A 142,907-nucleotide genomic window follows, 5' to 3' on the forward strand; every position below is an offset into this window, starting at 1 on the left:
GAGTGGGCCACCCCTTCCCTTTTACCCTTGCTGATGGTTAAGAAGTGAAGGGTCTGGCAAAAAATGAAGGTGCCCGCCGGAGCAGACGCTCAGCAAACGGGCCTGGAAGGGAGATGAGTTCGGGCCGCCGGCCGGAGCTCGGACACCGTTGTGGTGAATTAGGTGGGCAGGGCCAGCTCCGCCCGCGCACTCAGGTTCCGACACCCGGCTCCGCCCAGCCCTCCAGCCGCCCGGAGCCCTCCGCCGCTCTCCGCACCTCCGTCTTCAGCCAGTAGTAGGCGTGGGCGCGGGCTCTTCCGCCGGGGCGCGGGGTCAAGGGTCACGCAAGATGGCGGCACCCAGGAGCCGCTAAGGCGTGAGGCAGACGATGGCACTGGCGGCACTGGCGGCGGGGGCTCGGCTGGGGCGCCGGCTGAGCGGCCCGGGGCCGAGGCCGGGGCCGGGCCGGGGCCGAGGGCACTGGACGGCGGCCCGGCGCTCGCGGAGCCGGCGCGAGGCGGCGGAAGCCGAGGCGGACGCGCCCGTGTTCCAGTACGTGGGCGAGCGCGCGGCTCGGGCCGACCGCATTTTCGTGTGGGGCTTCAGCTTCTCCGGCGCGCTCGGCGTGCCCACCTTCGTGCTGCCCGGCTCCGGGCCCCAGCCCCGCGCCGGCTCGCGGCCGCGCCGCAGGATCCAGCCGGTGCCCTACCGCCTGGAGCTGGATCAAAAGGTGCGGGCCGCAGCGCCCTCCTTCCTCCTCCGAGAAGCTAGTGACATTGGGTGCTCACACTTCTGGGAGGACGACCCCGGGAGGGGAAAGCGTTAGGGGCGTAGCCAACATCCCCCCGAGCGGCTGAAATGTGCCGGGCGCTGCTGCCAGCTCCCGTCGTTCGCACGTCCTCCCGGGAGCCTGGGCTGTCCCCACAGTTACGCGGATGGAGAGGGAGGCTCGGAGAGGCTGAGGGACAGGCTCCAGGCCCCACGGCTGGCAGGCGCACGTCCTGTGGGACTCCACTTGGGCCGGGGAGACTCCAGGAGTTCCGGTGTTAGGAAAGGCGGCTTTAAAAGGTCAGAGAAAATGTGGGAGAAGGTGAAGAATTGGGAAAGGAAACGTTAGCTGGAGCAGGAATGAGAGAGGAAGGGTTTGCACAGGAGGCCTTTGACGTGACTCGGAATGGAAAAGATGACAGGGAAGGACAGCTGCAGCCGGGCGGTTATCTTGGAAGCCGACCCTCAGAGAGCAAAAATGGATGTTTAGGGATGATGGTTGTGGAAATTTTGGTGGATGATGAAAAAGAGGCACATTTGACCATTTTAGCTCCTGACCTCTGTCAAGGATAACAAGCGATCTTTTAACTTTCCGAAAAGGGGAGGTCGATAGAAACAGGGACTTTAAGCTCAAGGCGAAAAGTTGGGTTGTTTACTTCTTAATATAGAGTTGTAAGAGTTATTAATGTATTCTGGCTATAGGTCCTTAATCACACATAGGATGTGTGCAGATTTTTTTTTGGCCAGTTTGTGGTTTTTTAAAATAGTGACCTGTGAAGAGCAAGTTTTTCATTTTGATGAAATTAAGTTGATCAGTTTTTCTCCTGTGGATCATGCTTTTGGTATCTTATTTAAGAAATCTTTGCCTAATCCAAGCTCACAAAGATAATTTTCCAGTTTTCTTCTAGGAGCTTTTTAGTTTTAGTCCTTATATTTGTTTATGAGTCAGCCATTTCAGTTGATTTTTTTGTGTATGGTGTGGGGTAAGGTTTTTTTGCATGTGGGTACCCAGTTGTCCTAGCATTATTAGTTGGACAGATTACCCTTATTGAATTGTCTTGGCACCTTTGTTAAAAATCAGTTGACTGTACACGTAAGGGTTTATTTCTGAACTTCTCAATTCTGTTCCATTGATCTATATGTCTGCCTTTATGCCAAAATTACACCTCTCTTGATTACTGTAGCTTTTAAATAAGTTTTGAAATGGAAATGTAAGTCCTCCAACTTTGTTGTTGTTTTTATAAAATTGTTTTGGCTATTCTGGGTCTGTTGCTTTTTCATATGAATTTAAGGATGAGCTCACCAATCTCTGCAAAAATACTTGATTGGATATTGATAGGGATTATGTTGAATCTGTAGATCGATTTGGACCAAAATGCCATAAAACTATTTTGTGTCTCCCAATGTATAAACATGGAATGTCTTCCCATTTATTTAGATCTATAGTTTCTTTCAACTATGTTTTGTAGTTTTCAGTGTACTATTGTCCACACATGCGTAGTGTCCCCCATTATCAAAACTCCCCTCCTCCACTGGTACATTGTTACAATTGTGAATTTACAGAACACATCCCAATCACCCAAAGTCCATAGTTTACCTTGGGATTCATTTGGTGTATATTCTGTTTGTTTGGACAAATGTGTAATGACATGTATTCCACATTACAGTACTATACAGATTATATTCACTGCCCTAAAAATCCTCTGTGCTCCTATTCTTTTTTTTTTAATCTTCATCCCAGGATATGTTTATTGATTTTAGAGAGCAAGGAAGGAAGGGAGAGAGACACACACACACACATCAGTGTGAGAGAGAAACATCAATTGCTTGCTTCCCATACATGCCCTGACTGGGGATGGAACCTGCATCCTAGATATGTGCCCTGAATGAGAATCGAACCTGCAACCTTTTGGTACATGGGATGACGCTCCAACTACCCGGCCAGGGTGTTCCTATTCATTTTATCTGCCATACTTTATTATTTCTTCAAATGCTCTTTCTGCCCTTTTCTCCTTTCCTTCTGGGACTTCCATTATGTGTATGATGATATACTTGATGTGTCCCAAAGTTTCCAAAGATCTGTTTATTTTTCTTCATTCTTTTTCTGTTTCTCAGACTAGGTAATGTCAATTGACCTACCTTCAAGTTTGCCTGCTCAAATCTGACGCGAGCTCATCTAGTGAATTTTTAATTTCAGTTATTGTACTTTACAACCTCAGAATTTCTATTTAGTTTTTTTGTATAATTTCTAGCTCTCTATTGATATTCCCTGTTTGGTGGGACATTGTTCTTATACTTTCCTTTAGTTTTTCACATGTGATTTAGTTCTTTGAATGTATTTAAGATAGTCGACTTTAAAGTCTTTGTCTTAAGTCTAACATCTGGGCTTCCTCAGGAACAATTTTTGTTGACTGCTCTTTTTCCCCCCTCCTGTGTATGGGCTATAATTGTTGTTTCTTCCGATTGCTTGCTTTTTGTTTTTTTTTCTTCTGGTTTTTGAAAACTGGACATTTAAAATGATACAAGGTGGCAACTCTGGAAATAAAATATTCCCACCTCCTCACGGTTTGTTGTTGTTGTTTGTTGTTGTTTAGTGGCTTCTTTGAACTAATTTGGTAAAGTTTATATTCTTTGTCATGTATGGCCACTGATGTTTCTGTTCAGTTAGCTTAGTGGACAGCCAGTAGTTGGACAGAAATTTCCTTAACTGCCTATAAACAATGAATTTCTCCATCTTTGCTGAGGGGTCAGGCCAAATAAAGACAGCCTTGAAAGGGGGGCTTTCCAGGGAACCACCAGATAGTTCAAATGAGAATTCTCTGGAAATAGGGCTTTGATGTTCCTATCCTATTCTGTATTCTGCCACCTTCTGTGGCTGCCAGATTGCTGATTTTCACTGCAATTGTAAACTGTTGGTTTTCAAGGCTACTGCAGAATTGCGAAGAGGTGAATGAGAACAGGGCAAGTTAAAACAACGCAAATCTTGTTGTTCTTGCTGAGATTTGGCAGCTTTTCTTGGGTAAACACTCTTCAGATTGTTCTAAGCCTTTGTTAAATTTCCAGAGTTCTGAAAATATTTACCAGTGTTCTTGTTGCTTCACCATTTTCACTGATGTTACTCAATTCATGTCCTTTTTTTATTATTTATTTTATTTATTTATTTATTTTTATTTTTTAAAAAATATATCTTTATTGATTTCAGAGAGAGGAAAGGAGAGGGAGAGAGAGAGACAGAAACATCAATGATGAGAGAGTCATTGATCGAGCCCACAACCCGGGCATGTGCCCCGACCGGGAATCGAACCCCGATCGCTTGGATCCCAGGTCGACGCTGAACCGCTGAGCCACGCCCAGCCGGGCCATGTCCTTTTTTTAAAAAAAAAATATCTATTATTAAAAATATATATATCTTTATTGATTTCAGAGAGAGGAAGGGAGAGGGAGAGAGAGAGAGATAGAAACATCAATGATGAGAGAGTCATTGATCTCCTGCCTCCTGCATTCCCCCGAATGGGGATCGAGCCTGAAAGCCAGGCATGCACCCCTACTGGGAATCGAACCTTGATCTCCTGGATCATAGGTCGATGCTCAACTGCTGAGCCATGCCCAGCCAGGCCGAAGAACTTCTTTAGTACATGTTATGGCAGGTCCACTAGCAGTGAATTTTCTTAGTCTTTGGGAATGTCTATTTCATCTTCATTTTCTAAGGATAGTTTTGTTGGCAGTTTTTGTCTTTCAGTACATTGAATATATCATTCTGCTGATTTCTGTTCCTCATCGTTTCTGATGAGAAGTTTGCTGTTAATGTTGTTCCCTTGTACTTGATGAATCCATTTTCTTTTGATGCTTTTTTATTTTCTATGTCTTTCAAGAGTTTAACTGTGATTTGTTGAGCAAGTTTGATCTGTAGATTTATGTTTTGTACAAAATTTGGTAAATTTTCTGCCATTCTGTTTTTAAAATTAGCATGTTTATTCATTTCTTTTTAAAAATATGTTTTTATTGATTTTAGAGAGAGAGGAAGGGAGAGGGAAAGAGAAAAACATCTATGTGAGAGAGAAACCGATCAGCTGCCTCCTGTATGCACCCTGACTGCAGATCGAGCCCTTAACCTGGGCATGTGCCTGGAATGGGAATCGAACCAGTGACCTTTCGGTGCATGGGACAACACTCAACCAACTGAACCACACTGGCCAGAGCTGTTTACTCTTTCTTTTTAAAAAAGTTTGTTGAATAGTATTGGAGTAACATTGATGAATAGCATTATATAAATTCAGGTGTACGACTTTATAATATGACATGTGTACTCTATCGTGTGCTCTTGACTCAAAGTCTAGTCTCCTTTGGTCGTGGTATATTTGACCCCCTTTACCTTCTTAGTTCTCCAACTCCCCTTCTCCTCTGGTAACGACCATTCTGTTGCCTGTATCTGTGCATTTGTTTTGTTTTATTTGTTCATTTGTTGCTTTTTGTTTTATATCCCACATGAGTGAAATTGCACAGTTCTCTCTGACTCTCATTCTCTCTGACTTATTTCACTTAGCATAAGACTCTCAAGATCCAGCCATGTTGTCACAAATGGCAATATTTCATCTCTTCAGTGGCTGAGTAATATTCTATTGTATATATGTACCACATCTTTATCCAGTCTTCTTCAAAGGACAGTTAGGTTGTTTCCATGTCTTGGCTATTGTGAATAATGCAGTGAACAAAGGGGTGCATATATTTTTATAAATAGTAGATATTTCAAAGTTTCAGGTAGATAACCAGAACAGGGATTGCTAGGGCATATGGAAGCTCTGTTCTTAATTTTTTGAGGAACCTCCGTACTGTTTTCCAAAGTGGTTGCACCAATTTACATTCCCACCAGCTGCATGCAATTGTTCCCTTTTCTCCATACCCTCTCCAGCAATTGTTATTTCTTGTTCTATTGATAATTGCCATTCTAACAGGTGTGAAAGTGGTAGCTCATTGGGGTTTTGATTTCCCTTATAACTAATGATGTTGAGCATCTTTACATATGTCTTGGCCATATACATGTGTCCCTTGGAAAAGTGTCTATTTTTTAATTGTATTGTGTGTTTTTCTAGTTTTGAGTAGTATGAGTTCTTTATATATTTTGGATATTAGCCCCTTATTAGAGGTATCATTTGCAAATATCTTCTCCCATTCAGTTGGTTGCTTTTTAGTTTTGTTGATGGTTTCTTTTATTTCCTGTGCCTTTGGAGTCAAGTTTACAAAAAACTCCCTGAGACCAAGGTCCATAAGTATAGTAACAGTGTTTTCTTCTATGTATTTTATTGTTCCAGGTTTTATATTCATGACTTTAATCCATTTTGAGTTAGTTTTTGTGTATGGTGTCAGCACTCTAGTTTCATTTTTTCGCATGTGGCTTCCTAGTTTGCGCAGCACCATTTTATTATTATTATTACTATTTTTTAATCCTCACTTGAAATGTATTTTATTGATTTTTAGAGAGAGAGGGAGGGAGGAAAGAAGGGAGGGGGAGAGAGAGGGAGGGAGGAAAGAAGGGAGGGGGAGAGAGAGAGAGAGGAAGGAAGGAAGGGAGGGAGGGAGGGAGGAAGGAAGGAAGGAAGGAAGGAAGGAAGAATTGATGTGAGAGAGAAATATCTATTCGTTGCCTATTGTACCTGTCCCAACCAGGAATCAAACTTGTAACCTAGGTATGTGCCCTGACCAGGAATCAAACCTGAAACCTTGTGGTGTATGGGACGATGCTCCAACCAATTGAGCCACCTGGCCAGGGCCCAGCACCATTTATTAAAGAGACTTTCCTTTCTCCATTGTGTTTTTGCCTCTGCCATTAATTCTTTAAATATTTTTTTCTGCCTCTTTCTCTCTCGCTCTTCTGGGGCTCCCATTACATAAATGTTGATACGCTTGTTTTGTTATAGGTCTTTGACGCATGGTTCATTTAAAAAAATTTTTTTTTTCCTGTTCTTAAGAATGAATAATTTCCATTGATATTTCTTCAAGTTAACTGATTCTTCTGCCATTTCAAATCTGCTTTTGAGTCTATATCATGAATTTTTCTTTTGGTTATTCTAGAACTTTACAACTCTAGAATTTCCAGTTAGGTTTTTAATGTTTTTATTTCTCTGTTCAGCTTCCACATTTGTTGAGTCATTGTCATTATATTTTCCATTAATTTAAACACAGTTAAAAAGCTATTTGAACCCAGCTGGGCATGGCTCAGCAGTTGAGCATCGACCTGGGATCCAGGTGATCAGGGTTCGATTCCCGGTCAGGGCACATGCCCGGGTTGCGGGCTCAGTCCCCAGTCGGCATGCGGGAGGCAGCCGATCAGTGAATCTTTCATCATTGATGTTTCTATTTCTCTCTCTCTATCTCCTTTCCTCTCTCTGAAGTCAATAAAGATATATTAAAAAAAAAAAGTTATTTGAGTGATAGTTCATTAACGTCTTTGACAAATTCAACATGTGGGTACACTTAGTTTGAGTTTCTACTTTCCCCTCAGTATATGTCACCTTTTCTTGTTTCTTTGCATGTCTCATACTTTTTCATTGAAACTGAACTTTTTGATGATATATGCACTCTGGAATCAGATATCTTCTGCTCATTAGCTTTGTGATTATATTTTGGCAAGTTTCTTAATCTTTTTTTTTTAAAATGTTTTTATTGATTTCAGAGAGGGAGAGATAGAAACATCAATGATGAGAGAGAACCATTGATCAGCTGCCTCCTGCACTCCGCCGGTGGGGATTGAGCCCTAAACCTGGGCATGTGTCCTGACTGGGAATCGAACTGTGACCTCCTGGTTCATAGGTTGATGCTTAACCACTGAGCCACACCAGCTGGGCAAGTTACTTAATCTTTAACTTGTGTTGAAAGGATCCTTGTGTCACCTGATTGTTGTTGGTGCCAATTCAACACCAACAAGAACCCCCAGTTTGGGGTGCAGTGAAAAAGGAAACTTTATTCAGTGCAAACAGTGATACTGCATGGATGTGAAAACAGCACTGTGAAACAGCTCAGTGGTGCTACAGTATAGTGTGGCTGTGAAAACAGCAGGACTGTGAGGCTGCCCCAGGGCCGGGTCCCTCTTCAGCTAGGTAGCTCTGCTCTGCTTTGCTCTGCAATGGCCTACTCTGCTCTGTTCCAGCTAGACATCTTCAGGATTTCAACTCTAGCCAGAAATTTAGTCTTCAGTGGAAAGTATGCTCTCTGATCCAGAGGGGAGCTGGCTTATATGGACAGGAGGCCCTGCACCTGGTCCCTGACTGGTCCATCCTCATGCAGATGAGGATTCCGAATCCTTAAAGTTTGGCCCAAAAGGCACTGTCCTGGTTGGTCAGAATAGAGCTGCTTTGATTGGTCAGAGCAGCTCTGATTGGATGGGGAAATAGGTTTCCAGGATATTTTTATAAGGGCTGGCTCAGATGGTAGAAACACAGTACAGGCAGGCAGTTCAGTTCAGGCTTTTCCCTGAAGTGCAGTTTGTGTGACATGCCCCTGTGCAGAAATGGCTGCTAGGCTCTGGCTCTTTTTTTAAAATTTGAGCCCAGTTAGCCACTAGGAATGCTTCTTAGTAGGTGTCTTTTTTTCCTCCTCCTCAGGGTTCACACTTGATTTTCTCATCTTTCAAATACTGCTACTAGTAGTAACAACAAGTGCATTAAGTCAGGTACTACATACTGTAAGGGCTTTAGCTGTACTAATTTAGCCCTCACAACAACCCAAAGAGAGAGCTACAGTGGTGCCTCGGTTTTTGAATGTGCTCCGCTCCGGAAGACTGAGCTCTGAAATGTTGGAAACCTGAGGGATCAACAGCCGACAGCTGGGTCTTAGGATCCTGCCCTCAGCGGAAGCCATGGGGCATGTTTGACTTCCGAGGCGTGTTTGAAAACCGAAGCATTTCCTTCTGGGTTTACAGCGTCCCTAAACCGAAATGTTCGTCAGTGGAGACGTTGGAGAATCTTGGTACCACTGTACTTATCTCCATTTTACAGAGAGGGAAGCAGATACGGAGGGGCTAAGTAATCTATCTCAGGTCGCACAGCTGGTAAAGGGTAGAGCCAAGATTCAAACTAAGGCAGCCTTCAATTTAACTACTATGCTAGGCTATGTCTGGGTCAGTGGGGATGATGTAATACCTAATTCATAGGGTGAGTATAAAGGTTACATGAGATAATACATATTGAACACTTAACACATAGTAAATGTTGAGTAAATGTTAGTCGCTATATTAATGGTATGAGTTCTAGGATTGGATAAATAACTTGTCATAAATTGCTGAAAAAAACTTGATATCACAAATCAGTTAATGCCTTATGGGAACTCTTTCAGATTTCATCAGCTGCTTGTGGCTATGGGTTCACATTGCTGTCCTCTAAAACCAAGGATGTTACGAAAGTTTGGGGTATGGGACTCAACAAAGATTCTCAGCTTGGATTTCAGAGAAGCAGGAAAGATAAAAGTAAGCATTCTCGCCGTGGCTTCTTTCTGCTATGACTAATCTGAGAGCTCCCTTTGGATTTTCATGGGTATCATCACATAAACCAAAGCATAATGGCAAAATAGGTGCAGTCTTAAGGGGATGTTGTTGGAAACCATCTGGACTAGGTAGTCTTTCAGCCTCTTTGATAATAACATTGAACCTTTAGGCAAAAAGAAATTGGCTGATAAGTGAAGATGTTCCTTTTTGACCTCAGAGAGATCTTTCTTTCCTAGCTTGGAGATAGCCTGCAATACTCTACAGTACCTAGGATGTGGTCTGGGAAAAAATTCAATGAAATCCTTAAGGTGGAGGCTTTATTCCAGTTGTTTGAAAGTTTAATTGTAAAAATGTTAGAAATTATTTATAATAACATTTTAAAAAGTACACATTAGTCAAACAGTATTTTAAGAACAATAAGAAACATTTTTTAAACTAGGAGAAATTACATAGACATACCTACTTAGGACAGAGCTTTCCATTCTTTTCTGTTTTCTTATTCATATACCAATATATATTTTATTTTGATTATAGCATATGTTTTGTTTTCTGCCTTTTTTCCACTAATTTTATATCAGAATTCTTTTATAAGTTAATATTGAAGTCTTACTAGCTGTAGGATGCCACATCACATTTTTTATACCACTTATTAGGAACAATTTTAGATATATGCAGAAATGGACAGAATAGTGTAATACATCCCGTGTACTGTCACCAGCTTCAGCAGCCATCAAGTCATGCCAGTCTTGTTCATTCCCCCCACCTTCCCCTCAATAAATTTGAAACAAATTCTAACACTGATTTCATTTATAAATATTTTGGTACATATCTAAAAAAAGTAAGGACTCTTTAAAAAAAAGTAAACACAACCTTATCACACCTAAAAATAATTAACAATAGCTCTGGCCAATGTGGCTCAGTGGGTTGGAGCTTTGTCCCTTACACTGAAAGGTTGCAGGTTCTGTTCCCAGTTGGCACACACCTAAGTTGCAGGTTCGATCCCTGGTCAGGAGTCAGGTGATCAATATTTCTCACGATGATATTTCTCTCTCTCTCTTGCTCCCCCCTTTCTTTCTCTAAAACATCCTCAGGTGAAGATTAAAAAAAAAGTATATTAAAAAAATAATTAATATAATTCCTTAATATCATCAAATATCTAGTCAGTTCAATTTGCACTAGTCATTTTGAACTAGTCAACAATCCAGTTCAAATTGTTAATTGTCTCACAGATGTTAAATTTATATTTTACTTTAAAAAATTTATTTGAATCAAAATCCAGGTAAGGCCCAGACATTGTAGTTGATTGATATGACTTTTAAAAGTCTTTTAAGTCTGTTTTAATCTTTTTTCTTTGAAATTTACCTATTAAAGAAATCATATTGTTTATCCTATAGAATTTTCCAGTTTGGGGTTTGCTGAGTGCATCCACATTTAACATGATCCTTTATATTTCCTGTCAGTTGGTAGTTGGATCTAGAGCCAGATTCCCTTTAAATGTTATGTATTTACAGCATCCCAGGCCCTTAGGGGTCTATACAGATAGTAATGGGGGATGTGAGTCACTTTTCAGTATTCTAAAGTACTGTATCTTTTCAGCTAATAAGGCTGTATAAGCTAACAACACTGTCTAGTTTCTTTGATTTTGCCTAGAATCATATAATCTTATTGTGATATGCCAGTTATTTCATGCTGCTCAAAAACCCTGAAAATTGTATAAATCACTAATGAAACAAATGGGCAGGCATATTGTTGCAACAGTAATAATGCCATTTATTTGGTAAGCAAAATATTTTTTTTGTAATCCTCACCCAAGGATATTTTTTCCATTGATTTTTAGAGAGATTGGAAGCGAGGAAGGAAGGGGGAGGTGGCAGAGAGAGAGAAACAGCGATGTGAGAGAAACAACAATGTAAGAGAAACACATCAATCGGTTGCCTCCCAACTGTGCCCCGACCAGGGCCAGGGATTGAACCTGCTACCCAGGTAGGTGCCCTTGACTGGGAATTGAACTCGGGACCCTTGTGTGTGTGGTCCAACGCTCTAACCGCTGAGTACGCTGGCCAGGGCTACAAGAGGAATTCTTTACATAGACCAATCAGGCTTTTTCAGTAGGATTGTAAAGAACAATAAGGTTCTTCTTTAGAGTGACTTCTAAAAAACTTTCCCCTTACTTGCTTACTTAAATATGAAAACTTTCTTTTTTGTATAGTCAAGAATCCTAAAGGCATAGTAGAATATATGATGACAAGTCTGCTTTCTACCTCTGTCCTTCCAGCCACATGGTTTTTCTCCTTGAAGACAGTTTGTGTTAACAGTTTCCAGGTTATATTTCTACAGAGATTTAATGTATGTGCAAGTAAACGCATCTACGTATTCTTTTTGCTGCCTTTTATTATAACAATATTTGTTGTTCACTTTACTGAGAAGTTTTAGTGGGCATTGCAGGAAGAAAATGCTTTTACTTTCCTTAAAAGTTCAAACGGTATTAAATGACATATGAAGAGATTTAAAAAAAAAAATAAGACTAGTATGCTTTTCAATAATCCAGTGTGTAATGGAGGCAATGTGATTCAGTGGGTTGGGAGTTGAGGACCGGGGTTCTAGTCCTAGCTTATGTGCCTTGAGTAAGTCATCCCAATATCTGACTGAGTAAAAATGTGGCGGTTTGACAGTATGATTTCTGATGTTAGAAATGCTGTGGCTCTCAATCAGTGTAATGAACCCGATTGTTTTTGTTTCAGCAAGGGGATACGAGTATGTTTTGGAGCCCTCACCGATTCCACTGCCTCTGGACAGACCTCAGGAGACACGGGTGCTACAGGTCTCCTGCGGGAGAGCCCATTCTCTTGTCCTCACAGACGGTGAAGGAGGTAAAGAACTGATGGAGGAGTGGGGGAACTGCTTTCTTGCTGTTGGGCCTAAAGGGGCTTATTTGGTTGAGCCATGTCTATTTAGTGAAGCTGTTGGCATTTCCTGAGCAAATCAGTAGGATGCTCAAGAGAGCTGTATTGGGCAGACCTTGCTAAATCTTTTATGCTCTCTGCTCTCTGTGGTTCTTGGAAAATCTCAGCTTATCTATAAATGTGACAGCACACACCAGGCAGCCTTTCCCAGGCATTTGCATAAAGGCACCGAGCTGGGCTACACATGCAGATGGCTTTTCCTGTTGTTCTGAAAGAAGCCTATTTGCTAACACTTCTTCTAAGTGGTGGGGGCTTTCAGAGTCCAGGTTTCTTGGTAACCCCCACACTCTACAGAAGAGTGGTCTTTAGGGAAAGACCAACTTGACTAAATTTTGCAAATTTCATTTTCTGGCTACGTGTACTTTGTAGGAAAAGGTGAAGGTAGTGTTTAGGAACTTTTTCAGGAGGGATTTTTGCATCAAGGGCAACCTAGTGACAGGTCCAGGAAATGGGGGTGCTGAGGCCTTCACAGGAGGTGCTTACCTTATGTAAGGTGGGGTTTCTGAGAGGTGGAACTAGGGCCCAGAGGGGAGGGCAGAAGGACAGTAAAGGTGGCACACACTGATGTGGCAGGTCTAGACCCCAACATACCTGCGGCTCTGCCTGCACTGGTTGCGAATGTTGGAGAAGGAAACCAAATGGCAGTTAGGGTGAGTGGTTGGACTAGGACCACTTTTAAGACCCCTTCCAATCCTGATATTCTAGGACTCCATGAATCTGAAGAACTGATTTAACTAGGGGTGTTATTTTTTAGTCTTCAGCATGGGAAACAATTCTTACGGGCAGTGTGGAAGAAAAGTGGTCGAAAATGAAATTTATAGGTAAGTTCCTGAAAGAACTACCCCTTCCCCTAATTGTGTTAAGTATTAAACATTTCCTGAGTGATAGACCCACAGAGCAGTAGGCAGGGTTCCTCTTGTGTGAGAGGAGCAGTGAGACTCACAGGAAAGCTGTGGAGAGGATTGTTTCATTGCAGGTTGAACTCTATGCATTAGCTTGGTGGGAGGGGAGGGTTCATGAACATTGATTGTGATGTGTAGAAGTTCTTTGAATTAGTTTTGTATTTTTAACCAAATTGATTAACTTCACAAATTCCTGTTTCAGTCCTATTCATTTAGTCTTTAAAAAAAAGACTAGTTAATTGCATTTCCCTCTAGTTCATTGCATTGCACTGGTGGTTCTAAATACTACCAGTTTCAACTCTGGCAGCATATGAAAATCACCAAAGGATTTTGTTTGTTTTGTTTTACTTTCACACCTGGCCTAATTCTGCCTTATTGTATCTGACCTTGAGAGTTTCCCTAATAGTTACTCTGTATGTGGGGCCCACAGTTTAGGGTGACAGAGTAGGGGCCAGAACCCCACAGTGCTTACCATGAACATATCTCTTGCTTCTCCCCAAATTGCTCCTGGTGTAGTGAAAGTCACAAAGTCCATAGAATGCAGGACTTCGATGGACAGGTGGTCCAGGTAAGAGGCATGGGCTGAAAGCCACTCAACCTGCTCTCTGGGGCACTTTTGAAAGGGAGAAAGTTGGGTGGAATGATGAAAAATTTGGTAGTCGGATTTTTCTGAATTAATAAATTATTTTAGTGAAAATTATTGCCTGCCTACTATAGGACACAATTTGCAGTAGATTGCCAAAATTTAATAAGGTTTGGGGGATAATACTCTAGTGGGAGACACAGGTTAAAAAAACTAGCTGTATCAGGGCACTGTCTATGTTCCAGCCTGGCTTTATCTTGTTTATCATTTTATTCCTGTCCCTGGTGCAGTGCCTGGCATGTGGTAGGTACTTATAATAAATAACTAAATAGCCCTGGCCGTTGTTGCTCAGTAGTTAGAGCTTTGGCCCGTGCACCAAATGGTGGTGGGTTTGATTCCGGTCAAGGGCACATATGTGGGTTGCAGGTTCAATCCCCGGCCCTGGTCTAGGCATGTGCAGGAGGCAACTAATCAATGTGTTTCTCTCACATGGATGCCTCTTTCTTTCTCCCTCTCTTCCCTTTCTCCCTTCCACTCTCTAAAAAAATCAGTGGGAAAAACATCCTTGGGTAAGGATTAGCAACAACAATAACAAAACATAAATAAGTGAATATATATAGAAATTGCTATAAAAGTACCAGAAGGGGAATTGTTAAGGCTAAGCAGGGGTGGAATGGAAGGGAGAAAAGGCATCATGGGGGAGGTGGCAGAAGAATTGGCCAAATAGACTGGGGAAGGGTGGGAGGGAAAGTTTTCTGGTAGAGGGGAGGGAGCAGCTGGAGGCTCTGCTGAGAACGTGCTGTGTGGCTGGAGTTTGGTATGCTTATGAGAAAGTGGTGTGGGGTAGGCTAGAAGATAGGTTCAGAGTGGATAGTCTTGAATACCTCGCTAAGGAGTTTAGACTTCATCCTCTTGACCGTTGGGGCCTATCAAAGGTTCTAAGCAGGGAGAGTGACAGCCAAATCATGAACTATTTAGAAAGAGCTAAGGAGTTTAGACTTCATCCTCTTGACCGTTGGGGCCTATCAAAGGTTCTAAGCAGGGGGAGTGACAGCTAAATCATGAACTATTTAGAAAGATAACTTTGGCCATGGTATGGACTAGAGTTGGGGGAGAAGTGATGAAGGCCATTTGGGAAGCCATGGGGAGAAGGGACAGGTGGAGAGACATGTGAAGAGATTTGACTGGATTTGGGGCTTGATTAGCCAGGCAGGGAGTGAGCTAGAGGGAGTCAAGCAGGACTCCATAGGCAGATGACTCAGCTGCTGATGTTCTCAACCCAAATAGGGGGTGTATTGGAGGAGAAGCGGGCTTGGGTTGGCTGGGAGAAGGAAGTGAGGAAGAGTGAGAGAGCGAATTTTCAGTAGAATGTAGTGCTTCTTGCACAGGCTTCAAAGTCACATGAATGAGAGTTTGACTTCCTGCTTCACATATTAACTGGGTGAGTTTGGACAAGTTACCAAACTCCTCTGAGATTCAGTTTCTTACTGGGTGGCTTTGGTTATTGACTTAGCACAGTGCTTGACATAAGTGTTCAATAAAGAGTGCTTTTCATTAGGCAGTTAGGAAAATAGTCCGAACTCAGTAGAGTTGTTGGGACTGGAGATAATAATGTGGAGGTGACACTTAAAGCCTTGGGAATGAATGCAGTCTCCCAGGGAAGTGAAGACTGAGGAGAGACGAGGTCAGAGGAGACAGAATCTTGGAGGATTCCAACACTGAAGGGTAGGAAGTAGAGGCTGGGAGAGGCAGAAGAGGAATAATGAAAAGAAAGGCTTTTGGAGGAGGAAGTGGTTCCTCAGGTGTGGAGGCGATGGAGGAGCTCTTGGGGTTGTTTCTTAGGATACCTGGTACTTTACTTTAGCAGTTTTATTGGAGTTGTAGCCTGCTAGGCTGCAGTGCATTGAGAATGAATAGGAGGTGGAGCCAGTGTGGGGCAGCCTGGTGGGCTGGACGCAGCGTGCTTGGTGCTCAGGAGCAGTAGGGAATGCTACTGGGCTTTGGGTCCATTGACTAGGACCCTGGGCTTCAAACGATTTCTTCTCATCAACCTCACCTCTGTCTGTCTGATAGGTCGCCTGTGGTCAGGACCATAGTCTGTTCCTAACGGATAAAGGAGAAGTCTATTCTTGTGGATGGGGCGCGGACGGGCAAACAGGTATTGTACCTTTCACCCCTGGCGGTAGTGCATTATGGCATTGTGAGCTGTAGGGCTCTCAGAGGCTAGAACCCATCTTCCTTAACTTGACTCTTACCTTTCTTGTCGCTTCCTGGGAAACACTATTCTGTTTCTCCTGTCACTTTCCCATAGAAATGATCGTAAAGGATTAGGTAGAGGATTGGAGCCATCCCTCAACAAAGGCGTTCCGTGCCTTGTAAAGAAGAGACAAGTGCCACCTAAGAGGAGCTTGATTTTAACTGATTTCAGAAGAATATTGTTAAGGGAGGAAGGAATGAGGGATAAACTTTATCATCTTGTATATTTAATCTTTTTGTTTTTGATATTTGTCTGAAGGGAAGGCCTTTAATTTTAAGATTTAAGTCTTGTTTAAATCCTTAGTAATCATACTACCACCAAATCGTCTTTGTTCGTTCTTTCTTGTTTTCTTCCAGTCCTTGTTCATGTGAGTACATCTTTTATATTGTAATGATAGCATAGGTGATTTTATATGCTTGTTTTATCATTTAAATTTACATAAAACATTTTTTCATGTTGATACAACTTTCACAGTTACTGTTTATTTTAATCCTCACCCAATGATATGTTTTTATTGATTTTAGAGAGAGAGAAACATCATGTGAGGGAGACATTGATCGGTTGCCTCCTGTACATTCTCTAACGGGATCAAACCCATAACCTAGGCATGTGCCCTGGGAATTGAACTCGCAACCTTTTTGGTGTACAGGATGATGCTCCAACCAGGTGAGCCACCTTGGCCAGGGCCACAATTACAGTTTTTAATATTTGTATGATATAGCATCCAACTAATTTATCATAAGATAAATTAACCGTTTAATCATTTTATCAAATGATTACTTAATCATTACCCTGTTGTCAGGAGGCGTGCTTTTTTGGGGGTGGAGGATGTGCAGCAGCCATTGGAGGTATTGCAACATCATGTGTAGAGATGTAGCTTTTTCTTTCATTTGAATTATTGTCCTAAGATAAATTCTCAGGAGGAATGGCACAAAGGTTTAGATTATTTGTATTATTTTCAGAATGTTTTACTTAATTGCTTTCCAAAAGTTTTACCAGTTTATGCCATCATCAGCGGTGCACAGAGATACCACTTTAATCATAGCCTCTCTTGCAATGAGAATTGTCAATTTAAGTGTGCTAATTTAATTACTGTGCCAGTTTTCTAAACGTACATTTTATTGGTAACTGTAAAGTTGAAGCTTCTCTTTATTTTTAAAATCTTGTGTGGGTAATTTTGAAAAAGCAATTTTTTATAAAAGTAATAAAATTGTTGATACATTTTAACAGCATAGACAGGAATAAGGTGGAGAGTAAAGGCCCCACTTGCTGGAGATAACCATGCTTAACAGTTTCCTGGTGCCATCCCAGAAACTTGCTGTCACATGCTGCACCTCCTCTGGCCTCACTGTCTTGCTCTGCAGGCTCTGAGTCCAGCCACATGGGCCCCTGCAGTCAGTTCCTGGAGCATGCCCTCCTCTTTGCTGCCATAGGGTCTTTGCATATGTCATTCCCTTGGCCTGGAATGCTCTTTTTGCTCTCCTTTTTATCCTGTAGGCTCAGCATGGCTGTCATCTCTTCAGTGAAGGCTTCCTTGACCATTCTTTCTAATTGTTCTCCTTTTCCCTTGCACTTTCTATCTGAGCATCCCATTCCTTTCTTTCATAAACCTTAAACATTTTGAATTACTTTTTAAAAATATTTTTATTTATATGTATTATAGAATATACAAAAGATGATATGTAGGCAATACTCCCCAAATTTATCTACAGATTTAATGCAATTTCTATCAAAATTCCAGCTGTCTTATTTGCAGAAATGGACACAGTGATGATAAAATACATATGGAATTATAAGGTACCACAAATAGTAAAAAAAAAAATTGAAGAACAGCCCGGCCGGCACATGGTTCAGCGGTTGAGTATCAACCTATGATCCAGGAGATTGAGGTTCAGTACCTGGTCAGGGCACAAGCCCAGGTTGTGGGCTCGATCTCCAGTGGGAGGCATGCAGGAGGCAGCCAGTCAATGACTCTCTCATCATTGATGTTTCTCCCTCCCCTCCCCCTCTCCCTCCCCCTCCCCCTCTCCCTCTCCATCAATAAAGACATATCTTTTAAAAAAAAAATTAAAAAATTTGAAGAACAAAGTTGGAGGAATCACACTTTCTGATTTCAAAATTTACTACAAAGAGATGGTAGTAACCAAAACAGGGTGGTACCACATAAGAATAGGCATAGATCAATAGAATAGAGAGTCTAGCAGTAAACCCACACATCTGTGATCTACTATTTTTGACAGGTGTTCTAAGACAAGTTAATTGAGGAAAGAATAGTCTTTTCAACAAATGGTGCTGGGACAACTGGATATCTACATGCAAAAGAATGAATTTGAACCCCTATTTATGTCATCTATAAAAATTAACTCAAAATGGATCAAAGTCATAAATGTAAGAGCTAAAACTGTAAAACTCTTAGAAGAAATCATAGTGTAAATCTTTGTGACCTCAGATTAGGCAGCAGTTTCTTAAATATGCCAGCCTCCAAATCACAAGCAAAAGAAGAAAAAATAGATATATTGACCTTCAAGAAAATTTAAAAACTTTTGTGCATCAAAGACACTATACAGAATGAAAAAACAGCCCACAAATATTTGTAAATCATATATTAGATAAGGGTCTGGTATCCAGAATATATAAAGAACTCTTATAACTCAATAACAAGACAAACAACCCTATTAAAAAATGGGCAAAAGTGTTATGTGGGCATTTCTCCAAATAAGATATACAAATGGCCAGTAAGCACATGGAAGGATACACATACAATTAATCAGGGAAATGAAAATCAATACCACAATGAGATTCACTTCATATCCATTAGAATTGTTACTATAAAAAACACACACTCCAGAAAATAATAAGTATTGACAAGGATGTGGAGAAATTGGAACCCTCATACACTGCTAGTGGGAATGTAAATGATGCAACCTCTGTGGAAAAGAGTTTGGCCATTACTCAAAGTATTAAATGTAAAATTGCCATAAACCTCAGCAATTTTGAGTAATGGCCAAACTCTTTTCCACAGAGGTTGCATCATTTACATTCCCACTAGCAGTGTATGAGGGTTCCAGTTTCTCCACATCCTCTCCATGCTATGAAGATTTGTACACAAGTTTTTGTGTGGTCAAATCTTCATAGCATTCTCTATACTAGCAAAAAAGTAGAAACAACCTGCATATCCATCAACTGATAAATGGATAAACAAAGCACAGTGTATACCTACAGTGAAATATTATTCAGCCATAAGAAGGAATGAAGTTTTGATACATGCTATGACATGGATGGACCTTGAAAACCTTATGCTGAGTGAAAGAAGCCAAATGTCCAGAATAGGCAAATACATAGAGACAGAGTAGATTAGTGGTTGGCAGGGCTGGTTGAGGTGGGAAATGGGGAGTGGCTATAAGTAGGCATGAGGTTTCTTTCTGGAAGATGCAAATGTTCTTAGATTAGAAGTATTAGTTGCACACCATCATGAATATACTTAACTACTGAATCATGTACTTTAAAAATGGTTGAAATGGTGAATTTATGTTATGTGAATTTTATCTTAATTAAAAATATGTAACAAGTATAAATTATAAAACATGATAATAAAATCAGCACTTGTGAAACCACTACCCAATTTAAGATCTTGGACATTCCCTGTACTGCAGCTTCTACCTGTGTGCTACTCTCCTGCTTCGTAGGCTTCCTTCCCCCAGAGGGACCCACCATCCTGAATTTTATTGTTATTTCTTTCTCTGAGGGGACAAGAAATTTATGTGCATACACACACACATTTCTAAAGTATTGACTAGTTTTGCTTATTTTAGGGGTCATACTATATGTATCTTCTGTAACGTGGTTTAAATGCAACATTATGTCTCTTAAGACTCAGCCGTGTTACAGATATCTGCAGTTTGTTCGTTCCTTCCCCATCCCCTGCCTTGGCAGCTGGGGAGATCAGTGTTAGCCTTAACCTATTTTTCTTCAGTTTTTAAAAATTGTGGTTTAAATACACATAACATTCACCATCTGGACCATTTTTAAATGTCCAGTTCATTAGTATTAAGTATATCCGTATCGTTGTGCAGCCATCACCACCATCCGTTTCCAGAACTTTTTCATCTTATAAAACTGAAACTATACCCATTAGACAGTAACTCCCCATTCTTTCCACCTCTCAGCCCCTGGCAACTGCTATTCTGCTTTCTGCCTCTATGAATTTGACTACTCTAAGTGCCTTATATAAGTGAATCATACAGTATTTGTTTTTTGTGTGACTAGCTTAATTTTCTTAGCATAGTGTCCTCAAATCATGCATTGTGTAGCATCTGTCAGAATTTCCTTCCTTTTTAAGGCTGGATAATATTCCCTTGTATGTATATAACACATTGTGCTTATCCATTCCTCCATTGATGAACACTTGGGTTGCTTCTACCTTTTAGCTCTTGGAATAATGCTGCTGTGAACATTGGTGTACAAATATCTCTTTGAGACCCTGCTTTCAATTCTTTTGGGTATATACCCAGAGGTGGAATTGCTGGATCATATTTAAAAATTTTTGAGGAACTGCCATACTGTTTTTCATAGCAGTGGCACCATTTACATTCCCCACAAGCAATGTGTGAAGTTCTAATTTCTCCACATCCTTGCTAACACTTGTTATTTTGTTTTTGTTTTGTAATAGTGGCCATCCTAATGGATGTGAAGTGGTATCTCATTTGTGATTTGCATTTCCGTAATGATTAATGATGTTAAACATCTTTTCAGGTGCTCATTGGCCCTTTGTATATCTTCTTTGAAGATTGTTTTTTAATTGGGTCATTTGTTTTTTGTTGTGGTTTTGTTTGCTATATATTCTGAATATTAATCTTATCACATATTTGATTTGCAAATATTTTCTCCCATTCTCTGGGTTGCCTTTTTACTCTGTTGGTAGTGTCTTTTGATGCACAAAAGTTTTTAATTTTCATTAGTGAAATTTGTTCAGCTTTTCTTAAAAAATTTTTTATAGTTTTATTAAGACATAATTGATATACATTACCATATAAGATTAAGATGTACTGCATGATGGTTTGATTTCTATATATTGTGAAATGATTGCCACAGTAGGTTTAGTTAACATCCATTATGTCACACAGATACAGTAAAAAGAAAAAAATGTTCTGCTTGTGATGAAAGCTCTTAGGGTCTACTCTCTATTTATTTAATTTTTTTAATCCTCACCAGAAGATATTTTTTCCATTGCTTTTCAGACAGAGGGAGAGGGTGAGGGAGAAAGGGAGAGAGAGAAAGAAAAACATCGATGTGAGAGAGAGACATCAATTGGTTGCCTCCTTCATGCACCCCGACTGGGGCTGGGGGTCAGACTTGCAACTGAGGTGCATGGCCTTGGCCAGAATTGAACCAGAGACCCTTCAGTCCGAGGGCTGAAGCTCTAACCACTGAGAAAACCTGCTAGCACAGGATCTATGCTCTTAACAACTTTTTGCTTTTGTTGCCTGTGTTTTTGGGTCATATATCTAAGAAATCATTGCCAAATCCGATGTTGTGAAGCTTTTAGCCTAGGTTTTCTTCTTAGAGTTTTACAGTTTTAGGTCTTACATTTAGGTTTTTGATCTGTTTTGAGCTGATTTTTGTATATGGTGTTAGTTAAGGGTTCCACTTTATTTTTTGCATGTGGGATACCCAGTTCCCCACTACCATTTGTTGAAAAGATGTCCTTTTCCTACTGAATGGTCTTGGGATTCTTTTCAAAAATCATATGACCATATAAGCAAGGTTTTTTTCTGGACTCTATTCTATTTCTTTGGTTTATATGTTTGTTTTTATGCCAGTACCACCCTGTTTTGATTACTGTAGCTTCATAGTAAGGTGAAATCACAAAGTGTTAGTTTTCCAACTTTGTTATTTCTGCAAAAAACATTGTTGGGATTTTAATAGGATTATGTTGAATCTGTAGATCACTTTGGATAGTATTGACATCTTAACAATATTAAGTCTTCTAATCATGAATGTAAGGTGTCTTTCCATCTGTTTATATTTTCTTTAATTTCTTTCAGCAATGTTTTGTAGTTTTCATTGTACAAGTTTTTCACCTCTGATTGTTAATTCCCAAGGATTTTATTCTTCCTGATGCTACTGAAACAGAATTGTTTTCTTAATTTCCTTTGTTGGATTGCTCACTGTTAGTATATAGAAATGCAGGTGAGATTTGTGTGGATTTTGTATCCTGTTTCTTTGCTGAATGCAGTTCATTTTTATAGCTGTATGATATTCTACTATGGAACACACCTCAGTTTATTCACTTTTTGTTGACAGATAATTGGATGGTTTACAACTTTTTGTTATATAACAAACAGTGTTTCTATGATCATCGGTGTGTCTCCTTGTACATGTGCTCAGGAGTTCTAGGAGCTCTAGTGAAGATTCTGTGAGTGGAAGTGCTGGGTTATAGGGTATGCATATGCATTCCAATGATTGTTTCCAAAATGGTGGTAACAAGTAACCTCCACAACAGCAGGGCGTGTCCCACAGCCCGGCAAAGTTTGGTATTGTCCACCTGAAAGTTTCTGCCTATCTGCTTGCTGGCTGTGAAATAGTCTCGCATTGAGGGCTGAATTTGCATTTTCCTCACTCCTACTGCAAGTGAGCATCTTGCCATGTGTTTATGGACCAGTCTTGCTTTTTCTTCTCTGAAATGTATGTGGTGTCTTTACCCATTTTTGCTGACTTATTTGTCTTTCTTACTGATCTTTAGGAATTCTTTATTTGCTCTGTATCTGTAGTCTGTCAGTTTAGTGTTGCACATATCTTCTCCGAGATTGTGGTTTGTCTTTTTGTCCATCCATTTGCATTTTTAATTTTAACTATATTTTTTCATTTCTAATTGTTCCCTTTTTAAACTTATCTAGCCAATTTCTGTAGTCTCTTATTCCCGCTTTTATTTCTTTGAACACTGCGCACAGAGTTATTTTTTTTTTGGTATATCATAATTCCAGTGTCTGAAGTCTGGGGTATAAGTGGGTTGTTTGTTAGTTCTGTTTACTCTCACTCATAGTGGCGTCTTTCTGTATGAGTTTAGTAATTTTTTATTGTGATCTCATATTCTGTTGAATTTAATTTGTGGAAACTCTAAGGGCCTACACTGGAGATGGTTTCCTCCAGAGAGGATTTGGATTTGCTTTTGCCTGTTGCCAAGGGTGCTGCCAGTCTGACCCTGCCTTGAGCCCCTGTGAGGAAGCCCCTGGAAGCCAGAGTTGGTTTAGTGTTTTGCCTTCGTTTGCTGCCCAGAGGTTACCCTCTATCACAGCGCTGATAGTGACATTGTCTTTCAGTCAAGCCCTATTTACTGTTTACTGTTTACCATGTTGCTTTGCCTGTTTCCATTTACTTTTTTGGGGGTGAGATAGAGGGTTTGTGTGGGATGGGCTGTTAGAGATTTTCCAGCAAGCTCAGCAGTGCATAAGAAATTACTTGTTGTAATATATGCAAGGTCAAATGTTCACTGTATAGTGGAATTTCATCCTGAGAAATTTTCTAACTTGAATCACACCTAGAAAATTCCAAGGTTTTAAGATGTTCAGTTTCATTGATGTCTTTTTCCTCCTCTGAAAGAACATGGGGATGGAAGTTGCCTGGCATTCAGAGGAACAGATCAGAATTTCTGATATTTGTAATGTGCTTAAAATGTGTTTGGCATATAGTAAGTCTGTGTAAATCATAAAAGAATAAGTTATTAAAAGTAAGTATTTTCCATTGTGTTAGGTCTGGGTCACTACAATATCACCAGCGTACCTACCAAGCTGGGTGGAGACCTTGCAGGAGTGAATGTTGTCCAGGTTGCCACCTACGGTGATTGTTGCCTGGCTGTGTCTGCCGATGGAGGCCTCTTTGGTTGGGGCAACTCTGAGTACCTGCAGCTGGCTTCTGTCACTGACTCCACACAGGTATGAGGTCACTTACAGCATGGTGCTGGGAGGTTTGTAAATATAAAATGTTAAGGACATTTATAAGAGGTTCTTCACCAAAGTGTGATGTATAAAGTGCTAGAATGTTAAGGCCTAACCTGTTGTAAGACTGCCTCTTCGAGGTTCCAAGTTTTTGACAGTCTCATTGGAGCCTGGAAAGAAAGCTTAGATTCAAAAGCCATTATTATCAATACTTTGATGAGCTAGTCCTGGTTTAGAGCAGTATTTTAGGTATGTCTGAGTACCCTGTCTTGTTCTAAAGGGGATACAAGGCTGTTTACCTAAGTTCCTAGCGTGTCATAGTGTGTCTTTTGTTGCAGTGTAACACATATGCCCCCAAAGCACACAGATCATGAGTGTGTAGCTCGGTGTGCGACCCACACAGATCAAGCACTGGAATACTAGCAGCCTTCAGAAGCCCTGCCTGTGGCTCTCCTCACCTCTAGCTCGTCCTTCTCACCGAAGCAAGCCACCATTAATACAACACAGTAGAATTTTAAACGTTTTATTAAGGAAAACTTCAAATATAAACAAAAAGTAGAGCTCATGGCATAATTAATCTCTATATACTCATCACCCATGTTCAATTACCAACTAATGGCCCATTTAAAAAATAGAGATATAATTCACGATTTTAAAGTATATAATTTAGTGGTTTTTAGTATAGTTACAAGGATGTGTAGCCATCACCACTATCTAATTCCAGACATTTTCATTAACAGCCTCCCCTCTCCCCTCAAAAAACCCCATACTCCCTAATGGCCAGTTTTTCCATCTATTCTGTTCTAGATTGTTTTGAAGCAAATCCATATTTCATCTATAGAAGTTTCAGTGTGTATCTCTAAAACATAAGAACTATTTAAAAAAAATACTGCACTTCTTAATATTGTCAAACTTCTGACAGATAGAGAAGGGGTTTTAAATATATGTTAATGATAAAGAAACTTGCACAAGGGGAAACCAAAGATCATCTAATAAGATGAAAAAATGCATTCTCTCTGGTCTGGCTCAGTGGCTAGAAGTGGTTGCAGAATTGGCTTTGAGCTTCTGAGTAGCCAAAGCAAAGAAGAAAACATGGTTATTTAAATGATTCATTGTTTCTCTAAGATAAACAGCAGATGAAGTGTGCAGAAAGTACTGCTCTTCCTAATGCCAACGCCTGAGAAAAATGTCTCCGCATGGCCTTCCGTGGGGGACAGGGTTAGTGTCGTGTCATTGTTATATATTGCTGCATAACAAGTCACCCCAAAACTTAGTGGCTTAAAACAACACACATTTATTATCTCACAGTTTTGTGGGTCAGGAATCTTGGGGTGGCTTAGCTGGGCCTTCTGGCCCTGACTGTTTCAAAGGCTACAGTCATCTTATGGTTCAGCTGGGGAAGGCTTTGCTTTCAAGACTACACTGGTGGTGGTTGGTGGGATGCAGGTCCTTGTGGCCTGTTGGACTGGGGTTCCACTTCCTTGCTGGCAGTTAGCCAGCTACTAGTTGTTGGCCAAGCCTTCCATGGTTCCCTGCCACATAAGCTTCTGCGTGTGGTAGCTCACGTGGCTTGTGGCTTCATCAGAGTGAGCACAGGAGAAGGCAAGAGTACCAGTGAGACAGAAGCTAGTGTTTTATCTCTTAGTTTTGGCAGTAACTGTCCCTCACTTTGCTGGTATTCTGCTCATTAGAAGCAAGTCACTAGGTCCAGCCCCTCACCCCTGCCCCACAGGGCAGGGATTACACATGGGTGTGAATAGGAGAGGACTGGGATTATTGGGGGTCATCTTAGAAGTAACCCATCACAACCATGATTCTTTACTGCGGCCTAAGCCTCCTCCTGTGAGTGACAACAGTGGTATGTTTCCAGTGGCTCCGTGCTAGAGTATTTCTCAGTACTTGCTGAGGGCCTCGTGCCAGAGCTCAGTGAGGTAAAGCAGCTCTCTGGGAGCCAAGCAGCGGAGGCCCAGCCCCAGCCTGACAGCCCCACTTTATCTAGGCATACATTTTCTGGATTGGTGAGCCCCTTTATTCCTTTTGAGTCAACTTAGGGACTGTTATCTTTCAGCTGTCTCCATTTGAAAGTGAATCTGTGAAGATTCATGGCTGTCACTGAAGCACTAACAATCTATCTTTCCAAAGTTATTTCTCAGTAGAAGCGCCAAGACCAAATCCTGCTGGAAAGCTAAGCTGGCCACATTTCACTCTCCAAACCCCTGACCCTCCCATCTCTCACTCTCAGCAGATCTTGCCTCCTGTTTAATAGAGAAAACAGATGCTGTCTGATGCGAATGCCCTCAGTTTCCTACTATGTCTCCTATACCCGTACCTGTGTGTGTACCCACCCTGGGCCCGTTCCTTTTTCTAGCAGCGAAGGAGGGGGATCTTCCTGTTGAAGCTGATTCTTCTCTTTTGTCCTGGCTACCATCTCCTTTCACCTTTTCAGAAGCCATACTCTATTTGCTGGGCCTTCTTTCTCATAACTTCAGCCTGTGCTTCTCTACTCGCTTCTCCATCAGTCTTTACAACTGACTCATGTGTCTTCCATCTTAAAAAGCCCTGTGTGGACTCCTCTATCTCCTTCCGTTCTCCTCACCCCTGCCCCTCTGCTTTACCTCCTGCTTCCTTCCTAGGACAAGCCTCTCAGGAGCTGCTTTTACTTGCCACCTGTTCCCTCATCTACTCATTTTTCAGTCCATTCCACTTAGTTTCCACCCTTATGAGTTTGCTGGGTGGTCCTTGATAGGGTTACCAATGACATCCATGTTGCTCAAAATAATAATAAAGAATCTGGGGAACATTTTTCCCTCTTTATCTTTCTTGACCTCACAGCAGCATTTGACATTGACTGTGACATTTTTGTGAAAAGCACTCTTCCTTTTGCCTCTGTGACTAGACTCTTCCACTGCTGTCTTGTCTTTCTTGTTGTCCCTTCTTGGTCTCATTTACGGGGTCTCCTCTGTGCCAGACCTTTACATTTTGAGGCTCCTCATGGTGTGGACTTGGCTTTTTTTCCTCCATATTCCCCCTTTAGATCTTACCCATACCCATGGGCTGCACTTGCCATCTATATGCTTACATATCACAGTTCCAGACATCACTTTGTAGCACTTGACATTACCACTTGGCCGTCTCTAGGCACTGTGAGTTCCATACGTCGTCCAAAAGTAAACTCACGCGCATCCCCACGCTCTGGGCCTTCTCCATGGTTCGCCATGTTCATCATGTTCCCCTCTGGAAATTCCACAGCTTCCTGCATGACTGGCCGCCCTTTCCCCACCAGCATCTTGCACCGCATTCTACCCCTCCCCCTGCTGTAGCCACTCTGACCTTGTTTAACCTCCGGAATGTGCCGTGCTCACCTCATTCCCTTTGCACAGTCCATCTCCCATGCTTGGAATATCCTGCCCTTCTCCCCTTGCCACGTTACTTCTCATCCTTCAGGTCGCAGGAGAAAATGAAGCCTTCCCTGCCTGCTCCTCCCCCCAAACTACACCAGTCTCCCTGACATTCATTCTCAGAGACCCTATTCTTTCCTTCATTGCATTCAGCACAAATTAATTTCATGTTAATTGGGCTGGCAGCTGCCTCCTCCGCTAGACTAAGAGAGGGACCAGGTCTCTCGTTTCTGTTCGTATTCCCAACATCCAGTTAGATGGTTAGCATATGTTCAATGTTTGGGAAATATTTGTGGCATGAATGAATGAACTGGGACTTACATACTCTGTACATAAGACCAGAGTATTTCCAAGTTCTCACTGGTTTGTCTTCCTAACACTGTGGACCCTTCCTTTTGATTCAGGTGAACGTTCCCCGGTGCTTACCCTTCTCAGGAGTGGGCAAGGTGAAGCAGGCTGCCTGTGGTGGTACAGGCTGTGCTGTGTTAAATGGTGAGACCCTCTTGCAGACACACTGGGCAGCTCTAGGTGGGTTGGACAGGGAAGGGTCGGTGTTCCATTGGACTCACAGGCAGCAGACCTTGGCCTGAGGAAGGGAATATGGCTGGGGGAAGATCTAGGTAGATTGAATTCAGCTAATAGAGGGTGAGGTGACGTCTTGATAGGACGATAATAGCCGTGATTTATATGCAGACAGCACAGGGCTTAGTGATCTGTAGCAGCCTCTGAAACGGAGAGTGAACTTTCTCCCCCGTCCCTTAGTCTGGGCCAAAGGCTCCAGCTCTGCCTTCTCCAGGGAGACTGTGCCAAGAAACAAAAAGCAGATAGGAGAAGAACCTTAGGGTTTAGATACTGAGATCCATGCCTCTGGGATTAAACATCTGGTACCACTGATGAGTATTAAACTTTTATAACCAAAAAATCATTTTTAAGAGTTTTAGGAATCTGGCCAAAAGTTGTTTAGTGCTTGGCTTGGTATTCTGATCAGTGTGAAACATGGTGCTGTTAGGAAAAACTGTCCTTCGAGGGCTCTCCTGTGTTCAGATGGAGTTTCTGGGTGATTTATGGATTGGTCCTGCCCAGGTTACCCTTAAGATGTGAGAAGTTTGTATTCTGAGATTGGTGAGCTGGCTAGACATACTCCACAAGCAAGAATTTGAAAGAGGAGAAAAGAAACATTATTTTAAATATCTGTTAGCATATTCTTGCCAAGCGAGTAGGAAAAAAAAAGCATGTGTATATATGCATCTTGGTGGTGCAGTTTGAATTTCTAGTGCGTGAGGGCTGCTCTCGGTTTGACTTATTGACCGTTGTTTTTCCTGTAATGTAGGAGAAGGACATGTTTTTGTCTGGGGCTATGGAATTCTTGGGAAAGGACCAAACCTAGTGGAAACTGCTCTTCCAGAAATGATTCCACCCACTCTCTTTGGCTTGACGGAGTTCAACCCAGAAGTCCAGGTTTCCCGCATTCGATGTGGACTCAGCCACTTTGCTGCCCTTACCAGTAAGTGACCAAGTCGTGTGGCTCCAGAGACTGACAGAGCCTCACTCTCTCATATTCAGCCCAGACTGTGGGCAGCTCTCAGTTTCCATCCATCCAGCGGAGTGGTACCCTTGTGTGGATAATTAAAGAGAGTGGCTAATCCAGAAGTTTTTGGCTTGAGGTTGTATAATGTGTGTCTTTTTTTCATCCTGGAGTTCTGTTTTGGTTCATTTGGTTTGTGGTTAGGCTAATGTGAAAATGAATTTTCTCAAGAGGATACCAGTCAGTGGCAGGAGTGGGCACCCTTGAGTATGTTGGGGTGCTGGGGGAAACCAGCAGAGGTTTGGCAGATCCATGGTGGGTAATTAGGAAATGAATGTGTGAGGCTTAATCCCACTGCCTGGCCAAGCCCAAACCCCGATCTGACCCAGGAACGTGGGATGGCGAGGGGCAGACTTGTAAGACCATCCTGCGGTTTTGTGGAAGTAAATCTACCCGATTTCTCCAGGGGGCTGGGGGAGAGACTGATCAAAGGGAAGGCTGAAAGGGAGATTTTCTCCCAGGCTTGCCAGTGACACAGCCATAACATATCCAGTTACCCTGCAGCCCTTGAATGTGTGCTTTTCTTGATTACATCTCCCATTTCACCACAGTGACTGTGGGTTCAATTTGTTCCTCTTTAGTTGACTTGAATCGTCAGACTGTATTAATTTAATTTCATTTTGTGATTCTCAAGCAAATTCACTATTTCCTTGCAATTAAAAAATCTTTTTGTCTCATGGTAATTGTTTTCTTTTAAACATCTGGTTGGGACAGTCAGTTCAGGTCATCCTTGTTTGTGTGCTCTGGCCCCATGCTGTATGAGGACTGCTCCAGATGATCACCATTCAGTATTTTCTGAACTCCAGGCCTCGGGGCCTTAAGACACACAGGCTGCAGTGTAGACTGTTGTGCTGGTGGGTTGGAGTCTTGCCTGCCTGTATTAAAGCACCAGGTGGTAGCAGTGCTGATGGTGGAGAATCCCTCACCGCCACTCAAGCATAGTCAGCCACTGCCATTCACAAAAGAGCCTAGTTCTCGAGAGGTTTTTAAAGCTACTTTGACTTACTAAATAAGAATCATTGTGAACGAATTCTAGAGCTAGAACGAATCATTGTGCTAAGGCTTAAACTATGAGCAGAGTTACATACCTGGAAACCCATATGAAGTGTCCACTAGAGTAGACTGTTTTCTGTTTGCCGTCATGCTGTGTGCCATTTTGGGTCACACTTAATTGAATTCCCTATCTCGCTTTTCCCCAAGACGCAACAGCCACCCCCTAAGTGCCAGTCACCGTCCCTCAGGAGAGGGAGCATCAGAGCTTGGGTTCCTTCCCTGTGTGCCCAGTGTTTACATATGGCCAGCTGGGAGTTGGGGTTGGTTGGTTTACCCTAAAGTCTGCTAACATTTTGGGGCCAGACTGAATTGTGAATTGTCCTGTTAAACACATAAAATCTGAGGGTGGAGGACCAGGGGTGATGGTCAGACCAGAGGGGCTCAGATAGCTTGTAAAAAAGGATTCCTTATTTAATCAGCCCTGATCATTTTAGTCCTGGCTTTTCCATGTCTTTCTGCTTCTGCTTGCCAGATGTGGGGTAGCTGAATGGGGCCGCCACACCAAGGAGTGCCCAAAGCTGATGTGGTGCAAGTCAGAAATGAAGGCGGCGGGTTGGGAAACTGCCCTACCAGGTGTGGGTTCCTTCCTGGAGGCTGACATTCCCAGAGCCGAGGCCGCGGTGCAGTCTCCTGGGCTATTCTCATAGCAGCCTCTCGGTCCTTTTCCTTCCTGGCACTTTCTATAGTTTGTCAGCATGTATGCATTGGTTTGATCATTTGTTTATTTCTAGCTGTTTGACTAGTCCCATGAGGACAGAAACCAAGCATGTTTAGTCACAGTCCTGTCCCACCTGCTAGCACACAGACCTAGACCTGGCCCAGAGAGGTACACTAAAGTGAATTCCCTATATAGCTTCCCCCCAATCACCGTGTGTCACTTGACTAAATACTCCTGAGGTGCGGAAACCCAGACAAGGAATGACAGTCATCCTACTTCGAGGATGCTCAGATTTCAGGATTTGTGGAGGCAGAGTTTGGTCGGACATAGCTATGGACAAGGAGTGTATGCATAGGGGGCGAGCAGAGTGGGCTGTGTGCGGGAGCTGCCTTGGCCCTCCACTCCACGCACATGCTCATCTCCCATGTGATGGACACTGCAAATCTGGGCTTGGACATGTTTTTGGTATGGGGACAGTATACTTTTCCCTTCAAAATAAAGCATTACTGTCTGGTAGAAACTGAAGTTTACACTGGGCTCTGTTTGTACCAGGTTCTGGAAAGCTTGTTCTCATGGCCCTTCCTCTTCTTGGAGACTTGCCCTCGGTTTAGTCCTAACCAAGCCACCATTTTTCTTTCTTTGCAGACAAAGGAGAGTTGTTTGTTTGGGGCAAGAACATCCGAGGATGCCTGGGAATCGGCCGCCTAGAAGACCAGTATTTCCCTTGGAGGGTAAGATGACTGGGCAGGCCTGAGGGCAGGTCCACAGGGCAGACTCACTCTGTGTGGTAGCACAGCCCCGTGTGTGCAGCTGGGCCAGCACCAGGTTCCCGGGACTGCTCCTCCTGGGCCCCGCCTGCCCTCCTCCTGCTCTCTGGCATCAGGCAAGGCTGCTCAGGTGAAGAGCCAGAACCTAGCACCAGCTTCTCTGGCTGCGGGCTCACTGCCTTCGCTCCTCCCTGGGGCCTGTTGGGCGAGCGGTGGGAGGGAATGGGCCGTGTGGGGTTCCGTCCCAGGGGGCCCTGTGAGAAGCCTCGTTGGAGGCTGCCTGGGGATGTGGAGCGGGAAGCAGAAGTGTGCTTCAGAGAGGAGCCGGCTGCAGGCCGGTGCCACGAGGCTTGGGGGCTGGCAGGGAGCGACTTGAAATGGAGAAGTTGGCACGCCAGGAGCTGTTTGCAGAGGCCAGTGCAGAGGAATGTTTACAGTGAATTTAAAAGAAAGCAGGATGTTTAATATTTAGAATGTCTTACCACAGCCACCAAAGTGAAAAAATAAAGGCTTTTCTTAGGGGAGGATGCAATTAGACAAAAAAGCTCATTTCAAAATTAAAGGGGAAAAAGTTCTTTCTTCAATTGTTGTTTATCTAAGTGTTGTTTACTAAGTTTTTAAAGTTCTTAAAAAAAGGTGTTTATTTTTTTGAATACAGAACATATGTCCTTGTTCAAAGTGTATTATGGAAAATCAGTTTCCCATGTCTTGTCCCAGAGGCAACCCCAGGACTGGTGTCTGACGTCCCCTCCAGAGACAGTCTCCACCTATAGAAGTGTGTGTGTATGCATGAGCGTGCACATGCTCAAGTATTTTAGCAAGTTTCATTTTAATAATGTGCTTTGAAATGGTATAAAATATCTTTTAAAAACACATGAAAATTAAAAAGAAATGTATAATTTAAATAAAATAAGGATTTGTCTGTCCAGAACCCACTGCAGAATGTTCTGAGGCTCTTGGTATTTTAGGGGCTTGTTTCCATCGGCCCTTCCCTCGACTGCTGACTCTCCTGGGTCCCTGTGAACTTGGCAGGCCCTGGCTCCTTTAAAACAGTAGGTGCGGTTTCTAAGAAAACAGGTCAAAACGGAGACTTTAAACTTGTTAGAAAGAAATAGTTGTGCACCAGAGTTGTTCCCAAGCTGGCTGGCGCTCAGTTGCTCGTTCTCTGAGCCTGGAAATATCATTACGTGTGAGGAATGGAGAGGCGGTTGGTGGACAGTGGATGGTACCGCAGGTGATCTGAATGTTGATACTGTGGATTTAGACATCCTGCTTGGTTTTCGGTAGTTCCTTACAGTCCTCCCTTGAACCTCACCAAAAAGGCCTTTCTAAGGGGAAGCTTAGGAAACAGTAAAGCAACTGGATTTTGGACAAATGACTGCTATGACTAGGGGCTCCCCACCTGCCTTCATTTCCTCTAAATTAGAGTGGAAACATAAGGACAGCCATGAAATAAGATTGGAAATCTGATAGCATTTTCCTTATTGAAATGGCTGAGCCAAGCTTTGGGCTCCGCTGTGAGGCTGGAAGCAGTAGGCTGTTGGGGGTTGACACCACTTGCTGCTCAGACCAGACCCCTTTCACCTATTCCTCAATTACTAGACCTCCCTCCGGGAATGTCGTTTCCTGCATCTGCGCCATCAGGGAAAGGACGCTTGGCTGCTTTCTTGACAAACCATTGTCTTCCCTCTTGTACATTTGTTGAGCCCTCAGTTTGTAGAGCTACTTTGTTCCCTTGTCACCTTTTGATTGGGGTTTGGGGGATGAGTGAAGGGGAGAGTGTGAAAGGATGGAGCTAAGATCTGATGGCCTGCGCTTTCCGCTTTTTGCAAGCTCGAAGATGCGAGGCTGAGGCTCTGGGACAAAGGTGGTGGCAGGAACCAGGTTTTGGATCAGCCAGGCTGGATTCTTTGAAGATTCGATTGGTCTCCTGTTGAGTAGCTGGACCTTGCTCCTGTCCATTCTGTTGTACTCACTTAGAAAAAATTACAGAAGAGTTTTAATCTTTAAAAAACTGTATTTTGTTATTCAGTGGGGGTTGTGTTACATCAATTTAAGAGTATTTCAAGAAAGAAAAAAAAGAGTAGCCTTATTTGTAGCTCCTACAAGGGGTCCTCATTAGTTGGTCTTGGACTCACAGAACCTGGGCGTCCCTCTCAGTATGCAGGCTCAGGTAGTGACATTGGAGCCCCCTGATTTAAGCCTCTCCTTCCAAAGCTTTCCAGGATGTTTTCCTGCTACACATTGATGCTCAGAGCTCATAGAGGTTCAGTGGTTTCTTCAAGGTCATACATTTCGTAAGCAGAGCCAGGGTTAGACTCAGACGTGTCTGACTGTGAGATGCCAGTCTCCTCACTGTAGTCCCCATCCTCTGTGAGGGCCTGAGCTGGACATCCAGGGTCCCCAGTGGGAGAGAGAAGGAAGCAAGTAGAGGTGGAGACACTGCAGGTGTCATCTGGTCTTTATTGGACCCTCTGACCTGAATGGCAGCACCGCAGGCATGGGAACGGGCTGCTGGGGCGTTTTTGAATGGCCTTCACCTTTCAGCCCTGGGAAGAGCACTCACTTTCCACAGCCTTTCCTAGGGGCCGCAGAGCTGTCAGTGCGTCAGACACATTGCACTCGTTCTCTCTTAACCTCTGAACAACCTGGAAGGTTGGGGCTCTACTCACTGTGCACACCTGTGGACACTGGCTAGGAGTCAGAAGAGCTGGCCCCATCTCTTAGGATCTCTGGGTGAGGCCGTGGTGTGAATTTGGGACTCTGCCTGCAGGCTGTGCTGCCGCCTCACCATGAGCCCCTCTGTTCAGTAGCAGGTTGGGCTGGGAGCACAAGCTGGGAAACCATCTGGCTTCCAGGCCTCCTCCTTAGGTAGCCACCTCAGTAGCCACAGGCCCATGGCGGTTCCGAGGCCCCGGGGAAGAGGTGCACTGTGGGAGCTGGGCGTGCTGGGGCAGCGCCTTCTGGCAGGCCCAGCTCTCTTCTCAGCCTGCTCGCTTGGTGCCAGGAAGGAAATTTCAGAGGCAGCCAAGTCAGGGGAGCAGCTAGTCTGCTGGGCCAGCCCCAGCCCCGGGTCTTTGCTCCTCCTCAGCCCTCCCGTGCCTGTCACCTGGCGGGTGCTTGTTTTAGGAACATGTAATTGTGGAGAGAGATGTTCCTAAACTGAGTCTGCTCAGACTTTGAAGTCACTCAGGCTAAGTGTGCTTTTGGTTTTTAGAACCGTTTCCCTTTGCGATAATGTTGTGAGTGTAAATTGGTTTAGAATTGGCTCCCTTTAACCTTGACAAGGACAAAAATAAAACACGGCTGAGGGCATCTTCTGCTGGACTCCGTTCAGGGACTGAGTCTTGGAGTGCCACTGATTGCTCAACCAGGGAGCCTCCGCTGCCACAGAGAGGGGGGCCCCAGAGGCCAGGCCGTGCTTCCTGCCTCAGCCAAGGCCACTGTCCTGGCGAGTAAACCAGGGCCAAGTGGCTTACTCTGCTTTGGGTGCTAATGGCCAGAGCACTCGGGGGAACAAGCACATAGGTGCGTAAGTGTAGCAGCGGGGCTGCAGGTTAGTGTGGAGGGGGCCCTTTCCCTGGTGTGATCAGTGAAACGTGCTCTAATGGCCTGGGGGGTTGCTAAGAGTTCACCTGGGCCTGGTCACCACAGAGGCACATGTTTTCCCCTGTGTCCCTGGCCAGCCTGGAATGCTTTCTGCATCTAGGAGCCTTTGCGATGAACTGGGCACCAGTTCTTGTTTGTTTAGTGATTTCTCTAATAGGATTCGCTAAAGACGTTTGTTTAGGGTGGGGGGGTGGGAAGCACAACTTGGTTATTAGCATCCATTTGTTTGTGGCCAGGAGTCCTTAATGGACTTGTCTCCGCATGCCAAAGGCGCCAAGCTGCGGGGTCGGCGCTGCTGCCTCTGGGCTTTTAGGCCAGGCCATCTGGATTAGGCCTTTTCCCCTTTTAAGCTCAGTAAACTCCACAGGCTGTCACAGATCCCCTTTCCAGCTGTCACTCTGCCCGGCTGAGCGCCGCCACCAAGGCAGGATGGCGGGATTCAGATCTGGTCAGAACAGCAGCATCACGTCCTAGCCAAGGGCTGAGGAGTAAGTGGCACTGGCTTCCTGTCTTAAAAATTGCCACCTAAGAAAACAATACATGACATTTGCTTCTCTTTGCACCAAGAACCTCTGGAAGGACAATGAGAAACCAGTCAAAAGTGGTTCCCATATCAGAGGGAAGGTAGGGAATGTTATTTTATATTGTAGGCATGTGAATGTATTCCCTATTCAAAATAATAACAATAATAATAATAAAATAAGAGAAAGAAAAGCGCCCCTTTTCTGGAGCACTGGGGTGGCCATGTGGATGTGGGAATCCTTGAGTTGGGGGCACATCCATTTCCAAGGCCTGGCCGTAGAACAGTGAGTCATTTTAAAGGCAAACAACCTGAAGCCTCTACATCCCAGGAGACTGTTTGCCATTACCTTGAGAGTGGGGGCCTTCCTGTGATGAAGGTTGTCAGTGTAGATGGGCAGTGTCGCAGGCCTGCTGGCCAGGCCTTTGGCACCTTCTGAGACACAGTAAACATCCCCTCTCGAGTGTGCACAGGATTTGTGTGTCTGTCTGTGTCTGGAGCTAGAGCTGGTGGGCAGAGTTGGGTAAAGACCTTGGGGACCCTGAGAACAGGAGAAAGGGTTTCTCAAGCTGCTCTAGTGAGCCATGGTGGGGACCACTAGACAAGGCCACTGAACACCTGGCTTGAGGACAAGTGCTGCCCTCTGGTGGGGTCACGCTCAGAGGGGACTATATCTGTGGGATGTGTACTCAGGGTTTGTGCTTGTGCCCAGAGAGGGCTCTTGGAGGGGTGGACAGTAATGTCTACTGTTGACTGGATGGGGAGTTAGGATGGCTATTTCCATGGTGATTGCATTTACTTATCCCAGCAGACCTGCTAGGTAGGTTGTAAGTATCCCCATTTATCACCCAGGGAGGGAGCCAAGGCTGAGAGAGGCTGTCACCTACCAAGAGGTAGAGCCCAGATCAGGTCCGAGTGGGGCCACCTCCAAGCCTGTCTGCCTCCTAGCTGGCCACTCCCCCTCACCGTGTGCTGGGTCTTGTTTTTCAGGTGACGATGCCTGGGGAGCCCGTGAATATGGCGTGTGGTGTGGATCACATGGTGACCCTGGCCAAGTCATTCATCTGAATCTCCTGCATGACCCGTGTGAGCCTACCCTGGCCTCAGAACCACTTAGCAGAGGCAGCCTTTGGGGTTCTGATGGGGCTCAGAGAGGACCAGAGCCCTTCATGAAGTGTGACACTCTTTCCTGAAGCCCTTAGGAGGTACATACTGAAGTGGTCCCTGCTCCTGGTGAGACCTGCCGAATTCACGTAACGGCTGCCTTTATCGGGCTGGTCTGCAGGAAAACGAGTCTCAGGGCTGTGTGGCCCCAGCAGGGCGAGGATACTTAGAATGTCTCAGCTCTTTCCAGGGTACATGTGACGACTTCTGGTGTCACATGTGGCCCAAGAAATGAATCTCAGGAAATCTTTGCTCTCTCAGCCTGCGTTTTGTTTGATCTTAAAAGGAGGCCTGACAGAGTTTAGTGCTTGGAGGGCTTCTGCAGCCCCCTGGAGCACAGCAGTGCTTTTGGTGGGCTTGTGGGCAGGCATGCATGGGCACTGGACAAGCCCAGCCTGACTGAGGGAGCTGGGCTGGCTCCAGCCTGGGGTTTTCATTCAGGTCCCCTCCCACCCAGCCATTTCCGGTCAGCTGCCCACAGCTGGCTTGCTGCTGGGACACATGCTGAAATCTTTGCTTGGATTGGGGTTCTCCCTGAAAATACCAGTGGGCGCCAGCTCGGTGCCCCATGGGCTCACGGCTGTCACCAACTTTGTAACCATTCTCACTGCCTGGCTTGGAAAAGTGGAGAAGCCCCCACAGGAAGAAGGCAGCCAGATTCTTGTGGGCTGAGGGCTCCGAACACATCCCACAAAAGCTTGGCTGGAGTGCCAGCTTTGGAGAAGAAAGGTTCAGAGATTGTGAAAAACATTGGAGTTAGTAATATAACTTGTCTTATTCTTTAAAAAATATTTTAATATTTAAAAACCTCTTTTGGAATAATGTCTATTTTCTGCCTTTTTATTTTTAAGAACTGAAGAGGTCTTTTTATTTTTCCTGGTCATTTATAGAGATTAGCTTTCAAAAACAAGGCTTTTGATAGAGAGGCTACTAGAAATCAGTGAAAAATATGGTAGAAGACAGTCCTCCTTGAAAACTTTTCTGAACAGTCTACTCCCACAGTTCAATTGGGAGAAAATAACAAAGTATAAAAATAACTAGTAATCATGACACAAACTGGGCTCTCACTCACTGCCTGCCTCATTCATTCAGCAGTACTTCCTGTGTGCCCCTTGTGTGCCAAGGACTGTTTATCACACTGGACCACGTGGTAACAAACTTCTGTACGCAGGTCTCATGAAACACACTTTAGGAGACGAAGTGGACAATAAACAAGCAAAATGCAAAGTATGTTAGATGGTCGTATGGGTTGTGGAAAAAAATAAAGCAGGAGATGGGTGATTTCAGGAGGGTTGTAGCTTAAAGTGGAATCATCACTGAGCAGATTGCTGTGACCCAAGGCAGCAAGAACCAGCCATGTGGTGTCCAGGGGAGCAGCCCTAGGACCCCTTATCTGGGCTCATGTTCCAGTTCTCTGTGGGGGACCAATTCTTATGTTACTACAGCAAAGCTTTTCCATAAACTTGAAATACAGTTGAAAGCGATTTGTCATTTTCCATCCTGAAACTCCTGGCTGGGTCGAGTACCACACCGCCTTGGTGATGAAACACGGTCCTCAACCTCAGAGAAGATTCACCGTAGAGCATGTACTGATATGGAGGGTGAGTGCCCCTGAGGGGGGCAGTGGGTGATGGCAGAGATGGAGGGCCTCTTTCGACATAGGAGTGGTTATTAAGCTTCCCACCAAGTGACAACCAGATTCAGATCCACTACCTACCACAACCTTGGACACAGTAACCAGGGTATAATAAGGGACATCTTTGGATTTATCTTAGGACTCAGTGTCTTCCAGGTGGGCTTGGTCTGCCTGGCAGGGCGGCATGGATGTGTTCCTAGTTGGAGTGTATCTGCTACCACCAGGCTCTTTCCATAGTTCTCTGTGACACCCTGTGTGTCCTTTCTCAGCTTTGTCCCCTTGCCCCCAGGCCCTCCCAGCATTTAACACACAGGACAGAGAAACCTATGCCATCAGCTTGGTTGCTGATTTATCATTTTGTTCCTGTGTAAAGTCGGTGTTTGCAGTTCCAGGCTTCTCTCACATTGGGGAGCATGTGGATGACACCTGAATGATGTGACCACAGGCCAACTCTGACTTGTCCTCTGACCGTTCTCTCTCCTTACACCAGACTTTGTTCATTCACTTATTTGAGGTCAGTAGCCGAGGTAATGTGGAGCCCAAGTGAAAGGTGCTGCCTGGGAGGTGTGGGGACTCTTGTCACTTGGTGGCCACCACCATCTCCCCCAGTAGACAGTTCTCCAGGTGCCTGGGTCTCCGTCTTCTGTCCCAAGCCCCCACCAGACGTGCAGGCTGCCACTCCATAGGTGGGATCCGAAGGATGGCCCTGACTGGCATGCAAGACCTTAAACTAGCTACTAAAAGTCACTCAACCTGCCATTCATGTCAGGCCACCCCTGACACTCAGAATCCCATCATGGCCATTCTCATTTTTTGAATATGGTTGGCTCACATTTTCATGTATTTACTGTGTTCCGTGTGACAAGCCAGGTGGATGCTGAGAGCCATGCAGTCGAGATGGTGCTCTGACTTAGGACAGTAGGTTACATACGGTATGACTGAGAGCCCAGCACTATGCCTACACATGGTAAAAGCTCGGGCTGCATATTTGGGAACATCCACACTCTTCTCTTACATTACACCCTGGTCCCAGCACCTGGAGGGGCCCGGCCTCTCCTGACCAGCAAGGGAGCTGCTCAAACTGTTTTGAGGGGCCTTTTTGCAATTGCTGCTCAGAACTGCAGCCTGCAGGAGGGACAGACCCTTTCAGATGGCCTTGAGGGCAGCACCCAGCACTGGCCCCATGAGGCAGCCATCACCCCAGGACCTGCCCTTCCCTGTGATGGGGCCCCAGGAGCTTGCCCCTCCCCCAAAACCCCAGGTGCAATACCCAGCTGCCCTGAGACTCGGGCTGTCCAACAAGCAATCAACCAATGGATGCATAAATAAGTGGAACAACAAATCGATGTTTCAATAATAAAAATCCCAGCCTTTTTTTTTCATACTAATCTTTCTATTAAACATGAAGCAGCAGCAGCTGAGGTTAAACGAGCCAGAGACAAGGTTTGGAGTCCTAACTGCTTTTTTCAGATCTGGGGCCACACCGAGGTGCATGCTCAGCAGTCAAGTTTAAAAGGATAAATCCAGATACTGTCACCTTACACCAGGAGTCAACTGTGTTGCTAGGGAGACAAGCAGGTGGGCTGTGGCTGGTAGTGGGGAGGTTGCCTGTGGAGAGAGAAATGTCTTGCTATCACTCTGGTAGCATGATGGCAGCTGAAGTGCCAGGAGACCAGAGAACACAAAGCCATGCCCATGAGAACAATGCCCCACTGGAGTCCACCCTTGGAGTCGGAAACAAGCAGCTCAGGCTCATGGCCGTAAGCTGTTCCACAGCTCCAGCAGTTGACCTTATTGCAGTGGGAGAAGACAGGGTAAGGCAGGGGCTCGGTGAGGTATGTATCAATACTCTTGGGTGCGCACCGTGCTCCAGGCCCTGCCAGGCCCTGCCAGGTGCTGGGAGCAGTGGTGAGGAGGACGCATCTGTCCCAGCTTGTGCATCTGGGGGCTGGCTGCCGCTGGTCTGGCCTCAAAGTGAGGCCACCTGCCCACGAGCAGCCAAGGAGACGGAGTTCACGATGGGGCCTTGGGACAGATTCTGCCCATTAACCCTGGGCTTCTCAACCCTGGCTGCGCCCTAGGGTCATCTGGGGAGGCTCTTCCTTCCTTTTTGATATGCCACATCTTGGTTACTCATTCATAAGTGGATGGACAGTTCGGTTGGTTCCGCTTCGGGGCTATTGAGAATAGTGCCCAGTCATTCATGTACAAGTTTTACACTGGCCCAGCTTTGTATTTTTTGGAACATTCCCATACAAGCACTTGTGTGAATGTTTTCAGTTCTCTTGGGTATATACCTAGGAGTGGAATTGTTGAGGCATCCATTTAATTTTTAACTCTGACCCTTGTTTCATGTAATCCATAACACACACTGTAAACTTGAGTTCCAAGACACTGAATATTTATTTTCCTGAACACGGCGTGGGCGTTCCCCACAGGCCCGTTAGTGGCTCTGCCTGCTTCTCTACACTTCTCCCTCCGCATCAGGACCCTCTCCGTGCCCAGAGCTCTCCAGTGTGGAGATGGGCTGCAAGGCTGGCTGATGGCTGCCAGAGCTTCTGCTGCTTCAGCTCAGAGTTTTGGAAAAACATCTCAGAGGATGTGCTCCACTCCCAGCCTTTGTTCTCTCCATCTCACTCTTCCTTCTCTGTGCTACCCTTCACTGTGCTTATAGGAACTTTCTCTAGCTGTCAAGAGCTCTCAGAATAACACACATTTCTTTCTTGGCTGTCCTCCACACGGTGCATCCACACTTGTTGCATTTTCTACATTCCTTTTTTTTTTTTTTTTAATCTTTATTGATTTCAGAGAGAGGAAGGGAGAGGGAGAGATAGAAACATCAATGATGAGTCATTGATCCGCTGCCTCCTGCACGCCCCCCTGCTGAGGACTGAGCCCACAGCCCCGGCATGTGCCCTGACCGGGAATCGAACCACAATCTCCTGGATTGTAGGTCGATGCTCAACTGCTGAGCCATGCCGGCCAGGCTACCACATTCCTTTTTTCAAAAAATTGAGATGTAAGTTGCATAACAAACCATTTTAAAGTGTACAACTCAGTGTTTTTAAGCATATATTGTCTCTGTGGTGCAATCATCACCTCCATCTCATCCCACAGGCTCCCTTTGGAGAGCTTCCCCAGCTTGCCCCCTCCCCTCCCCAGCTGAATTTCACATGGTAAAACCAGGAGAGGCAAAGTGACCACAGGTGATGGTTTTCCTTTCTGTAGCCTTGTGCTCTTTTTGTTACTTTTTGAGAGCAAGTAGAGGAGCTTTTAAAACTATATTGATGCCAAGACCAGTTGAATCAGACCTTCAGGTGGAGTCCTGGCATGGGTAACCCCCCCAGGGGATTCCAACATGTTGGGGTGGGAACCCTGCCAAGAAGCAGCCAAAGCTGCTCCCAGCAGGAATTATGCCCTTGTTGGGGGAGGGGAACATTCATGGTTCTACATCCATGACTGCCCACCACCCTGACTCTGCACTGGGAAGGCCCTGAGCCAGCCAGGGTCGTCTCTCTGAAGATCTGAGGGCACCTGACCATCCCACTTTCCTTCTTCTATTGCCATAGTTGATGACCCTGACCCACTGTCTGCTGCATAGATGTCCTCAACAGCTCCCCGTGGCCTGTAGGAAAGCATGCGACCCCTGGCTGGTGTGAACACCCGCCTTGCATTTCTGCTCCATTCCCCACCAGCCTTGTCCGTTTCCTCCTTCCCCTTCTCCCCCAACCCCTACCTCTCCACTCCCACTACAGTTCCCTCTAGGCCCTCTGCACCTTTGCTGTTCCCTGTTTGGGTTCCCCCACCCCCAACCCCCTGCTTCATCTTACCAAGCTCAACTCTATGGTCCTGGCTTCCCGGTCTTCCCCCTGCTGCTGCAGAGGTCATTCCCCTGTCCCAGGGCGCAGCACCTCCGTGTGGTCTAGCCTGACATTGCACTCCCTGGAACAGCTTCTGTGTCTACGCCTCCTGGAGCAACTCGGGTCCCAACACTGCAGATTCATCTGGGTCCCCAGCTACTGCACAAGGTCTGGCACTGCCTGGGTGACTGAATGTGAGTGACTGGTGGGAAAAGGAGGCCTTTGTGACTGGCTTGAGAGTATTGGGGTAATCAAGTCCCCATGGATGTTGTGGCTCCAGTGGGGTATCTGAAGGACTGAGGAGGCGTTAGCCTGCAGACACGAGAAAGAAAAGCCTTCACAGCAGTCAGAACTTCTTTGGGCTCTGGGCAGCTTCAATCCAGACTTTCACTTCCATCTCCAGTGCTGCTGCTTCTGCGGGTGGGGTGGGGACAGTTTGGTGGGGTCAAGTGCCGGCACAGCCCTGCCCTGCTCATACCTGTCCTCCATGGTAAACATCAGAGAGCGGCAGGGTGAAGGGGATCCAAGTTCCAGGTCCTGCTCGTCTTAGGCCTGTCTCTCTCTTACCTGGGCAGTCACACTGCCCACCTGCCAAGAGGGCAAGAGCCAAACTTCAGAGCACCTGTGGGACACTGATCCTCCACATTAGCAACAAGGCCCTGTCCTGCCCTGACCACCCAGGTCCACCTCTGCCGGAAGCTTGGGGAGGAAGGGTGGGTGTTGCAGCCAGTCTCCAAGATGGCCCCAATGACCTTGGCCTCTTGGTTTTCAGACGCTTGTGTGATCTCCTGTGTCAAATCAGCTGGGGGAGTATGGTGGTGACAGTGTGTGGATTCTGAGGCTAGGGGAAAAACATTTTGGCTTTGACTTTGGCCCTTACTTCCTGTGCTCTGAGGGAAACCAGACACCGTACTGTGAGGACACTGGAGCAGCCCTGTGGGGAGACCCATGTGGAGAGGAACGGAGGCCTCCTGCCAACAGCAGCCCTGTGAATGAACCGCCTTGGAAGGGGATCCTCCAGTCCCAGCCAAGCCTTCAGAGGACTGCAGCCTCGTGAGGGGCTCTGAGCCTCAACTACCCAAAGTGCCTCCGAATTCCCCACCCACAGAAGCCGTGCCACGTAAACAATCATTTCAAGCCATTAAGTTTGGGGCAACTTATTCCGCAGCATCTGGTAACTGATACACCCCTCTTGCTCTGGGGGCTGTTTCCTGTCTGGTTCTGGGTGTTGGGCTGGAAGCTTTTCTGCCTTCCCAGCCCCTGGCCTGGGCTCCCCTGACCACAGGATGGAGGGAGGGGAGATGAGCCGTGGCCCTGGATCCGAACAAAGTGAGACAGCTGTCAGCCAACATCGTTTTCTCCATTTTAATTAACACTTTACAAAGTACAAAATATACTGTCTTTTTTGGGGAACATTAGGTACTTTTTTCTCTCCGTCATACAGTACATGAATCTCGAGGGTTTTGTTTCTTCAACAAAGTAAGTAAGCGTGAGGGGCCTGGGTGTAGGGCTGCCCAGTCCTCCCCTTCCCCCAGGGCAAGGGCCAGGGCCAGGTGCCACTGCTACTGCTGGTGACCTGGGCCATGCCAGGCGAGGGCCAGATTCCCCAAGATGAGGCCCTGGGCAGGCAGAGGCCCTGCAGAGCCTCACTGTGCATCCAACATCCACTCGCCCCCATCTTGGGATAACGGAAATGATTTTGGCATATAGTAAGAAGAGGGCTTGGGAGTTTGTGTTAGATGCCCCCCTCCCCAGTTTTGGAGCCAAAACTGCTCAGTTTTTCCTGGACCATTTCTGAAAAGGTAAACTGAGGCAGCGGACAGAAAACACATTGAGCTTGGTCTCTGTCTTGGGACCTGAATTTGGCCTGTTTTTCATCTTTCCCCTCCCAACCCCCTGGTCTCCAATGTTGCTGGACACCCTTCTCGGAGGAGCCCCAGGAGGTGAGGGGCCCAGCACCCACAGCCTCTCCCTGTGAATACTGACTTCGGGACTGGATGCTTCTGAGGAGTCGCCTGCCAGGTCCAGCCTTTCAGTCCCACTGTGTGGACAGAGTCCCTGTCCCAACCACAGAGCAGTGTTAACAAAATCAAGTGGCCTCGGGCAGTCTTCCAGGTCTGCCACCCCCCCTTCCCCCACCCCGCCCAACCTCAGCATGTGGCCCACAGGTTAAAATGGTACCAAGGCCTCAAAATACTGAATGAGCCAGTCTCTTAGCTCAGGTTTGGACTCCGCACACATATGCTCCAACACACACTAATGTGTATGACACAGCACATACTCACACATCATGTGTAAGTGCAAACACGTGTGGCCATGCACAGAACAATGTCCTGACTCCCAGGGCGGAAGGCACCCTGTACTCCTGACTCTCACAACCCCCCCCCCCGTCCCCCTGAACAGAGAGCCACAAACTCCCGCACCACCAGCTGCCCACGGGTGCCATGAGCTGGGCTGCAGGCTTCTGCCTCTAGGCCACTCAGCCAACAGCTCCTGTCTTTACTCTTTACCTTCCCAACACAGCAGGCTTCCCAGGAGTGCGCAAATATCAAAGCTGAAGGCCACAGCCCACCCTGTGGCTTTCCCCCACGGCCTATGCAAACAATATGAGACTGTTAAGGTTGTCCTTTGGATGCCTCTAATTTGAAAATGAAAACCCCCCACAAACTAGAATGGGCTCTGAGATCCAGCTATACCAGGGCTCAACCACCCTCGCAACAAGCCCCGGCCACTCTCCCCAGGCCTGCCCTCCTCCCAGGCGGCCTCTTTGAGTGGAGGGCTACCGCTTGCTCTAGGCCTAGCCCCTTCCTGAGCACAGCAGCTAGGAAGCCTGAGGAGTCTTCCCACTGCCAGGGACTCCATGCCCCTCCCCTAAGCTCCTCTCAAGCCAACCAGCTCCATTCCCAGAGGCTGGGGCAGCAGCCGCTGGTCGCTCCCCAGCCCTGACTGACAGTGGCAGATATTTTGGGGGTGTTTTCTTCCTACCCCCCACCCAGTGTTCACTCAGGAAGTGGGATCAACAATTTCTCAGGGCTGGAGTGTTCTGCTATTAACAGGGAGAGGCCCAAGGTCCCCTCTCTCAGCTGGGGCTGGGAAGGACCCTAGCTGCCCCCACATCCAGACTCAGAGTCTCAGAAAGGTGGCTCAGGGTGGCCGTGGGGATTCTAAACGTCTGCCCAGAAAATGCAGCCAGGAAGGGCCGGAGGTGGGAAGGCAGGTTCATCTTTGATTATTAGGCAAATGGTATCCGTGGCTGGAAACAGGGGCCTGGTCCCTTCCAGATCCTCAGACTTCCAAGGCATTCTGTCGTCTCAGTGGGAACAAGCCTCACCAGACCACACATCTTCTTTCGGAGACTATACAGGTCCCTGAGGCCATGCTGCCTGCTGGGGGAGGCCAGTGGGCAACTCTAGGTCGCCTGGCTCCCTCCCTGCCCACCAGGGCCCTGTAGCCTGGAGGTGGTGAATGCTGGTGCTGGGGGGGCTCTTGACCCCCTGAATCTTGGGGAGGGGAGGTCTGCACGCCTCTCCAGCTTGGGTGTGTACCCTGGGCTAAGGGCAGTGGCATGGGTGGTGCCTCTTGTGGGGCTCTGGAGACTCTTAGGGAGCAAGGAGGTGCAGAGCTGGCATTGTGCATCTTTGCTATGTCTGGACTGGGGGCTGAAGGGGCAGGAGTTTCCTGGGAACCAGAGAAGCCCAGGCTGAGGATGAAGGAGAGGCAGGTTTTTACAGTTGGGGATGAGGGAGAAGGGTGGTCATGACACCTCCTCCCTCACTCTCCCCTCCTTGAGCTCTCCCCATTGCAGTGTACAGGGATGGGGTGGGCAAGGGGTAAGGGTGGCATTTAGATAGTTCAAGCTTTTCTTCCCAGGGAGTGGCACCAAAGCAAAGACACAGGGCCTGCCTGCTCCCCCTGAGGCAGCCTTGCCTAAGAACTCAGCTTTCCTCCCCATGCTGCGTGCCCCACCAACCAGAGCCAAGAAATCCTCCGGGTATATTCCTCAGGCCACCTCTCTGGCAGGTCTGGGTACATGCTCCCTCCAAGGAGAGCCTGAGGTCTAGAGATCCCACACCCAGCAAATCTGGAGATGGTGGGGGCTGGGGGGTGAGGGGGGCGAACTGCTGGCCAGTCGGAAAAGCACTCATGCCTGCCCCCCACCAAATGCTGTGGAGACCAAATCAGGGACTCTGCTAATCACGGGCACACACAATCCGAGAGGATGCGCCTGCCCAGCCTCCGTGGGCCTTTTCACACAGCAGGACTGGAGCTGGGAAAATAAAGGGTGGGTTTCCCAGGTGGCAGTTGCCCCATTCCCTCCCTGGACACACATCAAGGGCATACGCAGGTCCGCTTCTCAGTTAGACAGGGCCAAACCCCAGGAGAAGACCTGGGAAAAGAACCTGGGGTTGCTAAGCTTGCAGGTGAAAACAATCAGGTAAAGCAATCAGCGTGAGCACAGCTCCTAGAGGGGAGCAGACCTGGATGGAGACTCGGGATGACCGTCCAGCTGGCCTGGGGCTTCGGGCGGGGAGAACTGGGAAGGGAGCTATTCTGTTCAAAAGCAAGAGGTTCCAACTCCTCCACTCTTTGCTCTACCATCTTCCAAACACAAGAGTGTCAGGGGTCTTGGCCGTGGAGATGGGGGTGCAGAAAGGGGCTGAACCCAGCATTCAAGGGAGACTGGGGAGAAACCCTCGACACCCCCACCTGGGCTGCTGGTTTGTTTTTCTGTCAAGTCAGGGCCGAGGTAGCGGCCAGCTGGCTTCTCTCAGTCGTATTGCCTATATACTTGAATTAAAAATACACGGTGGCTCAAACGTGCCTGTGTGCACGGCAGAAATGGTGGGTGAGGCCCTCACGCCCGCACACACGCATACACACAGTGGGGTCTGCATCCACGTACCACACACACGTGTGTGCGTGCCCACACAGTATATATTAACATATATATTGCTCAAGTATATATGCTATTTACAGTATATATCTATATCAACATAAAACACAGGTATTTATACGTGTGTACAATAGATACGCCCTAGGGGCCTGGGGAGCACGCATTTCTGGGGTCACGGGGCCTACACACTTGCTCAGGAGGGAAAAAAGGCCAAGTGACGTGATCAAGGGGACGGACATGAAGGGGCTGGGAGAGGTGTGCCACGGAAAACCAAGGCCTTCCAGGGACAGAAAGGGGACTTGGGGCTTCAAGTGCTGCCCTAACCAGTTGGCCACTCCCATTTTGGAACCAGCAAACAAGTTACACGTTTTGGTTGTTATGGAGTTTTGTGCAAAATGAATTAACTTAAAAAAAAAAAGATAGGCTCCTAATCAGTGCATGGGCCCTGAGATCTCCAAGGATCCAGCTCAGCTGCACAGCTACTGCATCTGGGGCTTTCAGGGCACAAAGGGTCCCACACAGCTCAGAGAAGGGGGAGTGGGGCTCACACAGGCCCTTCACCAGCCCAAGAAAACACCCCTTTTCCTCTGAGCTTCTCAAGGACAGCACAGATCAGCTGATGCCCGAGGAAGAGCACCAGGAAGGGCAGGGGCCACAGCAGGCCCTGTGAGCTCAGAAAGCACCCCCCGCTGGAGAGGAGGCACCAGGACTCACCCCATTCTGCCTGGGAAGCCTCCAGGGGGACCTGCCTGCCTCAGCTGGCCTGCCACCTGGCTGTCCACCTCCCTGGGCCCTCAGGTCCCCAGATACTTAGAAGCACAGCCGCCTGGGTACCTGTCATTAGGCCTGGCAGGGCAGCCCTGTATGGGGCACCCTGGGGGCCCGTGTAGTAACAGACCTCTGCTCCCAGTGTCCTGCTCCGGAGAGGGTCAAAGGCCCCAGTTCTTATGTTTGTCCCTGGAGTCACAGGGCACCAGCCAAGTGATGCTGAGCCTCTGGGCCCCCCAAAGAACTCAGTAGGCCCTGTCTCTTGAAACAGCTGCCAACCACAGCCTGGGCGCAAATACATTAAATAAGAAACTAAAACAAAGTATGGTTTTCTCTATTAAGGCTCAGATAAGCTGCCTCCCAGGTCAAGTACTCATGAATGCCACAGTCCCCGAATGAGGGGCGGGCAGGCAGGTGAGTTGGGGGCAGAGGCCTTTCATGTTCCCCAAAGTGGGGCAAGGGAGGGGACAGGACAAGGGAGCCCTGTGCTGGTCAACTGTTGGGGAAGTGGGGGTGACCTAAGAAACCCCAGGCCCAGAATGCTGGGAGTACCCCCACTTGGGGGAAACCGAGGCTCCACCTGCCTGGGCAGGGTCCAGGGAAAGCAGCGGCGACAGGAGCTCGTGCCCTAGGCTGGTGGGTCTCCTGGGAACCACCCTCCCAGGAGTGAGTGCTTGTGGTGGGGAGGGTCTGGACAGGGCCCCCTTGGCAGTCTTGCTGGGAGTTGGGGCACAGGGTCTGCGGCTGGCAGGCAAGGTTCCGGATGGCTGGGGTCTTCCCCAGCTTGGGGCCCCACTCGAGCTTGGCCGAAGTCTCACCAGCACATGTCCCGAAGGCCGCCCACTGGCCTCCACTCTGGGAACCAGCCCCGAGCTGATGGAACCAGAGACCAGGAACCACAGAATCCAGCTTCCCACCCTCATGGGGGCCTCCCCAGGCTCTATGAACTCAGTCCAGCGTGACCCGTCCCCCAAGATAACACACGAATTTGTACCCCAGTGTCTTGTAGGAGGTGCCAGCTTACGTCAGTGTTTGCCCCTGGCTGAGGGCAAGGCTGGGTGAGGAGGTGGGTCAGCTCATCTGCTCCCTGGACCTCAGACGGCATTCTCTGGAGTGGGGGTGGAGGGAGGAGATAGGGGTGTTCTCTGGAGGGTCTGGGGGCTCTGGGAAGGCAAGATGACACGAGGCGGCCCTGGCCTGGGCTCCAGGCCTTGCGGAGTCAGCAACTGGGGGTATCTCTGAGGTCCCTTCCTTGGGGGACCTAGGGCCGATTTTCCAGTCTGTTGAGAAATACTGCAAGAAGAATCTTCGGGAGGGGGGTGGATGGGGAGGAGTGAGACCCTTCTAATGCTTCTCTCCTTGGCTGACTTTCAGGGCGCTGATGACGCCGTTAATGTTTTCTTCCGGTACCTGCAGAGGGCAGGAGGCAGCAAACGGGTGAGCTCCTGGGGCCAGCTTCCCTGCCCCGGGGCCAGGGCTGGACACTCACCAGTGCGTGGTCGAACTTGAAAGTACTGATGTAGTAGGCGGGGATGTCTGCAGCAGCCAAGGGCTCGGAGATCTGGGCTACAATGCCACACTCATCTGGGGACAGAGGTGGGGACTGTGCTCAGCCTTACGCAGCATTATCACCCGTGCACCCTCGGCCCTTCTTGATTCTCGGCCTTTCCCCTCTCTCTGCCAGCAGTGCCTGTCCTGCACCCACAATCTTCCCAGAGAATTCCCACCCTCCTTGTGAAGGCCTGGTGCAAAGGTCCCTCGATCCAGGAGCCTGCTCTGACTCCCTCGGCCAGCAATGAGCTCTCCATTCAGTTCCTACTTTGGCCACCCTCTGTTTCCATGCTCTATAGCCCCGATTAATCTTCCTGGCCATCTTTAGTTCTCTGATGGAGCTGGAGGCAGTGTGGTCAATGGAACACATGGTTCAGGCCCCCTTTTCTGTCACTGACTCTTTCTAACCCTATGACTGTGCCCAAGTAAATTCTTCTCTCTGAGCGTCAGTTTCCTCAGTGGAGCCCTCGCTGGGTGATCCTCATGGCAGTGTCAGGCGTTCGGTTGGGGCTGAGATGTGACTTCTACTCCCTCTAGCATCTGAAGTAGGGTCTGTGGTGCTTTCTGGTCTCCCCAAAACCTCATCTGATAACCCTTGGGGCTAGTCTTATCCTCACCAGCAGCTTCCTCCCCGATTTAAAGGCACCATTCAAGGCTTCCTCCTACAGGAAGATCTCCAGGATCTAAGGACTACTCCTCTCCAATACAATCCCATGCGTTTTCCTAAAAGCTACTATTCGGATTTTGATGATGATGCATTTCCCCAACACTGTCCCTCCTGACTGGGGGTGGGGTAGGGGTAGAGTTGGGATCTGGTCGCCAGCTCCCATGGGATTCTGAGGCCTAAGCCCGGAAATTAACCTGGACCCCACCTCCATAGTCACCACACCCAGCATCCGATCTGACCCTCCACTCCCTGGCCCTGGCCTGCTCGTCAACCCACCCAGGGACCTGTGCAGTGACCCTGGAGGTCTCTCAAGTTACCGCTTTCTCCTTGGTCTACCAGGCTTCTGGCCAGACCCCTTTGGTGGCTGTGCAGGCCTCATGCCTACACTCCCGGGGACTGGTTGTGTCCTGAGACACCTTCAGCTACAGACACAACTATTTCTATAGGAGGAGGGGCGGAACTCAGGGTCTAGAATGGTGCATTTCAAATTACAGGTTGGGACCCATTTGTGACATTAATTTAGAAGGCTGGTGACCAGCGTTTTATAAAATGACACAATGGGAAAGGAAAGGCCAAACGGCACAGCACGTGGCTAGGGGAGTGCAGTTTTGTGACACTGCAGTTCGAGTTGTCTGGGGGTGTGTGGTGTGCACGCTGGGTTATGATGTAAAATATATTTACTCCAACCATGGTCAAACACACATGGGATTCACCGGTCTAGACTGTTCAGCTTCTAAATCACCTTTCTTGCAGGACTCTTCAGAGCTATCAGCATGGCTCTAAACTCTCCACATCCTGGGAGGGCAGAGCCAGAGCCAGCGGCTGCCTGCTCGGCTCACACGGCGTCTTACACCCTTTCCCCATCGCTCTCCACGAGGCCACGCTCTCCCCCAGCAATGGGCAGACGTTTGCCAACCGAGAGATGGTTGTTTCAGCTCCTATCCCACCTATGTTTTATTTCTCCTTCATCCCGGCTCTTTGGGTAATATTATTATACTGAGTGTAACTGGGTAACCTCAGAAGCAAAGCTGGGGATAAAGAGATAAGCAGGCATCTGTGTCTTCCTGCCTCTTTCTGTGTCTCCTGGTGACCCCTGGCTGCTCCCCTCACCTGCGAAGCCCCACTGGTCTCTACCGTCGGGGAGAAGTGGCGGCGGACCCCTTAGTCTGGCGTCAGGACCCTGCCTCTCCGCCTGGGAGGACCTGGCAAGTTTCCTCTCCTACCCTTTCCCCCCTTGGACTCTACTCAGGGTCCAGGGGCCTGGGTGACGTGGAGAGGAGTTATGTCACACCTCCCTCTGCTGGTATTGCCCTCTCCTCCCTGGTGGCCCAGTGAATATCCACCGGTCAGCTTTAGCGCTTCCTCTTGCCAGAAGCCTTCCCTTCCTGAACCTTCTCCAAGCCACCGGGATCCTTACAGGTGACAGTGACAGCAACTGCTGCTTGCTGAGCACTCAGTGTGACTGACACCTTATGCAGTGCTCAGAATCACCCTGAGGCAGCATCTTTACAGATCAGGAAACTGAAGCTCAGAGTTAAGCAACAAGCCTGAGGTCTCACTTCCAGCCTCCTTCACTGGTGAGTGCCTCTGGGCTACTGTATCTTCACAACCCCACAACCCTGCACCGGGCAGCAAATGTGGGCAGGAGGAATGCTGGCGTTTGTGGAGGTGGCGAGAGAAAACACGTTGGGCCCGGGGTCAGACCAGGAGGAGCCTTCAGTGTACATTTACGACCACTGTCCTGCCTCCAGGATGGCTCTGGCTTTGGCCTGATGTCAGCAGAGTTAGGGGACACTGTCTGTCTATCTGCAAACTCATGAGAAAGGTGGAAGCAGGTGGCAGAACCTGGCTCCATCAACCCCTTGCTCCCAGGTCAAAATGCCCTGCCGCTTCTGTGTCCTGTACCAGGAGCAGAGCCCTTGGGGCTGACCTGATGGCCCTTGGAGCAGTGTGAGCGTTACGGGAACATTCTGTACCTTGTCTATGAAATCAGGGTCACCGATCCCACTGGGGCTTGCCGAGGATGCTCCCTGGAAATGACCACTCTGATTTACCAAGAGCTGCTTCTGGGTTCAAGCTCTTGGGTCTAATGGTCTAGCCCAAGGAAATAACTTCTAATCAAGACAGAGCTCCACTCCCAGGCACCCTACAGTCACTCCCAGTGGGGCCCCAGCCTGCACCTCACCCCTTCTAGCTGAGAGGTCTGAGGCCTGGGGCCCCTCGGAAAATGCTTATGGAGGAAACTACCAAAGACACTGTGTGGAGACTTGTAGAAAGTGCCGTTAGGCTGAGTCAGAGGGAATTACTGTGACTTTCTCCATGGGATCAGGTCACTGTGGCTCTGGTGGAGGAAGTGCTCCTCCCAGGACAGAAGGCGTAAAGAGTGGGATGTCTGAGACTGACGTGCGATCAGTGAACACATTTACTTATGGGAAGGAAACATTAAAAACTACAATAGCATTACCTGTGAGCAGAGGGACTAAGGAGTGATTTTATTTCCCTCTTCAATTTTTATTATGTCCCAATGTTCTAATAATAAGCAGGTATTACTTTTCTAGTGGGGGGAGAAAGAAGAGTGCTTTGGTTGAAGCCATTCCTCCCATCCTCCAGAGGCCTGTACCTCCTGTCACCCACTTGTCAGGCAACTCAGGCTCCCTAAATCCCAGTCTCCCCATCTGTACCACAGGGCACAGACAGTCTGAGTGACCCTGGGGGACCTGAGTTCCCCAGCGCTTGAAGGCACTCGGCAATGCCAGTCCCCCAACCCCCACCACTGAACCCCACAGTTCTCACCAAATCCCAGGGGCTGTCCTCCAATCCGCACCATCTTCCAGAGCTCGCCAGATGCGCTTGTGAACAACAAATTACTAGGAAACCTTAAAAGGGAGTGAGAGAAAACCCCCCGAGGCTGATGTTAACAGTGCGCCCTGGCCAGCACTCCATGGAGATTTCCTTGCCAAGCCCCTGCTCCACCTGCCACAGGATGGCCCCTGAGGACTCCGGCCAAGCCCTCCACCCACTCTCTGTGCACCCTCCCTGCCTGGGCGTGGGGGGCAGGAAGGCAGCTGGGACTGGCTGTGCAACAACTGCCCCTCCCCAGCTCCAGAGAGGGGGCTGAGGGACAAATGGCACTTGAAGGACCAGGGGCCTTTGTCTCTAAGTTGCTGCTCACCTGCAAGGAAGGGTTGTGGGTGATTAGGGGCAAAGTGGGTGATGTGCCCACCACGGGGCCCAGCCCACCCTGGGTCAACCTCCGACCCGTGGCCCGGCTCACCTCTGCTGCGTCTGCACGTCCATCACCAAGGAGATGTAGCCCTCAATGAGGGAGAAGGAGAAGAAGCGGATGTGGCCACAGTCATCACTGGCAGCCATTGGGTCCTTCACGCTGGGGGCAGGGGTACTGGTGAGGCGTGGAGTAGGGGGCCCCACTGCACCTCGACCCCCACCTGGCTTTCCTGCCCTGCCGGCGAGCCTCAGCATGAGATGCTGGGAAGAGCACTGGCTGGGAGAGCAGGGTGAGTTCTGGCCCTGACCCTGCCTTGCTGGGTACCCCTGAGCCAGCGTCCCCCTGGGTCTCCGTGAGATGCGCAGGACTGCGCGGCACTCACGGTGGTGAGCACAGCACTCCGCAGCGCTGGAGACCAGCTGGCCCCCAGGGCAGCCTACACTTGCCCCTTCCTAGGCGGGGTTCTCCATCCCCGTGTGAGCCCACATCTTAGGGCACCCACCCGACCTGGCGCTGGCCTAAATTTACAATCGGCTCTGAGGAAAAATACAAAGCCTATCATCCCCGAATGAAAACCCCCGAGGTCACCGCTCCTCAAGGACTGAGCCTGCCCTTGGAGCTCAGGGGACAGCGGGGTGTTTGTTACATACACATGTACACCTGGGCTTCACCAGGTCTTGAGATTCCCAAGGAAGAACGTCTCCCCTCTCAGAATGCGGCTTTTGGGTAGAGCTACCCCTCCCCCACTCCTGCCCACCCCAGACTAGCTTCAGGGGTGCATCTGTGTCTCCCCTTCAGGCTAGCGCCCAGGGCAGGTCTGTCTCCCTGATGAGGCGGGCTCCTCAGCGCAGCCATGGTTCCTCTCGGCCCACCCTGGGCCCCGCACACCCAGGGGGTCCTACCCGTTGGAGTAGAACATCACGTCCATGAGGAGTGTGGCAACAGCAGGCAGCGTGTCGGGGTCCAGGCTGGTGACACAGAAGCTGTTGCTTGGGCTGGACAGTGGGTGGATGACGGGCCTCTGGACTGTGAGGGGGCAAAGACAAGGGTGCTGAGGCCGGTAAGAGAGGAGCAGCGAGTGGCGGGTGGAGGCCCAGAAGAGGGCCGGGGTAAGCCACAGACACTCTGGGAGGCCTGGCTACAGGCCCTGAGACCTGGCCCATCATTCTTAGCTTCCACCACCACCTACAGCTCTTCTGATATGCGAGGCTCACATGCAGGCCCTTTGCACATGCCGTACCATCTGTCTGGAATGCCCTTCCCGACCTTCACCGCCTGGCTTAGCTCCTACTTGTGTTCAAGCTTCAGCTAGAGAGTCACTGCCCCTGGGAGGTCCGCCCTGACACTGGGGGCCAGGTTGGGAGTGGCCTCTGGCCATCGCTGGTTGTGTCCACATCTACGACCCTTATTAGACCTTGGGAACAGGGTCTGAACAGACTCCCCCACTCACCCATCTTGGGCTTCACAAAGCCATTGGTGATGCCAAGGTTCTCAGCTGCCACCGTCTCACCATTAACGACCCGCAGAATGGTAAACTCTGATGACAATGTGTGGGTGACAAAGGGCAGGTCCCGCTCACGTACCTGGGGAAGGGGAGTCAAGGATGTGAATGTCCCGTGGTCCCTGGATCGAGTGGGCATGGGGGCAGTAACCCCCTCACTCTGAGATTCTGCCCCAGAACCAGCTTCCCCTGTTCTTGCCTCCTGCTGTCCAGGTGGGGGATGGGAGCCTTGGACCAGAAACACACCTCTCTAGGGGCAGCAGGAATGATGTGGGGGGGGGAGAAGACACCACACTGAGGGCTGAGAGGAATAAGTCTGTCCCCCACCCCACCCTCTTGCAGGCTGTGCCCAGACCTGTCCCTGCCTCTCCCCTGGCTATGCTCTCGAGGGTGGCCTTGCCCCCTGGGAGAGAAAGAATGACATGGTGACCAGGAGCTGTCTCTGGCCCCATGACCAAACAGACATGCTTGCCATCCTGGCGTGTGGGTGGGGGTGTGGGGAGACAGATGTCCAGCTGAGAGGGTAGCCCACCCACACTCCTGGCCTCTAGGTCAAACCAAGCATGGCCCACACAAAAGGCAGGCGGTGGGTGAGGTGGGGCAGAGACCTAGAGCCCAGCCTGGTCGTAACAACATTTGACTCATGAGCCCGACATCCCCCTGACCTCTCTCGGAGCTGGTCAGAGAATGGGGGCCATAGAACTTTGCAGACAATGTCTGCGGGGGGTGTCCCTGTCGCCCAGCAGCTGCGATTACCAGGATGAAGTCCGTCTGGTAGGTGGACAGCATGAACACGGAGATGTTCTGGTCAGCCAGCGGGGCGATGACCGACTTGGCGATCTTGGTCACCCCGATGGGCTGGGAGCTGGAAAAGCTGCCGCCACCTGACACGACATTGAGGGCCAGCCAAGTGGCGTCCGCCACGCTCAGGTGCTCCGAGGAGGGCAGCTCTGGAGGGGAACACAGAAGGCAGGCCTGTGACTGATGGGACCCCGGTCCCCAGGGCAGAGCAGGCCACAGAGGTAGGGACTGACACGTGGGACCAGCTGTGTGACCTTGGCCAGGTCCACCCTCTGGGCCTGAGCTCTCAACTGTCAGGACAACGGGATCGGCCTCAGAGGTTCTGTTGCGGGAGGATTGAGCCAGGGAGGCCTTCAGATGCGTCAGGCAGCTCACTAGGGCGGGAACTATGGGGACACGTGGTTTATCTGTGTTGGGCCTCAGTTTCTTCAACCGTGAAATGATAAGTACTCAGCTGTCAGTAACGATTCTGTCCTCACTCCCTCTGGGTGGCAGGTGTTGCCATCACCACCTCAGAGCAGTGGAATGGGTCCCACGGTTTTCAAATTGGGTTCCCAGGAACCTCTCAAGAGGCTGGGGGTAGAGGGGAGGTCAGGAGACGACAGGATGGGGGCCCTGGGTTTCCTCCCCGCTTCAATCAGGCCTGCCTGCTGGGCTTCTCTGGAAGAACACCCAGCTCCAGCAGGGCTCCTGATGATGCCACTGTCAGGTGGGCAGTGACTGTTGTCCAAGTCCCTCCCGAGAGCCCAGGAGTCCTGGGGGCTGGCACTGGCAGGGCACGGTGGGGAGGTTCAGAGTGACAGCCATCGCAGAGTCTCCCTGACTAGCTCATGAAGACCCGTGTTCCGTATGTTTGGACCACCCCTTTCACTCCATCCTGTTGAGAGCCCCCAGAGAAGCCTGTGCACGGGATGTGGGTACACATGTGTCTCCACAAATACGCGGCCAAGGAGCTGAGCAGAGGCTGCACACAGGACTCTCCACGCATCACAGGCACCTGCTCAAATCCACCCCACAAAGGGTCTGTCGCTCTCCCTGTTGATACCACAAACCAGAGCTCTGAGAGGGCAGTCATTTGCCCAAGGTCACTTAGGGAAAAACAGTGCCAGGATTGAAACCCAGGCCTGACACCCCCATGCTCTGTCCTGGGCACCAAATGGGAAGAAGAGCCAGGTCTGGGACCGGGGCTAAGGAGAAGAGGGGCCCAGGCACCCGGGATGAAGATGACAGTGCCTGCTCTGGCCTCAGGCCAAGGCTCCCAAGGAAGGGAAATTGAGTGAGGCCCCACCAGGCTCCTACCTGCCCAGCTCGGTCGTCATGGTGACCACAGCCTGGCCAGCCCATTGGCCCTGCTGGCTGGGAAGGGCCAGCCCTTGGCCAGGCTGGCGGAGAGGCGGGCGGCTTTCCCAGAAAAGGGAAAAGGTTTGGAAGGGAGAGCTGGAGAAAACGTTTTAAAAGGCGCTGGGTCCCGGGCAGCTGTGCCTAGTCTCTCCGCCCATTACCCGAGGTGTCAGAAAAGAGATTTCTCAGCCCCAGGGCCGCCAGAGCAAACACGCTCCCAGAACCGGAGGCCAGCTCAGTTCTGAAATTCTAATAATTCTGTTCCTGGCTCCCGGCCCTGGATAGAAGCCCCACAGGTTCTTCAAGTGGCAGGGCTGGAATGAGAGGGTGCTCAGCTCTGGACCCGCGGTCACCCCTCTGAGGCATCCAGAAGGGGGAGCTTTGTCAAAGTGGCAGAAACAGCTGGAGACCACGGCATTTGTGGCCTCTGACCCCATGGACCCCAAACACTGCCCTGGCATTCTGGGGGAAAGGGAAGGGCTATCTAGGCGCCATCCTCACCCCGGGCCAAGCCTTGGGGTGCCCGAGGTGCTGCTTTGGGGCTGCAGGGACGAGCTGCCAAGAGGCGGCGAGCTGGCTTTTCCCTGGAGGAAAAGTGGACCCATTCCAAGACTGAAATGGATTATCTCTGTCATTGCCCATCGTCCAAGGCCCTAAAAATAACTCTTGGAACTGAGGACGCTCCCTCGTAGAGGAGGTAACAGTGTCTCTCCACCCTCCTAGTCACGAACTTGGGCCACTCAGTTGCTGGGTGGGGCCTCCACCTCCCCAGGAGCCCCCTGTCCTGGCTGCAGGACTGCGGTTCCCTGTGCTATGTGGCCGTGCCCTCCACACAGAGCCTGTGTTTCTCAGGCTCCGCCTACCCTGCCTGCAGCACGGTCAAGAGTCCCAGGGTAGGGCCAGCGGGTTTAATCCTGGCTGTGTGACCTTGGGCCCCCAGGGTTTTAGTTTTCAAATGTGGGATGATGAAATCAGGATGTACTGGAGAAGATGCTGGGAGGATTAAATGAGATAATCTCCACCAAGCGCTTAGCTGAGTGCCTGGCACCCACCCAAGTGCTCATCAAAGGCCAGAGCCTTTCAGTTATGATGCCGATGGTGGCAGTTTTGCTGGTTCTGGATGGCAGTTGGGTAAAGTGTAACAAGAGTTTTAAACATGTTCAATTTCACTGTAAAGGAGCAGAGCTGACCCTTGAATGATACAGGCTTGAATGCGAGGGTCCACTCGTACGCCTTGTACCCCGAGCATGCCTTACAGAACTAAGAGGGAGGGAGGGTCCTGTGTGTGAGATGAAGCCACAGAGGCCCCAAGGCACTGAGTAACTCACCCAGAACAATCAGCAGTGAGTAGCTGGAACCTGGATCTTCCCACCTTAGCCCAGTGTGAAGCCAGGAGTTACCTCTCAACATCTTACTCTACCTTTCAGCCAGTCACAGCCCAGGGAGCATGTCCTGCCCCAACTGTTACAGATTCATCACTGATGCAGGCAAGGAGACTGAGATGGGTGGGGGCCAGCAAAGGGGTCCTGATTAGCACTGTGCACCGCTTTACTGCAAACCTAAGATGCTGCCCACTACTCAGAGGGACTGCTGCTCATATTATTTTGGGCCCCTGAGAGCATCTAGCATTGCACATAGTAAGTGCTCATTAAATATGTAAAAGATCAAATGACACACATGCACACAAACTCCTTCTGTTTGCCACATTGACACGTAGCATGCATTTGAGCCAAAAACCTCTAAAATTCCACATAAAATAGGGAGCTGTCTGGTTAATGTCACTGACAACTGTCCCACCCTCCCAGGAAAGGCTCAGCATTCTAAGTACATATGAACTGCACATAGCTGCTGCTTCTTAACTGAAAAAGGTGCCTGCTGATCATATTGCTAGCGAACAATAATTGAGGCACCTGGGCCAAGGAAGCCCCTTGGGTGAGAAGCAATTTTTGCAGAACTGGGGGACAGGGCACCATCCTACACACAGCATGGCACAACCAGCATCCCTCCCCGTCCCTAGGGGCAGCCAGGGCCCAAACTCCCTTCCTGAAGAAGAGTCTCTTATGAGAACACGCGCCCCCCCGCCCCCCCCCCCCCCCCCCCGGCCAGCTGAGGCCAGAGGGTGGAATTCGGGACTCCCACCCCAAATCCTGCCCTCTGAGGGCCTTCTCACACTGCCCCACCACACACTGGCCCACCTCCTTCTCAGTGGCCCCTGACCTTGGTCTGTTGGGAACCACCACAGCGTTTCTTGCTTCAAACGGTCCCCCGTCATTCAGGGACTCTGGGCATCTTAATGTCAATTTTTCCTCTTATAAACGGGTCTTTACTCTTTACCCTCAGGCCACAGGAATGATCCCAGGAGGTGATGCGTCTCTGCAGCAGGGAACAGGGGAGCCTTATTTTGTACTTTCCCCTGGAGCTCCGCAACAGGAGTGTCAGCGATACTACTTTAAACGTACATAACTTTTTCTCGGGCAGTAACAGCTATCCAGGCAGCCTGCTTTGCTAGCCCAGAAGGGAGACCCTTATACAGAAGTCACAGCTCCCTGAGGCTCTTGGAGTAGGAATGGTGTCTCTCAATTCCAGCGACATCTCCGGGGCCTAGCAAGATGCTGGCACATCCCAGGTGTTCAGTAAACATGCCTCCTGTAACCCTGGGGACTGGCTCAGAATAACCAGCCACTCCTCTGCAGGACATCTCCCTGGTTAGTGATAAATCCTGCACACATGGCCTTCCAGGGCCTGCAAAACCGGCTTGCCAGGTACTACGGCCTCTCTCTCTCCTTGCTCATGGTGTTCTCTCATTTGCTGCCTCAAGAGGTAGAGACTAAGTCTCATCTGGGAACGAGGGTTAGATAGAATATCTATTTCCAGAGAATAAATACTTTGGAGCGTTCAGATGCCCCGATTCTCAGCAGTTCTGCATCAAAGGCGTGATGAGTGCCCATATGAAGATGGAAACATGTTTGGGTTGCCCAAGCACACAGTGTTCATGTACCTGTGGCTCCTGCACTCAGAAAATGTCTGCTGAATAAATGAGTGCGTGGCTACATGGGTGCCTTTGACAATGAGGCAGGGCCTCCTGTGGGGCCTGCCCTATCCCTGCTCTGGCCACACAGATGCCCCCTTGCAGACAGGGAAGGACACTGTGTCCTTGAGAATGTGGGGGGCCAGGCCCACCCCCCACACTGGCTTGGTGCCCTGGAGCACCTGTGGGCAAGGATGACAGAGCATAGCTGGGAGGTCGCTTCCCCGGGGTTTCAGCGTCAATTGAGAACTGTAAAACAGTCAACTTCTGACCCATAAGCCATTTCTCAGACCCCATTTTAGGAATCAACCTGAAGAAGAACAAATGTTGCACATTTAAAGAGTTTATAAATGTATCACTGGGGAAAAATTAGAGCAACTTTAAGTTTAACCTTACGGGACTGGGCAAGGACTGTGGGGCTGCTGGCTGTGATATCACGGGAAACTTTAAGTTGTGATGTTATGTAAACATTGAGTGAAAGCATTTCTATATATAGTATGGTGGTAAGTAAATTAAAAAGAGACAACCAGTGCACAGAAAAAAGTTGGAAAGGAAACACTAAAAAGTTACTAGCTGTCTTTGGGGTGGGGCGGTTTCTTAAAAATGTCGGATCTGTTGTGTCCTTTGGACTGTTTTTTTAAAAAAATAAATATATCTTTATTGATTTCAGAGAGAGGAAAGGAGAGGGAGAGAGAGAGATAGAAACATCAATGATGAGAGAGTCACTGATTGGCTGCTTCCTGCACATCCCTGACTGGGGATCGAGCCCGAAACCTGGTACGTGCCCCGACCGGGAATCGAACCCCGATCACCTGGATCCTAGGTCGATGCTCAACCGCTGAGCCACGCCTGGCTGGGCTGTACTGTTTTGAAGCATGTGGTTCAGATACCAGCTCTGGGGGAGCCCAGCTCCGAGCTGCTTGTACGCCTGGGAGCATGGCTTCCCCTTTCTGTCCTTGGCTCCTCGTGGACACACCACCTCCCCGTAAACTAACGTATACTGGTCAGCATGAGTGAATGTTCACCGTTACCTTAGAGCAGCACAAACATAAAAAGCTGTAATAAGAGAACTGCAAGGACATGGGGAGAGGGGAGAACAACTGCTGACAGTAACAGAGCTTCCCTCTGGGGTGAAGAAAATGTCTGGAATCAGAGTGGTGATGGCTGCACAGCCGTGTACTTCTCAACGGTGAATCCCATGGTACGTGCATTGTGTCTCAATTTAACAAACAGAAAAAAGGTAAAGGGAAATCATGAAGGGTGGTAACTGGGGCTCACTCCAACGAGAACAAGGACTGAGGACAATTTAAAGCACCTCACTCAAGTAGATGCTCAGTGAAACGTGTCTCTTCCTTCTTGGCTGTTTAGCTCCCGGCTGTGCCTCACTGACCCTGTTAGCTCTGGCACCTTCCTGGGGCCATCTCAGGAGCAGAGAGAGGGAGGGGCCGTCAGCCAAGACACAGGGAGAGAAGACTCTCTGCTGACTTTCTAAGCCACCAATGGCCGGGGGCGGAGGGAGGGGGCGCAGAAGGAAGGAGGCAGGCAGCCAGCACTGACCACAGGGCACAGTCCAGTCAAACCCCCACGAGAGGAGCACTCACCCAGGAAGCCCTCCTCATCGACAATGATGGTGTAATCCTCTGGTGTCTCGGTCAGACTGAAGAACTTGCACCTGGGTGGATGGACAAACAAAGGATATCGTATTAGTTCTGCATTAGTCCTACACTGTGGTGACCCAGATGACTTGGTTTACCCAGAGCTCGGACTCCAGGCTGGTGGTGACCTCCAGTGAGCTGCTTATTTCTCTCTGCACTCTCCCCAGTTCTGACTCAGGAGGTCTCAGAGGGGCCTAGAGATGTTGATTGCACACCCCAATCTTTGGGGACCCCTGAATCGGTGAGCCTCTAAGATCCTGCATTAGGCCCATGGATTTCATATCCCACTTTTTCAGGGAGGAAGTGGCTGAAGGGCAGCTCTGGCCAGGGTCATGCAAATGAACTTTTTTCCATGGGCTCCCCATGTTCTGACCTCTAAGCCTCTGTCACTGTCCCTCTATCCCCACTGTCCTGGCCCCTTCCTCACCAACTAGAGAGTTCCCACTGTCATTTAAGTCCTAATTCACATCACCTAAATGACAGCCCAGCCTTCAGGGTACTTTTCTTCCCTGCACGAGAGGGGTGTGGTTATCTGTGCCGGTTTTGGGACAAAGAACCCTGAACTGCCACATGTTGCCTTTGGTAATACTGCTTAGCCTGGGGTGTATCCTGCTTGTCCCTGTCCCTCCTAAAAGACCATCAATTTCCCAAGGCCAGGAACTAGCAATCACTCTGTCTCTCTTTATCTCATTCCTGCTGGTCTCGGCCCTAAGCACGCTCTTGGTGCCTGGCAGACACGCTGGGCTCCATGTCCAGGCTTTCCATCATGGGGCGGGGGGGTGTGTGTGTGTGTGTGTGTCTCCACCCCTCAATGCCTGTCTCTGTCCCCATCAGGCAGAATGGCCCCCAGAACAGTCCGGGTGCAGCTGCAGGGAGAGATGGTGTGCGAGCAGCAGCATGCAGGAAACGTGGTCACTTATCTGGCATCGCTGCTCTCGAGCGTGAGGCCCGGCACGGGCTCCGTGCCCAGTGCGTAAAACCCATCCACCACGGGAGCCGTGCAGAAAGAGGCCCGGCGAGCAGCCCCGGCAAGGGCCCGAATATCACTTCTACAACGATTAAAATGGGAAAGGAATCTGAAGGGGATGCAGCACTGCAGGGGGCTGGGGGGCCAGCTGGAGTGTCCACGGATCTCTCTCCTCCCGGTCCTTTTCTCCTGTCCGTAGCCCCCGGACACTGAAGCTTTATCAACACAACCTCTGCAACACCCTTTTACTCTATTCTTCAATTTTTTCACAAGGAATGAAAGCAACTGGAACTGGTGGAATGCAAAATGATACCGCCATTTGGAAAACAGTTTGGCAGTTTCTTAGAACGTTAAACACACACCGATCACACAAACCAGCAATCCCACTCCTGGGTACTGGCTCAGAATGGAAACCTCTGCACACGTAAAGACCTGCATGCAAAGGTTTGCAGCCTCTTTCTGTGATCACCCCAAACTGGAAACAGCCCCAGTGTCCTCCCTTCAGCTAGAGAACGGGATGACCGGCGGCATATCCAATGGGGCCCTCGGCCGTAAAAAGAACGAATTACCGATTCGTGTTAAATGTGGATGAATCTCAAAGGCATTTTGCTAAGTTCAAGCCAGACTTAAAAGGCTGCAATACTATATGACTCCATTTACGTGACATCTGGAAGAAGCAAAACTGTAAGGTCAGAGAGCAGATTTGTGGTTGTCAGAGGTTGGACTGGGGTTGACTTTAGAGGGGTACCCGGGAACTCGGGGGTGGTGGTGTTACAGGATCACGTGTTTGTCAAAACTGAAAAAACTGTACCCTAAAGGGTGAATTTTACTGCACATAAATTATACCTCAGTGAACCTGACTTGAAAGGAAAGGCTTGTGCAAGCATCGTAAACAAGGTGCCATTTACTCTCTTCCCCTCTGACATTCTGCTCAACCAACAGCACACACTCTTCCACTTCCCTCCAGCTCTTTGGTTTTCAAATGACATCTCTGCCCCTGCCTGTCCCACATCCAATTTGCAAGTACTGCCTGGACAAATGAAATCTATAATTGCTTGGGACAACAGCAAATTATCACCTTAGTAAGTGGCAATCACTGGTCTGGCCTAGCTCCTTCTTGGGGACGCCTGTGCACTCAGGGGCCGTGGAAGCCCCCCCTCCTCACTGGCCTGCTATGAGCAGGTACTCGCTGGGGGGGGTGTGGCCACCCAGCGTCTGACAGAGCCCTGTGAAGGCAAAGAGATGTGGCATTTGCTCCCAATGCCTTCTTGGCTGTGAGGGTCACTCCAGAAATAGACCATATAAATCATCCTGGAGGCACAAACACCAGCAGAAGGCAACACCGGCCTTGTTGCTGATGTGACCGTCTCACCCTTCAAGATCCAGTTTAAGCATCTTCTTTTGTGATCGGCACCAGCCACCTCCTCTCCCTCACCTCCTGTCAAGGGCTGGGCCCTCCCTTGACAACCTCATAGTCTTACGCTGTGCTCACAGGAAGAGGTTAAGGTCACTGTGGGCTGCTGGGCTGGTGGTACATCACGACTCCAGGGGACAGTTCATTCATCTCACGGTGTATGTGAAGTTGCCCTTAGAGCTGGGCAGTGCACAAAGTGAGCAACTGCATTATGATGGGTTCCTGCCACAGCCCGTTGCGAATGTTTGCTTCCCCAGCCGACCATAAATTCCTACAGGCAAGGACTGTGGGTACTCGGCGCACACACCTGGGGTGAACACTGGCTGGGCGCGGAATCAACGCTTGTTGTCTGATGAACAAAAGAGTGGACTACAGCCACATACCTACCTCCAGGGTGAGAGAAGCCCTAATCGGAACAAGCCCTGCTTGCCCTGGTGTGGCACTGCCCTGCCTTACCCCTCCTCTGGGAGGCACTGAAGTCTCTAGTCCCAGCTCTGTGCTTGCTAATGAGTCATGGCTAAATCCACAACCCAGATGCCAGGCTCCTGCTGTTTGTGGCCTCTCTGTACTTGGTCTACCAGGAGCTGCAAAGAGGGCCAAAACCCAGCAATTAGCCAGCCTGTTAGGAAACCTGAGGAGATCTGCTTGCCCTCTAGATGCCCTCATGGTACTTAGGAACAGGATGAAACAACAGCAGAGAGAGGAGCCTGGGAGAGAGAGGAGAGGACCTCAGTCCTGGAGTCAAGAGGTCTGGATTACAGTCCCAACCTGGCACGAGGGGTGGTGAGCTCTGGGCTCCTTCATTCCTCTGTACAATAAGTGGCAGATTCAAGGTGGACTAGTTCCCATCCAGTTCCAGCTTGGGCAGTGCATGGGCGACCTGGAACCCTGCCAGCTCCATAGCAGGGTGAACCTCAAGGGGCCTGGCCAATAAGGCACGGAGACACGATTCCAGAACCACTGAGTGTCTGGAAAATGCCTTTCAAGGGGAGGGAAAACCCCCAACAAGCTCCAACCAGAACCCAAGACAGATCTGCTGCCTAGTGAGCTGGGCAGATGCTGTTACAGCTCTGGGGAGAGGGCTCATTCATTTCAGTCTCTGTGGAGAGTGCTCATAGAGTTGTGCAGTACACAACCTGAGCAGCGGTGGGTCATGGTTACTTGGCAGGTCCTGCAGGAGCAGTCGGGTAGATAGGATACAAAACTCTAGAGCTCTGACCAGTGAAGGAGGAAGACTGGGGAACAGCAGCTCTGGGGAGAACCCTGGCTCGTTGTGGTTCAGGACACACCCCAAGGTTCATACAAGTCCCCTGTGTAGGGGGTGCCAATGCATCTCTGGGCTTTGTGAACAGAGCATGGGTATTGTATGAGGGCAGGCCACACCAGGAAGCCTCATGGCCTACACGGAGCATGCCCAGAGGAGCTGAGGGGACTCTAGACTGTGCCACTTTGGCCTGGAGAAAAGATTCCAGCCCCCACCTTAAAATCTCTATGGCTATTGTGGACTATGGGATGGAAGCAATGTTGCTGCTTACGGCTGTGTGACCTTAGGCAAGTTACTTAACCTCTCTGTGCCCCATTGTCCTCCTGTGTACAATGGGAATAACAACAGTATCTACCTACTTCACAGGGTTGTTGTTGAAGAATAAATGAATACCCAGTATGACTATGGTAAGCACTCAACGTTGGCTATTTCTTCTTCTTGGTGGGCAGACAGAGCTAAGGGGAGGCACTGGGGAGGCCAGCTTGCGTCCCAAGTAAAGGAAAGCTCTAAAGCTAGCAGACGACAGAGAGCAATGGGCTGGCTTGGGAGGCAGTGTGTTGTCAGTTCTCTACGGGGCTGAGCCCCAGGCAGACAGGCTCAGGGGTGATGCTGCCTCGATGAGGGGGATGGATTAAGCCGAGTCTCCGAGTTCTTGAAACACCTGGTTTCTGCACACTGACCCCAAGCTTTGGCCAAAAAGTCTCCATTCACCTCCCCAGTAGCTCAGCTCCCACCAGGTAGCCAGTGAAGGAATGATGATTTATGACAGAAGAGACTGACCCAGCCTGACATTGCCAGGGAATCTGTGTTGGAACCAAACCTGCAGCCCTGGGCCTGACCCTGCTCCTGCTCCCTGACACACCACACTGAGGCCTCAGCAATCTTCAGATATTCGGCATGTCTGAGAGCAGGGACCATCCAGATCCGGGCACCAGGGGTGTGGCCTGAACAGATCACCACTGGGTGGAAGCTCCTATCAGCATCCATCCCGCCTTCTCCATTCACCCACTGGCTATGCTCACTTCTGCTTGGTTCTGAGACACCACAAAGACCCCTTACAAAGTCAGGGCTCAGCAAAGGCTGCCCGTATGCGAAATCTCGTGCAGGACCCAGGTGTCTGGGAAGTGGGAGCTAGCTTTGTGGGGCTGGGGCCTGCTTCCTGCAGGGTCGCAATGTCCTGTGCCAGCCAGGCCCTGTTGAGGTCACCTGCCAGCTCCTCACAGAACAAGGCCAGAGCTTTGCAGTCACAGCCTGACCAGCCGGGCTTTGAAATGAACCCACAGCCTTCACATGAGACCTGCAAACAGGACCGGGAACAGGCTCCCAGCACGTTCCAGGCACCTGTTTACAAACAGTTCGCGGTTTTTTGTTCAAATAGGGCCTCTGAATGCCCATGAGCCCGTTTTGAATTTCAGCACCAGCCTGGAAAGCCAGGAGTGTTTCTCGCGAAGTGCAGCCCATTCAGTCTGGAACCAGGGAGGTTTTGCCACTTCCTCCTCTGCAAGACGTCACAGCAAGGATAGGAGGGGCTGAGGTCTTCCCCACTTCCGAAGACCACCCGCCCTGTGCCGCTGGCCCCGCTGCCGCTTTTCTGCGGTGCGGCACAGGAGCCCTTTACTATACACGGCAAGTGACAGGAGTGCTTTGGGCCTCCTAAGAGTGCTGGCCTCACTCGTTCATGGCTTTTCCTCCCAAATGATGGTGTGCGTCAGCCTTTGTTCTCTTAACCAGTGGCAGCGTTTTCATCTGCTTCTCCTGGGTCCTCAATAGGTCTCTCGTGTTATTTACATTTCATTTCTACTGTCTTTAACAACTAAGGCGACCATTTCAGGTTGTAGTTAGAAAGAAAGCCCTGACTGGTTCTGTGATTTGAAGGGGAATCCTTAAGAGGAGGTTCTTTTTCATTAAAACAGAAAAGAAATCTGCTTATGTCACGGGTGGCCAGGGGAGTCACTGTGGGCAACATCTCCTGCAAATTCTAGGGGGACTTGCACCGGCAGGACTGCCTGGGTAGGGCAGAAGGGACTAGTAGGGCCTGGATAAAGCCCCTGAGACTCAGGCAACAGCCGAAAGCAGTGGCTAGATCATTCAGCCATTCAACAAACTAGTCAGACACTGCTTCAGGTGCTGGGGACACGCCTTAAATAAGACAATTGGAGTTTATATGTGGTGGTGGGGGGTCAATAAAATAGCGGGTCAGATGACGGTGTGTACTGCAGAGCAAGTAAAAAAGCGCAGGGTGGGGCAGGGGCTGGCAGAACAGGGGTTTACAATTTAAAAACGGAGCAGGAAGTGGTTGCCAGGGGCTGGGGGAGGGGGAGACCGGGAGCGATTGTTTAATGGATACAATTTCAGTTTGGGAAGATGAAAAAGTTCTGGAGACGGGTGGTGGTGATGGACGCACAACGTGAATGTGCTCAGTGCCACTGTGTACACTGAAAAATGGTTAAGATGGTAAATTTGTGGTAAGTATATCTGGCTACAAAAAAAAAAAAAAAAAAGTTGAGCATGGAAGGGAAGGTCCCCGTAAGACCTGGAAGAGGTGGAAGAGGGGGCACGTTGCTGTCCCAGGGAGGCCAGAGCGAGGAGACCGTGCAAAGCCCTGAGGTGGGCAAATGCCAGGAGCGACAGAGGCCAGAGTGGCTGAGTGGTGGGGGCAGGGAAATGACAGACAATGACATCAGAGGTAACGGGGGTGGGATGGTGCCTTGTGGCCACTGTGAGGACTGAGTGAGGGCCGGGAGACCAGCGAGGAGACTATTCTTCAAGGAGCTGGCAAGTGCTGATGGTGGTTTGGACCAGGCTGCCGGTGGTAGGCGTGGGTCCGTTTGTGGCCAGGAAATAATATTCAACAAATTGGGGGGGAAACGTGAGGCCAAGGCAGGGGATGACTGTCTTCCACGGCCAGCGCTGTGGTTGGAGGCACCAGGAAGGAGGTCAGCAGGCAGAGGCGGGGCTCTGCATAGGCAGAACTGACTGACCTTTAAATCTGGCCCCGCTGCTATAGTCCTCTCCTCTGTGGAGACCTGGGGCAGGTAAGAAACCTGGGGCTGTAGGGCTGCCCCTGCCCTGCCCTAAGGCCTAAAAAGCACAGGGCTCTGGAGAACTGTTCCAGGGGCCTCGGCCAGCCGGGCAGGGTCGGAAGGGTCATGCCAGGGTAGGAATAGTCTGGGAAAGGCCAGCCTCTTGCTTTGTGAGCACATACCTAGGTGAAGGGCACATATGAGGCAAGGGCTAGTGGTTTCCTTTCTTCCTTGTGGGGACTAAGAAGGAAAAGGCCCGAGTGTGGATCTTGGCTTTACAACCTACCTGAGATGAGGCTGGAACAACTTACTGGTCCTCAAGTTGCCCCAGGTTCCTTACCTGTGAAAGAGGTTTGGAAATACTTCCCCTGCAGTCTAGGATTTAAGGAGGTACTGAACATACATGGGCGTGCTCGAGAATGCGTAAGTGTGGTCATTCGATGCAGCTGAGTGGAGCAGCTGGCCTGGGAATGAGGGGGAACTGGACGTCCCTGGCAGCGCTTCTGCCCGGAGTGCTCAGGCCCTGCAGACAGGAGCACACCTTCTGCTTGTGGGCTCTTGGCTGTGTTCAGTGATCTCTGCCTGGTTTCACATCTCTCCATTCCTGTGGCCCCCACCCCATCCCCTACCAGAAGTACAGCCAGTCTCATGAGGGACAGAGGAGCCCGGTGCAGCTTTTGTCCCAGTGCATTCTTGTACCCATCAGTCTGTCCCCAGAAAGGGGAATATTCAGGGTGGTGCTGAGATGATTCACTTCTGGTTTGTCTTCACTGCTCCTGGAAGGTGGGGCTGAGTCTTTCTCATCTAGGCCCCCTGTGCCCAGCACCTGACTCGACACAGGCTCTGTGCACAATCGGCTCCGAGTGAATGTGTAGTATCGTTAATTAGTGTTTTCCGGGCAGGAACACTGGTGCTCAGTTAGGTTAAGGCAGTGACTGCCTCGGGTCCACTAGGCTGTGCAATCTCTAAGGACAGGGCACCTGAAGGCATGTTCCCTATGACTCAGCTCTTCTCAGTGAGGATTTCACCTTCTTACATGTGTGTAATGGGGGACACAGAGACGAGCATTTATAAGAGCCTGTTCCCAGTAACAAAAACCTGGCTACACCCCAGACGCCCATCACTGGAACAGGAGGGGAACAATGACAGAAGAATATTACCCAACGGTCAAAATGAACAATTTACAATGACTTGCAAAATATAAAAGAATCTCAGCAACGTAATAGTAGACAGAAAAGTCCCCAAATATTAAATACAGCATGGCACTTTTTTTAGAATTAAAAGCAGTTTAAAAAAAAACCAAAAAAAAAAACCCAAACCAACAAACCACCATTAAGACTCCATGTAGTTGCAATATAACTACATGAAAAGGAAACAGAGGAATGAAGAACACAGGTTCACTGGGTGTGGGTGGGGGACCCGGGAGACCTCTGGTTAAATGTAGAGTATTGTCTAGATCCTATTTCTGTTCTGGTTTAACACGAGCTGATTACATTATTAACACTGATTAGTTAAATGAATAAGGCGGGCCCTGCAAGGATGCTGGATGGGTAAGGGTCATGAACCTGAGCTGAGGTCCCCTGAGGCAAAGGAGAGACTGTTCTCTGGGTACCTGGATCAGGTAGAAGTTTAGGCAGCAGGCGAATGGGCCTGGGGTCCAGCAGAAGGGTGTGGAGGGCCCAGCCACAGAACTGGAGCTGGGGCAGGCTGCTGGTCAAAAACAGGTGTAGGAAACTCAGCAAAAGAGGTGCCAGAGGTGGCGGCCTGATGGGTCCAGGTGCCACAATCAGGCAAGGGTCCCAGGATGAATTGGCAGGACTGGTCCCAAGGCTACAATCCCCACCATTTGGGTCATTCAATTTGACTGTGGCCAGCTGCACAGACGTTATCTTCAACTTGGTCCTCACAGCCCAGCCCCTACCTGACCCTCTGAAGGTGCTGTGGTTATGGTTAATGTTTGGCAAAAGGCACTGCTCTGGAGTCAGGGGGCTTGGGTTGGAGCCCCGGTGATGGTATCAGCTCTGTGGCTTCAGACATTTACATGGCCCTGAGCCAGTTTCCCCGACCCTGAAGAGGGGCATAACCCCAGGGATCGCTGGGCCAGGGGAGAGGTCTTTTATCTTTGTAGATAAAAGCACCAGGCCTACACAGATGCTCCAACACCACCAGTTTTTTCCTTCCTTTCAGATAATGGCACTGAAGTTCCCCTGGTTTTCTCCTGACATAACTGGAAGCTTATTCCACGTCCCGTTCTGCATACTATGCTGAGGACACATGCACAACCTCTTATCCTTCCGAGGAGGCAAACAGCTTTTTGTCAGCACACTGAAAATAATCTAAAGCAGTCTGTAGTCCTTGTCACCCCTGCCACCCCCCCAAGTCCCTGACACTATTAATCGGGAACTGACAGTCTCTAGAGGGCTGCTATTACAGGACTTTGGAGCCAAGCTGGGGTACTGCGTGGAGCTGTTGTCCTGTTGCCTGGTAACTCCAAGTGCCCCTGGCTCCTGGGTCACCTGAGCTCCTCTCTCATCTCCTGCGGCCTCTCCAATTCTGTACTGGCTTTGGGGCAGGGTGTCCTGGGTGGCCCCTTTGGCTGACCCCAATCCTTAGATAACCCTCTCCAGCACTGTCCTCCTCAGCAATGACCTCTAGCTCAGAAATCCCCGCAGGGCCTGGCTCCTACTCCCCCCGCCTCCCCTCTCTATAGGATCTGCTCAATCCTGTGTCAGGCATGATCTGAATCCCAACCTGCACCTCCAGTTTCCTAACATTTAGGACAAGTGGTGAGATCTCTCCTCAAAACATCTCTGCTTTTTCATCCATCTTAGCCCTTCTCTGGCCTCAGAAAAACAGTACCAAGGCAACCTTCTTCCTCTCTCTCCATTCCCACAGGCGCCTTACTACTCATACTTGGCTTCCTCGTCTTAGTGACAAACAGGCTCAAGTTTCCTCCATCCTAAAAAAAGTCTCCTTCATCTCCATCTCCTCCTCACACCACTGCCTTCTTCCCTCCCCTTTACCACCAAACAGGCCTCCAGCTGGTCACCACCAACCCTCCAGCTATTGCCACTGGTCAGCCTCACCCTCCATCCAATCCTGCTCAGCTCACCAATGGCCTCTGCCAGACAAACCTGACAGCCTCTCCCCTCTTGCTCTTCTGTCCTTGACCTGTTGGCTGGGCACCACATGGCTGGCCAAGGCCTTCCCCTGGACACTAGAATCTACCACAAGGCCTTTCCCAACTTTTGACACTGACTCTTCTGTTTCCAGTAGTGATTTCTCTTCTCCCCATGTAGATGGTTCTCAAGGGGGCCTCACATGACACACTCCCTCCAATTCTCACTGGGTTCCAGACACTGTGACCCAGGCTTTCTCCCCAAGCTTCCCACGTGCACTTCTCTGCCTACGCTGGGCTGGAAGGGTCCTGCACTGATTTCTTACATCCACCCTCTGAGAAAGGAATGGTTGATCCCCATTTCACAGATAAGAAAACTGAGGAGAGCAACCTGTCCGAAAACAGAGACTGCAGCTTGTGCCCTCATCCTGATGGGATGGACCGTAATTGCACACCACTCACTCTAAAAACCCACTGCTGTTCCCTTTGGGTTTGGCCTGCAGCCGACCACCAGGGCAGAGCCAAGGCCTGGGGCTGCCCCTACCCTGGGGCCGAGAGGCTGAGTCATCTCAGAGAACATTCTCATTTTCAACTGCTGTGGCCAGCTAACACTGGAAACTCGATCTGTTTACTCTCAGATTCCTAACCCAGCAGAGCTAGGCCCTCACATGGGCCTCTCCTTGGGCATCCTGGGCGACAAGCCCCTGCCAGTCAGAGCCCTGTACCAACAACAGACCTTAAACCAGGAGGGGGAAGGGGAGTCGGGGAGGGCCATTTCCAAGTCAACTGGTCCAGCAAATCCACTATGAGATTTCAGATTTATGAACCAGATAAATGAGGGAAAAGAACTGCAAGTTTGTTTAATTTGTGGCACAGTTTACCACAGGTTCTGCATCAAAACCACAAAGGGGACCTTCCTGGAATTACCCAGATAGGAAGGCAGGGCACAGGGAGGCCCAGAATCAAGGCAGGAGACCACTGTGTGCTGCCACCTTCAGTAATGGAACCCTGGACAGATGGAGACCCAGCCTCTATTTGTATACTCTTAGGGAGGGGGAGCTCACTCCTTTGCAAAGCAATTCATTCCATCCTGGGGCCTGCCCGGGTCTTGCCTGGGTGCTGGTTCCCTGGGTCTGGTCAGTCAGTGGGACTCACTGGTTGCACACCTGCCACCTGTGCATGCCCCGTGCGGTGGCTGCTTCACTAATGGAGAAGTCCTGGCCTTTCTTTCTGTCCTCCTTGGTTCTTTTCCATGTCACAGTCGAGCAGACATTCTGGGTGGCCTGAGTGGAGGTGGCCACATGGCTCACACCCCACGATGGGCCTCAAGGGTCCTCAGAACAAGAGTTTGAGGGGACAGAGCTGGTGATGTGAAGACAGGATGAGAAGATAAGATACTTGACCACCTGCGTGGCGACAGCCTGCTCCCTGGGCCAGTGCCCGGCAGCAGCTCCTAAGTGGCACTCACCGTTTTCGGTGTGGCAAGCTTTTCACAAGATCAAGTCTGGGCTTGCATCATTATTTCTTCCAGATCATATTTTTCCCTCCCAAAAACTTTTTATTTAAAGCTCTGGCATAATTTACCATAATAAAATGTACAGTTTGACAAGTTTTGACAAATGTATACCCCCATTTAACTAACACCACAGATCAAGATAGTGAACATTCCCTTCACGGCACCCCTGAGAAGTCCCCACACCCAATGAGAAGTCACCCCTGCTCCAGTTTCTATTGTCATAGGTTCTGTGTGCTTCAGAACCATGGAGTGTGTACGATTTTGTGCCTCGCTTCCTTTGAGCCACGTATTGATTCTGAGATCAATCCATTTTATTTTATGCACTGTACTTGCTTTTATTGATGAATATGTGTATATTTTATATATCTATTCCAATGTATTATAACATTTTTATTTATCTTTTCTCTTGATGAATTTGGTTGTTTTGAGTTTTTGGCTATTATGAATAAAGCTGCCATGAACATCCTTCTTAACAATATCTCCTGGCCTTGGTGGGTTTGGCTCAGACTGAAGGGTCCTGGGTTCGATTCCGGCCAAGGGCATGTACCTTGGTTGCAGGCTTGCCCTGGCCAGGAGGGCAACCAATTGATGTGTCTCTCTCACGTCGATGTTTCTCTCTCTCTTTCTCTCTCTCATTCTCTCCTCCTTCCACTCTCTCTGAAAAGCAATGAAAAAAATATCCTCTGGTGAGGAGAAATAAATAAATAAAATAAATAAATAAATAAAATCTGGCCTTTAAAAAGAAAAAAATACCCTGGCTGGTTCCCTATGCCCTCAATTCCTGTAACTCCACAAAGGCAGCTCAAGCTCGCCCCACAGAGCTGCTCTGCACACCTCAGCCCATCCAAGCCAGCCTGAGCCCACCCTCTCCACGGGGTGGGTCCTGTAGCCAGGCTTTCCAACCCCCTGTGCTGAGGCCGAATCTCTGCTCAGAGGGCGACGGGAACCTGCTGGGATGGGGCCCTGGCAAAACCCAGCACACAAAGCATATTGCACACAGTCTGTTGTGGTAAAACAAGGAGAGGTCTGGACAGGGAGCAGCGCAGGCCTCCCTTGGACGGGATGTCCGGGAAGGGCTCAGGGAGAGATGTGTAAGCTGCGGCCGAGAGGAAGCGGTCCAGGCAGGGGAGACCCCTAACTTGAGGAGGAGATATATTCCACGGCTGAACCGTCTACAGCCATGGAAAACCACGTAGAGTATCTTCTATACTTTGTAATGTGACGTTGAGTGGAAAAAGCAAGCCCACAAGATGACACACAGGTAGGTATCCTTTCCAGATGTATACATGGGACAAAACCATTCATAAAGTCAAGAAAAAGAGAAGCGTGGGTGAATGGCAGTTACGGTCAATGTCATGGTCACGGGTGGGGTACCGCTAGTGAAAGAATAAACCAAGGGAAAGAGCGAGCAGGATAGGTAAGTATGTTGTAACCCAAGGATGAAGAGGAATCACATTCTGTGCACTTGAGATCCATTAAAAATAAAAAGGCTTTGAAGTGTTTGAGCAACGCATCAGATCTATGTTTTAAGCAGCTCACTTTGGCTGTGTAGGGGAGGGCTGGTCCTGTGTCTCCCGGAGGATCCTGCTGTTTGATCTCTCCCTGCCCCTCTCTGCTCCTGCTTGGGCCCCATCTTCTCTCAGGTGGTGGAAGCTGGGCTCAGGCTCCATCCATTGTGGTCCATAGGGGCACCCCAGAGGATGCTGGGATGCAGGACCCAGAAACTGAAGCTGGGTGTGTGGCCATGTCAGCACTGATGCAACCTCCAGCCCACATGCCCCTCCAGCTGGGAGCCCAGGAGGACGGTCAGGAGCGCCAAGAGCAGCTGAGCCCAGCCACCACTGTATTTACCAGTCAGCAGTATCTGCCTGAGCCCCCAAGACAGAGTTGTGTTTCTGCAGGGGCCCTAGGGACAGGAAACAAAAGGGAGTGGGAGGGAGGATGGGAGAAAGATTCAATCAAGGAAGAGCCTGGAAATGTCTAGAACAGGGGTTATAGCTCAAAGGCCTGCAAAATACTATGGTGAAAGAACCAGATGTAAGACATGCTTTCCATATTTAACACCCAGGGACATTCTTCATTTGCACCAAGAAACGTGTGGTCCTCTCAGTCTATTTTTCTTCCTTGTACTTTTGGGAAAGAACAGTAGGGACAACCAGGCTGGTAAAAGCATGATGACAAATGGGCCTGGTCCCTGGTCTCAGTGTGGGGGGGACACTGGGAGTGGGAGGGACTGAGGCTGCCAGGGGCGGGGGTTCCCTCCCTGTTGGAATGGGGGCAGCTGCCACTCAGCTCTGATCAGCTGTTACCATGTGGGTCCTAGACTGCAAAAGCTTCCAATTTTTCAAGGAAAAATGGAAATCCAGATTTTTGTGATCTATCTCTATGTTGAAATGTTGGTATAATTTTTAAAACACACACTGGATGGGCCAAAGAAAACACTTCTGGCCTACAAATACCCTGTTTTCCTTTCCCAGACCCCCAAAGTTCTCAAATGTCTTGGGTTTTAGGGGCAATTTCCTGAATGGCAAGAGGTATCTGTTAGAGTGACCATTCATGAGGTCAGTGCCTGGAACACCAAGGTGGGGGTGCAGGCTAAGGGCCTGTGGGCCTCCTCAGAGCTCCCTGGGCAGCCTCTGAGGTCAGGAGTAGGTTAAGCAAATGTAAACCGGATAAAACAGAAGTGACCTATGACACCTGCCAGCTCTGGAAACTAACCTGGGAGTCTTAGCAACTCGCTCCTCTAACTGGGCTGTGGCCCGACTCCTGGAATTGCCCAATGCCCAAGCCAGAGCCTGGGCAGCAGCCTGTTCAGCCTTGCCCAGCATGTCGGGTCTCCCTTGTCACTTTCCTGGAAGAACCTTTAGCTTTAAGGAAGGGGGGTGAGCCTCGACTCCCAGCAAGCTGGGTGACCCTGGGCATGTCTTGCGCCTTCTCAGGCTTTGGGCTGACACCTTGTCACTCCCATGTCAGGACATGTGGCCTGTGATGGCAGAATTGTGTCTCCAGCTCTGTAAAGCCAGTGCCCTGTCCACCACAGTTCCAGGGGCTCAGCACTGTGCTTGCTGGGAAGGCAGATGTGATGATGTGTTTGCATAAGGGGAGGGTGACACAGGGAATGAACAAAGAAGGGCAACTTGGGAGTGCTGGGGGCTGGGGTTTGGGGAAGGCATCCTGGAGGTGGTAGTGCCTGAATATAAAGTTGAAGAGCTAAGTCTGTGAATGGCTGGGAGTTCAGAATGCAGCCAATTCCTACCAGCTCTGCCAGCCCTGCCAGCGCAGGCCCAACCACATCTCACTACACAACACAGAGGCCTGTGGCACGTATCCCCAGCACCTGCCCTCAAACGGCAAACATGGCCAGGTGTCACCCTACTCTGGCCAACTCTAAGTCAAGACAGCCATTGCCAGTATGAACCCTGGCATTCTCTCTCACTGAGCCCCAATGACCTTCTAAAACAGTGCTGTTCAATAGAGCTTCCAGGAATGACGGGAATAGTCTACAGCTACATTGTCCAGGTGGACAGCCACTAGCCACATGTAGCCATTGAGCACATTGACATGTGGCTCATGAGGCTGAAGAACTGAATGTTATATTTCATTTACATTTAAAGAGCCACATGTGGTAAGAGGCTGCCAATTTGGACAGCGAGGTTCTAGAACTTTCTAACCCATCGCTCACTCAAGCAATCCCCACCCAAAACAGAGCCCATGTATCATCCCTGGCCTGCAGCTCCGGGACTCACCCCGCCTGGCCATTCAGCTGTGGTTCATCCTCATGCCACTGGCACTGAGACTGTTTCAGGCTCAAATTCCATCTTCAGGTCCATGATATTGGAAACTTCAAGAGGCCCTCAAGAGTGAATGAAAAGCTGCTGGCATGAGGCGGGGTCTCCAGTTTGATGTTCATATTATCCTGCTTTTCCCGGGAAAAGTTCCCTTGTTGTTTGCTCAGCTCACAGGAGAAAATGTTTAGCACTGACAATGAGCAATTTAATAAGCTCAACCCTGAGCCAGGAAGAAAGGGCAGGAAAATGTCTATCATGCCTATGGTTACTGACTTCACTTGCCTCTCTTTTCACCCTCCCATTACTGAGATGGGAACACTGAGGCTTCAGAGTCTCATCAGTGGGAAGAAGAGGTCTGAACAAGTCCAGTCCCTGGGCTTTTTCCATTGGTCCTCAGTGAACTGCTAGGGGCCCAGGAGGGCTGGGGTGGCAGGGAGACAGAGGGCAGCAACAGCCAGGGCTGCCAAAACAGAGTACCAGATGCTGGGCAGCTTAAAGAACAGAAATTTATTTTCTCACAGCTCTGGAGGCTGGAAGTAGATCAAGGTGCTAGCAGAACTTCTAGAGAGGGCTCTCTTCCTGGCTTGCAGATGGCCGCCTTCTCGCTGCGTCCTTGCCTTCCTTCTTTGTGCAGAGAGAGAGAGAGGACGTGCTCTCATAAGGAAGCTAATCCTATTGTATCAGGGCCCCATCCTTATGACCTCATTTAACCTTGATTACCTCCTAAAGGTCTGACCTCCAAATGCAGCCCCACTGGGGGTTAGGGCTTTTCAGCATTTGAGTTCGGGGGGGTGGGGGGAGACGGGGGACACAGACATTTATTTAGTTCATAGCACCCTTAAAGACGTCATAGGCTACTGAGAAGAGACCCTTGTGAAGCAACTGGAAAAAGGAGCAGAGATGATGGATAAAGGGCTGAAATGAATATAAGCTCATGACAAGCTGTATGGGATGGTTCCCAAACTGAAGAAAAGGAGAGGAAGTATCAATAGCCTAACAGATAAGGGAGGTGGAGGAATCGGGAAGGTTCCCAGAAGGGGACTCTTTCTATGGGGCCTCGATTTTGGGTCCTCAGGACAGAGAGAAGGCAGCACTTTCCAGGGATGGGCCCGACACAGTGTATGGTGAGAACTAATGGTGGGTGAGGAGAGAAGGAGCCGAGTGCATGCCCACCACCCCCACCCCCTTCCCCATCTCAGCCACCACAGGTCCATTTTCACACCCTTCCTGACACAACTGTTAGTGAACGCCACCTGCAGGGCCCTGGTGCTGGGCCTGGGAACGGTCTGAGCTGGTCAGCTGTGTGGCTCCCCAGGGCCTGTCTGCACCCAGGGGGATTGCTGTGACTACTGTGTGCCATGGCAAGTCCTCTCTTTCTTGGACTCAGTTCCAAATCCATGAATGGAAAGAGCTGAACTAAAGATGTCAGGCTTGGTCCAGCCCAGAGGGGCCAAGAATCAGGTGTTCAGTGTGATACCCTCCACCAGGAAGGGCAGTGCCTTCCCGGACTTCTGGGTTGGGCAGCGAAGGGCTGTATCAACCACTGTGTCCCAGGTTCCCCCGGGCCAGGGCCAGCTCAGTCAGCACAGAGCTTTGCTTACTACTGCACTGGGGTCAGGAGGCCCTGCTTCTTCCAAAGTGCTCAGGCATCTGGCCTGGGGGTCAAACAATGTCTTCAACATACCTGCAAACCCAAGCTTGAGCTGTCATGTGGCCCTACGGCCCCGGCTAATCATGGCATCAGTTACCTGCAGTCAGGACTGGGGCCTAAAATTGACACAGACACCCCCAGGCCGGTTCGGCCCCTCACAACCCAACCTTCTCATCATTGTTTTGTTTTGCTTGGTTTCCACCTGTCATCACCTCTCTGAACTGCCCAGAGCAGCTTGGTGATGGTCTAGTGGCTGAATGGCCTTGTCCCACACATGAGGAGAGCTATACTCCATTGGATTTGGGCCAAATAGTTCACTTTGATTAAAACTGTCACTTGGCTATGGTCAACATCCCTGAAGCCATGTCCAATTTGTTGAAACTGAGTTGGAGAAAGTAAGGGATACTGTGGCTTTAGAAAAAAAAGAGAGAAAGTAATCAGAACTTGATGTAAAATGCAATTCTGAGGAGCTGGCCAAGTCAGCATTATCACCCCACTCTGCAGATGAAGAAACCGAGGCTGAGGAGGTCAACACCCTACCCAAGGCTGTGAGGTGGTGAGTGGACAGAATGTGTACGTGTGACTGGTGAGGGGGTGAAAACCTCTGGGCCTCAGTAGTGCCACGTCCTCTCTGCCCACACGGGAGCTGGGTGACCTCTGGGGTAATCATCTTAGGCAGCAGTGAGGAGCCTCTTCAGAAGCCCTCTGAGGGTGGAAGGGGCGAGGAGCTGCCTACTCATCACGAGCCTTCTTCAGCTCTGGGATTAGGACTGTGATCTGATCCTACACAGGAGCCTGGACAGAGCCCTTCAGCTCCCATGGCCAGCCTCCCCTCCCCTTATAAGGGCCCCTCTCTCCAGCCCCCACTCTGCTCCTGCACACCACAGGCCACAGGGGCCAGGCCTCTGTGCTTTTGCACATGCTGTTCCTCCTTTTTGGAAGTCTCTTCCCTGCCTCAATGCTTCAAGCCTGGCTCAATGCCACCTTTTCTGGAAGCCCTCCCTGCCTCACCCCTGTACCTCAAGTTCCCCTGAGCCTTTGAGGACTTCCCTCTTCACCAGACTACAGCGTGCTCAAGACCATGGACAGCTGTGTCCTCCACTGCACTGTCTACAGTGAGTCCAGGGTCGGGTCCGAGTCCTCAAGGGATCAGCCCCCACTATGGGTTGGGTGTCAAGACACACTTGTGAACTAGTGGAGAAGAAATAAGCCTCCAGGGCCAAGGGCCCACACCAGGTTTAAGGAAAGAGCAGAGAGAAAGAACCTTCTCCACTGTGCAGCCTCTGCCTTCCCCAGCCACTACTGGTGGGCCTGACTCCCCTTGAGAGGGACAGACAAGCCCTTGGAGGGCTGGATGCAGAGAGACAGGCACCTGGTTCACACCCTCACCTGAACTGCTGCTCCCTTGGGCCCCTCCTTAGCCTGTCCCTGGGAGAAGGGATGTGGTGCAGAGGAAACCTGCCCTCACAGGACAGACACGTGTGTGCCGGTGGGGGTATGCAAGAACTTTCTTTCTATGCAAGAATTCAGGGGTCATGGCTTTTGAGAACCAGCACTCCTTGGGGCATTAACACACAGCAATTTTCCAATGGTTTGATTTTTCATGGGACATTTTTGCAGCACGAATGGATGCAAGATGAGGCCCACAGTACAGGTGGACACTGTGGAATTACAATTCTCCACCATCTCCCGGCCCCACAGCCCCTACGTGCTTGGACTCTAGACCAGGTACAGATCAAATCACTTTATCACTTTATCTATATGATCTCATTTAATCCTTTGGGCAGCCCTCTGATGCAGGTGCAGTTCCCACATGGCTAAGATGGGATTCGAGCTGCCCTCCTGCTGAGAAAGAGGGCCTAGGGTCAGGTGAGGGGCTTGAATGAAAGGGAACAGGGGGAATCAGTCACGGGGCCAAGAGGGAGGATTAGACAAAGGGCTTGGAGATAGGCTGGATGTGGGGGAGACAGATGGATGTGGGGACACAGAGGATGGTAGGAGCAGGTCTGGGAGGAGGCGCCATTGGGGACACACCAAGTCTAGGGTGTCCAAGAATCAGTGAAGCAGAGCTTCCAAGTGTAGGGTGCAGAGAACAGCCTCCAAGGCCTTGCTGGGAGCAGACAGCTCCCACCATTAAAAGGCCAACTGGAGGACACCAGGGCTCTAGGTTCTGACCAGCTGCTGTTATAGCGGGCAGCCTGCAGACCTCACCTCCCCCAGGACCTTGGACCAGCCTCTGCCAGTCCCCACAGCTCCCCCAAATCTGAAAAAACTCCCCTTGTCAAATAAAAACCTGAATTAGTCATTCTACCCAGCAACTATCAGATCGACCTTTCCAAGGATTCTGAAGCAGGACAGACTGTCAGCACTATGGGGCAGAGGCTACCACCACCCACTTGCTAACATTTGCCATCTAGCCCAGGGCATTTTGGCCATCAATAAATATCTACTGAATTCATACGAACAGCCAGTTTACTGTGTGCCAGACACTTATGTCCTTGACATAAAATTTCCCAGCTAAGCCTCACCACGACCCAAAGAGGTCAATATTATGATGTCCATTTTAAAGAGGAGCAAACTGAGCCTCCTTTGAGGCACCTAATAACTTTTCTATAGTCACACAGCTGGTAAGTGGTAGACTCTGGATAAGACACACATTTTCTTGACTGTTATGTGTACATCCCCTGGAAAACGGCCCTCAGCATAAGATCTTCCATCTAGAGTTAACAGGGGGAGTGAGCAGAGTGGGCCACAGGCGGAGAAGGGCTGGGAGTGGGAAGCTGGCCTCAACCCCAATCTGCTATGTGTCTGCTGCATGATTTGGGGCAAGTGACTGAGCAGCTGTCCCTCCTGTCTGTTGGGGTGGGCAATCCCTTCTTCCTACCAAGCGCTGGTGGAGGTAAAATGACAGAAAGCCCCAGTGTGACTGGGCACACAGTAGGCTCTCAATCAAGATCTCTGAGCTTAAGCTTTGTTTGTTCTAAATCCATCATATCAGTCAGTACACCAGTGACTTTTGAGCTCTGAAGGAAAGAGATTGAACTTTGAGAACAAATTTCCACTCACTGCCTTTCCTGCTCAAGAAAGGGAGTAAACTGTGGGGTGGGGAGGGGATCAAAGGAAAGGCAGCCTGGTGCAGAGGCCCTGAGGGTAGAGAAAAACATCCAGGTGAGCATCCAGGAGGCCCAGCCTGGTTTCTGTGGAGAGGCAGCCTTTGAGGGAAAAAATAACCCTACCCTGAAAATAAGCACTAGCTACTGCCCAGGGCGAGGGGCCAGTGCAGAGGGAGGAGGCCTGACCTGACCTCCCTCGTTCCGCCCCTCCCTCCCTGCCAAGGCTGTTCATCTCCTGGCAGCCTCAGCTCAGATTAAGTGGCCAGAGCTGAGGCGGGGTCAGTGAGGGACCCCACCCTCCCCCACTGACACCTCACCAGGGCCTCCAGGTGTGGCCACCCCAGTGTTGACTTACTCTCCCAGGGTCCACCACTCCAGCAGCCAGCTATTCAAGATGGGTGAGAAATAGAAGGCACGCAAGAGCAGCCTCTGAGGGCCCCAGGAGCCATTGGAACCCACTCATACATGACAATTCCTTGCCTCCTCTGTACTAGGACTACGGGAGAAGCCTGCTGTGGGCCAGGTGTTTTATTCAGGCTCTCCTCCCCCCACCCCCAACCCTGTTTGCCAGGAAGAAATCCAGTCTCCCAGAGGTTCAGTAGCCCAGACTGTGGTCACCCAGCCGGTAAGGGCCTCCAGGCTTCTATCCAAACAAAACTAGTGTTGCTTTAAGAACATGCGCTCTGCAGCTAGAGGCCCTGGGTTCAAATCCCTACTCTTCAGGAATTTTAAATGGTACAAATGCTGTGTAAAACAGCCTGGTGGTTCCTCAAAATGTTAGAAGCAGACTTATCACATGACCCAGCAATTCCACTCCTAGGTATGTGACCAAAAGAAATGAAACACACATTCACACAAACACCCGCACACAGACGTGCAAAGCAGCATTACTGACAACAGCCAAAATGTGGAAACGATCCAAATGTCCATCAACGGATGAATAAACAATAGGTAGCATATCCATACGATGGAATATCACTCAGTCATAAAAAGGAATGAAGTACTGATACATGCTACAACTTGGATGGACTTTGAAAACGTTCTAAGTGAAAAAAGTCAGTCACAAAGAACCACATGTTGTATGATTCCATTTATACAAGATATTCAGAATAGGCAAATCCACAGAGACAAAAAGCAGATTAGCGTTGCCAGGGGCTAGTGGTGAGCTGGAAAACGGGGAATGACTACTTAATGGGTAGACTTTCTTTTGGGGTGATGAAATGTTTTGGAATTAGACAATGGTGATAGTTGCACAACTCTCTGAATGTAACAGAAGCTACTGAACTGTAAACTTTTAAGAGGGTGAATTGTATGTAGGTGAATTACATCTCAAAAAAGCTGTTATTAAAAAACAAACACACTCTACTCTTCACAGTGTTTTTGTGAACTTAGGTAAGGTGCTGAACTATCTAGTGCCTCAGTTTCCTCACGTAAAATGGGGTCGGTAACTGTACCTGTGTGATAAGGGTAGTTGTGAGGATTAAATGAGTTAATATATAACATGCTCAGAACTGTTGTCTTGCTGGGTGTGAGTCTTTCCCTTGGCCTTAATCTGTCACCACACTGCCCTAGCTCACTGGCCTCCACTCATCACATGGTCCTGTGGTCTCCCAACTCACTAGGCTCCTACCTCTTTTTTTAAAAAATTTTCGTAAAACATACATCATGTAAAATTTGCCATCTTAACCATTTCTAAGTGTTCAGTAGTACATACAGTCATGCTATTGTGCAACCAATGTCCAGAACTCCTTTCATTCTGCAAAACAGAAACTCTATACCCATGAAACAACTCCCCATTCTTTCCTCTCACCAGCTCCTGGCACCCACCACTCAACAACTTTCTGTCTCTATGATTTTAACCACTCTAGGTAGGTACCTTGTTTAAGTGGAATCATACAGTATTTGTCCTTTTATGACCGGCTAATTTCACTTAGCATGATGTTCCCAAGGTTAATCCATATTGTAGCACATGTCAGAATTTCCTTCCTCTTTAAGGCTGAATAATATTCCAAGGCATGTATAGACCGCATTTTGCTTATCCATTCATCTGGCTGCTGTGAATGTTGCTTCTATGAACATGCATGGACAGATAAGACCCAAGCTTTTAAGCACACATCTCAGAGGTCAGAGTATGTCCAATATATTACATTTAAGACAAAGATAAGGCATTTAGAAGTATTTCCCTTTAGAAGTTTTAATTTAACACATGCACACCAAACTGAGTGGCTAAAGGTTCAGGTGAACTGCTTCTGGAGAGCTCGGTGGGCCTCCTGCCCATGCCAAGGTACAGCACAGGGCCGGGACAACCAGAACTGACTATTCCAGCTCTGGTGGGACTTGTCTGGTTTACTCAGGGCTGGTTCCTCATACCAGAGGTCTGTTATAAGGAAAAAAGTTGCCAGCCCTGTGCAGGCTCAGAAGAGACCAATTCAGTCTTTCACAAAGGCCTCTTCTGATCTATAGGAGGTCAGTGCCATGGAGCACTGGTCCTGAGGCCTGGACATGCACCTGGGAAAAGAGAGAGGGGGACCAACCCTCCCAACCTCTATCCCAAGGCATGGGTGATCCCAGGAAGCCACTCATCCAGCTCCAGGGTGGCTTCCTGGAGGAGCTGATGCTTGTACTGATTCCAAGAACAATCTGTGTTAGGTTAAAGGACTTGGGAGAGCTGTCTGGCTGAACCAAAGCCAGGGCGATCCCACATCCTGGTTTGCCCTGTTCTTCAGGGCAATTGTTTTTAGTGCTCCCTGTTATCTGAAAAGTGTCCCCACTAGGATGAAAAATAGTCGCTATATTAGCTATCTATTGCATAGCAAATTACCCGAAAACTTAGTGGCTTGAAACAACAAAGTTTTATCTCTCATAGTTCCCATGGATTAGGAATTTGGGCGTGGCTCAACTGGTTGAGGATCTCTTATGAGGTGGCAGTCGAGGTACTGACTGGGGCTGCAGCCATTAAAAGGCTTGCTGGCGGGGAGGATCTGTTGTCAGGGTGGGAGGCCTCAGTTCCTCTCCACTGTGGGCCTCTCCAGAGGGCTGCTTGAGTGTCCTCACAACATGGCAGCTAGCTTCCTTCAGAGCAAGGGATCCGCACGCGAGAGACACAGAGACAGAAAGAGAGATAGACAGACAGACACGCACACACCAGGCAGCAGCTATCCTTCAACGCCCTTGCCTCAGAATACTTGGAAGCCTCGATTCTGTCATCTTTTACCAGTTAGAAGAAAGTCAGTAATCCAGACCTCACTTAAAGGCAGGGGAGCTCTAGCTTTTGAAAGGAACAGTGTCAAAGAATTTGGGATATTTAAAAACTACCAGAGTTACTCTAAAAATAGGGCATGTGTGGTATAGAGATAGGACAAAGCCAGAGAGGACAGAAGTCAGAACAAGGAATTTTCATAATGCCAGGTAAGGCAAGTAAATCAGAAGCAGGGCACAGTCTAAGAAGGGCTTTGAGCAAGGCAAGCTGTGGTCAGGGATTCAGAGTGAACCCTGACACCCTGAGGTTGGGCTCCATGGCCTCTACTCAGCTCCCGAAGCTGTCCCCTCCATCTGGGCGACTGGACCTCTCACCCTCCAGCTTTGGCAGAGAACACACCTTTTCCCCCACGGCACAGAAGTTCCTTTTTGTTTCCCATTAGGCTCTGCACATAGCAGGTGCATGCTGCAGGGTTTCTGCATGAACAAAACATACCCCTTTGCACCAACCCCATGCTGTGGTCATGGCAGGCCACAAGTCAGTCACTCTGCATACACCTTTCTCTTTCTAGCCTCTAGGCCTTTCCTTACTATGCTGCCTAGAGGGCTCTGATGGTGCTAAGTACTTGCATTGCTCTGGAGGCAGGCAGACAGGAGACCTGCAGGATTGGTGTTTCTGTGGGCATGTGCTTAGTGCACACTCACCTTGGGGACTTTCAGTTTCCTGCAGCTGAATACATTTCAGGTTAATGATCTTGCCCTCCACCTTCCCCTTCCTTGCTGGGGGGAGCGATGCTATGGCTTCTTAGTGACATCCCTGTTGAATGGCTCCTGGGGATGGTTGCCGAAACTGGTGTGCTTTTAGACTTGGCCTAGCGGTCATCAAGACAGTTCTACAAACAGACTTGGTGGGTTAGAATCCCAGCTCTGCCACTTCTGTGTGTCCTGGGGGCACTCAAGTTCCTCAGTTTCCTCATCTGTAAAGGGGGGACAATTCAGCCAACTTGGGTTGTCATCGTTGCTTACTGTATGCTTATTAATTGTTCCCAGTTTTGCCTTACAGGGTTGCAGAGAACAAATCTGAGTCCCAGAAGGATGGCACTAGCCTCCACTTCTGGGTGGCCACAAGCCCCAGCTGCAGTGATGAATCCTGACTGGTCCATGATGGTCTCACTCCCTGTGCATGTGACTCATGCAGGCATGCTCACGTGACCCAGTGTGATCAGTGAGATGAGGAAGTCTGTGCAGGAGAAGGGCGTGTTCCTAGAAAGGTTTTCTCAGAGACACTTCGAGACAACAGCCCTTTCCCTCCACTAGGTTTTCTCCTGACTGCCCATAAGGCCTGGAGTTGCCCCTGCTCCTTGACAGGGAGCCACACTGTAAAGCCAAGGATGGCCAAATAGAAAGACAGGAAGACCTGGGTCCTTGATGACATCATCAAGCCTTTAAGTCACCAACCCTAGAACAGCCGGACGTATAAACCTATCATGCAAAATTCAAACTTCTTATTGTCTACGGCAGCTAAGTAATGGTTTTCTGTTATTTGTAGCCCAAGGCATCCTGCTGATATTCCATGGTGGGTCACATTTCATCTTCTTGAGATTAAGCCCCTCATACCAGAGCTTGAAGGGTCTGAGCTCAGCTGTGCACCCAGGGATGACTACCTGGAGGTGGTGGGGCTAAAAGGGAATCTAAAAGAATAAGCAGACGGACAAAGGGGGTAGGGGAAAGAGTAACATTCCAGGCAGAGAGAAAAAAAGGCATGAGGCTAGAGATACCATAGGGTGAGTCTGACTGGAAGCCATGAGCGATGAGGCTGGAGAGAATGGTGGGTTGGGCTGCAGTGGGTCTTTAGCCAGGTTACAGAGCCTCAGTTGATCACAAGAGTAGAGAGGGAGCTCTGTGAGCAGACTTTATTTTGCTCACCCAGGGTCTTGCCATCCAACTTTGTGCCAAGAATAAGTGCACTTAGCTGGCCTCTGCCTCTTATTCTGTTCATACCCAGATGCTGCCCTGAGTTGGGGCAAAAAGCCAGGGCAGGGGCACTGGGCCTTGCTTTTCCAGGTGTGATTCTGTCTGCCATGCTTCTCCCAACCCCCAGGGCATTCATAAGAGACTCTGGCTGAAATCTGGGTCACTCTGTGCATGAGTGGGACATCCATCAAACAGGCAGTTACTAAGTGCCTACAAAGCAGTGTGCTAAGCACAGTGGTGAGAGGACCTGGTTCAAATCCCAATTCTGTTTCTTTCCAGTGGTGTGACCTTGAGCAAGGCACTCTACCTTGTCAAACCCAGTGTCTTTACTTGTTTGTGATAGATGGTAAAATCAATGATGGCTCTATTATATCTGGTACTGGGGTGGGGGGGTAAAAAGATGCACAAAAAGCTTCCTGGGCATGAAGTTCATAATCTATGTGGGAGAATAAGACACGCAAACAATATGCTGTTATGAACAAAAGTTGAGAAGTGATGAAAGGTTTAAGAGGAAGGAGCATCTGAGCTGGGCCATCAGGAAGTAGAAAATCTAGATGGGAGGTGATGAGAAACAACATTCCTGTTGGAAGACAAGGCCCACAAAGGCGGGGCAGAAGGGATACAGAAAGCCTGCAGGTGCTACTCTAGGGCCAAACATAACTGCTGCATTTGGGCATCATTTGCAACCTGTAATAGCAAACCTCTGAGCTTAAGTTGGAAAGATGCAGATTCAAGTCCTGGCACTACCACTTACTGTGTGACCTTGAGCAAGTCACCTTTGAGCCTCACTTTGCAAAATAGGTGTAAAACCTAATTTGCAGAGTTGTACCAGGGTACATGAAAGGTCTGGGACCAGGATCCTCTTTCCCACCTAATTCCTATTTTAAAGTCCTAAGATCCAGTGCCACCTCCTGCAAGAAGCCTACTTGCCGCCCTCAAGCAGTCACCCAACACCCCCTCACCCCTTGACTCTACTTGCTGTATTGCGATCACCTCTGTCATTCTCTCTTACCAGGCTCTGGGCTTCAAAGAAGGAAGGGCAAGGTATCTCAGCATGTCCTGGACCCAGCTGCACCCCCACACAGAGTGGGTATCTACCAGTGCCATGTTTCTCCCCAAACCTCCACCCAGGTAGACACCAGAGGAAGGCAGTGACTAAGTCTGCTGGGGTGGAGGGAATGGGGTTTCAGGAAAGTTTCAGAGTGATATCACTAGATCTTGAGGGCTGAATAGGAATTTACTGGGGAAGGGGTTCCACGCAGAGATGGAAGTATTAAAGCACAGAGGTGTGAAGGAACGGATAAAGTAAATTGTGAGTCACCAGAGTGTTTGCCAGAAAGTGGCTAAAGAGGAGGATTCTGGATCCAGATCCGGAAAAGCCTCAAATGCCATGGCAAGGAGTCGACCCTATAAGGGAGTGACTGAAAACTTGTAAACAGGCAGCACAGAGACCCTGGGGGGGAAAGAGGGGGGAGAGGATGCTGTACTAGTTTGGGCTGAACGTAGGTTGGGGGTGGGGTGGGGAAAATGACAGGACTATGGGCCAGCACTTGGGGATAGGTACTGATGAAAAAAATCAGAGGACCAAAAATTCGACCTGGATGACCAATTATTGAGAATAGCTTGAACAATATATCCACACTCCACTATACCTTATACTTGCTAAAAAACGCCATTTCCACAATCACTCCATGCTACGCAGAGCAGCTCTCTGAAAACTAGTGGGTCAAGTGGTGCTATCTTCATTATAGACGAACAAAGTGAGAACCAGAGAAGGAATGGGACCTTGCCACAGTCATGCAGGCAATGAGAGTGCTAGTCACCACCTGAAGCCAGTGTCCCGTCCAGGAGCACCAGGAGGCAGCTTTCAGCCCTTTGACAAATGAACTCGGCACCTTTCTGAGCCAGGCCCTGGAGACAAGGAGATGACCTTTGACCTCTGAGTCATCTTGAGACTTGACCGGTCACCTGGGCTTTAGACCAGCTACCTCCTGCAGGAGAGGGAGAAGTGGGACCCACTGAGGGGTAGGTTTTCCATGGTTAGAAAGGTCAGCAGGGGCTCACCCCCAGGACGTTCCTACCTATGAGTCCTCCAAACTGGACCCTGGGGAGGGGCTGGAAGAGGGCCAGTCCCTCCACAAAGGGAAAGGCCCTGTTTGGCCTTTCTAAGAAGCCCTCCAATGCCCCCTCCTCCTGGCACCCAGGCCCCGCACAGCGGCAGCCTGAGTCATCATCCCAGTTTGAATGGTAGCCGAGAAATCAGCCAGGGGGCTGCCTGGGGCTGAGGGCCAAGGGTTGGAAAAACAAGGCCGCTTTCTCTTACTCCAGCCTTGGAACTCAAGACAGGGTAGGGGGTGGGGGACAGAGGGCAGGTAGATGCAGGCTGGTGAGTGTCAAGGGCCAAAGGGGGCTGGGAGGGGGGGGGTGGAGGGAAGGGGAGATTCAGAATCTGAGCTGTGGACTTTTGTTTTCAAATGACCTGTTTAATAATTACCTTTGCAATCAAAGGAGCCCGGGCCCAGCAAAGAAAAGGATTTCAACCCTCCATACCCCATCGAGCAGCCGGAGAATAAAGTAAACAAGATGCCACTGGCAGATCTCGTTCCATCTCGCAAACAATGGCGGGACTGAGCTCCCGGCTCAGACACACACATTAAAGTGAGATTTCCAGGCAAGAACTTTACTAGGGAGATAAGAGGCTTGGATTGAATTATTTCCCTGCATCCCCGGAGCTCCCTTGAGCTCAGTGCCCAAGGGGGGCAGCTTAGGGGTCTGTCATTTTAACGTTAACCTTGACCTGTAATTTATTCATTCATTTTGAAGCGAGGGAAAACTACCTCCGCCTCAGCCTCTGAAAAACCCAACCAGCAACAACTTCATCCCTTTGAACAGTCACAATGGTGGGCAAACAAGGGATTTAAGTTACAGAGGCTAGCTCCACTCACACTGGACTGGGCTCAGGCTCCTTAAAAAAAAAACACCACAAACCAAAAAACCCCACCGTAACCCAAGCACCCACCCGGCTCACAAAGTCAGACCTAACCTGGTATTGGGAAAATCCAACTTGTTTTTTTTCAACCTCCCAAGGCCTTCAACTATTTTTCCCCATGCAGCATCCAAGCCCAGCCTCAAGGCAGAGCCATAAACATGCCTGCTCCTCCCCCTTCCACGGTTCGGCAAAACACCCCCCTCCCATCTTCCCGGACCCCAAGGATTAAGAACCACCGCGACCTTCACCAGCAGCCCCTCTCCTGCCCTCCCCCAGGCCCCTGCACCGTCAGCAACCCTTGCAGCACCTTGAGATAAAACACCCACTAATGATTTTATGATTTTCTGCTCCGGGTAGCCGCGCTCAGCAGAATCCCTCCCCGCGGCCCTGGAGACGGGGGCCGGCCCTGCCGAGGGACTGGGGGATGGGGGGTGGTAGTTTGTTTTTTCCACTGCCGCGTCCCCACACCTGTTTTTCATTCATTCATTCGTTCGTTCATTCATTCCCGGATTCGTCACTGCAGCCTCCCCAGCCCTCGGGATCTCGGGGAGGGGTTGGAAGGGAGGGGGCTGAGATGGGGGGAGACAGCGGCGGGGGTGCATCTGGGGGGGTCGGGGTGGAAGGACCCCGTTTGAGGGCAGGTTGGGTGGCTTTGTCAAAAGCAAGGCGAGCGGCGGGGCGGGGGCGCTCCCCGGGGCTCGAAGTTGTTTTCGGAGCGGCGGCGGCGAGGACAGCCGCCCGGGTGCGCCTCTTTGTCTCTCTCCGGCCGGCGCCGTGTCCCCGCGCACTCACCTGGTCTTGGAGGACAGGAAAGCAAGTTTGATCAGGCCGTAGGTGAACAGCGGGATACTCTCCTTGGCGACGCTGGCAACTTGCAGCCGGTGCTCCAGGATGTGGAGTTCCATCGTCCGCCCGCGCTCCGCCGCGGCTCATCCGCGGGGGGCGAGCCGCGGCCCCCGCCCCCTGCAAACCCAGCCGGCACCGAGCGCCGCGGGCAGCCGGCCCGGGGACCTGGAGCTCGGCGGCGGGCGGGCCCGAGCGGACAAAGGCGAGGCCCGCCAAGCCGCAAGGGGCCGCGGGCGGCGGGCGGCGGGCGGCGGGCGAGGGCGGCAGCGCTGGCGGAGCGGCGGCGCACGGCGCCCGGCGCGGAGAGCAGCTGGTGTTCACTGTAACAAACAACTTGCCACTCAAACGCCGGCCCGCTGGGCATGCGCGGCCGCGGCGGGGCGTGCCGGGACTTGTAGTCGCGCTCTGCCCGGCGCTGCCTGCTGCTGATGTCAGGGGCTCGGCGGCCGCGGAGGGGTCGGCCCGGTGCACGGGAAATGCGCGAGTGCCGTCCCCCGCGGGACCACCGGGTAGGCGGCGGGCAGAAATGGCTTTCGAGCCAGCCTGAGCTTGGGTGCAAGCTCCGTCGCTCAGCGCTCGGAACTGGGCGCTTTGGGGTCAAAGCGAGGAGCCAACGCAGCTCCAGCGCTGGAGGAGGCCAGAGTCTGGGAGGGGAGAGATTTGGAGAAACCGGTAATCACAGCGCAGAGAAGCAAACCAGAGATGGGTGCTGGGGACATAGATGGGGCCGAGGGGCTTAAGGGGGTTTCTTGGAGCAGGGGACATCCAGGATGGGTTCTGAAGGATGAATGGAAGCTCGCCGAGGAGGGCGCGGGGGGCGCGCAGGGATGGAGGCCAGGGGCCTTCCAGGCAGAAGGAACAGCGTGTCCAAAGGCACAGAAGCGTGAAAGCCTCCACCGTGCTGTGTTTGGCTTTGTTCGAGCGGAAAATATGAGGGAGGAGAGGCAGAGATAAGGCAGGCGCAGTCACCAGGAGTCCGGTTGAGAGGGGTTATGTGTGCAGAGCTAATGAGGGGGCTATTTATCCCGCGGGGGAAGGGGTGGTGAGGGCTTCGAAGGCCGAATTGGAGAAAAGTCTGAAATACGTTGGAATGGCTTCCCACCCCTGGGCCAGTGTGCCAGTGACCATAACCCTCAGTGGTTCCCCTTAATGGCTGACCGGTTTTGAAATTTTCTAGGTTAAAGTTACTGGTGCTTTGCCATTTGGCAGAGTAATTTGGGGATGTGATTGGCGGGCTGGGAACTCTCTTTTTGAGGGAAGTTCTGGTTGTACTCCTTCACACTCAGCCCTTCTCTGTTAGGCAGAAGCATGTTAGGCTCCCTCATTTCCACAAAAGCTGCATGCTGATCTTCGAGCTTGCTGATTGTCACTGGAAAAATTATTACCCTCTAATAAAGAATATATATATATATTTTAAGTTTTCTCCCTCTTCTAGAATCTCAGCTCCATTAAGGCAGTGGTTTTTGCCTGTTCCCTTCGTATTCCCAGTGCCTGCAATATGACTGGCATGTACGAGACACACATTCAATATTCATGGAATGCGTAAGTGCATCCATCCATTCCTTTAGAATCTAGAGATGTAGAAGGCCCAAAAAGAAATGCACTCAGGGGCCAGACAAGTAACCTAAGTGTGTGAAGCAGTTGGGTATCAGACACTTGGAAATGGTACAGGAGAAGGGAGGCCTGACTGAAGGCATAAAATTCAATTTTTAAATAAACAACCAACAGGTGAAACCAAAGCAAGCTAAAGGCAGGAATCAGGCCAGTTTTCTGACTTCTGCTCTGATAGCCAAGTCAGTAGTTTTCAGTCAGTAGGCCATGACCCACGAGTGCATGGTGAAATTAATTTAGCAGGGCATGACTAGCATTAAAAAAAAATTGAACAGAGAATGACACAGATCTTTGCACATAGTAAGGGTAAGTTACTATTATATTCCCTATGTTTCAGGAAACTTTCATTTGGCCATGTGTGTACATGTGTTCATGTATGCATGTGTGTGTGTGTTTCTGTGCATGCATTCACTGGATCTTGATGTAAAGGTATTCCTTACTGTGGGTCTTGGTCAAAAACATTTGAAAACGCTATGGACTTTCCATTTAATCAAGCCAGACCATCATAAAGTTTACAAATTGAGAGTGTTTTGATTTGACTTGTACAATTGCTTTTGTGTTTGAAGTTGTATTTGGTGCTTAAGATTTTTGTAAAGCTGACTATTGGAATTAGTATTGGGATGTTAAAGAAACTGGCCTGTGGGTTGCCAGATCCAGAGGATGGTTTCAGGCTGGGACTAGGGTGAGATATTCACTCTCAAGGTCATGCAAGTGCTAGCTTGGCACTTTCCCAGTGGAATTCACTCCCCTCTTGATTCCTTAGCGCTGCACTCTTCTTGTCCTCTTCTGGTTCTTCTGGGTTTCCATCTTTGGTTTCTTCTCTGCCCAACCCTAAAATGAATGGAGGCCCACCTGGTGTTCCTTTCTGTAGTGTATTTTTGCAGTAATAGCTGCTAGTGAATCATGCCTCCTGGTCAGGCAACCCACACTGACTTTGAGTTTGGTCATGTGATTTTCTTTCGCCAATGAGATATTAGCAAATGTGCTTGCTAAGTCCTGTGAATTGGGACTGCCCACTTAGAATGATGCCCTGAGACCATGATGCTGTAAAGCAGCCCAGATGAAAGACCACATGGAGAGAGAGGTCCAAGTGTTCTAGTTGTTCCAGCTGAGCCCAGCTCCCTGCTGACAGCTGGCACCAACTGCCAGACACGTGAGTGAGACCATCTTGGACCCTCCAGCTCAGTGTTTAGCTGCATGTGGCCACATGAGCGAGCCAAGTAAAACCAGAAGAAGAACTACCCAGCCAATCTATAGAAATGTGAAAAATAATAAATCATCATTTTTAGCCACTAATATTAGGAGTGGTTTATTATATAGCAATAGATAGCTGATATATTCCCTCCACCCTCATCTTCTCTCATTCAATGGGTTTACCCAGTCTCTGGCTTCTAATATGTTGATGGCCCCAAATGGACAATTGCAGCTTAGAACATATTCCTGTGGTCCTGATTCACATATTTTCCTAGTGGTTGGCTACATCCACCTAAATGTTCATAGGCTTGGCCAACCCAACCCGTTTAAATACTGCATCATCTAGCTCACCTCAGACCATCAACTTTTCCTTTTGTAACCTCTGTCTTGGTTAGTGACACCATCCTGAGTCCCTCAAGTTACCAGCCTGGTATGGCACACTGTATTTTCCAAGGTGGGAGCAACAAGGTCTTGTATTCTACATGCTCTTCTCATCGCATGACATTGGTAATCATCTCATTAGGAAGTGGGTCTATGTTCCCTCCCCTTGAATCTGAGCAGGCCTCTGATTACAGAGCAAATGATCCTACCTAACTTCTGAAGCTAGGTCATAATAGGTAATATTGCTTCCACCTGGTCTTCTTGGGCACTCATCTTGGAACCCACTTGCCACGCTATGAGGTAGCATGAGCCACAAGAAACGACCACAGGTAGGCATTTGCATTGGTTTGCTAGAGCTGCATAACAAAGTACCACAGACTGGGGGACTTAAACAATAGCAATGTAACTTCTTACAATTCTGGAGGCTAGAAGTCCAAGATCAAGGTTTGGCAGGATTAGTTCCTTCTGAGGTCTCTTTCCTTGACTTGCAGGTTGCCACCTCCTCCCTGTGTCCTCACATGGTCTTTCTTCTATGCATATCTGTGCTCTAATCTCCTCTTCTTGTAAAGACACCAGTCCTATTGGATGAGGGCCCATCCTAATAACCTCATTTTACTTAGTTACCTCTGTAAAGACCCTATATCCAAAACAATCACATTCTTAGGTTCTGGGGCTTAAGACTTTAATATATGAATTTGGGAGGGGGTGGACACAGTTTGGCCTTTAGCAGTATTCCAGCCAACAGCCCCAGCTGAGGTTCCAGCTGACAGCCAGCATCACCACCAGGCATGTGGTGAGAAAGCCTTTGCTTGTCAGAAACCCGTGAGAGGACCAGAGCAAGAACTACTCTGCTGAGCTTAATCAGCCTCTAGCACCATGAAAGATAATAATAAAATACTTAATGTTTTAAGCCACTACATTTTGGGATAAATTGCTAAGTAGCAATAGATAACTGGAACACTCTGGCATCAACTTGGTGGTGGTGGCTGCGGACAGGGCAAGTTGACCGAGGCATTATCCTAGTTGCTACACTTGCTTCCTGCTTGCCCCCTGCCCCAATATCTAATCAGTCACCAGGTCTTAATGATTTTATATATTGCACACCTCTTGTCATCCAGTTTCTCTATCTGGACCACCATGATCCCAGGTTAGGACATAACTCTCCTGTCCTAGATGGTCACATTGGCCTCCTAATGCCCATTTCATTCTCATTTTGCCATGGTTGCTCTTCAATGATGTGGCCCTATTTCTATAACTACTCTGGTTAATGCCTGCTAGGGACCATGAAGAAACCAAAGCCCTCTAAAGAAAACCAAGCCCAGATCCTCCATGGCTGGTCATATGTAAAAGGGAATGGGCTTCCTGACTCCTAGGCCCATGCTCTCCAATAGGGTAGCCATTGGCCAAATGTGGCTATTGAACACTTGAAATGTAGCCGGTTTCATGAGAAGCAAGTTTTAATTTTACTACATTTTTATTAATTTTAATTTAAAAACCAATACTCAATTCAGGTATTGAAAAGTGTTCAAGTATGTTTGGAAGAGGGTAACCAGCTGTCCTGGTTTTCCTGGGACTGAGGTTTTAAAACCAGGACTTGGGTAAGCTGGGATGAATTGGCCACACTATTTTGAAACAACTTGGTTGTGGAAATCTATGAAACCTAAATACAGATCAAATATTGTGGATGAAAAGAAAGCATTTGAATGGCAGTGAGCTAGAAATGTCAAATACACCCTGGCTTTCAAAGACTTGGTGTGGAAAAAAGAATGTAAAACATCTCATTAATATCTCATTAATAATCTTTTTTATATTGATTACATGTTGAAATGATAATATTTTGGATATTGGGTTAAGTAGAATATATTATTAAAATTAAGTTCATCTGTTTCTTTCTACTTTGTAAAATTCAAAATGACATATGGCTTGCATTATATTTTTATTGGACAGCAAAGCCGTGGAGTGGTGGTTCTCAAGTTGTGGTTGGTGTCAGAATGACCGGGGGCACTTGGTAAAAATACCCAGGCCCGGGCCCTGTCCAGCTTCCTGGAATGTGGGCCTCTTTTTTTTATCGGCTCTCCAGGCCTCAGTCACCCTACTGGGATGGGGTGAGGTGGGAGGGTGTTGACTCCAGAAACCCCTTTCCACTTAAGTTTGGTCTTTGGACCCAGTAAAGCTATACCCAGAGACAGGCAGGACTTCTCTGCCTAGCTAAGGCCTAGTATGGGCTTTATCAGCATGGGCTGCTCAGACAGGGTGAGAGTAGAAACAAGAAGAGGAAAGAGAGGCTCAGAAGAACTCTATTTGGGGCTCAGGTTTTTTTGGATCCTAGGTGAGCTGACCTTAAATCTCCTCCCCTAAGTTTGACAAACAATAGTGAGGGCTATGGTGAGGCACTGAGGGTTCTTGAGCAAGGGAGAAGCCTGATAAAATGGATGCCCTGTTGGTCTATTCTGAGGGATCCTAGGCCTTAGCCACCTGCCTTTCTCACACTTTTCTACAGCGCTGTAGAAAGAGATTTCTCTGATTCCTTGCCATAGATGCCCCTCCCACATGCCCTCCCGCACCCTCACAGGGAAGGATTACTGGTCCCTCAAAGTGGACTGGATTAATGTAAGTAGCCATAACTTTATCCCCACCAACCATTATCCTGGTCTCAAGGACAGGGTCTTTCTGCCCTGCTCAGCCTTGCCAGGAGCCCCCAGGGACCAGATGCCAGCCTCTCTGCTGCAGATCCATACTTAGACACAAACACTAAGCATCACTCAGCTTCACCGAGGTAGATAGTGTGGGTTATGGGAAACCAACCAACCAACCTAACTAACCAGTCAACCAACCAACCAACCAACCAACCAACCAACCAACCAACCAACCAACCCTGCATCCTAGAGAGCCAGGCTTGGTCTGAATTTGGCCTCTATCTCCTTCTGTACTGTGCAAGTTAAGTTTTCTTTCTCTATTTGGGTTTCCTTATATGTAATGTGGTCATAATGGTGCCACTCTCATAGGATGTGCACATGTGCACATGTGTGTGAGTGTGTGCATCTGTGTGCATGTGTGGAAGTGTGCGTGCGTGCGCATGCACCTTTGCATGGGGATTAAATGAAAGAATGTCTTCGGGAAAGCATCCAACACTATTCCTGGTACACAGTAGATACTCAGTAAATATTTGTCAATGAATGAAAGAATGAATGCATGAATAAGCAGTTCTTTGAGAGTCTGGCCTTAAGGGCAGGCCTCCTCTGTGCCTCCTACTCTCTACTTCCTGGCTTGCATGGTTCTCCTCACTGAAGGAGGAAAGGAAGGAAATGGGTGTGTCCAAGCATTTTCCTTGGTGCCAGCATGTATGTTGTTGCATCTGACCCTCAGGAGAGGTAGGGAGTCATATGCCCATACTGCAGGCTGGGAGACTGAGGCTAGGGGAGGTTAGGAGAAGAGGAGCCTGGGGACATCTTTTCTTGGGTCTGCCAAGAGCCTATGCCAGGGCTGAGCATGCAGGGGTACTTAAGGAACGCCAATTGGTTGAATCAATGAGTGAATATTAGGTGCCCTGGTGACAGCAGGAGCCTCATCCCCTTTCTTGTGCTATCCTTGGGCAGGGCTAGGGCAGGACAGAGGGCACTGAATCTTTCTCTCTTCTCTCTCTCCCCATCTTGAATCATTTCCTTCCATACCCTCTTCCTGTCTCCTCCCCCTTCCTATATACATCTTGGCCTGTGTTCTTTAAACAGTTTTTCTTTTGTGTGTGTGTGTCGTAATTTGTGTCTGAGGACCAGCCTGTGTAGTCTCTAAGAACCAAAAGGTTAACATGATGGAAGATAGAGGCTGAGGGGCCTCCACACCCCTACCACTCACACTCCTGTACCTCAGTTTCCTCATCTGTAAATTGGGGTGGTTGTAAGGATTCAGGGTGGTGCATGTAGGTTTGAGTACAGGCCCAACCAATGAGAAGTGCCTGATAGATGTGCACTGTTGCTGTTGATATTCTGCCGGTTCTGGAGAGGGTCAGGTCCTGACATTCTGAAAGTGTGATTCTGAATAAATTGTGCCTCAGTTTCATGGTCACTAAAATGCATGTGTCTGGATGGCTGCCTCCCCGGAGGGTGGTGAGATGTCAGTCATTAAATCACTGGGACAGGAAGACCATACCTGTGTCCTATGGAACTAACACACAGTTTAGTTTGAATTGTAGGTCCAGGGAGGGCAGAACTGGGATGACTTGTTGCCTTCCCCACAGTGTCGTTCATTGAAGGCTGTGGAGTGACTCACGGTGCACCTGTAGTGACTGGCAACTGGGGTGTGTGTGTCTTGGGAGTCCTGAGTGACCCCAGACCCAAAGCAGCCTCAGAGTTCCTTCTCAGGAGAGGGAGCTGTGCTCAGGGTGTCTTTTTGGACATTGCAAAGGTGATCTTCTCTCTTGGGAAGCAGTTTGGTATCTTTAAAATCCTTTGTGAAAATTCAGAAACAGCTGCAGTGGACACTGCTGGAACCACTTATGAGACATTAGCCACATCTCGGTGAAAAGAGCAATTTATCAGGGGACATTCCTTCCAGCAACGAAGAACCTTTCAAAACTTGATTGCAGCTAATGCACCAGCCTTTCCAAAGTGTTTTTTTCCACTCTCAATGAGATAATGAAGCCCTTTAATTTACTGTTCAACCTCCAAACAGAGTGAGAGGGTCAGGCGTCATCCACGCCCTAGGCCCAAATAGATAGGAGGCTGGACCCAGGTTCAGGAGGCCAAGTGCGCTGAGTGTGCTGATGGCTCTCTCAGCTGGAACTGCCCATCTCCTGGTGGGAGTTGGCGTAGAGTACGGGTCAATCCCAACCTTGCGTCTTCTTTCCTGTGTGTCCCAAAGAAAGTCACTTACTCTCTTGAAGCCTCAGTTTCATCATCTGCTGAATGGGGATGATAACACCAACATGGGAGGGCCTGGCTAAGAGGGCAATGCCTGGATGGCAGTTGTCGTTGGGTAGTGAAACTGAGCCCTGAGACCCAAAGTTCTCAGAGAATATTGTACTTGCTGCTGGTCCTGGGAACATTCACATCCATGGCTCTGTACTGGAATCACGCCATCAGCACCAAATAAAACAGCCTTCAAGACCTTCACCTCCTGCTCATCTGCCCATCCTATCTTTATTATTTCAATGGATGCTGCCCACTCAGGCAAATAGATAATGGATGGGTATAAAAACCCAGCCGCAGACATCAGATCCCATCTCTGGACCTTGTCTAAGCCTCTGCCAGCCTTCCATTCTGACCTGGGAGCTCCTTGAGCTCACTTGCCCTGGTTCTCACCCCTTATTGGACACACATATTATGTAAAACATATGGTGGGGCAGGTTCTGGGTACATCTAAGGGGTGCCACTAGATTTGTGTTATTTATAATACTGTCCCAACAAAGCAATAAAGTTGCTCTCTCTTACAAAATGAGTATATTATGATAATTTTCTGAAGATAGAAGTAATATGTCCAAAGGTCAATATGGGTGAATGGCTTTCTCAACCTTCCCCCACTGCTCCAGTGGCCTTCTCTTGCACAACCTTGCACTCCCCTGTGGTAAGATTCTGGCATTTACCCTCTGCTTCCTGCTCTGTTCTGGGGGGACCAGCTATAGGGCCTCTTAGTCCACTACTTGTACTGCTGGCCCCATCTCAGGCTGGCTTCCTGACATACTCTTGTCTCTTTGGTTCCTGACCCCAGATTGGTTCCTGTTGACATCCCTCCTCCCCCACTCTTTACACAGAGCTCTCCACCTTGCTCCTTCTGCTCTGACCTTAGCCTACCTTGTGATCATCATTCAGACTTACCCCTGTGTCTGTGCTTGTGGTGGCTGATAATGGCCCCAAAGATATCCAGGTCCTAAACCCTGGAACCTGTACATGTTACCTTCTATGGAAAAGGGTCTTCGCAGATATTAAGTTAAGACTCTTGAGATGGGGAAATTAGCCTGGATTCTCCAGGAAGTCCCAGTGTAATCACAGTAACTTTACAAAAGAGAGACAGAGGAAGATTTGACACAGACATTAGAGGGGAAGGTGATATGACCACAGAGGAATGAGGTGATCATAAGCCAAGGAATGTCAGCAGCCATCAGAATCTAGCCACCAGAATTCTCCCCTGGAGCTTCTGAAGGGAGCACAGCCCCGGTGACACTTTGATTTCAGCCCAATTATACTGATTTTAGACTTCTTCCCCCCAGGCCCATGAGAGAATAACTTTCTATTGTTTTAAGCCACCAGATTTGTGGTCATTTGTAATAGCAGCCATAGGAAACTAATAGAGTGTTCTCTGGGAAAATCCCTTGTCTGGCTATCGGCTCTTGGGCTTCACCCTGTTCATGGCCCTGGCCCTGATGGTAGCTCACTAGCCCTTTGGATGGGGCCTGGACATTTGATGCTGCATTGCAAGATCTCAGTCCTGATGGGGGTTTGGGGACCTTTGTATTAGCTGCATATGCAATGTCTGCTGGCGATCAGCCACTGGGTGGTAGAACCCTAATAGAACCTCAAACCTAGCTCTCCTCTCCTGTAGTAGAATAATCAAGGCTCATTATGGGTGGGGAACATTTTAGACAGTTCAGAAGAACAATTGCTAAAGTCCTTCCATGTGCTAAGTAAGCTATGCCGTGGGCACTTGACATACATTCTCTCTTGTTACCTTTCTCCAGGCTGGGGATAAAACTCTGATTATATCAATGGCAAAAAAAATATATGTTTCTCTGGCTTATTTCCTTTCTGCTATAATGACACCTTTGTGCTTTTCAAAGTTTCTGTTTTTTTTCCAGGAGCCTCAGTGGGTGTCTCACTTGTGCTCACAAACATTTTCCCACTGTGTGGTAACGACCTTTTCCCTCCTGTGATCGACTTCCAAGCTGGGATGGCTGCTTTCAAGCTTTCTGCTGAGTCCAAGGCAGATGTGCTGTAGCTGGAGTCTCCTTCCCTGCAATCGGTCCAGACTTCTGGGAAGGCTGAGGACCTCTCCTGCATGAAGCTTGGCCACAGTCCAGGCCTCTGAGCTGCCCCCACCACCTTAAAAGGGAGTTTACTCTCCTCACTTGTCCCTCCAGGCTGGCTGTCCGTTGTCACACAATTACAAAATATGCCACATTAGCATTCAGAATTGTGCAGAGGTTTTGGGGAAAGAGCTTCCGGCAGATTTTTGTATTCTCCAAAAATATCTCCCATCCCACATGGTCTTCATGCAATGTGGCTTTAACACTTCTCCTTCTCCACGTCTAAGTCTTTAGTTCACTTGTAATTGATATTTTTGTGTGATGTAGAGATATAATTTTATTTTTCCATATGCATAACCCCACACCATTTATTGAAGAGGCACCCTTTCCCCATTGATTTATATATGCTTTTAGGCTCTTTATTCTATTTTATTGGTCCACTTGTCTATCCTTGCACCTATACAACACCATCTTAATTATATAATAAATCTTTCTATCTAATAAATCTGTCTAGGGCTATTCTTGATCCTTTGCTCTTGTATATCTATTTTAGAAGCATTTTGTCAAGTTCCCAAAAGAATCTTTTGGACTTTTTAAAAATTCTATTTAATTTATAGATAAATTTGGGTAGAATTGACACCTTTATGATATTGAATCTTTCCCTCCATGAATGTGGCCCATATATATATATGACCTAGAAATTCTTTTGAGTCTTTAAATAATGTTTTGTAATTTGCACCATAAAGGTCTTTGCACAACTTTTGCTAGATTTATTATTAATTTTTTTTATTTTTTGCTATGGCAAATGAAATTTTCAAAAATAATATATTCTAGTTATTAGTGACACATAGGGATGTCATTGATTTCCCCCTTTTTACTGAATTTATTGGGGTGACACTGGTTAACAACATTTTTTAAAAAGGGAATGTTATTGATTTTTATATGTCAATTTTGTATACAGCAGTCTTCCTGACTGTAAAGAGTATATAGATTCTTTTGGATTTTCTTTGTAGACAGTGAGACTTTCTCCAGATACACTTTCCCTTTTCACTTAGTGTCTTGTCTTGTGTGTTATCCACTTGCCTTCTTTCATTGGCTAAGTGCTTTAGTGTAATGCTAAAAGGAAGCAGTGTTAGAGGGCACTGTTGTTCTGAGTTTAATTGAATTGCTTGTATAGTTTAACCTTAAGTGTAATATTTGAGTAAGTTTTGAACAAATACCTTTTATCACATTAAAGACATTATAGTCTATTTCTGGATTACTGTTCTTTTTCTTACTTTTTAATAGTATGAATGAGTATAGAATTTTATTAAAGGCTTACCTACAGCTATTGAGATGATCATGTGCTCTTTTCCTCCTTTGATCCTATAACGCAGCATATTATATCAATAGATTTATTATTATTAATGAGATAAACCCCACCTCACCAGTAACTATTATTATATATATTTTTACTGATAAATTAAATTAGATGGTATTTCATTTAAGATTTTAAAATACATTTAAATAGATCTATAATCTATAATTTTCATTAAAAAAATTATTTTTGGTTTTACTATTAAGGTTATACTGGCCTCATAAAATGAAATAGGTAACTTTCACTCTTATCCTCTGAAACATTTTTGTAAAAAGTATTTATTTTCTGGTCCTTAGCATTTTGGGAAGATTTGCCTCTAAATTTATTTGAGCCTGTGATGGTGGAGGCCAGCTTATGAATTGATTAAATGTATTTACTAGTGTAGCTACTGTTTGAATGGACATCCCCCCTTTTAAAAAAAAAATTTTGAACAATTTATTTATTTAAAATATATTTTTATTGATTTCAGAGAGAGGAAGGGAGAGGGAGAGAGAGAGAGAGAGAGAAACATCAATGATGAGAGAGTCATTGATCGGCTGCCTCGTGCACTCCCCCAACTGGGGATCGAGCCCACAGCCCAGCCATCTGCCCTGACCAGGAATCGAAATGGGATCTCCTGGATCATAGGTCGATGCTCAACTGCTGAGCCATGCCAGCTGGGCTGACATACCCTTTTTATTTCTTATAAATCTTATTTGTGCCCCCTTTTTTTCTTGTATAGGCTAACTAGTAGTCTTTTTATTTTACTCCACTTCTCCCCTCCCCCAAAGAACCAGCTTTGGATAGTATGTAAATTTGACTGCTATAATAGAAACCTAAAGTTATTAAAGATTTAAACAAGTCATGCATTTATTATTATCTGTTATGGACTGAATTATGTTCCCCCTTACTCCCCAAATTCCCTTAGAATGTGACCGTATTTGGAGACAGCGTCTTTAAAGAGGTGATTAAGTTAAAGTGAGATACTATTATAATGGATGGGCCCTCATCCAACCTGAGTGGTGTTATTATAAGAAAAGGAAATTTGGAAACAGAGAGACACCATGTATGTGCACTCAGAGAAAAGACCACGTGAAAACACAGTGAGAAGGGGGGCAGCTGTAAGTCAAGGAGAGAGACCTCAGAAGAAACCAACACTGTGGTCGCCTTGATCTTGGACTTCTAGACTCCAGAACTGTGAGAAATAAATGTCCGTTGTTCAAGCCACCCAGTCTGTGGTATTTTGTTATGGCAGCCCAAGCTGACTAATACTCTGTGTCACAAAAAGCCCAAGCTTTTATAAAGGTCACTGGAGGCTCTTTCTATCTTGTTGCTCTGCCACCCTCAACATGACGGGCCAGCACGCCTGCATTTCAATCAGCTGGAAGAGAGAAAGAGAAAGGGAGAGTGTACAGCTTCATTTTAAAGACATGACCCAGAGGCTGCAAGCAGTACTTGTGACCACTTCCATGTTTCACATCTGGCTGCAAAGGTTACTGGATGCCATGCACCTCCTAAGGATTCTATTACACCGCAGGAGGCAGAGAATGGAAATGGGAGGGTAAGGGCAGTCTCTGCTATGTTTTTAAAAAATTCCTTTCTATTGCTCTTTTATTTTCCAGCTCGTTACTTCTGATCTGTATTGTTTCCATCTTTGCACTTTCTCTAGATTTTGCTCTGGTGCCCTTTTTCTAGCTTCTTTATCATGTAACTCATTTATTTTAATCTTTATTGATTTTCTAATCATGAGTATAAGGCTACACATTAAAAACTGTTTTAGTTACATTATACAAGTGCCACTCTAATTGCCACTTCGTTACAAAAACATTTGTAATTTTAAGTACAGTTTTCCTTTTCATCTAGGAGGTATTTAGGATGAATTTTTAGATTTCCAAAGTTTTATAAAATCTATCTATTCCGGAGTCCCATTTTAATTGAATTGTAATCAGAGAATATAATCTGTATACTGTACATTGTTTTCAAAATTTGTTAAAATTCTCTTGGTGACCTAATACATGATTTAATTTTATACATTTTTAATGTGTGTGAAAATTATGTGTATTCTCAATTTGTTGGGTGGAGAATTATATAATATACATATGGTTCAACTTACTACTTACGGTATTCAAATGACATATTGTGAGTAATAATATATTTGAATTTATTATACCATCTCATTACAAGTTCTTTACCTTCTTTTTCTTTTGTCATCTTCGTCTTCTAGTCCCTATATATATGTATACATGCATATTCTGAAGCATAGTAAGGCTTTGCTGGCATGGATTATATATATTTTTTGGCTGGTTGTGATTAACTTTAGATTATATTTCTTTTTTTGGTGGTTATGATTAATTTTCAATAATTTGAAAGATTTTCTCTTTTGCTTTGATTTTATGTGGTTTAATTATAACAGAACCAAATTTAATTTACATCATCTATTCTTAGAGTGTGTGTGTGTATACATATATCTTTTTTTATTGATTTCAGAAAGAGGAAGGGAGAGAGAAAGAGAGAGATAGAAACATCAATGATGAGTCACTGATCAGCTGCCTCCTGCATGTCCTGTACTGGCGATCCAACCCGCAACCCAGGCATGTGCCCTGACTGGGAATCAAACCTCAGTCTCCTGGATCATAGGCCGATGCTCAGCCACTGAGCCATCCCAGACGGGCCTTAGAGTATATTTTTGATTGGAGATCTCATATTGCTCTTTAGCTCTTGATAGTTCCCATCGGTTGTCTCATTACAATATTGCTTCTCTGTCATTTCCTCCTTTCTCTTTTTCTAGAAATTCTATTAGATGTATGTTGAAGCCCCTCCAGCTCTCCTCCAGTTCTCTTAACTGCCCCTTTGTATATTTTATCCCTTTGGCTTTTGGTGCCCGCATGGTGGTCAGGACACCTCCTGTAACAGAATGGTCATCTGAGTCGGGGTCCATAAAAGGTTGTGCTCAGAAAGTGGTGTTTGAGTTGCATTCTGAAGGGTCGCAGGGTATCATTTAGGAACAGAGAAAAGTGGGGTTGGGGTAAGTCCCCCAGGCAGAGGGAGCAGGGTTTGTAAAGATCCTAAGATGGGGAAGTTCAGGACACAAAGAGCAAGGGAGGGCTGGAAATTGCAAGCTATCAGAAGACTTTAAGCTAAGAAAAGACCTGATCCATTGGCAGATCCTTCTGGCTGCCTTGTGGAGCAGAGGACAGGAGAAGGGCAAGGGCAGGAGTGGGGAAACCAGCCTGGCGGCTATTGCATCCTGGGTGGGAGAACGGTGGTGGTCGGGACCCCTGAGGTGGCTGTGAGGATGGAGAGAGGATGGATGGAGGGATATTTAGGACACAAGCAGGATAGTGAAGGGTTGCATGGAGGAGGGCTGGGGGTGGTGAGGGAGTCCAGGGCCCGCTCATCACTAGGAGGGCACAGAGGTTTGGACACAGGCCTTTGTTCAGGTGAGACCTCCTACAGAAAATACACTGCTCTTTGCCTGAGCCATTTCAGACTGGCTCCCAGGGATGAGGTCTCAGGTGGATCATTTGTCCTGTGGGCCCTAAGAATCCTGTCCCTACCCAATACTAACCTCTCCTCTGACCCACTGGGTGTGTTGATTTGATGCTTTTGGGCTTGTGCCCCAGCTGGGATGAGCACTGTGGTTATACCTTGGTCCTGAGCCCTGGCCCAGCTGCTCCGGTCTGGCCAGACCCCTCTTCCAGGGCAGGACCCTGATTCCACATCTTCAGGCCCTGCTCTAGTCTGGGCAGGCTACACAGGACAGAATCCTGAGCCAACACCAACTTGAACAGCTTTTCTCTCTGGAGACTCTGCTGCTGGGCTCCTACCCCAATGTCCAGCCTGGATATCATCTCCAGCCTGCTTGAGCCAGGCTCCCCCACCCCGGACCACCTCCACCCAGGCTATATGATTAGGCAGCCACAAGTGGCCCCACCAGTTCTCAGCTTTGTCTTCTTTCTCTCTGCTTAGTTTGGATTCCCTCTGAAGCTGGCCCTGAGACAAGGATTCGAATGCAAGTCCTTCCTGAAACCCAGGTAGGGCCGTGGAGAAGCAAGGCAGGGAAGGAAGGCAGCCAGCTTTACTACACAAGTTGCCCCTGTGGCAGCTGAGCTGAATCTGGAGGGGGCCCCTGGGAGAGACAGCGTAGAAGAAGGGACTTGGAGTGGCGCCCCCTGCAGGTTGATGTTGCCCACGTGTTTATGCACCAAGTCCCATCAGTCACTGGTGAAGGGCAGCAGGAGGCCTTTCATTTCCCAGCATTTGCACCCGCCCGGCTCAGGCAGAGCAGACTCAGAGGCCAGGGAAAGCCTCAGCAAAGAGCATGCTGGATCCTGAGCCCCAGAATGGGAAACCCAGGGCACCCTCTCAGGCTGACCCAGAAGCTGGAGCCCCTGTTTTACCATCTGCAAAGCAGGGACAATACTACCTGCCTGTAGCCTTGTTGTGAGCCCACTGTGACTTCACACGTGCAAAGGGCCCCAACAGTGCTGGACATAGAGCAGCTGCATAAAGCTGAGGGGGGTGGGTAGCCCTCTGTGCTTTGCAAATGTGCCCTAGATATGCTACAGCAGACCTGAAGCTCCGAGACAGACCGTAATCTCCTTTGCTTTGCAACACCCCCCACCCCCCCGCTCCCCCCAATCTCTGGCCACTGGCTCCTGCTGATGTGATGTTCTTGTTCTAAAAACAGACATGTAACACCTCAGGCAGATTTGCAGTCTCTTGACAGTCTGGCACATGAAGGGCCTCTGCTTCTCTACTCTCTAAGGCTGCACTGTCTCTCAGTAGCCACCTGCTTCCCAGGGCCCTGGAGAAGGGTGAGGGCCAGTCCAAGGGGGCTGCTCTGAGGGCAGGCCGGTGCCCCACCCCGCCCTATCCAGGCAGTGCCTGGGCCAGAGCTCGGAGCTCTGGTAGAGACTGCTGATACCACAAGACTGCTGATGTATCCCCGGTGTTCATTTCATTCTTGTCCCTCTAGCCTCTTGGTTGCTTCAGATGACAACCTAGAGCATGTCCTTGAGGCTGGGGGCTTCCTGTCCAGAGCAGGGTGGCTCCACCGTCAGATGGAGGCTCTCTACTTCAGGGCATGGAGGCCCATGGCACCCAGGCACCCTTCCTGCCCTGCTCCCAGGGGGTGGCCTGCTCCAGGCACTTTACAAACCAGCTGGGAAGCCTGAAGCAGGTCAGGAATGGCCCAGGTGTTGGAGTCTCAAGGGTGCCTCGGCACACTGGCCATTCCGTTCTCTCTAGTGTTCCTCAGGCCTCTGCAACCAGGGTCACTGAGGCCTCCTGACTGAGGGAGGAGGCACGGGGCCCAGTCCCGGCCCAGGCAGAGCATGGCTCGGGGCCTCAGCTCCTCCAGCATCGGGGCTGGCATTGGTCTCAGGGCCTCAGGCCTGGAACCGAGTGGGTGGGAGAGCCCTGGGCACCTGTGGGTGCACTTATGTGAGGCCTCCGCGCACATAGGTGTGAAACTCCTAGTTTCCCAACTTTTATTTGAGATCCCTACTGGGGCTGTTCCTCCCTGAGATCTAACAGATTTGGCTGGGCCCCTGATGCCCTTCTCCAGCTCCTGCCAGCTTCTGAACCAGGGACTGTCCTTTCCCCCTGGGTCACTTGCCAGGACGCTATATAACGCTGAAGACTCAGTTTCCTTGTCGTTAATAGGGGTGGTATTGCTGCCCTGCAGAACTGTCAGAATTGACAGTGATAATGTTTCTAACACATCTAACTCAGGCCCCAGCATATAGCAGGTGCTTGGTGAACGGGGGAGATGATGGCTCCTGGTGTAAATAAGCATTTTCCCTCTCTGCTCCCACCCCACTCAGGGATTCTGCTATCTCGACCCCCACAGGAGCGCAGTGCTGCCCAGGAGAACTTTCTGTAGTGATGCAATGTTCTATGTGTGTGCTGTCCAATATGCTGGCTGCCTGAGCACTTGAATTGTGACCAGCTTAAAAAAATTTCAAATTTAATTTTAATTCATCTAAATGTAAATAGCAGCATGCAGCTACTGAGTGGGACAGTGCAGCCTTAGAGAGCAGGACTGGCTAGCTCATTCATTAAACAGATACTTAGTGAGAGCCAACTTGCGGCTTGCTTAGCTGCTGGGACAAGATCCTTGCCGTCATGGAGACAGAAAAGGTTGAATAGATATATAAATATGGTAATTCAGACAGTGATCTGCAGTGACGGAGTGCACGCTGGCCTGTGTGGTGAGGAGAGGTTTCTGGGGTAGGTGACCTAGAGCTCAGAGCCCAGTGACAAGGGGGAGCCAGATTTGAATGTGGGAAGAGCATCCAGTGCATAGGGAACAGCAACTGAAAAGGCTAATAAAGCAAGAGTGTGCTTTTATTTATTTATTTAAAAAAAAAAATCTTGACTTCATTTATGGGGTTTATTCCCTTTCCTTTATTTCCCAAATTCCTGACCCATGTAGAGAAATTCCATTCTATCTATTAGAGTAGGTTTTGTTATATGATTTTGCCTCTTGACGGACTAGTCCTGTTTTCTAAGCCTTTCTTTGGTTTCATGAATGAGCTTTATTTAAGCTTCAAATAACACATAATTTTAGTTACTTAAGTTTTCCAAGGCAAAGAAAATGATGGACAGCACTCCAATTTATTATATGGAGCCGTAGTAACTTAAATAGCAAAACTTGATATAGTATCAAAAAAGAAAAATATGCCCTAGCCGGTTTGGCTCAGTGGTTAGAGTGCTGGCCCGCAGACTGAAGGGTCCTGGGTTTGATTCCAGCCAAGGGCATGTACCTCGATTGCAGGCTTGATCCCTGGTCCTGATTGGGGTGCGTGCAGGAGGCGACCAACTGATGTGTCTCTCTCACATTGATGTTTCTCTCTCTCTCTCTCTCCCCCCCTTCCTGTCTCTCTCTGAAAAGCAATGGAAAAAATATCCTCAGGTGAGGATTAAAAAAAAAAAAGAAAAATATATACCAATTTCACATATATATATAGAGAGAGATGTGTAATTTTTAAATATCAACAAATAGAATTAATATATAAAAAATACTTCACTGTTAGCATGGAGGGTTTATTTCAGGATTGCAAACATGGTTCAAGAAGTTAATCAACATAATTTGTTATATCAACAGATTACTAGAGAAAATATTTTTGGTACTGTAAAAACACTTGATATAACTTATGTTTTTGTATGCTGGAAGTCCAAAATCAATTTGAGATAAAATCAAGGTGTGGGCATTGTTGGTTCCTTCTGAGACTGCTGTCCTTGACTTGTAGACGAATGTTTTCTCCCTGTGTCTTTACATGGTCTTCCCTCTATGTGTGTCTGCGTCCTAATCTCTTCTTCTTATAAGAATACCAGTCAGATTGGATTAGGGCTCACCCTAAGGGACTCATTTTAACTTAATTGCCTCTTTAAATGTCCTCTCTCCAAATACAGTGACATTCTGAGGCCCTGAGGGTTAAGACTTCAACATATGAATTTTGGGAGATACACCTAAGCCCATATCTGTCTCCAACCAACTCGTGTTAAAGCACACCTCTAAAAGTGGCAAGTGGCGCTGAACTTCAGCTACTCAATTTTACAGCTCGCAAAGCTTATGTTCTCGGTAGCATCTTTCTTAAAGCGTTTCATGTTTGCACAGTAGACCAAGCAAGTTTCATCTTCTCAACCAGGCCGCAGGCTAAGGTCACACAGTTCCATTTGGCTTTGCTTTGTGCTTGATAGCTGACACCTAAATAAAAAGTACTCTCTTCCCAAACCACAAACACTGACTCTTGAGAGCCTCTTTATCTCCTTGGACACGGTTTACAGAGGAAGACCTGCCAACAGACACCCTGATTGTCCCTGGGCATTAGAGCACCTGAGATCCATCTGGTGGTGGCAGATCTTAGCGCTTGAATGGATGTGGTGGCCCCTTTTTAAAAACAATTTGAGATAAAAATCAAGGGCTAAATGTTGAGCCATGTGGCATCCCCAGGTTGTGTGTATCGATGATGTAATCGCTGGTGAATGACACCGACCGAGAGGTTGTATTAGAGCAACCCATCTGGCCCTGCGATGTGCACAGAGCAGAACTGAGCTAGGTTTAGAGACACCGAGGTTGACGGTACATGTATTAAGTGAATCAAACCAGGAAGGTCTGAAGTATAACACGTTCTGAGAGGAAGAGGCATCAACATCTCTGTGTACACATTTGGTTTTATTGTAACAAGGCAACTTGCACATTTTAACATTTCAACTGTAATATCTTTTTTTCCTCTCCAGTGAAACAAAAAGAAAAACAAGGAACTTTTTATAATGGGAAATTAAGTGCTTGCAAAAGCAGAGCGAATGTGACAATGAACCCCGTGGACCCATCTCCCAGCTTAAGTAATGACCACCACGCTGCCGGTCTGGCTTCATCTGTTCTCCCCCCTGCCCCCCTTTACTTGGCTGCAATATTTAAAAGACATGTCATAAAAAGAAAATTTAAAAATAGAACAGAATAAAAATCACAATGCAGAATGTCGTTTCCAAACAAGATCCTTTACGTTCTGCTGATTCTCCAAGTGGCAGGGCTCCAGCCGTCACTGGGAGAGGGTTTTATTTTTAAAGTGACAGCTTACATGGCAAGAACATCCATGAAGCATCCCCCAAGGGGAAGCGATAGTGTCAAAATGCCCACTTGACCCTCGCAAATGCTTCAAACCACCCTCCTCTGACCTGGGGCCCTGCTTTTCGTGTTCCGCACAGAGGCGGCGGGGATCTCTGTGTGGGGTTCGCTTGGCCCTGTTCACACGGGTGCAGGCGCCGAAGGGGGGGAAGGCTGGGCTCTGCCTGCGTCCCCACAGGGAGGACCAGAGGGCCAGGGCAGCCGACGGCTATCTTTCCCCCAGTGAACACAGTGGGGTGTAGCTTCTATAAAGCTTTTGTTCAGAAAGGAAGGGGTAAAAAGGGGGTTGGAACAGAAAATAGCTCCCTCCTCCCAAGGAAATCGTGTATCGAGGTGCACAGAGGTCAGAGGGACGCTTCAGGAGCCCCAGGCGACAAGACCAGAGCAGGCCATCCCCTTGATGCCAGGACCCGTAGGAAATGAGAAAAGCTCATCCGAGAGGGAGCTCGCACTCCATCCATGTTGTATCTGCTTCGCCCTGTCTCCGTCTCCTCCCCGGCATCCTCACCTTCACCTTCGCCTCCTCCCTCAGCGTGCTCCAAGCTGCCTGCCCTGACCAGCGCTCCCTCCCTGCCTCCCCAGCCCCTGCCCCCTCCATTCTATGTTCCCCCCTCTCTTTCTGGTTCTGGTTATTACTGTTGCATAACAAGTTACCCCCAAATGGAGCAGCCTAAAATACCTACTTTCTTTTGCTCCTACTTTGTTGGTCAGGAATTGGGAAAAGGTTCAGCTGGGTGGCTCTCACTTGGGGCCTCCCCCTCGGCTGAGGTCGCTGCTGGCCAGGGGTGGGGAGGGTGGGTGGGGGGGCTGGGCAGCTGGGCGGGCCGTCCAAGAGGGCACACTCCCCTGGCTGGCTGGCTGGCTGGCTGTCAGAGGCTCCACATGGCCTTCCTAGTGTGAGTCTCTGAGTGGCTGATTTCTTGCATAGTAGCTAGCTTCCCCCAGGAGGAGCACCCCAATAAAGCCAGGGGGAAGCTACACTGCGTTTCCTGACTAGACCCTGGAGAGCCACAGTGACTTCCACGGTACTCTATTGGTAGAACAGTCACAAGGCTGCTGAGGTTCAGGGGGAGGGGACCTGGACCCCACCTCTTGATGGAAGAGTGGCAAGGCTACATTGAGGGAGGGCATATGGGACGGGAGAGATTGCTGTGGCCATATTTGGAACGCAATCTGCCACACCTTCTGTATCGGTTCTGTAGGGGGTTTGGCCAGATGCCTCGTTGATGGCCTGTCCTAGCTCACTGGCACCTGCCTCAGCAGGGTCAGGACACCAGGCAAAGAAGCTTCCTGCTGCCTCCTCCTGCTGGCTCCCTCAACCTTCGACTGGAGGCTTGGCCAAATTCCTCTCAGATTCCCACTAATTTCATTTCACTTTGAAGATAGCTTACCTTTCTTAGTCAGAAGAAACCCTGTGGAGAAGACTCTATTCCCAAGCTAGGGTTCTCATCAAGGTGCAAATGAACTTACTGACCCAATTGAATATTTGTTACTTCAACCATGTTCAAAAAATGCAGCACTCTCGCCCCGGCCACGGTGACTCAGTAGGCTGAGCATCATCCTGTGCACCAAAGGTCCCCCGTTTGATCCCTGGTCAAGGCACAGACCCAGGGTGCAGGTTGGATCCCTGGTGCAGGAGGCAGCCGATGGATGTCTCTCTCTCACACTGATGTTTCTCCCCCCCACCTCATTACCTCCTCTCCCTTCCTGTCTCTCTAAAATCAATAAAAACATATTTTAAAAAATGCAGAGCTCTTCATCGTCCTCTCCAGGCAGTGAGGAGCTCACAGAGGGTTGACAATGTTTCCTGGAAGTACGGGATTTGGGCAGTCAATTCTGACATGTTCTGAGGAATGGTCAGTGGAGCTTGGCATGGTGAGGTTCTACTTCCAAAATGTCCCCACTGGCGCATCCGTTCATTCTCTCGCCTTCATCTGGCCTCATCAACACGCTCCATTATTGCCTCTTTCTCTGTTCTCTGCGCAGCAGATCTCCCTTCAGCATCGGAGTTGGAACTGGCCTCTGTTACTGGTGACATGGTTGACTTAGCTTTAGGGGCCGTGTTGCAAAGAGAATTTATAGAGCCCGTGCCAGGGAGATGCCCACGCTTCAAGGACCCAGGGCTGGAGGGGAGTGCCCATGGCAGTGTCTTGAACAGGAGACATCCCCACAAGTTCCTGGCTCAGCTCCTGAGCCTGGCCCGGTCCCCTTCTTCAGCCTCATCTATTCCTGTTCCTTCCCGGCTTGAGTGTAGTGATTTTGGGAACAGAAGCAAAGCTGGTGTGGCTGGAGCATTGTAGGCGGCAGAAGAAACAGACAAAAAGGGGCTGGGTCCCTGATGACATCATTTAGACACTAAAATAACCCTTGAATCTCCCCACTGTTGGACTTTCTGGTGGGGGGAATAAAGGTTCCTGATCGGTTAGGCCCTTCTGAGTTGGATGTTCTGTTACATGAAGCAAAGAAGCATCATCACAGTAGCAGGTTTGGGAAGACCAAGCTTGGGGAGGGGAGACTAGTTCAGCTCCACCGTCTGCAGTGTGCCCCTGTTAACCCCAGGCAGTCATGTGACCCTCCTGACCGCAGTCCCAGGAGTGAGGTCAAAGGCCTGACCTGCCTCCTACCTCAGAACAGGATGTCCCCCCCTCTCAGAATGAGCCTGCTCAGGCAGACACAGGTTTTAGGATTATGGCCCACTTTGCAAACTCTGAAACTATATATATATGTGTGTGTACACACACACACACACACACACACATATACACACACATATGTACATACATATATATGTGTATGTATATATATATGCTATTATTGATTTTAGAGAGAGAGGAAGGAAGACAGAGAGAAACATTAAAACATGTGAAAGAGAAACATCGATTGGTTGCCTCACGTATGCACCCCGACTAGGGCTCAAACCAGCAACCTAGGTATGTGTCCTGACTGGAGATTGAACCTGCAACCTATTGGTGTATGGGACTATGCTCCAACCAACTGAGACTGCTGACAGGAATATAAATTGGTTTTAACTCTTTAGCAAGCTATTGTGGACCAATAACAAAAAAATATTCATTGCTCTTTTAACATGCAGCTCCCTAATAGCATATGATGGGGAGCATCTTGGCAATAGGGAGTCTTTCTATCCATTAACATGATATATCTTTCCATTTACTGAGTTTGCCTTTCATTTCTTTCATTAGTTTTATAGTTTTTATCACATAGATATTGTATGTATTTTGTTATATTTATACCTAACGTACCTTTTTTGATGGTGTTAATAGAAATGGCATTGTGTTTTTAGTTTCAATTAAAACCATTTAAATTCCATTATTCATTGCTGATATTAAAGAGAACTAATTGACTTTTGAATATTAACATTCTGCGACCTTGCTATAGTAGCTACTATTAGTTCCAGGACTTTTTTGTTGATTCTTTGGGATTTTCTTCTTTCTCTCTCTCTCTCTTTTTTTTTTTTTTTGATTCTTCAGGATTTTCTACATAGACAATTATGTCATCTGTGAACAAAGAAAGTTTTATTTCTTTTTTTCCAATCTACTTACCTTTCATTTCCTTTTTGTGTCTTATTGCATTGGCTAGAACTTCCAGTACAATATTGAATAGGAGTGGTGAGAGTGAACATTCTTGTCTGATCTTTTTGGGAGAGCATCTAGTTTCTTGTCATTGGCCTTACAGACTGGGAATAAATCCCACTTAATCATGGTGTATAGTTCTTTTTACATATTATTGTATTTGATTTGTTAAAATTTTGTTGAAGATTTTTTGCATCTATGTTCATAAGATATATTGGTCTATAGTTTTCTTTTCTTGTAATGCCTTTGCCTGGTTTTGATATTAAGGTTATTCTATCCTTATAGAATGATTTAGGAAGTATTTACTCTGATTCTATTTCCTGGAAGAGATTATAGAGAATTGCCATAATTTCTTCCTCAAATGTTTGGTAGAATTTACCAATAACCCACCTGGGCCTTGTGCTTTCTGTTTTGGAAGGCTATTAATTATTGATTCAACTTATTTAATAGATAGAGGCCTATTTATATTATCTATTTCTCCTTGTGTGAATTTTGGAAACTTGTGTCTTTCAAGAAATTGGTCCATTTCATCTAGGTTGTCAAATTTGTGGGCATAAAATTGCTCATAATATTTATTTTTTATCCTTTTAATGTCCATGGGATCAGTAATAATGACCCCTCTTTCACTGCTGATATTAGTAATTTGTGTCTTCTCTCTTTTTTTACTTAGTTAACTTGGCTAGAGTTTCATTGATTTTATTGGTCATTTCAAAGAACCAACGTTTGGTTTCATTGATTTTCTCTACCTTATTTTCAATTTCATAGAATTTTTCTTTAATTTTTCTTATTTTTATTCTGCTTCTTTGGGATTTAAATTGTCTTTCTTTTTCACTATTCCTATGGTAGAAACTTAGATTATTGATTTTAGGGCTTTTCTTTTCTAATCTATGCATTCAATACTATAAATTTCCCTCTAAGCAATGTTCTTGCTCATTCCACAAATTTTGATAGTTATATTCTAATTTGCTTCAAAATATTTTAAAATTTCTCTTGAGACTTCCTCTTTGACCCATCTGTTATTTAGAAGTGTAGCATTTAATTCCCAAGTATTTTGGGGGTTTCTAGCTACCTTTCTGTTACTATTTTCTAGTTTAATTCCATTGTGGCCTAAAATCATACTTTGTATGATTTCTATTCTTTTAAACTTGTTAAGATGTAAGTTATAGCTCAGAATATGATCTATCTTGATACATTTTTAAAGTGAACTTGAGAAGAATGTATAATCTTTTGTTGGGTGAAATATTCTATAGGTGTCAATTATATCCATAGATGTCAATTAGACTCAGTTGATTGATGGCTCTGTTCAGTTCAACTATGTCTTTTCTGATTTTCAGCTTGCTTGGTCTGTCAGTTACTGACAGAGGGTTGTTGAAGTTTCCAACTATAATAATGGATTCATCCATTTCTCCTGGAGGTTCTGTCATTTTTTGCTTCATGTATTTTGATGTTCTGTTGTTAGTTGCAAACACATTAAGAACTGTTACGTTTTCTTAGAGAATTGACCTCTTTATCATTATGTAATGCTCCTCTTTATCCCCGATAATTTTTCTTGCTCTGAAGTCTGTTTTGTCTGAAATTAATATAGCCCCTGCAGCTTTCTTTTGGTTATTGTTAGCATAGTATTTCTTTTCTCATCCCTTTAATTTAAAAAATATATTACTTAAAAATTTTAAAATTGTGGTAAAATACCCATAATATGAAATTTACCATCTTAATTATTTTTATGTATATAGTTCACTAATGTTATGTATATAATCGCATTGTTGTGCAATCTCCAGAACTCTTTTCAGCTTGCAAAATCGAAACTCTATACCCATTAAACAGCATTTCCACATTCTCCCCATCCCCTGGCAATTACCATTGTACTTTCTGTCTTTATGAATTTGACTATTCTAGGTACTTCATATAAATGGAAGCATACAGTATTTGTCTTTTTTTTTAAAAAAAAAAATCTTTATTGATTTCAGAGAGAGGGAGGGAGAGGGAGAGAGATAGAAACATCAGTGATGAGAGAGTCATTGATCAGCTGCCTCCTGCACGCCCCCAACTGGGGATCCTGTCCACAACCCGTGCCCTGATCAATAATTGAATCTCCATCTCCTGGATCATAGGTCGATGCTCAACCGCTGAGCCATGCCCAGCCAGGCTGAGGGCCTTATTTTTGTCTCTCCTATAGTCTTTGAGGTTCCTGAGAGATATCTTCTTAAATGAGGTTTGAGATGTGCAGTTCTTTCAGTTGTAGCTTAGTCCCCTGTTATGGCACAGGAGTCCCACTGATGTGATAAGATGTTGGGGAGGGGAAGCATTCTGTAGTCCTATGACTAGGTCTCAGTTTTTCAATGAGCCTGTGCCCCTGGGCTGTGACCTTCACAGGTACTTCTCCCCCCTGCAGTGAGATAGGAGATGAGAGGGGCAGGGAGTTGGGTATTTCCCTAACCACAGGCCATTCAAACTCTGGTAAAACCCTAGTCAGTCTCTGGTAAAATAGTTTCTCTTGAGGTCAGTCCTTGTTAAGAAGAACAGAATACTCTGGGTATATTTTAAAATGCCCACTTTCTCCCTCCCAATGTTGAAAGCGTGAAGCTTGAGCATTTCTCCACTCCTCATGGTGAGTATATGGCTGAGTTCCTGGTGGAAAAACTTACAAAAATGTGGGGGTGCTCCCAAGACTGGCCCCTCTGGAGTTTGTTTTTTTTAAATCCTCACTTGAGGATATTTTTTCCTTTGCCTTTCAGAGAGAGTGGAAGAGAGAGAGAGAGAAATATCGATTAGTTGCCCCCCGAACATGCCCTGACTGGGGCTGGGGATTGAACCTGCAACGAGGTATGTGCCCTTGGCCAGAATAGAAACTGGGACCCTTCAGTCCACGGGCTGACACTCTAACCACTGAGCCAAACTGGCAAGGGCTGGAGTTTTTAACATTCTTTCAGACTTGTGTACACTGAGCCTCCAGCAATTCAGTAACTACAATTCAGGTTTTCCTGCCGGGCACTGGTTCATAAGGAGACTTGCTCCGGGGCTTCTGTTCTGGTGGGCTGTGGTTCTCTGTACTCCCCTGTCTGTCTCTGCAGTTTTAGGGGCAGTGGTTTGCTCTGTGACCTCAGGTCTCTGGTGAGTCTACGAAGAGTTGTTAATTTTCAGTTTGTTCAGCTTTTTGCTTGTTGTGAGTGATGGGAGTGATGAATTCCAAGTCCCTTAAATGCCAGGCTGGAAACAGGAGGTCTTCTTATCCTTTTGTAGTCTTCCCCCCACTGAATCATGCCTGTGTGACAAGCAGAGTATTATGAAGGTGACAATGGTGTAATTTTTGACACCTTGTCAATAAAAGACATTGGCATTTTCATGTTGGCCTCTCTTGGACACTTGCTCTGGGTGAAGCCAGCTGCTGTGCTGTGGAGGTTCAGAAAGAGCCACATGGGGTGTGCCTCAGTGGTGTGTGGATTCTTTTGAGCTAAAGGCAATTTTAATTTCAAACTCAAGAGATATTTCTGCTCTTTCCTTGAGCAGTTGAAAAAACTTGAATTAGATGCCTTGACCTTAAAGGGAGATTATCAGAGATAATCTCTTTTGACCTACCTATACCTCAGGGCAAACTTCTTTTTAGTAACCATCTGCTCTTATCATTCTGAAATGACACTTTGAAGCCCCCAAAGCATCTTAGCTCATCGCCAGCTCAGGATGTCTTAGATACCTAGGTTCCTTTCTGTCTCTGAACCTCTTGTGCATGTGAGGTCTCTGGCTCTCATGTATGTGGGGTTCCCATATGTATGTGTGCATTAAATTTGGTTATTTCCTCTTGCTAATCTGTCTCATGTTTAATTGATTATTAGACCAGCCAGAAGAACCTTGAGGGTAGAGGAAAGTTTGTTCCTCCCCCATAGGGTCAGGAAGATACTCAAACTGTCCTATGGACAGGTCCATGGGGAGAGGAACCAAGGCCTTTGTCAACAGCCAGTGCCAACTTACCAGGTGGGTCCTCTGGCCCTAGTCAAATTTTCGAGTGAAGACAGGCCCAGCCAACAACCTGATTTGCAGCTTCATGCCAGGAACTCCCACCCAAGCCATTTTCAAATTCTTGTCCTATAGAAATTACTAGAGATAATCAATGTTTATTGTTGGTTAAGCCACTAAATTTCAGGGTGCTTTGCTACACAGTAGTAGGTAAGTAACACATACTGATGCGAACATCTTACTCAGGATAGGAACACCCTGCGCACCACTTCCTGACATGTTCTTCTCCTGCTCTGCCTAACTGCTCCCAGACATGCTGAGTTTGCAGCTCATGTAATTTTTGGACGGGAATTTGGAAGTGTTTATCGCCAGTGCCCTTGATGGAAGCGCTGGAAAACTTCTTAGTGCCTGCTTTTTTGTCCACTTGAATTGAACTGATGTTGGTGGAGCCCACTGCAAAGGCATGAAATCGTTAATCAAGCAGCGAGCCCCCAAAGGTCATTTCAAGCCAGTTAGTCAGGGCTCGCTTGATGCTGTGGAGATGTCTGTATGTCTGTAACAGAGGGAGGCATAACCTTGTGGGTAATGGGAGAGGGTCTTTTATGTCTTGAAGACACTTTTGGTTTATTATGTTGAAAAACACAGCCAACTGAGTATCACACTAGGGCCAGTCTGTAAGAGAGGCAAACAGTTCACTGAAAGGGAGGACTTGCCACTGCAGAAAGCATTCGGCCGCCAAATGTTCAAACACAGGCCTTAGCAATCACTTAGCAAGAGTTATAGAGGCTGAATCCCAGCTCTGATTGATACTGAAGGTGCCTGGAAATCCAATTCTCTGATGGCTCTTAACAGAGTCGACTGCAACATAAGTTTCTGTAAATGAAATCATATCTCCCTATTAAATTCTAACATAATTCTAAAGTCAGATTTAGGGTCCCATAAAAAGAGGCTGACCAGATGACCCAGTGGAAGTGCCTGTGAGCAGGCCCAGGGCATGCTACTGAAGGCGTATTTATAGTACTTTCTGGCCCTGGCCGGTGTGGGTCAGTGGTTAGAGCTTTGGCCTGTGCACAGAAGGGTCAGAGGTTCAATTCCCGGTCAAGGGCACATTCCTGGGTTGCAGGTTCTATCCCAGCCCTGGTCGGGGCACATGTGGGAGGCAAACAATCGATGTGTCTCTCTCACATATCAATGTCCCCCCCCTTTCTTCCCTTCCCTCCCTCCCTTCCACTCTCTCTAAAAGAAATCAATGGAAAAAAATATCCATTTGTGAGGATCAACAAAAAAATAAAGCACATTCTGACTCTGAATGTCCCTTCTCCCATTGGCTCCCTCTTTTCCCCTTGGATCTTCACATCCTTGGATTTTGGGAATCCTGTACTTGGGGATTACCTAATTCCTGACTAAATAGCTATATCAGGGCCTGGCAACTTGTGGCCTGAGGGCCAAGGCCAACCTGTTGCCTGCTTTTGTAAAGAAAGTGCAGCTGGGCACAGCCTCGGTTGTCTATGGTTGCTTTTGCACTTCGATAGCAGAATGAATAGTCTGACAGAGACCACATGGCCCATAAAAGCTAAGATATTTACTGTTCCGTCTTTGGCAGAAGATGACGGCCAATCCCTGGTGTGTATTCCAACCCCCTCTCCCTGCCCTTGGGCTGAGGCCCTGATGACATGACATCTGCCTGAAGCAGTGTGCAAAAATCCTAGCGGATTAGTTGCATGGTCGGTTGTCTCGAGGCAAGGTCAGCCTCACGAACCATGGCCAGGGAGTGACCGTGGTGGCGGCTAATTGAGGTGGGGTCAGGGAAGGCCTCGCTTGATGGGGAAAGGCTTGAGCAGCGACCTGGGTGATAGGAAGACCCCAGGGAGAGGCTGTGTAAAGGCTTTGAGACAGGAAAGAGCCTGGCGATCTCAGGGGCCTTAAAGGAGGCTGGAGGGGATGGAATCAAGAGATGGAGGGGCTGCAGGGGACAGAGGCAGCAGCAGGAAGGTGGACCCGCCCAGGCCGCAGGGCCTTGGAGTGAACCTCTGCCGAGGGGGCTTAGGTCTGATTGCGTCTCAGCGTTTGATTCGCAGGTTTACTGGGGCTCCCTGTGACTCAGGCAGCTCCTCAGTGGCCAGGCCTCTGGCAGGACACCAACCGGCTGGTTGAGATGGCAGGAAGGGCTCAGCCACCCAGGTGGGGAAAGAAAAGGCCTATGGGAAGTGGACGCAGAGGAGGTGTCTTTCAGGCTGGCTGTGGCCAGGGGTCAGCAGACAGCAGGGCAATGCCTGGTGGGCAGCGCTCAGGGACCCAACATTGCGGCCAGACCTCCTAGTCTGCAGCCTCCATGGCAGGTGCCAGGTGGGCCATGGGAGGCTCCTGGGGCTAGGCGGAGGACACGGGAGGCAGCGCATGGTCCCCAGAACCCACCTTTGAGCTAGAGGGGAGTAGAAGCAACAGAGAGGTGTTTTGTTTTTCCCCCCAGTTTTATTGAGGTGTAATTGGCAAATAAAATGATAAGATATTTAAGGTGCATGGTGATTTGACACACATTGTGAAAGGATTCCTGCCATCTCCTTAATTAACTTCTACTACGTAACATATGATATGTGTACTTTGTCATCTGGTTAAAATAAGGAATATTTTAAATTCAGAAACACATTTGGCCCTGAGGTTTTGTATAAGGGACGGCGGACCTGCACTGGCTTGTTTTCATGCTGGGAAACTGAGTTACAGAGCTGGCCCTGAGGAGTTCAGGTCCCCAGCATTGGTGTCCAGTAATACAGCAAGTGGTAAAACCAAAGGCAGTTGCTTCCTCCTGTCAACCACCACATCCCAACACTCTGAAGACGTGTCTACAAAGTCTCATTATGGTCTCCGCCCTGGCTCCACCTCTGCACAGACCTTCCTGCTTGTGGTCTCTTGACCCCAGACCATATCCCAAACCTCAACAAGTCTTCTGGTCCTAACCCAGCTCTGGAGCCACCATCTGACTCAGTAACACCAGGCATGGGCCCCTCCTAGAGCTACATTTTGCTTTATTCTCAGATGGAAGGAAGAAGGAAGGGGCAGAAGAGAGGAGAAGGGGCAGGGGAGGGAGTGAAGCTCAAGGAAACAGGGGCAGGAGAGAGAGAACAGGGATGTGGGAGGGAGGAGCCAGTGGGACAGCCTCTAACGGGCTTGTGTATAGTCATAACATCGAGCCCACTGTAAGCATTTGTCACGGTCTCCCCCAACCCAAATTTATATGTTGAAGTTTTAACCTTCAGTACCTTAAAATGTGATTAAATTTAGAGATAGGGTCTTTAAAGAGGTAATGAAGTTAAGATAAAGCATTTAGGGTATCCCTTAATGCAATATGACAGGTGTCTCTATAAGAAGAGGAGATTAGGGCACAGATATGTGTGCACACAGAAGAAAGGCCATGTGAGGACACAGGGAGAAGGGGACCATCTGCAAGCCAAGGAGAGAAGCCTCAGGAGAAACCAACCTTGCCTGCACCTTGACCTGGACTTGCAGCCGGAAATGTGAGACAATAAGCTTCAGTTGTTCGAGCCACCCAGTCTGTGGTACTTTACTATGGCAGCCCTAGCAGACTAACATAGCATCTCAGAAATGCCTCTAACTTAACTCCATTCCCACACTCAGAAGGGAATTACAGAGAACTCACAAGTTCGAAGTGTAGTTTTGGAATTTAAAGAAGAGTCAGCACAGCCAGGCTGTCCTCTTCGATAGACCAGGCCTGTGGAGGTAAACTGAACGCCCATCGGCCCCTTTGACGACACATCCCCTGGGCATGGCTTGCTCTGCTCTCTGATGCTGGCTGGGCTTTGTATTCAAACCTGCCATCACTTGCCTCGGGGTACTTGGCATAGGCCGCATATTTCAGTTGTATCTCTTCAGCTGGGCCTTGGGCAACCTTGGTGCCCCTTGTGGGCAGTGTTGGGCAGCAGCCACTTTGATGGCTCATGATGATGTGCGTCTCTTCTCAACACCGTGTCGCTCCGGTAGCCTGAAATTGGCTATGGTGGGAGTATCTACGCCTTGGCACACAGCACATATCAGGGCTCTCGCCGCTGAAAGCTGGTTTATCAGCACACCACTGCCAGCAGCCTATACCCACTGCCAGCCTTCTACGTGCCCAGTGCAGGATATAAAGCTCTCTTTTCTGCTCAGCTGGTTAACTCCCAGGGAAAGAGACCAGGCAGTTCACACTTTGCCCCATTGGTGCCTCAGGAGGAGAGTCCATCTTCCTGGCTGGGACAAAGCTGGCTCAGGCTGATGACCAAAGACAGGCGGGGTCCCCTCTCTGGAGAAATCTAAACACCAAGGAAACAAGACTCTGATGCCAAGATCAGCAGAATAATGGCCCCCTAAAGATAACCACTTCCTAATCCCTGGGATTTGTGAATGTCACCTTACATGCAGAAGGGATTTGCACACGGATTAAATTAAGGATGTGGGAAGATTATCCGGGATTATCCAAGTGGGTCCAATGTAATCACAAGAGTCCTTATAAGAGGGAGGCTTGAGGGTCAAAATCGAGGGTGGGTGACCTGAAGTGGAGAGATTGCCAGACTGCCAATTTGAAGAAGGGAGAAGGGGCCACCAGCCAAGGAATGCAGCTGGCACCTAGAAGCTGAGAAAGGCAAGGAGACAGATTCTCCCCTAGAGCTTCTGGAAGCAATCAGCCCTGCCAACCTCATGACTTGGGCCTAGTGAGACTGATTTTGGACTTCTGGCCTCTAGAACTCAAGATAAAGAATGTATTTATTTTGAGGTAAAATGTCTGGAACATAAATTTAGCCATGTTGAAATGTACTGTTGAGTGGCATTTAGTACATTCATCATGATGTATAACCACCAGGTCTATTTGGTTCCAAAACATTTTCCAGCCCCTCACAACCACCAATTTGCTTTCTGTTTCTGTGGATTTACCTATTCAGGACAGTTCATATAAAGTGAATCATACTGTATGGGACCTTTTATGGCTGGCTTCTTTCACTTAGTAGAATGTATTCAAGGTCTGTCCATACTGTAGCACATCTCAGTACTTCATTTCCTTTTTATGAATGAATTACAGTAATCTGCTGTGTGGATAGGCCACATTTTGTCAATCCATTCCTTAGTTGATGGCCATCTGGGTAGTTTCCATCTTTTTGACTATTGTGAATAGTGCTGTTTTGAACATTTGGGTACAAACGTTTGTTTATCTGTTTTCAATTCTGATATGTGTTGTTTAAAGTCATGGAGTTTGTGGTAATTTGTTACAACAGCAATGGGAAACTAATACAGACATTAAACCAAGAAGAGAGATGCCCTGCCCCCTTCCTCAGTATTGAGTCATAGACTCAAGAGTAGAGCTGGACTCCATGAACACTCACTTGTTCAGAGCTGATGAAGCCTTCTCAGGTTCGCAGAAAATATTATTCCAGCTGGCTAGCCCTTGCCCCCCACCAGAAAGGCTGAGTCTGAGACCCAAAGAAAAAGAGAGAAAGCCAAGGCCAGGGGTGAGCTGAGGGGCAAGCTGAGGCATCCTGGGGGCCCTCCTGGCTTCCCTCCTCCTTCCCTTGACTTCCACGGGGCTGGCTTAATGGGGATCTCATGAACTCCTTAGCCCTCAGCAGGTTTTAACCTCATGGGACTGTCCTTTGTGGTCAAGAGTGATCAATGTGCCTTCTGTTGTGGCACAGCCTGCAGGCCGGCCCTGCCCCCTCCTCCCAATTAGGCCTGCCAGCCACCTACCGCCGACCTGGCAGCATGCAACCCCTTTCCCAGCAGAAGGCATGGATTATTAATGCACAGGTCAGAGACCTTGATCTGCTGTGGTTTTCTCCAAAGATGATGGCGGTGTGGACACAGACCCAGAGTTTGGGGCCTGACAACCAGGTGTCTCTCCTGCCTCTGTCTCAGCCTCTCTCCTCTTTAAAGCAGCAATCCTTCATGGAGTAATGCACTCAGACCCACCTCCCATTTATCAGCTTTATTAACCTACTTTTTATTCCAAAGCCACACACATTGCCAGTATTTCATCCTGAGTGACTCATCCCCCACAGTGCACAGCACACCCTGTGTCCACGGTCCTTTGCTGCCCTGCTGATCCCCCCCTTTCCTACTCCCCTTCCCTGACACGTTTTTTTTCTTTCCGAGGCACATGACCCCACGATCCATAATGATTTAAAAATTCTTTCTGGCATTTTAAAGAGGAATTTCTCCTCCCCTGCTTGTGAATCCGAGAGGCATGTTCAAATCACAGCTTGGCCACTGTGTGACCTTGAGGAGTGTTCTGTTAGCTGTTGTGACTCAGAAAAACCTTAAATAGGCCCCCAAATGTAGGGGCATAAAATGGATCACCCCACACTTAGTACCTATCATGATATGTATGGTCAGGAATCCTGGAAGTGCTTGGCTGGGCAGCTCTGGGCATGAGGGGTCTCTCTCACAGTGTTTCAGCCAGGTGGAAGGGGGCAGGAACTGGGGGATTGGGTAGCTGGGGATTGGCTCGGGGTGTCTCCTCAGATAGGCAGATCCTCAGGGTTGGTTTGGGCTTCCTCGCAGCATGGTGGCCTCAGGGCAGTTAGACTGTTTACATGAGGCCAGGCTATAGCACAAATGTCCTCGAGAGTATCACTGCCCCCACTCCTACTCAATTGACTGTGCTGTTACTGAGGTCACTCCAGAATCAAGGGAAGGGACATGGACCCCGCCTCTGGATGACAGGAGTGTCAAAGAATTTGCAGCCATGATTTAAAGCCCCTGCGAGGAGTGTCATTTCCTGTCTCTGAGTCTCAGTTTCCACATCTATGAAATGGGGCTAATCATTCCTTACTAGAGAGTTGTTGTGAGGGCTCCATTTATATAAAACCCTGGAAAATGCAAACTGGTCTATCTTATCAGAAAGCAGATTAGTGGTTGTCTGGTCACAAGAACGGAGGGCAGTGAGGGATAGGAGGGAGGAATTGCAAAGGACTCAAGGGAACTTTTGGGGATAATGAATTAATTCACCGTCTTAATTGTGATGATGGTTTCATGGGTGCCTATGTGTGTCAAAACGAGTCTAAGAATATACCTTAAATACCTGCAGTGTATCATCTGTCCATTGTACTTTCATAAAGCCACTTAAACATAACAATACAGAGGGCTAAGAGAGGGGTTCCAGGTGCCCTGAGTTTTGGCTGGAGGGGGTGAAGGGAGGGCCTCCAAAGCAGAACGTCGTTCCCCAGCAGCCTGGCCTCCTGGCTGACACCCCCCTTGTGCTGACGCCCTCTGCAGGGATCGGAGTGAATCTGTGCATCACTCTAGACTCTGGGGTGGAACGGCTGCCCTGAAGGCAGTCAGACAGCCCTTGTGAGGCCCACAGGCCATATTCCTTGGCCTCTGGAGGCTTCTCTATGCCTTGACGAAGGCAGAATTTACAAATAATAAATGTCTGATAAATAATCAGATGGATTCTTGAATATCTCAACGTTTCTGGAAATGGGTTTTGGAAATATATATGTATTTTCCACAATCCCCCCACCCTGGGTGCCCAGTGATTGCAGAACTCACAAGGTTTAAAGTCATTCTCCCCCGTTACACCTCGGCTTTCAAAGCACGTTGCTGGAGCTCTTTGTTCTGCTTGGGGAGGCTGGCTGGGCCTGGCTCATCCAGCCTGGGGTTGGGGTTAGAGAGAGGGTGCGAGCCTTCGGGGTCTGGGCCAGCAGAGGCAAGGGGCCTGGCAGGAGACGGCTGGTGGTGGCGGCCAGCACAGGCCTCAGGCTCTAGCTGGTCAGCCCTGGAGTGTCCAACATGGGGGGGATTCTCCAGCGTGCAGAGCTGGGTGTGGGGGATGCTCTGAAAATCTGGTGTTTTTAGACAAAGACCAGCCAGCTTGCCCACATGCTGGGCTGGTAAGGACAGGGTTGCAGGCTCCCCAATGCCAGCATACTTGGCTACATTAGTACAAACGGTGGGCATTTTGGCAGCATCCATTCAAATTGACACAGGAGCAGCTTGATTTTTAGGGCTTTACAATACAGTTGTCCTGGAACACATAAGGAATGACAGGACCTAAAAGGATATTTATTACAGCGTTGCTTTTAATAGTAAAAAAAGAGAAAACACAAATCTCCATGTGAAGGAGAGGCATTAAATAAATTGTGGCCCGGGTACCATGGACTGTGCAGCCATGAAAAGTGAGGAAGCCTTCTGCACCCACGGAGGCCAGTCTCTGAGAAATAGAATTAGTGAGGAGAGTGAGTGCTGAAATTGCCAATGTAAATGGCATTACTGTTTGTAAAGAAAATGTGCACATACAGGCATGCATGTATATGTGTGGACGGAGGGGCACATACATGACCAGAAAGGGGGCAGATGAGGTGAGCTCTCCCACCTCCCACATGGCTCCTGCCCCAACAGCCTCTCCCCATGCGGGGGGCGGGGGGTCAGGGACACGCTTCACTCCCACGCAGGGCCACACCTACCCTGAAGGAGGCCCAGGCCCCAGAGACACCGAGGGCCCTTTACTGCAGGCCTGACTGAACGATCTCTCGCCATGCCCACTGCCTGCTTCAGTTCAGGCCTTCATTTCCCACCTGGACACCCTGCCTTTGCCTCCCTGGGTCTCCACCCAGCTTCCAGAGTGATCCATCCAAAACACAAGCCTGACCATGCCACTTCTTTTCTTCAAACCTTCCATGGCTCCCCCATTGTTCCAGGGATGCAGTCCAAACTCTGCCCCACGGTGTGAAAGTCTACCATGACCTCGCCCTGGCTCCCTTCTCCTAACTTGGCACCTCTTTCCCCCGTTACTCCCCGTGACTGGCTTGCTGGCCTTGTAGGGGGTTGGTCTCTTAAAGTGCCCCCTTCTTTCCACATATCTCTTCCTCTTGCTGCTCCTTTCTCTTCTTTAAGGGGACGCAGAACTCTCCATAGTTCCTTATTTTCTTTTTAATCCTCACCTGAAGATATGTTTTTAATCGATTTTAGAGAGAGACAGAGAGAGAGAGATCGATTGGTTGCCTCCCATAAGCACCCTGACCCAGGATTAAACCCGCAACCCAGGTATACGCCTGACCGGGAATTGAACCTGCCACCTTTCGGGGTATGGGATGACACTCCAACAAACTGAGCCACCTGGCTAGGGCCTTCAGCACTCAGTCTTGGTGCCACATTCTCAGGATGAGATGCTCCCTGGACACCCCTGGGTTAGATGGTCTTGTTCTAGGACCCTATCTCTCTGTCAAGGAGTCTCTGTTTCCTTGCCTGAGGACCCCCATGAGGTCATTGCTTCACCTCTATGTGCTTGGTACATTCTGGATACATTATCCTTGATGGGTTTTAATGAATGCATGTTTGGTCATTTCCCTGGGCCACCAAAACTGCTCCACATTTGCCCTAGCCCCACTCCAGGCCTCCAGGCTGTCAGAGCTGCCCAAGGCCAGTGTTGAGGAGAAAGGTTCCTCCCACTTTGGTTCCTCTTTTTGAGAGGGTCTCACAGCAGTATGGCCTGGGCCTTTATATGATGCTGAATCCTTTAAAAGAGTTGATTCATTTCTAACCTATAGCCTTACCTCTCTCTTGGGTACTGCTATGAGTCTGGGGGCCGAGAAAGGACAAGTTTACTCAGCAGACACTAGAGTGTCCTTGGGATCCATGTGCTGTCTGTTGTTTAAGACATTGCTGCTGGGATAGGTGAGCAGCCTGGTTTCTTTCCCCTTAGGCTGAGTTGTCTCCTTTAAGGGGGCTTTTGGCCCACCTATTCTACTAGGTGAATATTGTAGGTCACTGAGGCTTCAAACAAGGCTCATTAGTTTTTTTCTCCTCCCAAAGCAGACCTCAGGCCAGAGATTTCAAATCCTGAGGGGACTGGGGATGACGGTTTTGGTGCCGTCTGAAATTATGTACCACAGTGTGGCATTTATTGTGTGTTTGGTGTCTTAGAAAGGGGTGGGCAAAAGTAGGTTTACAGTTGTAAGACAAATAAATAATACAGTAATTAATAAATAATACAAGAATGAACTCTGTTTTGTGTAAACCTATTTTTGCCCAACACTGTACTGTGAAAAATAAGACAATGGGCTCCAAAATGGAGTCACTTATGCTAAGCCCCACATCAACGACCTGAGACTTAATTACAGGTCTGTCCTCTCAGAAATGGAATCTTAAACCAGTCAACCAGGAATCACCTCGTCAGTATCAGTTAGGTAACATGTCTGACAGTCCCCTGCCACCCCCTGCAAAGAAAGCAACCTTGCAGTACTAATCTGCTCTTTCTGCCCCGTACAAAGTCCTTGTTCCTGCTCCCTTCTGTCTATAAATCCTCTTGCCTGGTACTGCTCTTTGGAGCTCCTTTCTGTCTGCTAGATTGGATGCTGCTTGATTCAAGCAGTTGAGTAAAGCCAGTAAGATCTTTAATATTTACTCAGTCGAATTTTGTTTTTTAATAATACCAACAATTTACAAACACTTTGTATTTTGATCTATAATATATTTACACTTGCTTTATAAGACAATACTATTTAAATCTTGCTACGGAAAGCGTGGCCTGTGGACCGGTAGCTCGGGCATAGTTGGGAGTTGTTAGACAGGTAGAACCTTGGGTCCTACGCCAACCTACTGAACAGGATGTACCAGGCCTAGTTGGCTGGCTTCTTTCCCCTTGGGGTGAGCTGTCTTTCGGGAGGCTCTTGTGGCCCAGCCTTTCAGTTTGCCAGATGTCCCTGTGTAGTACAGTTTGAGATGTACTTTGAACTGGCTTGTTACTGAGTTCGATCCAGGAAGAGGTGCCCTTTTTACCCTGTGGGGACCAGCCCCTGGGGTACACATACCCTAGTTTGAGACTCACAGGCTCAAGTAAAGGTTGTCACTTCATAACATGCCAGGAAGGTGGGGACACCCTCTTTGGTTGGTCTCCTAGGTGGGTGGATTTGTACTGGGCACCTGAAACTCTAATGATTGTTAACACTTTCTAAGGCTTAGCATGTATCAGGCACCAAGTGCTTTCCATGCACAGCTCCTTTAATCCTCATGAGACCCATGTCACAGAAGAGAAAACACATTTGCAGAGGGGAAGAACTGGGCCACATCACAGAGCTAAGAAATGGTAGAGCCACACACTGTGCCAGGCAGAGAGCACCAGGGAGGCCTGTCAATGGGTCATCATCTTAGTTCCCAAGCTCTAGCCTCCCCACCTTCCTCACCACCAGGAGAAGAGAGGGGTGGGTGGTCCCACATGGAGGAGGTGCCTGCATGGAAGGGCACTTAGAGCTGGTTTAGGCCAGTGGTTCTCAAAGCCTGGCACCAGGACCAGTGATGTCAACACCATCTGACAACTTGTCAGAAATGCAGATCCTGACACCCCTTCTCTAGGGGTGGATCTGTGCTTTAACAAGTTCTCCAGGGGATTCTGATGCCTATTAGAGTCTGAGAACCATTGCTCTGGCTCAGTACTCTCGTTTTATATCTGGGGAAAATGAAATCGGGAGCCAAGAGGGGGTTTCTCACAGATGATGAATGGAAGAATCCAGATCATTAGTACTCTGTTCCACACTGCACTGCTTCTCCAAAAACTTCTGCTATTTCAGCTTGCCTTGCACATATATAAATCTGAACGGGTCATGGAAACTCCACACCCCAAAATGAGGCCACAATGTGAGGCCTGACTCAGGAGGATGGCTCAGTAGCTCCTCACGACTAGATCCTTTCCTGCTCTCAAGAGGCAGTGTGTCTCTGGAGGGCGGATTGTTCACCCCACTGCTCACCTGAGCAAGTCTTGCTCTGTGGGCTGGGAAAGCACAGAACCAGGCACGCAGGCTTGGGTTCTCACATAGCCTTCATCCTCACTAGCTTTGGAACCTTGAGCCAGTTACTTTGACCTTTGTGGGCTGTGACTTCCTTTGTTAGGGATGTTCTCCATCTATGTTATAGTGCGTTACTCGGAGAATTGAACTTGGTGGAACAGGCTCATCAACAAATGTCCCTCCCTCCTGGGACAGAGGCGGCCAAGGCAGAGCTGCCTCCAGGCCTCTCGTGGAGGAAAAGAAGCGAAGTGTCTGAATTCCTGGGGCCTGGGATGTGGGTCAGATGCAAAGTAAATAAAGGCTGTGCCGCATGTCAGCACACTAGGTAATTAAGCAGAAGGACTGCAAACTGTGAGTAAAACAGTTTGCTTAGGTTGAGCTGCAGAGGGGCCAATCCACCCACAGCTAGCGGAGCATCCATCGGCAGTCCAGCCATTTTCTTCAAGGAAAAACAATCGCTGGGTATTATTTCCCCCCAGTGCTGATGTAAACAAGCACATTGAAAGCTTGAACACATGCAGCGGCTTTGCCGTTGCTCTGGTCATTTAAGCAACTTTATTTTCAGAGTGCCCAAGAGGCTGCAAGGACTTCACTGACTTCAGGAAATATGTCCCTTTCCTGCTGCAGACTCCATCTCGGGAGTGGGTTGACCATTGCTGCTGTTTTACAGATGGGGGAAGTGGAAGATCACAAAGAGTAAACTGTTTAGTGCTGGGCACGCAGTGAAAAGAGGACTGTGTTCTGCTGGAACTTAGAATTTTTCCATCTAAAGGTGGTGGTCCAGTTGCCCACCCGACCTCCTAGCACAACCCAGGGGCAGAAGTCTCTGGCATGACTCCCAATATCCCCTTCAAGATGCTCCTTGGCCTGACCCTGGAAGAGACTTTAGAGTTTTTGCCCTGAACTGGCCCACTTCCCTGTCTTCTTATTGCCCACCCATGTGGCTTCCTCAGAGCTGGCCTCTGTTCAGCCCTGCCACTTCTGATACCTGATTTGTTACTCCCCGGAGGTAGCATGACTTAGCAGAAAGAGCACAGCCTTTAGAGTGAGGCAGACCTGGCACCTCCACTTACTAGCTGTGTGACCCTGGGAAAGTCACTTAAGCTCTCTGAGCTTCGAGCTCTCATCTGTAAAACCGGGGACAAGAGTACATAGTGATTGTTGTGTAGATTAAAATCATTTAAACAAACCACTTAGCATATAGTAGGAGCTTGTTATAGTGATGCTGGGGATAGAAGTGATGGTGGTGTCAGCTCTGGGCCCCTGGTCTCAGCCTGCCCCTCTGGTGGGGCCTGATGCGGGTGGAAGGGCATCCAGGAAAGCACTGTCACTTGACAGACCTAAGGACCTCTCTCTTTGTGTCCAGCTCCTGTGTGCATCCTGCCTCCACACCCTACCCTCCACCCTCTCCACCTGGCACACTCCTGCCCTGCAGGCCCTCCTGGCCCTCCAGCCACACCCCCAAACCAAATGGCTTTACCTGGTTTCCCTGGGGAGACAGAACTTGTCCAGGGTCCTCCGCAGAGGGAGAAACTGGGGAGATGAAGCCTGGAGCAAGGGTGAGGGGACAAATGTAGGAACCCAGCAAAGTAGGAAGGAGTACACACTCACACACACACACATTCATTCACTCTCACACCAGATACACATGCATACACTCACACAAAAGCACACACACCCAGAGACAGAGGAGAGCTCACTTTTGGCAAGCTTATCCAAAATTTCCCAATCAGAAAATCGAGAAAGAGGCTATTTTACTTCCAGCATTAATGTAAGTTTCGTGTCATTCTGAAGAATGCCATTTTGTTGTGTACTGTGTAGAGATGGGCTGGCCATCAAGGCTTAGGGCCTCTGATGGACTAACTCAGCCTGAGCAAGTGGGATCCCCCAGGCTCGTCTGCATGTTTCTGCCCTGGGCAGGGACACTGAGAACAGACTGTTCAGGACCTGAGTCAGCTGGTGGACGGATGCACCAACCAGAGGCCATTGCTGGGGAAACACTGCTCGGTTCAAATTCCTCTGGACTGGGGAGGGGGCCTCAGCGGCCTACCATCCTCTCACTCCTCTCCTCCACCTCTCAGTAGCCAAGTTCTCTCCCCCTCCCTCCCTCCCTCCCTCCTTCCCTCCCTCCCTCCTTCCCTCCCTCCCTCCCTCTCATTTTTAAAAAAATTTTTATTTTTGTTTAAAATATTACAGATGTCCCTTTTTCTCCCCAATGACCCATTCCACCCTGTCCCTTCCCACTCCCCAGTCCCTCTCCCCCTCCCTCTCATTAATACGTGTTACTGCACAGAAGTGAGTCTGTAGTGGACACAAGATTAGTCCAGCAAGGCTGACATACCAGATTTTTATGACCCACACATCCCTCTGGGGGTGAATTCAACATTACCCCATACTACGTGGGGCCTGGCTCAGTCCAGCATTTTCCAGGATCTTTGCTGAGAGAATGAAGCCTCAGGCTCAGTGCCAGCCAGCCATGGGCAAGACTGGGAGCAGCCCATTAGCCGTTCTGAGCTCTGTACCTGCTCTGACGATGGACCCCACTGGGCTTTGGCAGCAGCGTGTCCTGAACTGCTGTATGGCTCCACTTTCACGGCCCAAGCTTGCAACATCTTTCCATAATAAAACCAAGATGGAAGTTAATTGCCTGCATCGCTTCGCAATTGAACAGGTCCATAAAATGTTTATTAGGTGCAATCGCAGGGATTGAATGGGTGGCCAGTTGCTCGGCTTATGGCTACAGCTAACATCTGGGGGGTCCCTAGGCAGGGAGCTAGCTTGGAAATGGCTGATGGTGAACGCTCAGAATGACTTTTTTGAAGCTGTTCCAAAGCTTTCAGGAGATAGACTTGTTCATTTACTTGGGGATTCTTTCTGGTGGTTTTTGAGGCTGCTAACCTTCCTCAGTGTCTTCTACAAACATTCAGAGCATTTTGGTTTTCAAGAGCTACTCGAAAGTAAGTAGAAACCACTTGCAGTTGCAATGGTCAGAATGATTATTGCTAATTGCTGTAACAAAAGAAACTTGAATCTCAGTGGCTTGAACAACAAAGGTTTATTCCTTAATCCTGTTACATCTCCGGTGAGAGCTGACAGGAGCCTCTGCTCCATATAGTCACTCAGGGACCCAGGCTGAAGGAGACATCATTGAGGACATGCCATCTCTGAGGCCTCTGTGGAAGTAGAAGAGAGGGATGGCTGAGGTCTGCTGGCTTTAGCTGCCTTGACGTGGAAGTGATGTGTCATTTTTGCTCACATTGACCAAAACTATTGACAAGGTTCCAACCTATCTGAAGTGTGCCTGGGAAACACAAGGGCACACCTGGCATATTTGTTAAGCACTGTATTCTCTGTCACAGCAGTGCTCCTTGTGGTAATGGTGGACACCCTCTCCACCATACCTTACTGTGGGTTGGTGTCCACCATCTGGCCCCAAGAGGTCAGCCCACCTGTGGCAGGTAATGAGATGCATTTATAAAAGACGAACATAGGGGAGTGGCTCTCCTACTGACTATATAAAATCCAGCCTCTCCAAGGAGCTGTAGCCACCCATTGTTGTCCCAAGATCAGAATCACTTGGGAAACTTAAAACCAGTTGCCTGTGGGGCCCCAGCCTGGGGATTCTGAGCGGCAGGTCTGCAGTGGGGATGTGCTTGGAAAACACTCTGGGGCTGATGATGCCGACAGGGAAGGTCCATGGGTAAATCATTCTGTGAGGCCTGAGGGGTGGCAGTGCAGCCTGTCTGAGTCCCCGAAGACCAAAGGCAGGGGCTTCACAAGCCTTTCACGGCTCACAAAGCGCTTTTGATTACTCATCTAACTTTCACCAGATACCTACGATTAGTCCAGAGTCTCATTTGCTCTCTGTGGCAATATGCAAATACCAGCTATTACTGTCCAAATACCAGTTATTATCATCATGGCAAGTGTGTTATCCACATCTTATGGATGAGGCTAGGTTAAATGATTGGACTAAAGCTGCAAAGCCCAGTCACCAAGCTGGGTCTAAAACTCGATCCTCTCAACTTCATATCCGTCAGTCTGTCCATCATGCCGAGCCACCTCCCATCAGTCTCTCTGCTTCCAGACAGGTATTGCACCCCACCCTTCCCAGAGAAGAGCTTTCCCTCGCCTCCTGTCACATTCTGTTCCAGTTCCTCTTGGTGCACATTGGACAGGCTGATGGAGAAGGAGCTGACATCTGGTCTCCTCACAACCATAGTTGGAATAATTGATGAATCATCAAAGACTCAAGATCTTTCAGCAGAGCACATCGCATGAGAATTGAGGTTGGAGTGAACACTGTAGACAAGTGAGCTCTGTACATTTTTTGTGACAAGCTTTGTGCAGGTAGCAATAAAGTGCTTCACATTAAAAGAATCAGAATATAAATCTTGTACTAAAAAAGTCAGTATAACATGACGGCATGGATAAATCTGAAAAACGTTATGCTGTTTGAAAGAAGCTTTACACAAAAGACTACATGATGTATGATTTCATTTATGGCAAATTCTAGAATGGGTAAAACCAATCAATAGTGATAGGAATCACATGAGGGGTTACTTTTGGGGTTAATAATACAGGCAGCTTTCTGGGGTGATGGAGTGTCCTAGGTCTTGATAAAGTTACAGGTTTCTGGGAATCTGCATTTGTCAAAACTGATTGGGTTATAAAACTTACGGTCTTCATATTTAGCTGTAAGTAAGTAAGTAGCTGTAAGTAGCTGTAAGTCAGTACACGAAGCCAGTTTTTTGGAGGGTAGAAGGGACTCCAGGAACGTTGGTATTTAAAGAGTGGGTAGAGGAAAAGACATGTAAAGAAAACAGGTAGAAGTAGGGACAAATCACACAGTCTGAGTGTATCCCTAAGAATAAGCCCACAAAAAACCCTAAAACTAATCCTAGCCTGAGCCCCAACCTAATTGTAACTTGACCCTAGCCTAGCCTATCCTGAGCCTTGACCTCAAACTTAACCTCGGTCCTAAATGTAACTCAAAAGCTAATCCTAACCCTAAACCTAGCCGTAAACTGAAGGCAGTTGGCCTCAGTGGGGACTGACAAGTGGGCCTGGCGAAGCTGATATTGAAAGCCCCTATTTTAGTTTGTTGCTCCCGGACAAATGAGTGCAGAGGAGTTGGAAAAAACGTGCAGAGAAGAAGTCTCAGCATCCTGCCGCAGGGGTGACTCTCAGCATAAATCATCACCTTCCACCAGAAGGCCAACATATTTTCTAACAAGGAATCTAAATGGAATCTCCTGAGATGGGGTGCAGCTTGTTGTTACCAGCACACTCTCAAGACAGACACCAGAGGGTATTTTTTTTCCCATTGCTTTTCAGAGAGAGTGGGAGGGAGAGAGCAAAGGAAGAGTTTCTCTGGTTCAGTTCTATGGAATCTCACTTTACTCTTCCAACCAATGGCTCTTCCCTGATGTAGAAACGGGCGATGGGTTTTCGTTCCATGTACCATTTGGTACCCAGGTGTCCCTTGTGCCCAAGATATGACCAAGGACACTGGGTTTGTTACCATCCTCTACATCCAATCTTCTGAGCAGTCCTCCGGATTTCACACATTCTCCCCCTCTGCTCTGCACACCAAAAAATGCCCCGAAGGCCTAATGCTTTGGAAAATACACACCTGAAGCAATAAAGTCAGTAACTATTTTAAGTAAAACGCATACATCACAGAAAATGAAGACTCGCATATCCCTGACTCCCAGAGGCCTGCCCATGGCTGTGAGCACCTGGGTGCCTTTTTGGGGAGCCAAGGCCTGAATACCGCTCTGGCACAGGAGCCCTATGCCGCTGTGGCCAGGTTTGAAGAGGGACCCTGGTGGTCCCTCTTCCCAGGCCACTGCTTGTTTACTTTGCCTTGGGATGTGACTTGGCTCAAATGTGTTTGAAAGTCTTTAGCTATAAAATGCTATTTTAGCATAAAAACGAATAAGAAAGCCTGGGAAAGAAAACCTATTGCAAGTCTAGCTGTGCAAGAGGACTTTTGCTTTTAGGAAAAGTGACCATCCCCAGGCAAACATTTCCATGCGGTGTGGTAGGGGGGTGGCCGCGCCCGCCACCGTGGGCTGGAAAGTGTCCATCGATTGGCCAATTGAGTCGCTAGCATGCTTGCCAAGAGGCCCTTGAAAGCCGGAAAACGCAGCAGCAGTTATTGATCACAATGGCCCTTCACACAGACGGGAGGGGACCGTGCATCTTCCTTCCAGGGAGGATGAATGGGAAAGGAGACGCGCGGGCGCGCTTGCTGTTTTCCCTGGGATGGTAGTTTTCCTGTGTAGTTTTGTTCTCTTAAAAGTGGTTCATTAAATCTAAACCCAACTGTGACTGTTTCTTGTTTCTTTGCAGGATTTTTTTTTTTTTTTTTTACAAGTGACTTTACAAACTGGAAAATGTCCTTTGTCAGTATTCCTCAGGTCTGGAGTTTTCATCTTTTAAATATCAAAGAGCCGGAGGTCTGTAGGGGAAGACAGGGCTGCTTTCTAGCACACTTGCCAGGAGAGGGGAGCCAGGAGCAGGGCTCTGGCTTTGATTAAGCCGTGGCGAAGGGGCCACTGGGAGAAAGGTGAGGGGCTTCCCAGGAGGGCCATGGCTGGTCCGACCCTGGGCTGGAGTGGGAGAGGGTGGAGATGGGAATGAGGCTCCCCCAATCACTATCGTTCAGTTCCATTCAATTCAACAAATGTTTATGGAGCACCTACTGTGTGACAAGCCCCATGCTGGGCCCTGACACCCACAGCGCAGTGTTCTCCCGCATGACCTCACACTGGCCATTCTGTTTGCCTCCTGTGAAGGCCCCAGGTCTTCACTTTACCCTCCAGGCCCTCTCTGCCCCTGAGGGCCTGCATTTGACCCCACCAAGGTATATGCCTGCTGGCCTTGTCGCAGAACTTGGCATGAAGTAGTTGCTCAGTAAAACTTTTCGGACTGAATGAAATGGAATACACTGTGTGCTAGCGGATGTTTACCCTGGGACTGAGGCTGGGGTAACGGGAGGAAAGCCTCCATCTCGTCCACAGGCGGGGTAATGAAGCCTGCAGTGTCTCAGAAGACGGGAGGAAGCACGATACCATTCAATAGCAATCCTCCTTAACCTTGGCTTTCATCTTCTGCACAAACAAATCATAGCAATAATAAGAGAAATAAAAGAAAGACTGCCTGCAGTCCAAGCCGTCCTCCTTTCCACCCCATGTTTCTTCCCTGTTTTTGTTCGCGTGCTTGGTGTTTACATGTTATAACATCATTTTGTTTTCTGCTTGAAAAAAATCAGGAGTGTTCTTTCAGGTTATTTTCATAATTACAGTTCCACGTGGCTGCACGTTCCCCCGTGGGATGGATGCAGCATAATTTACTTAACATTTTCCCTATTGTTGTCTGTTTGGGCTGTTCCCAAGTCTTTACTTTGATGATAAAGATAATAGAAATGTCTTTTATATTCAGTCACGAAACAGTTGTGTACATACATTTCACTCAGTCCTTCCAGCAACCTGCAAGGTGAGTGTCCTGCTCTATTGCAAAGGGCTCTAGAGAAGTGGAGGCGGAGGCCATCCGGTGACAAAGAAGGGAAAAAGGCACAACCAGAATTGGAGTACATTTTATTTTTATTTTTTGAAACTACACCTTTTACTGTCTACAATACTATATTGCCTTTAAAAAAATTTCAGATTTTACGAATAAAATTACAGTGAATATTTAAAAATAGCCTTTTCTCATCTATTGAATAATTTCCTGAGGTCAAGGTGCTAGAAGTGGGATCGTAGGGTCCAAGGGATGAGTATTTTTGAGGTTCTCAATGTGCATTCTCTTGTTTTGTGGTTGTTTCAAGCAGTTCTCATCTGCATCGTTCCAGCAATGCACGAAGAGACTCTTTTTTTCACCGCAATCTCATTAGCATCAAATATTACAGTGAAAACTGTTCAGAGCTCATTTAAGACACATAAATGATTCTTTATTGTAGTTTTAATTTGCATTTCTTTGACTACCAGTGAGGCTGCAGCATTTAAAATTAGGTATTCCCTTTTGTGTGACTTGGGTTTCTTCTTTTAGGGAACGTGTCTCTCCCCAGTGCGCTTCCCACTGCCAAATATACGTTAGTCTTTCCTAAGACTTGCAAATTAACACTTTTTTGGTTGTATTTGAAACAATTATTGACTCCAGTAGTTCCCTTTAAATTTTAATTGCACTGCTCGCAGGCCTTTTATGTGTTTTAAACTGATGAACTCGCATTTGTGATTTCTTCTATTGCTCCAAAGCTTGGAAAGTAACGTCATCAAAGAAGCGATAATTACTCAATTTAATATTTTTAGTTCTATTATAGTTATTTTTATATTTAGCTTTTTAATGTACATGGGAGAAAATGACAGTATTTATGTAGCGCCACACATGTACATACACGCACACGTGGTATGTGAGAAAGGCAGGATATTTATGAAAAAACCACCAGTCGTGAATGAATGGAGGGAAATTAAAGACTATAAGAAGTGTATTATTTTCAAGTTAGTGTATACATTTAATACTCTATAAATTAAAAGTTCCAAAGGCATTTTTACGGATTTTTGTCAAAAGGAGGAATGTGGGAGATCATATTTTTGTTTCCAGAGAGGCATCCCTCCTTTCTGCAAGGCAACCATACATCCAGTTCGTTGCCATGTGACTCACCAGCTTTTCTGTGGGAGGAATATATGTCCCTTATGCATTCTCACTGGGCCTGGTCATATGACGTGCTTTGCCCAATGTCATGTGAGCATGTGAGCAAATGAGACATGCGCCACAACTGTGAGTTACTAACAGCCCTCTCGTTCCTTCCTTCTGCTGTGAACAGAGCATGTCCCTGATGGTGACTGACTTTTCAGTCTGGGCCGAGGAGACTCATGGAGCAGTGCCACAGTAGCCTCCACCGCTGTCCTTTGCAGTTGTAAGCCACTGAGATGTGGGGCCTGTTTGTTATTGCAGTACCATCTAGCAAAAGCTGACTAATATAATAAACAAAAAGGTTAGACTATAAAACAATATTTTAAGAAAAGGAGAGCTTTGGAAGTTACTGAACATATCAGACCCAATAGTTAAACTCAAATTAGAGTCAATTTTTTAATAGACGATACTATATGCTAAAGCAAACATCACAGATGATAAAGAGATTACTTAATGTATAGTTTTGAAGAACTGATTAGCAATTTGGGAAAGCATCATGTACATATTTAGGCCATATATAAAAAAATATCTGAAGGAAAACTCTAAAATGAGTAAGAGGGTGTTTTATTCCTAACACTTTATAATTTTTATAATTGTCCTGGTACAACACCTTAGCACATTGTATTTAACAAATATTTAAGGCATGACTAGTAAGCACTCAATAAATGTATTTCAGACGAGAATTGGAGTTTTTCCTCCTTCCCTCTTTAGGAAAAGATTTACCCTTGTGAAGCATTTTATATCCTTCAAGAAAAGACAGTTAAAAGTTGTTTTCTATGTACCTCCTTTCCTCGCCTGGTATTTTCCAAGGAGTTCTAGAGGATTCTATTTGTTCAGAAATTGGCGTCAAGGCCAAAGTCATATTTCTATCTAGTCTGAACATCATTCCAAGTATTTCACTCTGGCTGAGGGGCCTCACAGCCATCTTCTCTTGGCTAGGTTCTCAGTATGGTTGACTGGTATCCTCGCACTCCCGGCATTTCAAGCAGAAAGGGATTTATTTAATACAGGTTAGTAAGCGCTTACAAAATTGTTGGAGGGGCTGGAGGAATGAAATTTAGGGGGCTCCCACTGCAGCTGCGACCTCTCAGAGGTTAGGCAATTGCTGCTGTCTCCAGGGTCAGGAGGCTGCAGGAGAGGTTGATGCTTGGAGTCCAGACATCGCACAAGCCCTGTCTGTTGGAGCCTGTGCGTCGGGTTGTTGGATCTCCCTTTTACCTCCCTCTGTCTTCCAGATTTCATGCATTTGTGTCTCATGGGCTGAATCTAAATTGCATACAGAGCCTTTGCCGAAGGGGCATCTTGGAAAGGTAGATTTTAGCCTTCTGTCCCTTTACATTGGGGGTTCAGGGGCTGTAGAAACATTAACGTTATTGCCAATTAAAAAATGTCGAGCATGCCACAAACGACAAGCCTTCTCATTTCTCCCTCACACTTGGCCCCTGTGACAGTCCCAACATGCGGGAGGCATATTTATTTAGTGGCTGGATGAGCAATGTCATAGCTGTTGCTACAAATGCCAGTTTTAGGTGTTCTTTTTGAGGGATGGCTGTACAGATGCACACCCTGAAGGGACGTGGTTATTCCAGACAAGCCACCTAACGTATGTCCCTGTTTCCAGGCCACACAAGTGAGGGCCGCTCCACGGACGTGGGTAACAATCTCAGTGGGTTTCGGCTCTAAGCCATCTGCACTGTAACAGTCAGCTTGGGCTGCATATCAAAGTACCACAGACTGAGGACTTAACAGAAATCCGTTTTCTCACAGTTCTGGAGGCTGGAAGTCTGAGAACAAGGTGTCGGAAGGGTTGGTTTCTCCTGAGGCCTCTCTCCTTGACGTGCAGATGGACATCTCACTGTGTCCTCACATGGTCGTTCCTCTGTGCATTTCTGTGTCCTAATCTCCTCTTCTTATAAGGACGCCAGTCATATTGGATGAGGCCCGCCCTGATGACCCCATTTTATCACTTTAAAGAACTTATCTCCAAATACAGGCACATTCTGAGGTTACATGGTTTAGGAGAGGCAAATTGTTTTGGGGGTAGACAGGGACTCAGTTTAGTCCCTAACGCTCATCTGTGATGCTAGCAGGCCTCCAGCCCGAGTGTCCCCAGCTCCGGAGGACCCACAGTTTTTCTCCACCTCGTGCCCCAGTCCGGCCACCTGGGCTCCAGGCAGCAGCTGGCAGGGCTGCTCCTCCCTGTGGTTTCCCGGGCGCTGCCTTAGATCGTAGGCCACGGAAAGTCCTCTTGGGCCCTGGCTCAGGCCCTGCTGTGTGAACCGGGGCAAGTGGCTTTATCTTTCTGAACTTAGTTTTCTTCATCTGTAAACCGCAGGTAAAAATGTCTATCCCGGAGGCCTGGTGTAGCTAAAATGGGGGAACGCGGCTGAAGAACCCAGCACAGCGCCGGGCACGCCACAGGCACCTACCAAATGTGATTTATCTCTCTTCCTTTTCCCGTGGGCATTTCTGAAGTTGTGGGAGTTGTTTTCCCTCTACTTATGGACTGATCAGGGGGGGTTCTGGCATTTTGTGACCACAGCTTTCAAGGAACTCTGAGCAAGTCCCAAGGAACCAGGCCCCAGGGCATTTGCAGGATAAATCTCAAAGCACGTGTGTATCTCTAACATGTCTAGTCTCTATTTCTATCATCTGTTTCTATCATTTCCACCCCCATTTCTGCTCCTCTCATCTCCACTGTATTAGTTCTTGATTGTTGCCATAATATAGCATCGCAAATTTAGTGACTTAATACAGATTTATTATCTTGCAGTTCTTTAGGTTGGGGGTTTGGTACGGGTCTCATCAGGCTAAAATCAAGGCATCCCCAAGCTGTGTTCCTTTCTGGAGGCTCCAGAGGAGAGAGAATCCATTTCTTTGCTCATTCGGGTTGTGGGCAGAATTTAGGTCCTTGAGGCTGAGGGCTGTTCCCAGCTCCTGGAGGCTGCCCCGTTTTCCAGCTCACAGCTCCCCTTTTTCCATCTTTAGAATCAGCAGTGGCAGACTGAATGCTTCTTAGGTAGAATCTCTCTGACTCAGCCAGGAGAGGTCTCTGCTTTCAGGAACTCGTGTGATTTTATTGGGCCCATCCAGATCATTCAGGATCATCTCCCACCTCAAGGTCCATACTCTCCCCCTGCCCTCGTTTTTTGGGAATTTGTGACAGCCTCAACCCCATTTACAGTACCAATTTTCTGTCTTAGTCCATTCAGGTCTGCCAGAATAAAATGCCCCCGGCTGGACAGTTTATAAACAACAGAAATGTGTTTCTCACAGTCCTGGGGGCTGGGAATTGGGAAACAGCAGCGCGGTTGGGTGAGGGCCCTTCTCTGAGTCGCAGACTTCTCATATCCTCACATGGCGAAAAGGGGCAGGAATGCTCTCCTGGGTCCCATTTATAAGGGCATTAATCTTATTTATGAGGGCACTGTTCTCATGACCTAATCACCTCCCAAAGGCCCCCCCACCTGATACTATCACAGTGAACATTAGGATTTCAAAATATGAAACTGGGAGGAGGGCACAGACATTCAGACCGTAGCAAGCTGTTTGCAGTGTGAACAACTGGAGGGTGGCAGTAATAAAAATACGGAGCCCTGTCAGGAAGGTATTTTAACAGTAAAGGCAGGAGTTCATAAGAACTTGAACTAGAGTGATAGTGGAAATGGAGGGGTGGAAAGATTAGGGTACACCCACCAACACTTAGTTTGGTCTCCCTTTAAAATTTTAACTATTTAGTATGTATGTAATGGTATAGCACTGTGATTATAATCTGCATTTTCCAAATTTCTATGTTGAGCACTTTTTCATGTGCTTATTGGCCGTTCACATATCTTATTCGGTGATGTGTCTGTACCATCAAGGTCCATACTCTTGATCATAGCTGCAAAGTTCCTTTTGCCATCTAAGGTAACGAATTCACAGGTCCTGGGGATAGGATGTGGGCGTCTTTGGGAAGGGGCATTATTCTGCTCTCACATCCATTTTAATCATCTCCATCTGTGATAGTTAATTTTATGTGTCGACTTGGCTGGGCCACAGTGCCAGATATGTGGTCAAATATTCTGGATGCTTCTGTGAGGGTGGTTTTGGATGAGATTCATATTTAACTGGTGGACTTTGAAAAAAAGCAGATTGCTCTCCCTAATGGAGGTGAGCCTCATCCAATCAGGTGAAGGCCTGAATAAAACAAAAAGACTGACCCTCCCCTAGCAAGAGGGGGTTCTGTAGCAGATGCCTTTGGACTTCAGCTGCAGCATCAGCTGTTCTCTGGGTGTTCAGCCTGCCAGTCCACATGGCAGATTCTGGACTTTTCAACATCTGTAATCATGTGTCATTTCTGTAAAATAAATCTTTCTATGTACACACATCCTATTGGTCCTGG

The 142,907-nt window shown here is 48.2% G+C and overlaps 2 protein-coding genes across 2 annotated transcripts; one reads left to right on the plus strand and one right to left on the minus strand.

Moving 5' to 3' along the window:
* Positions 1–367: 367 nt before the first annotated feature.
* RCC1L (RCC1 like) lies at positions 368–37,438 on the plus strand. Its single transcript, XM_016225146.2, has 11 exons — positions 368–709; positions 9,076–9,205; positions 11,965–12,093; positions 12,941–13,007; positions 13,605–13,656; positions 15,745–15,829; positions 23,678–23,859; positions 27,665–27,752; positions 28,591–28,764; positions 31,202–31,287; positions 36,443–37,438. The coding sequence occupies exons 1-11, from the start codon at positions 368–370 to the stop codon at positions 36,518–36,520; spliced, it is 1,413 nt and encodes a 470-aa protein (XP_016080632.2). The 3' UTR covers positions 36,521–37,438.
* A 7,147-nt stretch (positions 37,439–44,585) lies between these two features.
* Positions 44,586–90,532, minus strand: CASTOR2 (cytosolic arginine sensor for mTORC1 subunit 2). The gene is made up of 9 exons (XM_087815612.1): positions 90,352–90,532; positions 61,491–61,561; positions 55,476–55,669; positions 54,669–54,801; positions 54,121–54,244; positions 53,267–53,377; positions 52,786–52,868; positions 49,264–49,358; positions 44,586–49,184 (listed from the first exon to the last, which is right to left on the minus strand). Exons 1-9 carry the CDS (start codon positions 90,462–90,464, stop codon positions 49,119–49,121), a joined length of 990 nt encoding a protein of 329 aa, XP_087671738.1. The 5' UTR covers positions 90,465–90,532; the 3' UTR covers positions 44,586–49,118.
* Positions 90,533–142,907: the final 52,375 nt, after the last annotated feature.

Source organism: Miniopterus natalensis, chromosome 3 (assembly GCF_054644295.1).
Source record: "Miniopterus natalensis isolate mMinNat1 chromosome 3, mMinNat1.hap1, whole genome shotgun sequence".
NCBI lineage: Eukaryota > Metazoa > Chordata > Mammalia > Chiroptera > Miniopteridae > Miniopterus > Miniopterus natalensis.

What these genes read in the sequence shown, in the direction of transcription:
- RCC1L (XM_016225146.2), top strand. Translation starts at nt 368, where the DNA reads ATGGCACTGGCGGCACTGGCGGCGGGGGCTCGGCTGGGGCGCCGGCTG. An exon ending in TCGATGGACAGGTGGTCCAG is followed by an intron (nt 13,657 to 15,744) that starts GTAAGAGGCATG and finishes TCTGTCTGATAG; the next exon opens with GTCGCCTGTGGTCAGGACCA. An exon ending in GGGCGCGGACGGGCAAACAG is followed by an intron (nt 15,830 to 23,677) that starts GTATTGTACCTT and finishes CCATTGTGTTAG; the next exon opens with GTCTGGGTCACTACAATATC.
- CASTOR2 (XM_087815612.1), bottom strand. Translation starts at nt 90,464, where the DNA reads ATGGAACTCCACATCCTGGAGCACCGGCTGCAAGTTGCCAGCGTCGCC. An exon ending in ACCAGACGGACTTCATCCTG is followed by an intron (nt 54,802 to 55,475) that starts GTAATCGCAGCT and finishes CCCCTTCCCCAG; the next exon opens with GTACGTGAGCGGGACCTGCC. An exon ending in CTTTGTGAAGCCCAAGATGG is followed by an intron (nt 54,245 to 54,668) that starts GTGAGTGGGGGA and finishes GCCCCCTCACAG; the next exon opens with TCCAGAGGCCCGTCATCCAC.